Raw genomic sequence first — 144,179 nt, forward strand, 5'->3', positions numbered from 1 at the left:
GGGATGTGTAGAGACCCTGTTTCTCATGCACATGGCTGAGCGGGTCTCCTGCGTGGGCACCCCACGTGACCTCCCCTCTGTCTCTCCGCTGTGTGCCTCTCAGGGACCTGCGTGCCATTCTTGGCAGCCACTCTGGGGTCTAAACTCTTTTCATAATGCGGCTACAGTGTCTTAGCATCCTTTCCTTCCAGATTCTTGGAGAGAGAGATAAAAGGAGAGAGAGGGATGAGGAGGGAGAGAGAAGAATAAAAAGGGAGGAAGAGAGAAAGACCGAGAGAGAGAGCCAGCCTGCAGAAGATGCGTGTGCTTGCATCAGCCTCAGACAATGAGGGGTCTGGGAATGGAGAACCCCATGTGATCCTCTGTGAGAAGCAACACTCTCTGCCATGGCGGGTCTGGATTTTGTCCCCCTGCCCCCGTCACATGTTAGGAAGCCTTTCTTCCCTGAGAACTTGACCCACAAGATTGGTCCTGTCTACTGATAGGTTCCTGGCTCACTAACAGCTCTTTCAGGGACGGCGGCTCCTAATGACATTTGTTGGGCTTCTCAGGTGGCGCTAGAGGTAAAGGACCTTTCTGCCAATGTATATGAGACCCGAGAGACACAGGTTCGATCCCTGGGTCGGGAAGATCCCCGGGACAAGGAAATGGCAACCCACTCCAATATTCTTGGACATGGAATTCCATGGACAGAGGAGCCTGGCGGGCTACAGTCCGTGGGGTCGCAAAGAGTCAGACATGACTGAGCTCACACAGGTGCACCATGACCCTCATCCCACATCCTCAGGAGACCACACCCAGGCGCTCCGGCAGGTGGCTGAGTTGGGGGGAGTGACTCCGTGGCAGGCACCCTGGGGCTCACTCCCAATGCCAGGTGGAGGTGGGGACAAGGTGATGCTGACCATCACCCGGGACCCAGGGAGAGGAGGGGTTTCTCTGAGTGGAGCAGTCACACTGGCTTGCTTTTCTCATTCAGGAAAAGCCTCCCCTCTGTCCTGTAGCTCATCCCCTCTGCGACATTCCCAGAGTGGTCCCTACAAGCCAGGTTGTGTCCTAGGACCTCCCACTGCATCATAAAGATGTAGGATGTAGCCGGTGGTGTGAGGTCTGATGAGTGGCCTTTACAATGTGGACCCCAGCAAAGCATGCGGACAGGGCAGACAGGAGCCATTGTCTTAGTGGTGGGGAAAAATTCCATGAAGGTGGTCACTATCATCTGGGAAACAGTACGGAACAACTCACAGAGAATGAATTTCACACCCAGGATTCCAGCTGTGAAACATGTGCTGGGGAAAGGACGGCCTTGCCCCCAGGCCTCAAGGGATCGAGGAAAGTCTCAGTTCCCAGAAGGCAAGTCAGCCGATGAATCCGGCGCTGTGCGTGGCCAGCTCTCCAGGGACCTGGCAGAAAAGCAGTGATCAGGATGGAGAAAGTGGCCCAGCTGCCTCAAGTCCCTCTACTCCGGTCCAGGAGTCCTTGTGGTTCCCTCAGCAAGGACAGGAGTAGACAGAGTCTGGGGCTGCTGGTTAAATGCCTGCAGCTGCAACGATTAATCAGTTGGTGGGGCAGGGAGCCAAGAGCAGCCGCCGAGGTAGTTCGCAGTCATTGAGCGATAACCACCGGAAATTAGTGGGACCATGGCATCCCAGTAAAGAATATCATTCATGCAGGCAGAGCTTCCTCCTTACTTAGGAGTCAAGCCCTGAAAAAGCCACTTACACTTAGGGTTGCCTTTGCACTGGTCAGTGAGTGGTGCCGGCCGAAAGGCACACAGACCAAGGTCATGGTGGAGGTCACAGGAGGCTGAGCACTTGTGGCAGAGTCATGGTCTGGGGCCGTGTAGGAACGGGTGACAGGAGAAAGGACCAGGGAGGAACAGTGCCTTGGTTGGTACAAGAGTCTGAGACAGGAGACTTGTCTTAGTGGTGGGGAAGACTTTAGTCTTCTGGATGCTATGGATAGAGGAGCAACCCGACAACTCCTATTAATAGCAATTGGTCAGAAACACTCCCTGTGGGAGTCTGTCAACCTGGATGCAGAGGGCAAGCATCTCAAGCTGAGATAGAAGCTGTATCTCTTTTAAGACCCAGCCCTGGGTTTCTTCTGCCATGCCCTACTCATTAGAAGTGATCCATTAAGATGGCTTGTCTCCAAAGAGAGGTGAGTTAGAGTCACCCTTTTTGTGGAGGGTCAAACACGTGCAGATGTATTTTTTTTTTAAATATGTTTCTTTTCAAATTTATTTTTATCACTAATAAGAGTTCAATATTTTTTACATCTTTTTTCTTTTGAAGTAACTCTTACACATGATAAATGCACAAGTCTTTTGTGTATGACAAATGAATATGCCTATATAATCTAAACCCTATCATGGTATAAAACCATCAGTCCTGTAAGTTCTCTCACACCCTTTCCCAGTCAATTCCTGCCCCGACTCCTAGACACTAGGGATATTCTCTTTTTTTGTTTTTTTTTCTATCATAGTTTCAAGACGTTGATTTATACTCTACTAAGTTGCTCGGTCGTGTCTTATCCTTTGTGACCCCATGGACTGTGGCCTGCCAGCTCCACTGTCCATGGGATTTTCCAGGCAAAGAAAGCTGGAGTGGGTTGCCATTTCCTTCTCCAGGGGAACTTCCCAACTCAGGGATCAAACCCAGGTCTTCCGCTTTGCAGGCAGATTCTTTACCATCTGAGCCACCAGGGAAGCCCTCATTAATGAGTCCTCAAATAATTTTTCTTTGGTTGTTCCTTGTTCTTCTCTTTAAAAGCACGATGATGGCAGGGAGTCTTGAGGGAAGAGATATATGTATATACACAGAGCTGATTCACACTGCTCGTTGTAACGCAGAAACTAACATAGCACTGTAAAGCAATTATACTCCAATTAAAAGAAAAGCAATTGTCCACATTCTGGCTACAAGTTAATTGCATTCATCTCACATGGCTACCTCCTCCCAAGATCCCCCAAAGTTTCATCTGTCCCGGGACTGGACTCACAATCTCACCATCTAATACATCCAGGTGCAGACAAACCCCTGCGTTTGGCTCGCCCAGTACAGTGCACTCAGCTCCCGCCCTCTGACGACTGTGAAGGAAGGAGACTTCCATACAGAGTGTAAGTGCCCTAGGGACAGAAACTCACTCTGCTTGCCACTAAATATTACATGCTCTGGAGACATCATCCTTCAGTTTTTCTAATACTTCAGAGGAGAAGGGGGTGACAGAGGATGAGAAGGTTGGATGGCATCACCAACTCAATGGACATGAGTTTGAGCAAACTCCGGCAGATAGTGAAGCACAGGGAAGCCTAGCGTGCTGCACTCCATGGGGTCGCAGAGCCAGACACGACTGAACAACTGAACCGCAACAGAGCAATCAAACCTCAACACCCCTCCCTTCTGCTCCCAAGTAGCAGAATTCCTTTCTGCAGTTGGCGTTCTGCCTTCGGAGCTCAGAAACTGCTGCAGGAACAGCTAAGCAACCCGTGTGTCCGAGCCGGTGCAGTAACCGTTAGCAACAGTGGGGAGGAGCTTTGCGGGTAAGGAGGCAGTCTTGACGCTGCTTCACTTCCCCAGCTCTCAAACTGCGCGCTGCGCCTGGGATCCTCTTAGCAAGGCCTCCCTGCCTTTGGGATTTCAAACCAAGTGCAAAATCAAAGAGGCAGCCTTGAATTGAAGGCCTCCTGCTACCCGCTTTACAGCGAAATCAATCTGCTCATGGTCATAACTGAGATACAGACGAGCCCAGGTGCAGCCTTCAGCCGAACTTTGATCTGCCTCAAGTCAGAACCAGGGACACTCAGGCATAGAAAGAAACCTTCTCTCCCCCTCCTGTCTTCTGCCCCCCCGTCCCCATGCCCACCATGTGTCCACACTCTCAGGAGAAAGAATTTTCAGGAACAAAGGGTTGATACATAATAGAAGTAGCTCATTGAATCTTTAGGGCTTCCCAGATAGCTCAGCTGGTAAAGAATCTGCCTGCAATGTCAGAGACCTCGGTTCAATTCCTGGGTTGGGAAGTCCCCTGGAGAAGGGGTAGGCTACCCACTTCAGTATTCTTGGGCTTCCCTGGTGGCTCAGCTGGTAAAGAATCCACCGGCAATGCGGGTTCGATTCTTGGGTTGTGATGATCCCCTGGAGGAGGGCATGGCAACCCACTCCAGTATTCTTGCCTGGAGAATCCCCATGGACAGAGGAGGAGCCTGGAGGAAGACTTTTCAGGAACAAAGGGTCATACATAATAGTAGTAGCTCATTTAATCTTTGCAACAACCCTGTATGTTTCTTATCCTCAGAAAAGCAAAACAAAACACTGCAACCAAGAGGGGTTTGTGACTGGCTGGGAGTTCAGAGTCCATGAAAGGCAGACCTAAGATTCAAACCCCAGTAGATTCCAGAATGTGTGCTGTTCACCACCACTTTGCTGTGAAAACCAGACAGTGTGTTTTGGGTACAACAATGACATAAACAGATTTCTAACATAGAAAATAATGGAACATATCCTACTTGTAGGTCAGGGACTTCAGGTAGACTACTAAGAAAGCATTGACTTACAGTCTATAGTGATCAGCTGTCATGCACTAGGCAGGCGCCATGCAAAGCATTTCACATATTGTGTCACCGTTCTTTATACCTTTACAACGCTGTTACCATGAAGACGGGAACTGAAGCTCTGAGGAGTCAAGTGCCTTGCCTACATTTGCACAGCTGGGGTGTGACAGGGCTGGGGCACACACGCTCCCCACCTTTCCAGCTCTAGTTCCTGACGTCGTTTGACCTGGTTGTCCCTGTCACCGCTCCAGTCCTCTGCGTAGCGTTCCCAGCCCTCCACGAAGTCATCAATTTACTAAAAATAATTTCTGCCGCTGATGGGTTTTTAATGGAGCATGCTGCCCCCGGCCCCTCCTTAGAAGTCTAGGTCCAAGAAGTGGGGGAGGGCATTCAGAACTCCCACTAATCTTCGCAGGCTCCTGGGCTGAGGCTGGGTCCTCTCTGATTTCTGCCGCATCTTATTTTTAATGAGGTCAAGGGCATCCACTGGGGAAAGAGGGTGGGGGCCGTCTCTCCTGGTGGTGCCTAGAGCTCTCAGCTAATCACCCTGCTTCTCTGGCTTCTCAGACACAGCCGGTGTCAGAGGCAGAGACATCACTCACCCGGCTAGTCCTTGTAGGTGCTGTTTTTTCGATCTGGCTACCCCAGGTGGGTGAAGGGGAGACGAGCCTCTGTATCTCCCGGAGGTCACCTGCCTTTCGAATCCCTCTTTTCACCCTCTCTGAGCTGTGTGGTGGGCTCTTCACAGGCAGAACCGGCAAACTCAGTCCTGGGAAGACACATGCCAGTGGCAAGAGGCATCTCCTGTGTCTCAGACTGTGTGAGACGCCGGCCCCAGGGACCATCTGAGCTTGGAGTCACCCTGAGAGATGCTAGGAGGGGCTGCCCACACGGAGCCTGGTGTGGCCAGTGGACCGGACACTTAGGAGTCTGGCTCAGTCATAAACCTGCTCCTGGGAGGGGTGCTTCTTCTGCCAGGACCTCAGTCTTGCACCTGCAGTGTGGGGATGACCCCCATTTCATCTCCTACATGAGCAGAAAGTCAATGCGTGGAACTTGGCTCGTGAAGCTGCAGGTTGGAGTCCTTTTCTCTCTCCCCCTCTCTGTCTGTTTTCTCAGTCCATTCCTGGTCCCGCCTCCAGGCCCATCTGCTTCCCTCTTTATAGTCACACCTGTCTACACGCAGTGTGCTCCTGATTCGCATTCACTGATCTTCCCGTCTACACTGCAGGTGGGCCTGATGCCCCAGCCACACTTTCTGCAAACTCAACCATAGGGAACTTAACTTCTGCTCACCTCTAAAGGCAGAGAGAAGCAGGGGGCAAAGGCTATGCACACTTTTCCTCTATTATCCTGTGATTAACATTAGAGGTGAAACTTTGTTGTTACTTTTCTATTGTTGTTCAGTCGCTCAGTTGTGTCCAACTCTTCGCAACCCCATGGACTGCAGCACGCCAGGCCTCCCTGTCCATCACCAACTCCCGGAGCTTGCTCAAACTCATGTCCATTGAGTTGGTGATGCCATCCAATCATCTCATCCTCTGCTATCCCCTTCTCCTCCTGCCTTCAATCGTTCCCAGCATTAGGGTCTATTCCAATGAGTCAGCTCTTTGCATCAGGTGGCCAAAGTATTGGAGCTTCAACTTCAGCATCATCTATACATTAATATTTTTTATGCTTTCCTGTGGATCAGTCCTGAGTGTTCATTGGAAGGACTAATGTTGAAGCTGAAACTCCGATACTTGGGCCACCTGATATGAAGAGCTGACTCATTGGAAAAGACCCAGATGCTGCAAAAGATTGAAGGCAGGAGGAGAAGGGGATGACAGAGGATGAGATGGTTGGATGGCATCACCAACTCAATGGACATGAATTTGGGTAAACTCCGAGAGTTGGTGATGGACAAGGAGGCCTTTCTTGCTGCAGTCCCTGGGGTTGCAAACAGCTGGACATGACTGATTGACAGAACTGAACTGTGAATTGACACTTTTTATTATCCTGAAATGTCCCTCTTTGACTCGGCAATACTTCTTGTCTCTGAGTCTATTTTCTATGGTATTAATATTGTTGCTCTAGGTCTTTCACAATCACTGTTTGCACAGAACATCTTTTTTCATCCTTTCATGATCAAGCTATTTGTGTCCTTGAATCTGAAGTGTTTCTCCTGTTGACAACTTATTGTGGGATTTGCTTTTTTAAATCAAGTTTGAAAATCTGCGTCTTATAACTGGACTGTATAAAACATACACATCTAACGTAATCATTGAAGTGCTTGGGTTTCTATCTCATTTGTTTTCTCCAGGTTTCGTATATTTCTGTTCTTCTGTTTTCTATACTGCCTTTTTTATATTCCATTTTTTAGCATGTCATTTTTCTTGCTCTGTTTACTTTCACGTATATTTTAAAGCTTTATTGAAGTAAAATTGGTATATGATAAACTGTGAGTGTTACGGCTTATAATTTGATGAGTTTTGACATGTACACACCCATGAAAGCTCCAGGGTGCCCCTTTGTCTCCGCACCATCCCTGCTCGTCAACACAAAATCCCTGGCCTTATTTCTGTCAACAGGCATTGGTTTGTATAATCTAGAATTTTATATAAATGGCAGCCTACAGTGTATTCATTTTATCTAAATTCAATCACCGTCATTATTTTTCAAAAATAATACATAAATAAAAATAAAAATAAATAAGCATGGTTATTTGATGAGTCATCCAGGTTGCAGGGTATCAAAGGTTTATTATTTTAAATGGCTGAGTACTACCATCTGAGAGAGATATTACTACAGATATAGATACTGCATTTTGCTTATCTATTTACCTGTCAATGACATTTGGGCTGTTTCCAGTTGTAGGCTATTATACATAAAGCCGCTATAAACATTCATGACCAAGGTTTTGTGTGGGTATGTTTTTATTTCTCTAAGAGATACAACTGTTAGTGAAATTGCTGGGTTGTATGGTATACTTTTATAAGATACAGGATTTAAAAATAGTTGGTCCTCACCCAAGGCTGACTTTTTGTTTTCTTAATAGCACCTTATAAAGAGCAGAAGTTTTGTGTGGAGGGGTGGATTGGGAGTTTGAGAGTAGCAGGCACAAGCTACTACTTAGGGTGGATAAACAAGATCTTCCAACATAGCACAGGGAACTATGTTCAAGAATGTATATATAGGTGTAACTGAATCCCTTTACTGTACAGCAGAAATGAACCTAACATTGTAAATCAACTGTACTTCAATAAAACGCATTTTCAAAAAATAATAAAAAGTAAGAGTTTTTCATTTTGACGGGGTCCAATTAATCAAATCTCTCTTTTCATTTATTCACTCATTTTTTAGTCATTGAACGCTATATCTTTTTGCATTCCTTTATTCTAAGTTATTTGATTATCTTAGTTATAATACTGTGTGTTTTCAGAGTCCTTTAATCAGCACTTGGTGTGCATTCTGTTTTCACTCACTGTGATCGTTTGCTGTCCTCTGCTGTCTCACCTGGCAGTGGTCTCAACCACCCGAGCCTTAGACTTCAGTTCCTCAAGGTACATAAGCAATCCCAGCAGACAGAAAGCCCTTGGAGAACAAGGTTTGAGTTATTTGGTGCTTTGCTTACTTGTATTGTTTGTCACGAGATGAAACTGTGGGATTCACATTCTTCCTCCAGAAAGACAAACAGTGACACCTGAAATACAGGACCTCTCTGGACAGCTCAATGCCTTTAATGAACTGGACTCAACGTCTGATGTCTATCCATCCCTCCAAATTCCAAAGAACCTGCAGATGTGTGCTTGTTGAGAATACGACACACACTTTTGCTATGATCATTTGATTGATGTTAGATGTGGCCTCAATCACACGCCTCCTCCCTCTGTTGGAAGAGACTGTCTCTTGTTAGCAGATGTTTCACTCTGCATCCTGTATGTGGAAAAAGCCTTTGCATTGCACGGAGGTTTTGTGTTTTTACTGAAGTCAGGAGAGTGTGTGGGTTCCCCTGTACCATCCAGGTTACAGAGCAGTGGGGTGAACCGCGATGATCTTGAGACAATCTTCGCCCCTGGGTTGGCACCCATGCCAGCCCATGCCTGTGCTGACAGGTGTCACATGTCCCATGTCTTTTATTTCCTCCTCTCAGCATCCCTGTGAGAGCTGCATAAGGTCTGTGGAAATGTCCACTACAGGGCAGATGCATGGTGGGGGCTTGTTCCATCATTCTTTCTGTGCTTGAAATGATCTATACTTTCAGTTTGGTTCAGTCGCTCAGTCGTGTCTGACTCTTCGCAATCCCATGGACCGCAGCACACCAGGCCTCCCTGTCCATCACCAACTCCTGGAGTTTACTCAAACTCATGTCCATTGGGTCGGTGATGCCATCCAGCCATCTCATCCTCTGTTGTCCCCAAAAGTATGTTGATCCATATTTCAAAAAATGTTAGTGGTGTATTTCCAGGCACTGCGAGGGCCCAGAGAGGGAATGCTTCCTGTGAGATTTCTGTCCTGCAACTGTGAATGTCCTGTTTCCAAGTGCCTGTGCATCTCTTCTGCCTCATCCCTGCATTTCCACAGCTGATCTAAACACAGGTCAGCGGGAAGTGGCTTCCACAACTGCACGAACAGACATGGAAGGACACAGAAAGCTGTGGTCCAGCTCCTTCTAATACCTTCTGGGGTCCGGCTTTTCCTATTCCCTGGCAGTGGTGCTGAAGGATGTGCTGGAAAAGCAGAGGAGGGGAGAGATCTCAGGGCAGAGGCTATGGAACCTATATGACCTCCAAAACATAGTGGAACCGCTATGTTTTGTCCCTCGGACATTCCTACTCCTGTCCTTGGAAAATCACGGCCATGGGCTTTCAGGTGATTTTAGCCAACTTTTGATAATGAATACCAAAGGACACTAAAAATACTCATTCTGCTGCACTGGCTTCCCTGGCAATCAGAGCGACAATTAGCCTTTCTGGGCACACAGATCAGTTTTAGTAGCAAGTGGTGGGCTACTGTCCTCAGCAGGCAGAGGAGCCTCTGAAAGGTAGTAGTGGGCACCCCCAGGCCTCTAGGAACCCTTCCTCAGGGACGTGAGGTCCTCATTCACATGACGTTGTCCCAAGTCCAGCCACGTGGTCTTTTCTTGGCCCACATGTTGGGCCCACTGGTAATTATTTGGAGCCAGAATGTGTTTGCTGTAGATTCTTTGGTGCCTTCAGCGTCAGATGCGAGGAAAAGTAGCCATCAGCTGGGGGTGGGTGGGGTATGCTTTGGGTGAGACGGTTGACCATGAGTGGGGCCAACTGAGTCCTTTCTCTTGAGGGCAAGCTAGTGACCCTGGAGAGGGCTCAGTCTCAGGCCAAGAGTGGTGGCACTCTATAGAGGCCAGAAGGAGAAGCAATGTGAATATGTTCTAACTTCATAGATGGTATTTTTTAAAATTAATTTTTATTGGAGTGTAGTTGATGCTGGTGGCTCAGACAGTAAAGAATCTGCCTATACTGCAGAAGACCTGGGTTTGATCCCTGGGTCTGGAAGATCCCCTGGAGGAGGTAATGCAACCCACTCCAGTATATTTGCCTGGAGAATTCTATGGCCAGAGGAGCCTGGAGGGCTACAGTCCATGGAGTCACAAACAGTCAGACACGACTGAATGCCTAACAGGCACACACATAGTCAATGCACAACGTCGTGTTAGTTTCAAGTATACAGAGAAGTAAATCAGTTATTCCTACACATACATCCACCCTTTTCCAGGTTCTTTTCTCAAATAGGTCATTACAGGGTATTGAGTAGAGTTCCTTGTACTACACAGTAGGCTCTTACTAGTTTATATATTTTATGTATAACAGTGGTCTTCACAAAGGTTTTAACTGAGTCAAATGAGGAAATACAGGCTGTTTTAGAAGTCAGATGTTTCCAAAGCAAGTTCATCTATGTGAGTTGTCATTATTTCTTTCCTCTGAAAGGCAGAGAATTTTCTGGGAAATCATTATAAAGTTTAAATGTCCTAATCTTAAACCCTAAAATGGTAATCTTTTGATGATATGCACCACTTATAACTTTGTTCCAGTGCAGTAGAATTAAGAAATGATCTGTAAATTAAACTCCATTACACAGTCGAAGGTTTTCTCTTATTAATTTTTCAATTGAATAATTGAGTTTATTAAAAAACAAAAGAAATATTATCTAGCAGGTATTGCTCCAAATGCCTCAAGTTATTACCATAAAAAGTGCTATTTAAATCATGGAAATGTATTTTTTGCATCAGAAATGCATAGTTACCACATCCCATGAAAGTTTAATAGTTAAATATTGTGTGCTTTTCATTCAGTGATTGTGCAAATGAATTATGTATAAGAAAATACCTGGTGCTTATTTCCTTATTTACATTTATGAGAAGATCTACATGCAGATGATGTTTTTGGTGAAGCGGGGCGGGGGTTGGGGGGGGGGGTGGCTGAGACCAGCTGCACTCCAGGGAACTTTTGAAGTTTTAGCTGGACTAATGGAAGGCAAGTTCAAAAAAATACAAGCAGATAATTTGACAACTCGGGTTCCTGACAAAAAATTCTAGCCACGCATAACACGTCTAAATCCATCGGTCACACAGCTACAAAGCAATGCATGTCTCAGCACCGAACTCATTTTAGAAACCAACCTTTCAACCCGCCCATGATCCGCAACCACTTTATCTTACAAATGAGACGAACTTTATCTTACAAAAGAGACCAGCCAGTCTCTTGCTGCTGAGGGTCCCAGAGCCTTGCACTGTTTCCTGGTCCCTCATCTCTGCTCCCTGCAAACTTGCAACAATATGCCATTGACTTTCACCCCTTGGGTCCACTTGAAACTTGACCTCCAGGATCTATCCTGACCATGGCCTGGCATTTGTTCCTCTGCTGAACTTTGAGTCGGACTTCTGATCCTGCCGGAGTCTCCTCTCCAGGGTCCTCACGCTGGGTTCTCACCTTGTGTCCCAGCTGTGCTCCCAGCCTCACATGTTAGTCTTGATACCTTCTCCCCAGGTCTCCTTGGAGTCCGGGGCTCAGGATTGGGCTGGACCATCTGCTCTGTCCAGATTCAAGGCTGCCCCAGCCTCTGATCTTCCTGATTTTCCTCCAGCCCCTCCTGTAGGCTCTTTGCTGCACAGACTTCTTGGTTTCACACACAGTTCCTGGACGCCTCACTCCACGTGGTTGACCCCGAATTGATGGTCCTGCTGACTGTTGGTAGCCACCATGCCTCCTCCTGAGCCTGTGGCTGTCTTCATGGTTCTGAACCTCCTGGGCTTCTGCCACTGGGTTGACCCTGAATCCTGCACTGAACCATGTCTTCAGGGAAGGCAGCTGCTGGCTTTCAGGCTCACCTAAGCCTGGCTGTTCCTGGTCTCCACCAGAATGTCTGACTCACCCAGCTCCCACCTTGCAACACTCCTATCTTCTCCCCAAGTGGAGGCTTTTCTGTGACTTTGACCTCCAAGCTTCCTTTGCCTTTTGTCTTTTTTCAGACACCACTGCTCATCCACTGAGCTTACCTGCCACGGGTTAGGAGGGGAGCCACACTGCAGCTAATGGGATAAAGAAAAGGCTGCCTTTCTCCTCTATCTGCTGATGCTCCCACCTTCCCTCATAAGACAAAACTCTAACAGGGAATGTCCAGTGAGAACTTCCTCCTTCTACCTTACCTAGCCATTCCAAGCACTTCCTGTGTGCTCTTTCAGGCACTTCCTGTTTCCTGTTTCAGGCATTTCCTGTTTGCTGTTTCAGGCATTTCCTGTTTGTTGTTCCAGGCATTTCCTGTTTGCTGTTCCAAGCACTTCCTGTTTGCTGTTTCAGGCATTTCCTGTTGGCTCTTCCTGTTTACTCTTCCAGGCACTTCCTGTTTGCTCTTCCAGGCATTTCCCGTTTGCTGTTTCAGGCACTTCCTGTCTGCTGTTCCAGGCACTTCCTGTCTGCTGTTCCAGGCATTTCCTGTTTGCTCTTCCAGGCATTTCCTGTTTGCTGTTCCAGGCACTTCCTGTTTGCTCTTCCAAGCACTTCCTGTTTACTCTTCCAGGCACTTCCTGTTTGCTCTTCCCTTCCTTTCTTGCTCTCCTTTGTCTGATCCTTTGCTCTGAAAACCAGACTCCCCAAGCCTTTTTGTCAACTGATCTCTGGCTTGATGTCCACTGGGAGACTTCTGCTGAGGACCACACTCCTTTCTCTGTTTCAGGCAGTGTCTATGGCGGGACCATTCCTCCCACAAGGATCCTGCTTCTGCCAGACAGCCCCTCTATCCAGAAACCCAGCTTGGGTACTTAGCCTCCCACTGAGATGCCAGCTTTTGAAGACGCACATGCCTGGGGAAGATGGGTTTGCTGTGACCATCTCCCGCTTCACATCTTAATGGGGGCAGTGATGGCTCCTGTGATAGCTCATGTCTGGATTGCCTCACTGGGCCCTCCATGTCTGGTCTGGCTTCACTGATTGTCCTCTGTCCCATCAACTATACAGCAGCCTCTGGGAAGAAGTGAAGTCACACTATATGATGCATGTATCAACTTTCACATGATGCAGCTTATACTACACGTGTCAACTTTAATATGACATACTTTCAGAAACATTAAAACATGAACAATGGTCTATTTTAGAATCACATCCTTAGTGTGCTGATGAATTCCCCATGTGAATATTGAATATGTGATATCAGTCCTTGCAGGAGTTCTCAGAACGTCTCATGTGTTTAGTCCTACTAATATTCCTACCAAGTGTGTGCTCAGTCTTGTCCGACCGACGCTTTGCAACCCCATGAACTGTAGCCCGCCAGTCTTCTCTTTCTGTGGGATTTCCCAGGCAAGAATACTGGAGTAGAATGCCATTTCCTTCTCCAGAGGATATTCCCAACTCACTGGCAGGCAGATTCTTTAACACTGAACCACCTGGGAAATCCATGTTTAGTCCTATTCCTATTTAATGTTTTAAAAAATTCCCCCATTTCTCAAACTTACCCGACTATAAAGCTACCCTTTTGTGCCATATCTATGAACAACCAGTGGAAGGTTTTTCCCATAATACACATGGAGAAATGTTATTAATAGGTTGACATATATAAAACACATGGTCACTGGCTTCCCTGGATGGCTCAGTGGTAAAGAATTTGCCTGCCAATGCAGGAGACATGGTTTTGATCCCTGGGTCAGGAAGATCCCCTGGAGAAAGTAATGGAAATCCATTCCCGTATTCTTGCCTGGAAAACTGCATGGACAGGGAAGTCTGACGGGCTACAGTCCATGGGGTCACAAAGAGTGGAACTTGAATTACTGACTAAACAACAACAACATAGTAGACCTCACATTTCCTATCTCGTCTTTCCTCCTTTTTTCCCCTTCCTGCCAGGCTGGAGTTGAATTTTAAGCTTTTAATAGAGACTGTGAAATAAAATTCATACTTTATGGCAAGGCAAGAGAAGTTTAAATATGAAGACTTCTCTCCACTGAGCATTGTGTATCTCTATTATGTACGGATAAAATCTTCCTTATCAGCAGAAATACCTGCTCAATCAATAAGACCAACATTCTTCTAGCATCAACAATTCCTTAAAGGTAACATTCTTTCTTGATCCTTTAAGGGGTCACATGACTCACCATGATGATGCTTAGATTTTGATTATGTAAATTGTCAATAATACAACATTTGACAGACAGCCCTTGGTCTCAAAGAACTTATATAAACAGCGTCTTGATTTCTAATGGGTGGAACAGTTCTAAGAGACTTCTGAGATGCTCTTCCTGGGTTTTAATTCTCAAATCTGGCTTGAATGAAAATTTCCATTTCTTTCTTACACTGATTAACTTTTCATTGACAGGACCTATTTCATCTCTGCTTTTCAATGAATGAAAATTCTGTTTTTATTTATTCACAGAACCACAGATCACTGGATCTGCAAGGGACTGTGCTGGGCAGAAGTCTTGAGTTTGTCCCCAAAGTTCTCAGCCCCTGCTGTACACACTTTCTCCCACTTATTGAAATGCTAACCTGGGTGCTATTTCGAAGGGATTTTGTAGATGTAATTTCTTGTTGTTGTTCAGTTGCTAAGTCATACCTGGGGAAAAAGTCAGTCATATCTGACAAAAAGTCAGGAAAAAGTCACAAGACTTTTTGTGACCCCATGGACTGCAGCACTTTAGGCTTTCCTGTTCCACACTATCTTCTAGAGTTTGCTCAGACTCATTCCCATTGAGTCAGTGATACCATCCAACCATCTCATCCTCTGCTACCCCCTTCTCCTCCCACCTTCAATCTTTCCCAGCATCAGGGTCTTGCCAATGAGTCAGCTCTTTGCATCAGGTGACCAAAGTATTGGAACTTCAGCTTCAGCATCAGTCCTTCCAATGAATATTCAGGGTTGATTTCCTTTAGGACTGACTGCTTTGATCTCCTTGCTGTCAAGGAACTCTCAGGGGTCTTCTCTAGCACCATAATTCAAAAGTATCAATTCTTTGGCACTCAACCTTCTTTACAGGTCCAACTCTCACATCCATACATGACTAATGGGAAAAAAATAGTTTTGACTAGACAGACCTTTGTCAGCAAAGTGATGTCTCTACTTTTTAATATGCTTCCTAGGTTTGTCATAGATTTTTTTTTTTCCCCAGGGAGCAACAAACATCTTTTAATTTCGTGGCTGCAGTCAGTATCCTCAGGGCAGATGTAATTAAGATTCCAAATTAGTTGACCTTAAAGTAGAGAGATTATCAAGGTGACCTCACCAGGTGAGTCCTTAGAAAAAGGTGAGATTTTCTTCCTGGAGAAAGAGATTCAAGGCATGAAGGGTATTGTGAGAAGTTCTCCTTTGCTGGCTTTGAAGGTGGAGGGGGCCACATGGCAGGTAACACATGTGGCTATAGGAGCTGCAGCAGCTCTTGTTAATACTCAGCAGAGGAAACAGGACCTCAAGGCTATAACCCTGGGGGCTGAGTTTCATGACAACCATTCAATCTCCAAATAAGGAGGAGCAGAGAACCTGACCATGGCCAGCTTGGACTAGACCTACAGAGCTATGAGCTAATCAAAGGGTACTGTTTTGAGCTGCTAGCTGCATGGTGGTTAGTTATGCAATAATAGGAAGGGAACACAGGGATGTTTTTCTTCCTGCAGTTGGGGAAACTGAGGCTATGAGAGGTGAAGTGGTGCCTCCTGATCTATGTGATGCTTTTGGCTCCTTGTCTGTCCCCAGAGGTGGGGCCAGGGAGATCTCATGAGACTTTCTTCCAAGGGATGATACTTTTTAAAGAGGAAATCCTTGGTTTTCCATGAGATTACTCGTTCACTTGCTTATTTCCATTGCAAACCCTTGAGGTACAGAGTTGGGGGACACATAATGAAACTGTAAGTGGGGCCAGCCCTTCAGGTTTCCTTTATTTTTTCATTCCCACCCTACAAATAGGTGCAGCTGGTGCTGTCCTTGGCCTGAGCCTGGATGTGGCCGCTGCTTGCTCAGGATCCTGTAGCCAAGGATCCAGGCTCGGGAACTCACAGCAGGGTGCCCCTTTCCTGTTCCGAAACAGATGGCTCGGCATCAGGGAAGAAGCTCCTTTTCTGTCCTCCTTCCCAGCTGCTGCTGCTCCATCTGCTTGGTCTTCCAAACTCCCTAATTTTTCTTCTGACAAGAGGCTGCAGAGAGAAATTGTACTTGGGGTGTGTGTGTGTGTGTGTGTGTGTGTGTGTGTGTCAATTGAGCTTAGGAGGGTCTTCTCCATATTTCACTGCCTCCTGATACCCCAGGGCCAATGTCAGCCTCAGTCCCAGGCACAGAAAGTGGATATTTCCATGTGCCAATTCATAAGAACAATCTGATTCTTAACTCCTAGGTCTGCTTGTGTACAACTGGTCAACCCAGGATACATCCAGAAAACCATGTGGTGTGGTTTGGAGAGTTTTAAACCACTAACTTTGACTTGGGCTTAGTCAAATAGACCACTCTTAAGAAATGTTTCTTTACCATCATTGGTGTACAGTAAGCCTATCTAAGCATCTGTCACTTCTCTATCCAATCTTCACTAGGTCCTCTACAAGATGACAGAGCAGAAGAATAAGGCCTAAACCATCAGGGAAAGGAAAATCAAACCATAATTCATATCACCTTACACCTGTCAGGGTGGCTATTAAAAAACAAAAGGTAAATGTTGGCATGGATGTAGAGAGAAGTGATGTATTGTTGAGAAGTGTTACCTGGTTGGTAGGAATGCCAACTGGTAAGGCCATTACAGAAAACAGTATGGATATATCTCAAAAAAATTAAAAATAGAACTACCATGTGATCCAGCAATCCCACTTCTAGGTATTTATCCCAGAGAAACAAAATTAGGGTCTCAAACTTATCTGCATTCTATATTTATTGCAGCATTATTCACAATAGTCAAGATATGAAAACAAACTAATATTCATCAATGGATGAATGGATAAAGAAAATATGGTATATCCACACAGTTGAGTATTATGCAGCCTTAAAAAAAAAGGAAATCCTGCATTTGCAATAATATAGATGGATCTGGAGGACATTATACTAAGAGAAATAAGCCAGACAGAGAAAGACAAATGCTGAACCGTCTCATTTAGATGTGGAAACTAAAATAGTCAAAGACAGAAGCAGAGAGTACAGTGGTGGTTGACAGGAGCTGAGGGAAGAGTTGATGAGGAGGTGCTATTCAAGGGGTGCATGCGTGCATGCTCAGTTGTGTCCAGCTCTTTGTGACCCCATGGACTACAGCCAGCCAGGTTCTTCTATCCATGGAATTTCCCAGGCAAGAATACTGAAGTGGGTTGCCATTTCCTACTCCAGGGGATCTTCCCGACCCAGGGATCCAAACCATGTGTCTTGTGTCTTCTGCACTGGCAGGCAGAGTCTTTACCTCTGTGCCACCTGGGAATCCCCTACTCAAGGTACAAAGTTTCAGTTATTCAAGATGAATAAGTTCTGGTGACCTAATGTATAGCATGGAGACTACAGGCAACAGCCCTGTACAGTATACTTGAAATCTGTTAATAGGTTAGATCCTAGGTGTTCTCATCTCACACACACACACATGTAACTGTATGAGGAGATGGATGCGTGAATTAGCTTGATTGTGCTAATTCTTTCACAATGGATACTGGTGTACCCTTTACATATATACGATAGAAAAGAAAAATCAGATATAATGTCAACTCTCAAATAGTATATAGAGAATAAACTACAGACCAATGTTAAGTGACATAATTTGAAATATAGACAAAATCTATTCCACAATGCCCCAAGCCAGAAGAATCACTGTAGGTTAAATTTTGGTGTTTTTGTGGAGGAGATAAAATTTGGAAAAAAAAAAAAAAAGAAATATATTGTTGAAGGATTAATGTGTGCTAAGTTGCTTTAGTCATGTCTGACCCAGTCCCCTCTGTTCACGAGATTCTCCAGGCAAGAATACTGGAGTAGGTTGCCATGTCCTCATCCAGGGGGTCTTCCTGACCCAGGAATGGAAACTGGATCTCTTACATCTCCTGCATTGGCAAGTGGGTTCTTTACCATACCATCTGGGGAACCCCTGAAGAATTAATATCCAATACCAAAAGCCTATATTTATTTCAGATAGATACATAGTATCAACTTCAAAATTAGTCACAACCAAAAAGTTGAGAGTTATATTTTATTCAGTGGGAATTTTTAGGACTTCAAGCTATGGAGACAACATCTCAAGTGACCCTGAGAAAGCTGCTCTGAGGAGGCGAGGGGAGGAGCCAGGTTGTATAGAAGTTTTTCAACAAAGGGCAGGTAGAATGAACATCAAATGAGTATGCTAACTAAAGGAAGCTACATATCTCAAGTTAAGTAATTTAGCACTTTTCTATGTATGGGGAGATGCAAGAGTCCGGGCACACTGACATCATTTCTTTCATATGTATCTCAGCTATCCTGGGCAGGATCCTATCTTTTTTTCACATCCAGAGCTCCTTTGGGGCTCACCATAGGGAGTGGCTGCAGCTTGCTGGCTGCTTGATCACAGACATTCTTCTCCTTCCTGAGTACCCTTAGGGCTCATGAGCTCACATCGGAGGGCTGCAAACGCTGATGATTGTGACAGGCTTGCTTACTGATATGGCAAGAAATATCCCATTTCTCAATTGATAAATACAACCATTGAAGAACATTTGAACAGAAAAGATTTGAGAAGGCAAACATTTCCTCTAATCCCTTAAGCTTTTGATACCAAAATATAGCAACCAGAACAAGCTTGCAAAAGTTTCATTTTGCCCATTATCCTAGTTTGTTTCTAGTATCTTGACTAGAATTTATACTCCATCTGAAACAGTTTTGAGGCATCTTAAAAATTAAACACGGAGTTCAATACAAAACATTTAAAAATTATAATTCTCTTATTGTGCCATAAGAACACTTTTGCTTTCTGTCAATTGACTTTATTTTTCTTAGCTTCCTTGTTACCAAGGAAAAAGAGAAAAGCATTGATTTATATTTCTTCTGTTTTCTGAAGGCAAATATTCTGGTTTATTTGTCAAGCTTTTTCCTGTTATTGAATTCAAATGAGGGTGATTTAGAGAATCCTGGGTAACAGAATAGACAATGCAATTAAATACAGTTTTGAAAACATGCATAGGTCTTGTTAAAATGAAAGAGGGCACACCACGTATAATTACCTTAGTTGCCTGCAAAATTGCTTTGACTAGGTTACAATACAGTCTGTGTTCATTGTAATCTAATGTTCTGACTTCCTGTAGCAAAAAGACATTGAAAGAAAAAACAAAACCTATTAGATTGTTGGTAAACTTGGGCATGGGGCTTCCCTGGTGGCTTCAAGGTAAAGAATCCGCCTGCCAATGCAGGGGATGCAGGTTCGATCCCTGACCCAGGGAGATCCCCTGGAGAAGGAAATGGTAACCTACTCCAGTATTCTTGCCTAGAAAATCCCATGGATAGAGGCGCCTGGCGGGCTACAGCTTACTGGGTCAGAAAGAGACGGACACGACTCAGCAACTGAGCACACTCACATTACGATGGCTTCTCTCAGATATCAGACGCCTCAAGCTGGCTTTGGCAGGCAAGGGTTTCCACCTACTCAGGGTTGAATTCTGCAGCAAGTGCCTGGAGCACAGTCATTCACTGGGGCTCATTAATGTATGATAGTCTCGTGTTTCCAACACCAGTCATGCTCTAGGAAGAGCTGTCATTCCAATGTATAAAATTAAAATCAGGTAGAGACCCAGTGGGCTGCAGGGGGATGTGCAGGACTTACAAGTAATGCACTCTTCACTTCTCAGACTTAAAAGGTCTTTTCCATGTGATGGAAGCTTCACACACGTGCCAAAGATGTCTCAGTGAATGTGTTAATTGACTTCTCCTTGTTAATTTATTTACTGATTTTACTGACTCAGTTTGCATAAAATTGCTTCTTGGTAGAGTACAAGAATGAGCAATATATAAAATTCATCACTGAGCAGTCTAATCAATCGACCTGGGATTTTGATTATTGATCACTGTCAGCACATCCAACTTGAACAGTTCAATTTTCATTTTTTTTGAAGCTGAGCAGCTTAATTTAACCTGAACTGGCTTTGAATCATAAGATCTTAGTTATTGTTCCCAATGAATTGCTCTGAAGGGGAGAACAAGGCTGTGGTTTTTGTGAAAGATGACGTATTCCTTCCCTTGCTATAGACCACAAGGAAATAGACAGGCCTGGAGATTCTCCAGAACTTGGGAGAAGCTAGAGCTTGGTTTGGAATTCTCCAGCGACAGTGCTGACTGGATGATTCTTCCTCCTCAAGAAAACACACAGGGATGCTCTGTGGGACTGTCTCTTCAAGGATTTTTCCTCCCTCAATGGGTGGTAGGCCCGAGCAATGATTGTATCACCAGAAACCGGGAATGTAGATACTAAATGTCAGGCCCGTCACCCAGCGCAGCCGTGACTATCTAATCTGTCTCTGCCTCCTCCTGCCGTCTCCAAGTCTCCAGGATTCCAGCCCTACATATGCTCGGGCAGCAAACCAACACCTTCCCCTCTGAGATGCCTCAATGCTGGACTTTACCTTGGAGAAAGTTGAAAAGGCCTACACACAGGGTGGGGGCTTCCCAGTTGGCATTGGTGGTAAAGACCTTGCCCGCCAATGCAGGAGACATGAGCGATGCAGGTCAAGTCCCTGGGTCGGGAAGATCCCCCAGAAGAGGAAATGGCAACCCACTCCAGGATTCTTGCCTGGAGAATCCCATGGAAAGAGGAGCCTGGCGGGCTACAGTCCATGGGGTTGCAAAGCGTCGGATACATTCGTCAGACATCTAGGTTGCTTCCATGTCCTAGCTATTGTAAGCAGTGCAGCAATGAAACACTGGGGTACACATGTCTCTTTTGATTCTGGTTTCCTCAGTGTGTATGCCCAGCAGTGGGATTGCTGGGTCGTGTGGCAGTTCTATTTCCGGATTGTTAAGGAATCTCCACCCTGTTCTCCTTAGTGGCTGTACTAGGTTGCATTCCCACCAACAGTGTAGGAGGGTTCCCTTTTCTCCACACCCTCCCCAGCACTGAAACATATGTATTACCATATGTGATATATGTATGATATGTATGATATGATTACCATATGTGAAATAGATGACCAGTCTAAGTTTGATGCACAAAACAGCACACTCAAAGCTGGTGCACTGGGACAACCCAGATGGATGGGATGGGGAGGGAGGTGGGAGGAGGGTTCAGGATGGGGGACACATATACACCCATGGATGATTCATGTCAATGTATGGCAGAAACCACTACAATATTGTAAAGTAAATAGCCTCCAAACAAACAAACAAAAAAGAGTCGGATACAACTGAAGTGACTTAGCATGCACCCAGACATACAGTGATCCTGGAATTTATGTCAAGTGTCTGACGAATTGCCTTTACTATATAGGTAGATATATAAATTAGCTAAATTCTAAAACTATTTTCAAAAATAAATTTACTTTTGAAACAAAATGATATATCCATATACATTGAAGCTAAGTGAAATTCTTTATATTGCTTTAATAAATATTAAAAATGAACACAGGCCGAACAATTATGCTTGAAACATGGATGCTGCTTCTTCTTCCTTGTGGCTCTAATGATCACAGAACAAATTCTGCTATGTGCAGGATATTCTCAGGCCTGCTTCTCTTATTTTTTAAATGAGCAAAAATATCAAATGTGTTCACTGATACTTTTCAGTGCCTCTGTGTACCTCCTTCCTGAATGCTTTGTTTTCTATAGTTACAATTTACTAAAAAGTGCAACAGCAAGGGTCAAACCAGTCAATCCTAAAGGAAATCAACCCTGAATATTCACTGGAAGGACTGATGCTGAAGCTCCAATCCTTTGGCCACCTGATGCGAAGAACTGACTCATTGCAAGAGACCCTGATGCTGGGAAAGACTGAATGAGATGGTTGGATGGCATCATCAAATCCATGGACTGAGCAAACTCCAGGAGATGGTGATGGACAGGGAAGTCTGGTGTGCTGCAGTCCATGGGGGTCATAAAGAGTCAGACACAACTTAGCAACTGAACAGCAAAAGGTGTAAAATCTAAAGTTAACCTTATCATATTAGGTGTTGAAATTCTTCAAATAAAAAGGCTTTCACATGACTTTGGAAAACACGCAATCAAAATTTAGAGGATTCATATAATACTGAAAAGACAAGTTTAACACCACTGTTTAGGTTGCTTATGTTGAAGAATTTCAAAGGCTTACATGTTCCTGCCATCAGACTGATGGTAGCTTCAAAACAGAAGCCCATGCTGCTGGCTAAAGTACTTTCATTATATCTAATGTCATATTTTTCTCAAAAATTTCTGTATTTCAGTTATTCTCTCCTCTCCACTCCACTTCTTCCAACATTATACCATTCCCGGCCACACACCCAAATACATTGCAGTATTTACCAGTCAATACAGAAGATGCCAGTTTTCTCTTTTTTTAAAAGAAAAAAAAACTTCTCATATATTGGAGTATAGTTGATTTGCAGTGTTGTGTTGGTTCCAAGAGTATAGCAACGTGATTTCGTTATACACATACAGGTATCTATTCTTTTTTGGACTCTTTCCCCATACAGGTTATTACTGAGTATTGAGTAGAGTTCCCTGTGCAATACAATGGGTTCTTACTGATTGTCTATTTTATATGTAGTAGTGTGTATCCGTCTGGCTTCCCAGGAGTCTCAGTGGTAAATAATCCACCTATAATGCAGGAGATGCAGGAGACCTGGGTTTGATCCCTGGGTCACGAAGATGCTCTGGAGGAGGGCATGGCAATCCACTGCAGTATTCTTGTCTGGAGAATCCTGTGGACAGAGCATCCTGGTGGGCTACAGTCTATAGGGTCGCGCAAAGAGTTGGACATCACTGAAGTGGCTGAGCACGCACACATGCATGGGATGCCTTTATGACTCCAAGACAGGGGCTGGACGTTGCCTCTGAACCCCAAATCCAGTGCCAGACTCCTGACATGGACCATTGATTTGCCGGTTGGAATTTACTTAAGCAATCATTCTCTACTCTCTGGCTGGGACACCCTCCTCTGACTGGGTTTCCTTGTAGGTTTTTCCTTCCCCGCAGGATTCACTTCTCTGGGATTTTCCTGTAACTCACGCCTGGTACATCCTCTCATCACCTGGCCTGTGTCTGCTCTGGCCTCCCTGCCTCCATCACTGATAAATGTGGACCAGTTTTTGCCTTTTTCTCCCCTTTAGCCATAATCCATCGTGGTGAACCTCTGCTTCCAGTTCATTTCATGGAAAGCTGGTGCAGTTGGAGGAAATGGCTGGTGGACAAAATAGATGAATAATTAATTTGAAGGTTTTGAGGATTTCGTTTTGAAAATGATATTGGTCGCTTTTAAAATCCACTGTCCACAGATGCCATCCCAATTAACTTCAGACTTGATAGTTTGTATCCTATTTAGAAGAGTGGGTCTCAATCTTTGCCAAATAATTTTCGAAGCAGGAGATTTTCTCTTGGTTTGTTTTTTCTTTCTTCATTAGGCGATAATGGAGGTAAAAATATTTAGTGTTGTTGTGTCGTGGGGGAGATGAGAGGCAGGCCCTCCTTTTGTCCACCCGTTGGCAGAATACAGGCTGGTATCCCGGGTCCTGACCTGACTACTAAGTTCTCACAAAACCCCATTTTCAATGACCCTGAGATTCCTGCAGGGGCCTGGCAATGGCTGTCTTGACTGCATACGATGGAGATCCAGTGAACCGAACTTAGGGTGTACCAGAGTTTACAAAGCATATTCATAGCCGTGGGAAGCCCCCACACAAGGGCTATGGCTAAAGTACACTTACTGGAAGCAAGAAGCAAGGTCAAATTGGGCCACCATGTTGTCAGGACCTGGGCTCTTAATCCAAGGCTGATGGATTCTTTCAGACATGCGGTAGTTGGAGAAGAGCTTGTTAAGAAAGACAAGCCCTAAGGCCATCCACACCCCCGCAGAGCCTCCTTTGTAACAACGGAAGAAGAGGAGAGGTCATCCTCACCTGGGGCTTATTGTGGGGGGACAGCCAGAGCAAGTTCACAGAAGGGCTGGCACCTCCCCTCATCCAGACCATGAGTCCTGGACACTGGAGACCTGAGCACTGGGGTAAGGTCTCTTCCTGAAACTGTTGCAGGAAGGGGGACCCCTTCCAGGGCCCGAAACTGGGCTCTTGTCTAACACTCGGAAATGAATTGTCTGAGGAGACACATGCTGACAAAGCAAGAGATTTTATTGGGAAAGGGCACCCAGGTGGAGAGCAGTAGGTAAGGGAACCCAGGAGAACTGCTCTGCCGCGTGGCTCGCAGTCTTGGGTTTTATGGTGATGGGATTTGTTTCTGGGTAGTCTTTAGCCAATCATTTTAATTCAGAGTCTTTCCTGGTGGCACACGCATCGCTCAGCCAAGATGGATGCTAGCAAGAGGGATTCTGGGAAGAGGACAGACACACGGTGTTTCCTTTTGACCTTTCCCGAACTCTTCCGGTTGGTGGTGGCTTATTAGTTCCGTATTCCTTATCAGGATCTCCTGTCATAAAACAACTCATGCAAATGGTTACTATGGTGCCTGGCCAGGGTGGGCGGTTTCAATCAGTGTGCTTCCCCTGACAAAACCAGGGGAGAAGCTATGTGTAGAGAAGAGGGAAGAGGAAGACGAGGTCCTCCAAGCAATGACTTTGGGGGCTGAGAGTGCTGTCTGTGTTCATTTAGTGTGAGGGTCGGGGCGCTGAATGTGAGGGGAATAGGATGCCGGATATGGGGTCCCAGAGGAATGTGAGTCCTGGGGTTTCCTCTACACAATAGAAGACACTCATCGGCTAAAGGAAGTCAGTTCAGGGGGAAACCACGCATTCCAAGACGGTAAGTAAAAATTCCCCAAACTACAAGGGTCATCCTGTACTCAGCATGCAGCAAAACTCGGGAGGAGGGCTCCACTTCTGAAACGGCAGCGCGTGCTGAGTCGCTTCAGTTGTGTCCAACTCTGCGACCCTGTGGACCATGGCCTGCCAGGCTCCTCTGTCCATGGGATTCTCCAGACAAGAATGCTGGAGCGGGTTGCCATTCCCTTCTCCTCCGACATGGCAGATGAAGGACTAAAGAGAGATGGAGTGATATCCAGACCTACCAGTGCGGATGCTGCATCGGTGCCATCCTGATCATTGCTACAAGAAAGCCGGGCACTTAGCCAGACTCTTTACAAACAAGGAAAGGCTGATGAACAAAGTAACGAACAAAACAGAACTCCGAGTCAATGCCTTCAGGCAGGTAAAGTTCCTGTTTTTATCTGCTTCCTGTCTGGTAGTGGTAGGACTAAGTCTCACCAGTATTAGCATCCTAACAAGGTGAGCCCAGCAACCAGGAGCCTGGGCTTAAGAGGGAAACTGTGTGTCTTCAAATATCAACTCCTCCACTTACCACCTGGCCTGCTCATCTGTGCAATGGGTCTAAGACCTTGTCAGGTTGCGAGGCTTAATAGATAAAAATACAGGCTGTCCTGTTAAGTTTGTGTTTCAGATAAGCTATGAATACTTCTTTAGTACAGGTATGTCCCAAATTTTGCAGGGGGCATAATTAAACTAGTCATTTGTTTCTTGCTGATCTGTTACTTAACTGGTTGTCCTGTATTTAATCTGGCAATTCTACCAAGATTGCTTTCATTATCTTATATATATCTCATAGCAAAAAGCTAGCATATTTTATGCACATAGCAAGCATTAAAATATTAATTATCACAATTTTTATTCTATACGATTATCTTGGGAATGATACTCATTATTTTGTAGTAACTTATAACGGAAAAGAATCTGAAAAATTATATACATATATATGTGTATGTATAACTGAATCACTTCGTTAAATGCCTGAAACTGACACCACATTGTAAATCAACTATGAGGAGGTGTGTGCTCAGTCGTGTCCAACACTTCGAGACCCCTTGGACTGGAGCCTGCCAGACTTCTCTGTCTGTGGGATTTCTCCAGGCAAGAATACTGAAGTGGGTTGCCATTTCTTCCTCCAGGGGATCTTCCCAACCAGGGATCAAACCTATGTCTCTTGCATCTCCTGCATTGGCAGGTGGGTTCTTTACCACTAACGCCACCTGGGAATCAACTATACTTCAATAAAGAAAAAAGATTATCTAGTATAAATCACTTGTATAGTATATCAGGAAGCTGAGGCTTGGAAAGTTGATGCTACACACCCAAGAGCATACTCATAGTTTTTTTAATTTCCCCAGAGACAAAACTCAATCTCCAGATGACTGACTTTTCCACATCTCACTGGTTATAGCAGCTCCAGATAGACTGTCCCAGGAAGTGGAAAGATCCAACCATGAAAAAAGTGGAAGTGTTAATCATTCAGTCGTGTCCTACTCTTTGCAACCCCATGGACTATAGCCTTCCAGGCTCCTCTGTCCGGGAGATTTCCAAGGCAAGCATATTGGAGCAGGTTGTCCTTCTCCATCCATAATTGCCCTTTAATTATTCCTTTTCTGAGCCAAATGCTTGTTCTTTGTATGTAAAGTATGGCTTGCACCACCAGACTCAATAGACATGAGTTTGAGTAAATACCGGGAGATGGTGAAGGATGGGGAAGCTTGGCGTGCTGCAGTTTGTGGGGTCGCAGAGTCGGACAGGACTGATGGCTGAACAACAAAAGTGTGTCCAGAGAACCTGCATCATCTGCCTATCTGGGAGCCTGTTACACAGGCAGAATCAAAATTCACCTTTTTCTTCTGAATCTACATTTTAAATCAAATCCCCAAGTGTTTTGTTTGCACATTAACATTTGAAAGGGTTTTTCCTAGCTCAGCCCCAGGCATTTAACCTTCAGAGCAGTGGTTCTTGTTCTTGGCAGTAATTGAATCAACAGAACAGGTTTTAGAACCTACTGGGGCCCGAGCCGTCTGTACTCAGAGACTTTGACACAGGCAGCCTGGGGTAGGCCCTGGGGATCAGTACCGCCTTTCAGCTCCCAGGTGGTCCTCATGCACAGTCTTGCCTAAAAGCTACTGATTGAGGGAGTTTTTCCCCACCAGAGGCAAAAGATGCTGGAGGACATCAATGTCTCCAATGATAGCTCTTTTCCGTTAGCATTGATTGAGAAATTGAACATACAAATGGACAATGGCAGGACCATACATAAAATTAGTGTGGCTGTGTGCTCAGCTGCCTCTGACTCTTTGTGACCCTGTGGACTGTAGCTTGCCAGGCTCCTCTGTCCATGGGATTTCCCAGGCAAGAATACTGGAGTAGGTAGTCATTTCTTCATGTAGGGGATCTTCCCAACCCCCAAATCTCCTTCATTGGCAGGTGGATTCTTTACCACTAGTGCCACCTGGAAAGCCCATACAAAATTAGAACTCTGACCAAATCTTCAGCAGTCAGCCCAGGAGACCAGTCTGTTAGCTACAGTGCCCCAGGAAGTTCAGTTCAGTTGTTCAGCCATGTCCGACTCTTTGCAACCCCATGGATTGCAGCACACCAGGCCTCCCCATCCATCACCAACTCCTGGAGCTTACTCAAACTCAGGTCCATTGAGTCGGTGATGCCATCCAACCATCTCATCCTCTGTCAGCCCCTTCTCCACTAGCTTTCAGTCTTTCCCATTATCAGGGTCTTTTCTAGTGAGTCAGTTCTTCACATCAGGTGGCCAAAGTATTGGAGTTTCAGCTTCAGCATCAGTCCTTCCAATGAATATTCAGGACTGATTTCCTTTAGGATGGACTGGTTGGATCTCCTTGCAGTCCAAGGGACTCTCAAGAGTCTTCTCCAACACCACAGGTCAAAAGCATCAGTTCTTTGGAGTTCAGCTTTCTTTACAGTCCAACTCTCAAATCCATATATGACCACTGGAAAAACCATAGCTTGGACTAGATGGACCTTTGTTGGAAAAGTAATGTCTCTGCTTTTTAATATACTGTCTAGGTTGGTCATAGCTTTTCTTCCAAACAGCAAGCATCTTTTAATTTCATGGCTGCAGTCACCATCTGCAGTGATTTCGGATCCCCCCCAAAATTAAGTCTGTCACCGTTTCCATTGTTTCCACATCTATTTGCATGAACTGATGGGACTGGATGCCATGATCTTCATTTTTTGAATGTTGAGTTTTAAGCCAACTTTTTCACTCTCCTCTTTCACTTTCATCAAGAAGCTCTTTAGTTCTTCTCTTTCTGCCATAAGGGTGGTGTCATCTGTGTATCTGAGGTTATTGATATTTCTCCCAGCAATCTTGATTCCAGCTTGTGCTTCATCCAGCCCGGCATTTCTCAGGAAGTACTCTGCATATAAGTTAAATAAGCAGGGTAACAATATAGAGCCTTGACGTACTCCTTTCCCAATTTGGAACCAGTTTGTTTTTCCATGTCTGGTTCTAACTGTTGCTTCTTGACCTGTGTATAGATTTCTCAGGAGACAGGTCAGGTGGTCTGGTATTCCCATCTCTTTAAGAATTTTCCAGTTTGTTGTGATCCACACAGTCAAAGGCTTTGGCATAATCAAAGAAGACTCTACATATGGACATCACAAGATGGTCAATAGTGGCCCAGGAAGCCAGCCCACTATCCATCAGTCAGATTTGCAGGAAGACAGAACACTGTGTCTAGCAACCAGCTCAAGAAACCATCAGATAGCCTCTATAGCAATCTGCCTTAAATAGCTAGGACTTGATTAATATCTGCCAGCTTCTCTAAACCAAACAGAGAACTCTAAATATATACCACCAACTAATCCAGGACCTTCCCTGCTTCTAGCTGGCCTGCCTGCAGCTCCCTGGACCCATAGCCTCCATCTGAGCACCTCTGAGGCTCCTTCTCCCACCAAGAAGCCATCCTGCTCCCCCATCTACCTTTGATTCTCTGCCAAGCACAAGAGATGGGGGCAGCCTCTGAATGAGGTGCCCTTGCTTATTCTCATTTGATTGGTCTTCATTGATTTTCACAGCTGCTGCTGGAGATGAATCGAGAAGGGACAGAGACAGTTGCCTTTTGGTACATCCTAAAGAAGCTGACACTTTCTACTCATCCCAAACCTGTCTCAGAAAACAGCAGGATCGGAGTTGGAAGGACTAGGTCACTAGTTACTTCAAGTTTCAAATTCCTGCTCCTCATTTCTGATTTCTCCTCTGCCCTCTGACCTGCCCCCGTCTGGTCTGTGCTTCTGAGAGTCAGTGCACGATAGCACACGCCTGGGTGTGGACCCCAGCTCCACTGGGGACTAACTGTGTGACAGTCATCCCATGCCTTAGTTCCTGATCACATCGCTTTGGGTTGTTATGAGAATTAATCAAGCTGACACGTGTAAAGCACTTGGGTCTCCCATGTGACTCCGTGATAGAAACCTGCCAGCAATGCAGGAGACACAAGAGATGCAGATTTGATCCCTGGATTGGGCAGACCCCCTGGAGGAAGAAATGGCAACCCACTCCGGTATTCTTGCCTGGAAAATTCCATGGACAGAGGAGCCTGGAGGGCTCCATGGGGCCGCAAAGAGTTGGACATGACTGAGCAACTGAGCACATAAAGCACTTAGCCCAGGATCCTGGGCTTATTAGACACTCCGTGTCCGTAAGCCACTGTCATCCTTGTTTTGCAGGGTGCTATTTTTTCTCCTCACTTTGTCACTCAGGCAAAGACACAAACTCCCTCCCTCATTGAACCAAGCCATCGATTGAATATAGGACTGCCATAAAACACAATGAACTGCATGGCTTTGTTGTGGCCAAACACCCCGGGAAACAAACTCACTCAGAAGGACAGTGCAGATAGTGGAGTGAGTGCAGTTTATTACACCGGCAGGTCTGAGGCAGAGTTTCCTCTTAGCCAGGGACCCTGACTGATTTTTGTGACCGCCTTTTATACCCAAAATGTACGTGCCCAAGCCCACATCCCCAATTTTCTCAAGTCTACTCTGGAAAATGTTAGGAAGAGATACAATTAAGTGACAGACATGACTCCCATTCTGAAGCTCAACTAGCCATGTAGTGTAGCCCGCATCAATGGCTCCTTTAAGATTACAGAAAATGTTTGATACATAGTGAGTTATCGTATTCTTCTTGGCTCCAGGGAGTTTAGGTACGAGGTCAGCCTGGTCTGGTGTTTATCCGTCCGGGAGGCTTGCTTGGCCATCGGAATGTTATCTCCATGGTTACCAGATATGTAGTCCAGAGCTCCTTACAAGTGTAAAATAGAGTTTCCTTTCTTTCAAGATGGACTTAGTTCAGTCCGAGCAACCTGCTTCTTTCTTTCTTCAGCTTAAGCAACAGAAATTTATTTTCTCATAGTGCTGGAGGCTAGGAGTCCAAGACGAAGGTTCTATCTGGCTTACTTTCCGGTGAGAGTTCCAATTTTGGTTTGCAGAGGGTCACATTCTCACTGCCCTCACGCGGCCCTTCCTCTGTGTGTGCCCGTGAGGGTGGGGAAGCTGGGATGGAGGGAGCGCTCTCTGCTGTTTCTTCTTTTACGTGTTAGGGGAAGCACACTGACTGAAACCGCCCACCCTGGCCAGGCACCACAGTAACCGTTTGCGTGAGATGTTTTAGGACAGGAGGTCCTGGTAAGGAACACGGAACTAATAAGCCACCACCCACCGGGAGAGTGTGGGAAAGGTCAAAAGGAGATGCCCCACGTCCGACCACCTCCCAGAATCCTTCTCGCTGGCCTCCATCTTGGCTGAGCAATGCATGCACTACCAGGAAGGACGTGAGTCAGAACAATTGGCCAGAGACAACCCCGAAACTAATCCGATCACCATAAAACCCAAGACTTTGAGCCACGTGGCAAAGGTTCCCTTAGCCTTCTGTTCTCTGCCCGGGCGCCCCTTCGCAGTAGTCTCTTGTTTTGTCAGCTCGTGTGTCTCCTCAGACAATCATTTCTGAGTGTTAGACAAGAGCCCACGCTCTGACCCTCGAAGGGGTCCTCCTTCCTACAACATAAGGACACCGATCTTATCAGATGAGAGCCTCACCTCTTTACCTCATTTAATCTTAATTACTTCTGAAATACAGCCACACTAGGGGCAGAGCTTCAGCCCAGGAATCTGGTGGAGACACATACATTCAGTCCATAACAGAGGCAGGTTCCAATCAGGAAGAGGAAAAACTTGAACATCCCCACCAGGCATCCTGGTTCCAGTCCCGAGCTTCCTGCCACAGGGACACCCTCACTCATATCTCATTCCTTTCTTATCAGCATAACTGGGGGGTCCCAGCCAGGCTCCTGAGTATCTGCTCTCTCCCCCTGATGTCTGGAGTCCCAGGTCTTTCAAAACACCTGTCATCCGGGCTTTCCAGAGTCTGTTCATCATTCAACTTGAGAACAGCGCCTGGTCCCCAGAGAGAATTACTTTTACTTCATTAAGTCAATCTGTTCAGCTCTCTTCCTTTCAACAGCTCTCACCCTCATTCTGATCTTCTTAAAATATGAAATGTCAAGTTCAGAGACCCATTGAACTTCTGCCACATTCAAGCATTTAAACCGGTTTTTTGAACTTGAACTGCATACCAGGCACTGTGTTGAGCAGTTGGGAAAATGGTAAAGAGAGGAAGAGTCCTTTTCTCCTGGAGCTGATGCTTCTGGAAGAGAAAGAAACCTGACCTAGACTGGGGGTGGGGGCCAGGGAAGATATGTTAATAAAGTGACTTTGGCTCTGCAATCTCGATAATGAATAAAAGTTTGCTTGGTCAATGGTGTGTGTCAAGGGTGGGGCTAAGGAATTGGAGAGATCATACTTGGCAGAAAAATTTCATGATGAAAGAGCCATTATTAGGAGCAAATAAAGCTTCAGGACTTTTTTGTGTATTAGCCAGGGTCCAACCAGGGTCAAAGAAACCTCCTATAGTTCTTAACCAGAAGAATTTAATAGAGGGAACTGCTAACTTTGGTTTTATACACACACATACACACACACACACACACACACACACATATATATGAAACCATGGGATGCTTTGAGAGAATAGCGTTGAAACATATACATTACCATATGTGAAATAGATGACCAGTGCAAGTTTCATGTATGAAGGAGGCACCCAAAGCCGGTGCTCTGTGACAACCTGGAGGGATGGGGTGGGGACGGAGGTGGGAGGGGGTTCAGGATGGAGGGGACACATGTATACCTGTGGCTGATTCATACTGATATATAGCAGAAACCATCACAATATCCTCTATTAAAATAAATAAATAAATAAATGAATGAATAAAATTTTTTAAAAAAGAAAGAAATCAAGTTCAAGGCAGTGAGACAGCAGAAATTAGCAACAGCTCACAGCTCTTCCTATACTTAAGTTTTAAAATGTAACTTCTTACACTTAAAAGGGCTTCCCATGTGGCAGAGTGGTAAAGAATCCACCTGCCAATGGAAGAGATGCAGGTTTGATCCCTGGGGTAGGGAAGATCCCCTACATTTAATAACTTCTGTACTTCAAAGCACATCATTAAGAGAGTTAAAAGTAAGTAACAGACTGTGAGAAAATATTTGCAGATCAAACATCTAATGAAAGACTGGCCTGCAGAATACATAAAGAATACTTACAACTCAGTCATAACCACAAAGAATCCAACTCAAAAGTGAGCAGAAGACTTGAGTAGACATTTCTCCAGAGAAGACACATGAATGGCTAACAAGCTCATGGAAAGGATGCTGAATGCTAAATAATTAATCGTTAGGGAAGTGAAATAAAAACCACTTTGCACCCACTAAAATTCCCATGAGATTCCTAGGAATTTACTTGAAAGAAAAGAAAGTGTATGTCTTCACAAAGATCTACATACCTGAATGTTCATGGTACCTTTATTCATCACAGCCCCAAGCTGAGAAGAACTCAAATTTCTTAAAAAAAAAAAAAGAAAAAAGAATGAACTACTGGTATACACTACAACCTGGATGAATCTTAAATGTTTTGCTAAGTGAAAGAAGCCAGGCAATTTGTTGTTGTTCAGCTGCTCAGTCGTGTCTGACTCTTTGAAACTGCACGGACTGCAGTACGCCAGACTTCCCTGTCCTCCACTATCTCTCAGAATTTGCTCAAACTCATGTCCATTGGGTCAGTGATGCCATTCAACCATCTCATCTTCTGTCATCCCCTTGTCCTCCTGCCTTCCATCTTTCCCAGCATCAGGGTCTTTTCCAATGAGTCAGCTCTTTGCATCAGGTGGCCAAAGCACTGGAGCTCCAACTTCAGCATCAATCCTTCCAAAGAATATTCAGGACTGATTTCCTTTAGGATGGACTGGTAAATGTTAATATTAATAAGCCAGTGAATGTATGGGTGTGTGTGCTCATTCACATCCAACTCTTTGTGACCCCATGGACTGTAGTCCGCCAAGCTCCTCTATATGTAGAATTTTCCAGGCAAGACGACTGCAGCGGGTTGCCATTTCCTACTCCAAAGTCAGTGAATACTCTGTATTAAATGTACATTTATAGAGACAGAGCAGAGATTGGTGGTTATTGGGATGGAAGCATTGATTGATTGCAGATAGGCTCCTGGAAAGTTTTTAGGGACAAAGGAAATGTGCTCTGACTAAATTATGGTAATGATGGCTCATCTCTGCAAAGTTACTAACAGTTACGGAGTTGTACACTTGCAGGAGTACAAGCTGGATTAAACTGGGTAAAATTGCACTGGATGCATCTTATTGCTGGGACTTGAACTCGGCTCCTTCTGGTGTCGTGGTCACGTGATCACCAACCCTCCCCTCTCCTGTCCCCCACCTGAGGTATTTATTGCTTTTGAAGAGTTCCTAGTTATTTCTGGACAGCCTCGTTCTTCAATATCTAGTTCAGTTCATAGGTATCAAATAGTTCCTTAGAACATCATGTTCCTCATTCTGAAAACCGCTTCCCTTTTAGTAATTCTTAGCCTCTCTGTCCAAGCCCATCTCTCATGCCAGATGGCTGCAGGTCTGAGCGCTCTGGGGCCATTCATCACCAGGGAGACGCATCTCTTGTTCTCTGCTGGCTTCACTGCCTTATATAGTCGAGAAGCATTGGCTTCTGGGCCTGCCTTCCAGTCCATAGCCTTTTGCCCAAGGCTGCTCCCTCCACTCAGAGCTGATGTAAACTCGACCTTATTCCTTCTCTGTAATTTGACAGCAGAGGGAAGTTGGCAGGACAGCAGCTTTTAATGGTTTTCGACTCCTCAGCAGGAATCTGCACACAGGCTGCTATGGACTCAGTGTTTCTGTCCGTCCAACACGCACATCACTCTTATCCTGAAAACTTGATATGATGCGATGGCTATTTGGAGGCCGGGCCTTTGGGAAGAGCCTAGGTAGTGAGGGCAGAGTCTCATGAGTGGGGTCAGTGCCCTCATTACAGAAGCCCAGGAAAGTCCATTTGTCCCTCTGCCATGTGAGGACATGGAGAGAAGGCCCGTGAACCAGGAAGAGAGTTCTCACTGAGCACTGAATGTGCTGGTGCCTTTATCTTGCACTTCAGCCTCCAGAACCGTGAGAGATAAATATTTGTGTTTACAAGCCACCCCGTCGTGGTATTTTATTAATGCAGCCCAAATGGGCTAAGACACAGGCCCATGGCCCGCAAGTCATCAAGAAGTAAAGAAGCAAAGAAAAAGAAGGGGCAAGAAAAAGAAGCCAAGGGAGAAACAGACACATTCTATATGTGGGCTTAAGCTCAGAAGAAGTTTGGTTCTTTCCTTTCCTTTCTTTTCTAGAGGGACTAAAGAGAAGCACACTTCCCACACCTGGAGTCTATCAGGGTGAGACCTGCTCTCTCTGGTTCTCTGCCATTAGTTTTCAAATATTTAACCAAAACTCAACCAACAAACAAAAAGGAAAAACACGGCATCCCACCCATACTCGCGAAGAAAGAAAAATCAGTGTTGAACTCTCCCAGAAGTGTGGTAAAGACACAAATTCCAGCTCTGACTTGCTACTTGGAGAAGGAAATGGCTCCCCACTCCAGTATTCTTGGCTGGGAAAAATCCCATATACAGGGGAGCCTGGCGGGCTACAGTTCATGGGTCACAAAGAGTTGGACACGACTGAGCACTTGTCAGCAGCAGCAGACCTGCTACTATGTGACCCAAGAGAAGACCCCAAAGACTCTGAAGGAAACTGGTCTTGTCCATGAACCTCCCAGGAAAGAGGGCTTTGTCTTCTTGAATGCAGAGGGATTTACATGAAACTCAACTACAATAATACACCTAATGGCCTGATAGAAAAAGAGACTACACTCATTTCACATGCCAGCAAGGTAATGCTCAAAATCCTTCAAGCTAGGCTTCAGCAGTATGTGAACTGAGAACTTTGAGATGCACAAACTGGGTTTAGGAAAGGCAGAGGAACCAGAGATCAAATTACCAGCATCCATTGGATCACAGAAGAAATAAGGAGATTCCAGAAGAACATCTGAAAATGAATGTGAAAGTTAGTTGCACATTCGTGTCCGACTCTGCGATCCCATGCACAGTGGCCCTCCAGGCTCCTCTGTCCATGGAATTCTCCAGGCAAGAGTACTGGAGTGGGCTGCCATTTCCTTCTCCAGGGGATCTTCCCGACTCTGGGATCGAACCCATGTCTCCTGCATTACAGGCAGTTTCTTTACCATCTGAGACACCAGGGAAACCCAGAAAAACATCTACTTCTGCTTAAATATTATGATTAACATCATTTGCTTCATTCCCTCACCTGCTGAAAAGAAACTGAGTGTTGGTCCCCAGAAAGTGTGTACAAGGATCTATTCATTTGTATTACTAACTTAATAATGTGACACTCAGAAGCGTAAATTCACCAAATAATTTATCACCCAAACCAGATGAAAGAGGGAAAGGAATCACTTAAGCCTTGTTCCAGGACCCCAGGAGTTAAGATGCTCCTGTCTTGGAAGAACGAGGTCATTTAGTTACCTTAAAAGCAAGGAGCATTTCTTACAAATCAAAGCTACAATGAGTTACCACCTCACACCTGTCAGAATAGCCATGATTAAAACGTTTACAAATAACAAATGCTGGAGAGGGTGTGGAAGAAAGGGAACCCTCCTACTGCTGCTGAGAATGTACATTAATGCCACCACTGTGAAGATCAGCATGGAGGGTCTTTTAAAAACTAAAATAGAGTTGCCATATGATCCAGCAATCCCACTCCTGGGCATGCATCTGGGTTGGGGAGATGCCCTGGAGGAGGGCATGGAAACCCACTCCAGTACTCTTACCTGGAGAATCCCATGGACAGAGGAGCCTGGCAGATACAGTCCATGGGGTCACAAAGAATCAGAAAAACTGAGCGACTAAACCACCACCACCATACCATCTTAAGAGAGTTTCAGGCAGAGTTTTATTTGCTTCCCAAGAAAGCGGCCCTGGGTACTTTAGGAAACTGCGGGCAGTCTCCTGCTGCTGTGTCAGTCTGAGGGGGCCTGCCGCAGCAGAGGGCCAGAGCTGGAGGGCTTCTCACAGCAGTGGAGGCTGGAAGCTCAGATCAAGGTGTCTGAGGTTTAGTTTCTCCCGACGCCTCTCTCCCCGGCTTGCGGGTGGCCGCCCTCTCACCGGCTCGTCCAGTGTGTGGTCTGTGTCTTTGCTCCTCTTCCTGAGGACACGACATCCGTCATGCTGGATGAGGGCCCCCGGACACCTGACTGCAATCCGGTCACCTCGTTAAAGGCTGTATCTCCCAGCAGAGGCTTCCCTGGTGGCTCAGATGGTCAAGTGTCTGCCTGCAATGCAGGAGACCCGGGTTCAATCCCTGGGTCGGGAAGATCCTCTGGAGAAGGACACGGCAACCCACTCCAGTACTCTTGCCTAGAAAATCCCATGGATGGAGGAGCCTGGTGGGCTATAGTCCATGGGGTCTCAAAGCGTTGGACACGACTGAGCGGCTTCACTTTCCTTTCCTTTCCCCCCAGTACAGTCACACTGTGCGATCTGGAGGTGGGGTCCCAACATGAATTTGGGGGACAGAGTTCAGGCCATAGCTCTACTGTGTCCACCCAGCTGTGACTCGGCACCCTGCAGTCAGAGCCCCCCTTCCCTCCCCTCTGCCCTCCTGGCTTTGTCTCTGGGCCCGACTCAGCCCCCTGGATGGCAGTGACCTCTTGTAACAGACGGGCGCACCTGGCCAGCCTCAGGGTCTCACGGTATCCCTCCTGCCTCGAGGGAGAGGGCAGGTCAGTCCTGGTTCCTGTGTATTCATAGCCCCCGCCACCAGCAGTTTCATGAAGGCATTGGAAGAGAAACTGCGCAGGTGACAACCATGGCAGGGAATATCTAAGGGAATCAGAGATACAAAGACACCCCCAGCTTACTGGTGGGTCAGACAGTAAAGAATCTGCCTGCCAATGCAGGAGACTCAGGTTCGATCCCTGGGTCAGGAAGACCCCCTGGAGGAGGACATGACAACCCACTCCCAGTATTCTTGCCTGGGAAATCCCATGGACAGAGGAGCCTGGCAGGCTACCATCCACGAGGTTGCAAAGCATCTGACACTACTGATCAATTATCATTTTCCGCTCACTGGTCGTCAGATCCTAAGAGGATGGAGCGGCAGGGAAGGGCAGAGAGTCTATCCCCAGGGCGGTGTTTTCTTCTTCTGCAGACAGTCCCCTCCGCTCCCTCTGATCGGACGTGCACCCTCTGGCTGAATGGGTGATGGAGTGGCTCCAGGGTCAGCCATGAAGCCCTGCAGACCCCCGGGCATCTCAGGAAGCCGCACACCTTCCTTGGGGCTCCTGCTCCTGGGGCGTGTCCCCCCGCTGGAGTTCCTGGGGCTGTGGTTCGGTCTTCACCCTGGCCAGGTGCTGCTGTGGGTGCCGCCACCCACTTTTCCACCTCCCCGCCCAGGGGGGCAAATCAGTGCTGGCCTGGAGGCCTCCCAGGCCCTTGGTCTCAGCCCCTGAGGTCCTGTGGCTTCAGCAAGGTCACAAGCAGAACACAACTTCTGTTCGGCGAAGCGGCATGGATTGAACAGCGCCTCGTTTTGAGGACTGGCAAGTCGCCCCACGGGAACCGAGTCTGCAGAGAGCTGGCAGAAAGATGCCATCTGGATGCAGTCTGCACACTGGGCTTTCTCTGCACCCTCTTCTCTGTCCATCCTTTGCCTCCTGGGTTTGGGTGTGAGTGGGAAGACGCGCTGGGAAGTGGGAGGTACGTGTGTGAAGCGAGACCCTCCAGGAACACGCTGTGAGTGTCTGAGTGAACACGACGGGGACCCCCGAGGGGGCAGCGGGTGAGCCTCAGGGCTCTGGGCTCAGGGTCTTGGCCTCCCACCCCGTGGACCTGCACAGATACCACCCAGGTCTCAGGGATCACTTCCTCCAAGGAACCGACTTTACTTGCAGCTCCTCTCATTTCTAGCTCCTCCAGCAAAAACCATTCCCTCTTAGGTCAGGTCACGTTTCTGCTGGGCTTTCGGAGGCAGTTAGGGAGGCTTAGCTGAAACGTGATCCCGGGGAACACCTTGAATACAGGTGGCTTTGGGGAAGGGAGAGGAGAAGGTTAAGGATTTCGGGGAGAGGAGGCCGGCGCAGAGACCCCAGAAATGGACGGGCAGAGGCGGGGGCGCAGGAGGGTTATGGGTCGGGGGTGCAGGAGGTGGACACACCTGTGGGGTCCAATCTCCGAGGCTCTGAGCCGCCAGCAGACCAGCTGGGTGAAGGCCGTGCAGAGCCTGGAGGTCACCCATGGCCCCGTGGCTGGTTTGTTCCCACCTCCCACGTCTCAGCCTGATGCCTCCTTTGAAGCTTGTTTTGCAAAGTGTTGCACTAGTCGCCACCTGCGAGGCCATCTGTGCTGGCAAAGGCCGGTGTCCGGACACCGGCTCCCCACCCACCTCCCCTGCAGGCGTGCCTGGAAACCATGCCCGGGGCTGGACCCCGAGCCTCTACCTGGGGCTGGAACTGCTCTGGGGCCGGGGGGTCCCCGTGACCCCAACCTCATCCCCTTTCACCGCCCCCTCCTCACTGGGCAGGCTCTCACAACACATTGAACACACAGTCTCCACACACACGACACGCGGGGCATCCCTGACACAAAACACAGACTCCACGCCACACGCACTCGGCACACAGCCGTAGCTTCTCCTGTTACTTTGTAGGAATTCCTTGCCTCTGCTCCCAGACCGAGCGTACACCTTTTCGGACTTCAGCAGGCTGGTGGTTGAGGTTGACTTGATTAAATAAGTCCCTTAAGTGTCATTTCTGTTCAATGACACTGCCCATCTATTTGCATTTCTACAGGGGTTTTTCTAAGACATTTTCCCCGGTGGCACTAGTGGTAAAGAATTCACCTGCCAATGCAGGAGTCGTAAGAGACATGGGTTCGATCCCTGGGTCTGGATTCCCTGGAGGAGGAAATGGCAACCCACTCCAGTATTCTTGCCTGGAGAATTCCATGGACAGAGGAGCCTGGTGGGCTACAGTCAATGGGGTCACAAAGAATTGGACACTACTGAGCAGCTTTCACTTTCACTTGACTTTCCTAGTTAGGTGAGAAGAGTGGTAAAGAACCTGCCTGCCATGCGGGAAACACAAGAGATGAGGGTTCGATCCCTGGGTTGGGAAGATCCCCCAGAGGAGGGCATGGCAACCCACTCCAGTATTCTTGCCTGGAGAATCCCACGGACAGAGAAGCCTGGCAGAATCCATGGGGTCTCCGAGAGTTGGAAACGAATGACTGACTTAGCACATACATCCAGGGGCTTTCAGTCTCTGGATCTCTGATCTCCTGCTTCTTCCTGGGCCAGGCCCTGCTGACACACAGATGAAACTTTTTGGTTGTAGGTGTCTCTTGTGATCCTCATATTTGGGGAAATGGGAACAGGTAACCCCAAACAGGGCTCATCAACGACTCCCCTCACCCCAACCCATCTCTGTCCTCTGGGAAAACCGGCACTATGGGCTTTTTCCTTATGTGAGGGTCATTTCCATCCACTGTTTGGAGGGAAAATATTAACGTAGAGAAGTAACATGAGAATTTGCCATCTGCTTGGTAAAGTAACTTGAGTGTATGCTGACATGATTTTAATTATTAATATCATGAAGGTAAAATTTTTGCTTCTCTGAGAACTCCATCCCCCAAATCCTGCACTTCCTTGAGTCCTCCCTCAAATCTCTGCAGGGAGGCCCTCATCCCGCATGTCTCTCAGCATCACGTCCAACAGTCAGTTGTGTGAATTCTACCTTAGACACTGCTCTTTCAGGGAACGCCAAGTGCACCCACTTCTCGTCACGTGGACGTCTTACAGGGGGTGGCGGGTGGGGACGGGAGCCTGGGAGTTGAGGTCTCTAAGTAGGACAGGGAACCCGGAGCTGAGCTGGCTCACCGCCCAGGGTTCTGAACCCCAGGCTCCGCACAGGTGCTGCAGCCACAGCCTTCTGGAGACCTAGCAACGTGTCATTTGCAGATCATTGCAGAAGAATGAACAAAAAGGACAATTAATACTCAACGTTCATCACTCCTTGGTTTTCCTGATGAATTTTTAAAAGGTCGAAATTGCATTTTAAAAATGAAGGGTTTCACCAATGTGAGGCCAAGTTATGTGCAATTGCTGTGGGTGAACCATGCCTTATGCAGCCCTGGCAGGTAGAAGGAATGCTGAATGAATGAATGGAGGATGAGTGAGTGAATGGAGGGCTGACTGGAGGGGAGGAACTTGAATTTCTCAGTGTTTACAACAGCCCTCCAATCCATCGCTGTGGGAATCACACCAGCAAGACACTGTCAGTGTTGTGATTCCATTCATTCCCTCAGAACCATCCATCCCACATGTTGAAAATGCCAAGGCACGCGGCAGCTCTTAAGGGAAAGATGCACACTGAGATGTGTCCTTTAATGCCTGATGTGGCTAAACACCTAAAGCCTAAATATTTTAGGCTAAAACCTAAAATATTTACTGAGCGATTTTGCCACACCAGGCACCAAATTAAGGGCTGGAAGAGAGCAGAGGAAAACTAGCACAAGCCTCCCTGCCTTCATGGAGCTTATCCTCTAGAAGGAGATGCAGACAATACTCAATGAATAAAGAGTTTATACATATAACTATATAATAAAGATTGTGTAGTACATTTACACATTATATATATACTACATACTATAATGTGTGCACGTGTATATATATGCATGCATGCTAAGTCACTTCAGCTGTGTTCAACTCTGTGCGACCCTATGGATTGTAGCTCACCAGGCTCCTCTGTCCATGGGATTTCCCAGGCAAGAATGTGGAGTGGGTTGTCATTCCCTTCTCCAGGGGATCATCCTGATCCAGGGATCAAGCTTGCGTCTCTCACACTTTCTCCAATGGCAAGTGGGTTCTTTACCACTAGCGCCACCTGGGAAGCCCGTGTGTGTGTGTGTGTGTGTGTGTGTGTGTGTGTGTGTGTATAAGACTATACTATATAGGGCCAGCCAAAAAGATTTTTGGGGTTTTTCCATGACATCTTACAAAAACCTGAACCAACTTTTTGGCTGACCCTATACATATGTATACAGTATACAAAGCATATTATATAGGTAGTCTATATAGTATACACATGTACCTTTCTAGGTGTGCATGCAAATGTGTGTCTGCATTACGTTAGAAGGTGATCAATGCGACGGGAAAAACTTAGGACGTGTACAGGAGATCAGAAGCACCTGCATGGGGAGGGGTGGTTGCAATTTTAAAATGGGCTTCAGAGTGGTTGGCACTAGAGGCTGTAATTTTAGCAGCTCACAGCTCTTGAGCTCTGGGAGTTGGTGATGGACAGGGAAGCCTGGCAAGCTGCGATTCATGGGGTCGCAGAGTCAGATGTGACTGAGCCACTGAACTGAACTGAACTGAACAGCTCTTGAAGAAAGTGAGAAAAATGGCCACATGGAAGTCTGGGGCTAGCCCCCCAAGCTGCGGTGTGCCCAGCATGGTCCTCCCCAGGGAGAGTCATCCAGCCTGTCCAGGGCCACATGGAGATGGGTGGCTCCAGGAAGAGCCATCAAAGGCAGAGGTCTGCCTGTCTGTGCTCCCAAGGACACGCTCCCGGTTAGCCGTGACCACGTGGGCAGTGAGGCACCTCCTCCTGTTGTAAGACCCTGATAGGCTCACAGTACCACTCCCTCTCCCCCTTCTTCTTTTTGAGGCTGTAACAACAACTTGCTGTTTACTTTCTGTGCTTTCCTTACAGCAAGTTTGATTGGGGCTGGGGAGACAGGCAGTTGCGGTGGTCGCTTTTGTTTTCTGCTAAAACACAAAGGGCAGAAGTGAGCCCACCTGCCCTGGAGGTAAGAGGATGGATTCCCCCTGAGGGTAACGTTAGGGCAGGAATTGGGTGTTGAGGGCATCAGGTTCTGCCAAAGCCACAGAACCTGCTGCGTATCTGGTCACAGACCCTGAGACACACCCCACTCTGTATGGTCTGTGACTTCCCTGTGTGTAGAGTGTGTTTGTGGATTCTGTGAGCCATCTGATGAGTCTGACTGAGATAATGTATACAAAGCTTCTAGTCCCCTAAAGTGCACATGAAAATTTACAGATAATGGAAGTTTTCATTTCTGAAGCCAGCAATGCCTTGATCCAAAGGGAAACATCTCTAATGCTAGAGTTCCAGCCCCATGGAAGGAAACATCTGATGTTTCTTGGTGGAGAGGTGTTTCTCCCCCCACAGACAGAACCATAAAGCCACACTTTTGGCCACCGGAGTGGTCCTTCCGTTCATCTCTGTCTTGCCCTCAATCTTTTCAAAACTTGAGTCCATGGTTGCTCAGAGTTCTTGGGGGGTCTTGCCCATCAGAAAATACTCTGATCACCAGTTAGGACAGTTGTGGTGAAGGTTCATGCTGTGGGTGGGAGGCAGGGTTATTTGCCAGTCCCCTCCTTTCACAACTTGTATTCCGTGAGAGAGAATTCACTTTATATTTGTGTCTGCACAGTTCACCAGCCCAAGCCACCCATGAGCATTCCCCCAGCTCCCTAAGAGGAAAATGGAGTTCCCTCAGAGCCAACAATAAAGCCACTGGGTGGGTGTCATGGGCAACTATTGGGGTCACTGCTGTCCACTGTGATTTATTTGTCCAAATGATTTATTTGCTCCCCAGACATGGTGATGCCCGGATTTGTGCCAAGGAACTTCGACTAAAGCACAAAGGTGCTAGAGAGTGAGTGTGCTTAAGGGAATATTTTCTTACTAATCAGTATGAACAGCTTTAAGAGGTGATATACTTAGCGGTTCTCTTCATATGGCAGGGAAGTTGGCCAGTGTCAGCCCCAAACTCAAAGAGAATGGGGCTTTCCAGGTGGCTCATTGGTAAAGAACCTGCCTGCCAGTGGAGGAGATGCAGGAGATGTGAGATCGATCCCTGGGTTGGGAAGATCCCCTGGAGGAGGAAATGGCAACCCACTGCATTGTTCTTCCCTAGGAAATTCCCTGGAGAGAGGAGCCTGGCAGGTTACAGTCCATGGGGTTGCAAAGAGTCAGACATGACTGAGTGACGGCATGCATAACTCAAAAGGAGAAGAAATCCATGCATTAGTCAGGGCTCCCTGGAGAAACAGAACCAATAGAACATGTGTGTGTGTTTGTGTGTGTGTGTGTGTGTGTGTGTGTGTGTACACGTGTGTGCATGTGTACATTTAATGTAAGGAACTGGTTCATGTCATATGGAGGCTCTCAAGTCCCCAGGTCTGCAGCCAGCATCAGGAGCCCCGGGAAAGCAAGGGCATAGCGCTAGTCCAGAGGCTGACACATTCCAGACCCAGCTGAGACTGAAGACAGGGAAAAATAATGTTTCAGCTCAAAGTGGGAGGCGTTCCTCTTACTTGTGAGAGGGTGAGCCCTTTTGTTCTGTTCAGGCCCTCAATGGGTTGGGTGAGGCCCACTGACATTGGGAGAACAATCTGCTTTACACCAGTTCAAATGTTAATCTTATCCAAAACACCCTCTCAAGCACACTCAGGATAAATTCTGACCACATAACCAGGAACTCATGGCTCAGTCAAGTTCACACATGGAATTAACCATCACAACCGTTGAACTCTTAGCTTTTCCCCTGGAAGTATGTTAATCACCCAGTTGTGTCCAACACTTTGTGACCCCACGGACTGTAGCCCACCAGGCTCCTGTGTCCATGGGATTCTCCAGGTAAGAATCCTGGAGTGGGTAGCCATGCCCTCCTCCAGGGGATCTTCCCAACCCAGGGACCTAACCTGTGTCTCTTATGTCTCCTGCATTGGCAGCCTTCTTTATGGTGGCCAAACTGCTAAGTTAAGGACTGTTTGTTCTATACCCCATCCCTCTTTCCCCAGCTTTCACTGTTTTCCCTTGCAATTCCTGACCCAGGCTCACTTCTCTTCTATTAATTTTGTCCTCTACCCACGTGACTCCCATTATTGCCCACCTGTGATTTCCGAGAAGATGTCGTTTTTCAGAGTTCTCGTTTGAGTAAATAACTGAGAAATGTGTCACTCCTAGGATAGTTAGGAATTCAGAAGTCATCCATCACCCCTGAATGTGTGCGATTTAGGAATCTGAGAGACAGTGCTTTAAGGCAAAAGGAGGCTTCTCTGATAGAAGTCATCTATGCTTCTGCCTGCAATGCAGGAGACGCAGGATACCTGGCTTCAATCCCTGGGTGGGGAAGATCCCCTGGAGAAGGAAATGGCAACCCACTCCAGTGTTCTTGCCTGAAGAATTCCATGGACAGAGGAGCCTGGTAGGCTACAGCCTGTGGGGTCACAAAGAGTGGGAGAAGACAGAGTGGAGAGAGAGATGCTTTCAAGAATAAGAGTGATATGGTGCCAGTGACCAGCAAGGCTATTGTTGGGAATCAGGGTTTAAGAGCATCTGTGACATTGCAGAGCCCCTACATCTCATTCCGAAAGCTCAGCATCACTATGCACCCATGCCACATTGAATCTTGGAGACAGAGCTTTGTGTGAAGAAGGAAAGGATAGCTTTATTGCTTTGCCAGGCAAAGGGGGATACAGCAGACTCATGTCCTCAAAACCCGACTTGGGGAAGATAGATGTATCCCAGCTTGGGCAAGATAGTGAGATTTATTTTCCAAAGAGGGCGTGATCAGCTCATGGGCATTCTTCTGATGGGTTGGTGGTGAGCTATGTAAGGGGTAAGTATCATCAACCTTCAGGTCCAATTGCTCTGGGGTCTATGCGCTTGTGGGCAGCACACCATGGTTAATTGGTAATTTCTCCCTCCTGGAGCGGTTTCAGTATGTGTAAACAAGCTCACAGGTATTGCTGTGTGTATCCTTTGGTGGAGAAACAGAATCTTGCCCCAAGGCTGCTCTTGACTGTTTGTTTCTCCTTGGTTCACATCTCCAAAAATCAAAGTCAAAGTGTTAGCCACTCAGTCGTGTCTGACTCTGTGCCACCCCATGAACTGTAGCCTGCCAGGCTCCTCTGTCCATGGGGTTTTCCAGGCAAGAATACTGGAGTGGGTTGCCATGCCCTTCTCCAGGGGATCTTCCCAACCCAGGGATTGAACCCGAGTCTCCTGAATTGTGGGTGGATTCTTTACCATCTGAGCTACCAGGGAAGCCCTCATATCTACTCTCTTCCCTAATTAACAACTGCTTGAATATGCCCATTGGCACTCAGGACCTTAAGGTCATGGAGACTGAATGAAGGCTGTTTGCTATAATCAAAGAAGTGGGGGACACAAAGGCCTTGCGCCAGGAGTCCCATGTGGCCCTGCATGGCAGCACACTGTATAAATCAGTTGGACCTGGTAACATGGCCATGTACGTACGCAGTTCTCTGCAGTTTTGGGGTCTTGGTCGTAAGATCCACAGGTGGTGTGAGTGGGGACGTGAGCCAGAGGGAACCAGGACGTTTGGTCGCCTTCCTGCACTCACTCGCCCATGGCCCCCCTTCCAGACCTGAATCCTGAGCTGGTACGGACCCCAGTGCCTCCGCTCCTGCTGGGGACTGAGCCTCGTTCCTGTAGCTGCTGACTCTCCAGATGCTTCTCCTTATTTCTAATTAAGGAGGTGAAACTCATTTCCTGGCTGTGCTTTTTCACGTATTATTTAGGGAAATCTCAATCCCATTCAGCAGAAATTTAGAAGGGTGTGGAAAGGGTTGGATCCCTTGTCCTGTGAGACCCTTGTGTTTAAAAGGAAGACAAGAGTGGGGAATGGCTTTGAAAGAGCTCCTTCTTCACAGGTTTCCCTAGGAGCCTGTGAGCCTGCTGATGAGTCTCAGCTTCAAAAAAGAGCATGGACAGGGAGAGTGATATGAGCCGGGAATGAACCGGGAGTCTTAGGGCCATGGCCGTGATATGAACAAGTGTCCTCCCAAATCACATCCTGGGGCTCAGACTCACTCAGGCAGCAGAAGCTCTTGGCTGGCCACCAGCTCCGTGAGAACTCCCAGAGCAGACAAATTAACAAACACTTCTCTCTCTCCACTTTGAGTTCTGTACTTGCTTCTTATTTCCCAGCTTTTAAAGTGATCCATCAGTGTGGAGAAAAGGGAGCCCTCCTATACTGTTGGTGGGAATGAAAAATTGGTGCAGTTGCTATGGAAAACAGTCTGGAGATTCCTCAGAAAACTAAAAATAGAGTTGTCATGTGACCCACCAATCCCACTCCTGGGCATATGTCCAGCGTATGTTAGTGGCTAAGTTGTGTCTGACTCTTTGCAACCCAGACTGTAGCCCACCAGGCTCCTGTCCATGGGATTCTCCAGCCAAGAATACTGGAATGGGTTGCCATTCTCTTCTCCAGCCACTCCTTTCTCCAGAGGATTTTCCCAACCCAGGGATTGAGCTTGGGTCTCTTGCATTGCAGGCAGGTTCTTTAACATCTGAGCCACTTGGGAAGTCAAGACAAAACTATAATTCAAAAGATACATGCGCCCCTGTGTTCATAGCAGCACTATTTCCAACAGCCAAGATATGGTTAAAAAAACCCTAAATATACATTGACAGATCAATGGGTAAAGAAGATCTGGTACCATATACAATGGAATATTACTCAGCTATAAAAAAGAATGAAATAATGTCATTTGTAACAACATGGATGAACCTAGAGAGTCACAGTGAAGTAAGTCAGAAAGAGAAAGACAAATATTACATGATACCAGAGAGCATATTAAAAAGCAGAGACTTTACCAACAAAGGTTCATATAGTCAAAGCTATGATTTTTCCAGTAGTCATGTATGAATGTGAGAGTTGGATTATAAAGAAAGCTGAGCACCAAAGAATTGATGCTTTTAAACTGTGATGCTAGAGAAGACACTTGAGAGTCCCTTGGACTGCAAGGAGATTCATCCAGTCAATCCTGAAGTAAATCAGTCCTGAGTATTCGTTGGAAGAACAGATGCTGAAGCTTAAATTCCAATACTTTGGCCACCTGATGCAAAGAGCTGGCTCATTTGAAAAGACCCTGATGCTGGGAAAGATTGAAGGCGGGAGGAGAAGGGGACAAGAGAGGATGAGATGGTTGGATGGCATCACCGACTCGATGGACATGAGTTTGAGTAAGCTCCGGGAGTTGGTGATGGATAGGGAGTCCTGGCATGCAGCAGTCCATGGGGTCGCAAAGAGTGGGACAAAACAGAGCAACTGAACTGAACATATGTAATAAAAAATATGATATAAATAAACCTATCTACAAAACAGAAATAGACTCACAGACATAGAGAACAGACTGTGGTTGCCACTAGGGAGAATGTTGGGTGAGGGAAGAATTGGGAGTTTGGGATTAGCAGATGCAAACCATTATTTTAGGATGGGTAAACAATAAAGTCCTACTGAATGGCACAGGGAACTATATTTAATATCCTATGATAAACCATACTGGGAAATAATGTGAAAAAGAATGTGTATACACACACACACACACATATATGACTGAATCACTTTACTATACAGCAGAAATTAACCCAATATTACAAATCAACTATACTTCAATTTTTAAAAAAGTGATATATCAGAAAGCATTCTAAGGATTAGCTAGTATAAAGACTTAACATTTTAAATTTATTTTCTTTCTTGTATTTATCATCTGTATTGTCCAGACCTGAAGAATACTTGATAGTTAAATCTCGATACCTTAATTGTCGAATTATACAAGTTTTGCCTTCAAAGTTTGTATTTTACACCAAGTGGAGTGGTAGTCATCCATGGATATAGCTCTTTATATTATTCTGCTTTTACTAAATGTTGTTATTGAAACCTAAGAAAAGTTCAATTTCTGGTTTAAAGTTGAATGGAATGTTTGTGGTGCCTATTTTAACATCCTCCCTCTGTTTTTAGGCCATCTTTCAATAAAAGTAATGCTTTTGTCTATTAACTTATCTGCCTTTCCCTTAATTAAAAGTTGTGGGTTTTTTGCTGATTCAAGCTGTGATTCTCAAGTGAAGACCAATAATGCATAAAAAACTCTTTACTTCAGAAAAATGATAGCACGATCCCGGCTCAATGTTAATTAATTCATCCCTTCACTGAGCATTTCTTTCTTGAGGGCCTACTCTGCCCAAAGCACTAAACTGGGGGTAAATGGGTAAGAAAGAATAAAACAAGACTCCATCTTCATGGTGAAAATGTGATTCTTCTAAGGCACAGAACAGGAACAAAACATCTGTACCGGAAGCCCAGGAGAGGAGGAGGCTATGGCATTTGAATTAATTTGAATTTCCTGTTGATAACCATCCCCCCTCAGATGCTAATGAATGAAGAAACTTGAGACATCTTTACTCCATAAGCAAAACTTATTCATGGGAAAACCAACAATAATATAATTATATTATAACATCACACAGAAACCTTGAATGAAGTTTTTGGCCAACCCAATATAATCAATGTAATGGAATATCAATAACCTCAGATACACAGATGACACCACCCTTATGGCAGAAAGCGAAGAGAAACTAAAGAGCCTCTTGATGAAAGTGAAAGAGGAGAGTGAAAAAATTGGCTTAAAACTCAATATTCAAAAATGAAGATCATGGCATCCAGTCCCATCACTTCATGGCAAATAGATGGGGAAACAATGGAAACAGTGTCAGACTTTCTTTACTTGGGCTCCAGAATCACTGCAGATGGTGCTGCAGCCATGAAATTTAAAGATGCTTGCTCCTTGGAAGAAAAGCTATGACCAACCTAGACAGCATATTAAAAAGCAGAGACATTACTTTGCCAACAAATGTCTGTCCAGTCAAAGCTATGGTTTTTCCAGTAGTCATGTATGGATGTGAGAGTTAGACTCTAAAGAAAGCTGAACACCTAAGAATTGATGCTTTTGAACTGTGGTGTTGGAGAAGACTCTTGAGAGTCCCTTGGACTGCAAGGAGATCCAAGCAGTCCATTCTAAAGGAAATTGGTCCTGAATATTCGTTGGAGGAACTGACGCTGAAGCTGAAACTCCAATCCTTTGGCCACCTGATGTGAAGAACTGACTCCTTGGAAAAGACCCTGATGCTGGGAAAGACTGAAGGCAGGAGGAGAAGGGGACGACAGAGGATGAGATGGGTGGATGGTATCACCGACTCCATAGACATGAGTTTGAGCAAGCTCCAGGAGTTGGTGATGGACAGGGAGGCCTGGCGTGCTGCAGTCCATGGGTCACAAAGTGTTGGACACAACTGAGCGACTGAACTGATAGTACAGTGGTGTGTATGCCTTTATATATAAAATATGCAACCTATTCTTTCCTGTTCTGTGTCTTTATGGGGGTACTTTGCCCTAAGTTACTGTGTCATTCTAATTTACACAGTATTTATTTATACTTAATTCATTTATTGGATTATTTCTGTGTCTTTCCAGGCAGAGTTATCATATTATAATCTTCTGAAGATTGTATAGCATACTTCTGATCTATTTTGTGTAGATTTTAGAATTCAAAGTGCTTTTCCCTTTGTTTTCAAGTTTCAGTGGCCATTTCACCTTTTTCTTTCCCCCTAAGGCAGTTCAAGTGAATAGTAGGGCTGGGGTTCAGAAGTAAGTAATCATAAGGTTAATACAAGCAAACTATTACCTATAGAATAAATAAACAAAAACATCCTACTGTATAGCGCAGGGAACTATATTCAATATCCTGAGATAAACCACAATGGAAAAGAATATAAAAAAGAATGTATGTATGAAAAATACACAAAGAAGAATGTATGAGTCACTTTGTTGTATAGCAGAAACTAACACAACATTGTAAATCAACTACACACAATAAAAAATTATTAAAAAAATAAGTGTTATGGAGTATATCCAAGAAGCACATGTATAGATGCTATCCATAATGACTGGTGTGGGTTAGGGAGCAGACATCAGAGGATCATCAAGGATAAGCCATCAGGAATTATTATCCTGGACATTCTGATTTGGACTCTGTGTATGTGCTGTTCCCTGTTACTGTCTATAGGGAATGTAACCTTCACCAGTCCTGCTTGGGTGTAAAAGGCACATGACTAGCTGTTCTACACCATTTGAAAAATAAAATTACTATTCTGCCTATTAGTCTTAATGTCCAAATAACATGGAAATACTAAGTGTCTTGTTGTGCATAGTGAGGATCGAATAGTCACCTCAAAGTAAATCGTTCACCTCTCAGGTCCTGCGTCCCAAGTGCCAGATTCTGCATAATAATACGATAATTTCCTCAACATTAAGCGTACAAATGGGATCCATGAGGGTTTCTTTGTAAGCGTAAATGGTCCACATCATCAAGATAACTGAACAGTGCTAGCACTCAGGGGACCCCAAAGTCATCTTTTAATAATTACCAAGTTGTACAAGCTGGGTTCCAAAGAAGCAGAGGAACCAGAGATCCAATTGCCAACATATGTTGGATTATGGAGAAAGCAAGGGAGTTCCAGAAATACACCTTCTTCTGCTTCATTGATTAAGCTAAAGTATTTGACTGTGTGGATCACAGCTGGAAAATTCTAAAAGAGTTGGGAATACTGGACCATCTTACCTGTCTCCTGAGAAATCTGTATGCAGGTCAAGAAGTAACAGTTAGAACTGGACATGGAAAAACTGGTTCAAAATTGGGAAAGGAGTACCTCAAGGCTGTATATTGTCACCCTGCTTATTTAACTTATATGCAGAGTACATCATGTGAAATGCCAGCTGGATGAAGCTCAAGCTGGAATCAAGATTGCCGGGAGAAACATCAACAACCTCAGATATGCAGATGATACCACTCTAATGGCAGAAAGTGTAGAGGAACTAAAGAGCCGCTTGATTAAGGTGACAGAGGAGAGTAAGAAAGCTTGCTTAAAACTTAACATTCAAAAAATGAAGCTCATGGCATCTGGCCCCATCACTTCCTGCAAATAGATGGGGAAACAGTGAAAACAGTGACTTTATTTTCCTGGGCTCCAGAATCACTGTGGACTATACAGACAAAGGTCTGTATAGTCAAAGGTATGCTTTTTTCAGTAGTCATGTACAGACGTGAGAGTTGGACCATAAAGAAGTCTGAGCACCAAAGAATTGATGTTTTTGAACTGTGGTGCTGGAGAAGATGCTTGAGTCCCTTGGACAGCAAGGAGATCAAACCAGTCAATCCTAAATAAATCAACCTTGTATTTTCTTTGGAAAGACCAATGCTGAAGCTGAAGCTCTAATACATTGGCCACCTGATGCAAAGAGCTGACTCATTGGAAAACCCCTGATGCTGGGAAAGACTGAAGGCAAAAGGAGAAGGGGATGACAGAGGATGGCATGGTTAGAAAGCATCACTAACTCAATGGACCTGAGTTGGAGCAAACTCTGGGAGAAAGTGGAGGTCAAAGGAGCCCGAAGTGGTGAAGTTCATAAGGTTGCAAAGAGTTGAACACAACTTAGTGGCTGAACAGAACAAGAATACATGACTTTAGCTATTATCAAGAGAGGTAAAGATTATAAGAATATCCTGAAGAGGAGATGGGGGTGTGATGTCATACTTATCACAAAAGGGCACATGTTTTAAAAAAGGTTGATAAATAACCCTCTGAAGATTTATATGAAAATATTATTCTGGTCCATGGAAATACCTTAATGGATACTTATTATCTAATAGAGAAATGGCATGGATTACCCATACCATCTAAAGAAAATAGGTTTCCAAACTTACTGTCTATAGATATTAAACTGGCTCTTCTGTTTTGACATGTTCACCAAGCTGCAGTTGTCTGTACTTAAAAACTGTGACCTCATTTTATTGAGAACTTGACATTTAAAAAATTCTACACTCATATCATTATTATTGCAAAAAGTAGGAATTATGCTTGGAGCTATTTCTATCATGTCTCAGCGTGCGTGCCCTCCATTCTTGCCTGCTATATTCTAATTTAGGCAAAGAAAAGGCGACTTATTAATCTAGACAAGGAAACTAATTCAGAACCTAAACAGCATGAAAACTGGGGGAGTCTTAAGTATTAATTAATAAATAATTTGCATTCATTCATAAAGTAATTCACATTGTAGCTTATTGTGCTTTGCAAAATAGTTTTATAAAAACTAATTTCCGTATATGAAAATTCATCATACACAAAGTTGGTGATAGACTGTGCAAAGCTTATCACTGTATACAAGTATGTGTTATATAGCAGGAGAGCAAGAATTCAACTCAGGAAAACTCTGGGACCCCTCCAGCTCCAGAGATCCCCATGGGATCAGCTAGGATCTCTCCAACCGAGTGTCCATTCAGGTTCATTGCCCCTGTTGCTCTGACCTGTTCCTGGCACAGGTGTGGTTCCTGTGAATCCTCCCGCCTCAGCCTCCAACACATACCTCCATCCCCAAGATACTGGCAACCCCCAGATCAGGCCACCTTTGGCGCTTGCAGGGGCCTTCCCTGTGGCCATTGAAGAGGATGGGGGGCTTAAAGAGCAGTGGCTCTTTATCTTCAACACGTGGCTTGTAAGATCACACAGAAGGGCGAGAAAGAGCAGAGAAGGTTCTGCTTCTTGACCACATTGGTCCTGAGACGAAACACATGCTTCCGTGTACATCTCCCTGATGATGGTCCCTTGGGCACAGGACAGGCAGGAGGAGAAGGGGACGACAGAGCATGAGATGGTTGGATGGCATCATTGACTCGATGGACATGAGTTTGGGCAAACTCCGGGAGTTGGTGATGGACAGGGAGGCCTGGCGTGCTGCAGTCCATGGGGTCATAGAGAGTCGGACACAGCTGAACTGAACTGCACTGGGCACAGGCCCTGGGAGGCGCTAGGCAGCCCCTTCCCAGACCCACCCCACCACCCCCTTTCACAGATTCTAGTTCCTGCAACACTGCTGGAAAGACAGGTTGCAGTCACTTTTTTCTTTCTTTCTTTTTTTTAAATGTTTATTTATTTGTCTCCCCTGGGTCTTAGTGGCAGCATGTGGGATCTTTCCTTATTTCTCTCCAGTTGTGGCACACAGGCTCCAGAAAACACAGCCTCAGGAGCTGCCCATTGGGCATAGTTGCCCCCGGGGCCTGCAGAATCTTCCCAGACCAGGGATCGAACCCTGCATTGGAAGGTGGATTCTTAACCACCAGACCACCAGGGAAGTCCCTGCTGTCATTTTTTCCTTAATCTGCTGCTTTTGGCCAGTCAGATGCTCGGCTGTTAAGCGCTTTAAATGTCATACTACACACTTTACAAGAACAGAGAAGCTTTGCCAGGAGGATCTCCAAGAAGATTATAATGGAGAGTAGTTGGCACAGATATTTTTGCAATTATTTATTAAAGAAATGGGAGAAGGAAATGGCAACCCACTCCAGTGTTCTTACCTGGAGAAGCCCAGGGACAGAGGAGCCTGGTGGGCTGCCGTCTACGGGGTTGCATAGGGTCAGACACGACTGAGGCAACTTAGCAGCAGCAACAGCAGCATTAAAGACATGCTTATGAAATTTCACTATTAACTTTGATGTCTTGTGAAGGTTACTTAGCCAAGTAAACTTTTGTTGAAGCATCACTTGATTTTTTTTTTTAAAGGTGCAATTGATTGTGTACACCTTGATGATTTTTCACAAATACAGCCATCTAATTAGCACTCAGGTTTTTTGAATGAGTCATGACTTTGTTAACCTCTGACAAGCAAAAGCAAACCTAAACATATGGACCCAGATTTAAAAATAGTATTATTACCCATAATTTTTACATTGATCTATTTGGCAGCTACTTTGCTATACTTTTTTAGTAATCATCTATAAAATTTGAATACAGAATCTCTTGCATTTTACGTGAAGACATTGGTAATTATGTGTCATTTTTTTTTTTCCCCAAATGTTACAGTTTATTTCCTGGTCTTATTTCACTACCCAAGACCTCCTTTTAGTATTAAATAGAAGCAGTAATATAAGAGTTTTTTTGTCAAGAACAAGTAAGGTATTTCCACGAACATTTTACCATTAACAATGATTTCTGGTGTGGCCTTTTGGTGAACTGTTTGCATAGTTAGTGAAGTTCTCTGATTCTTTGTATGTTAAGACTTGAAATTGTGTGTGCATACTCAGTCACTCAGTTGTGTCCAGCTCTTTGCAACTCCATAGACTGTAGCCCTCCAGGCTCCTCTGTCCATGGGATTCTCCAGGCAAGAATGCTAGAGTGGGTTTCCATGCCCTCCTCTAGGGGATCTTCCCGACCCAGGGATTGAACCTGTGTCTCTTATGTCTTCTGCATTAGCCGGCATGATCTTTACTACTAGTGCCACCTGGGAAGCTCTTCTGTTCACTGGTGAAGGATAAATAGGGTTGAAAGTTGGAAGTTCTTTGAAAGTTGGAAGAATGTACTAGATAGATAAGACTAGAATGCCTTTTTTAAAGGCAATTTATTTCCTTATTACTAATTCAATTTCCTTAGTGGTTACAATATTTTCAAGCTTTGTTAAGTTTTCTCCTTGAGTTATCTTGGTTAAGTTATGTTTTTGAGAAATGTGGCCACTTCCCTAAATTTCAAATTTATTAGCTAAAGTTGCTCAAAGTGTTCTCTTAATAACTCTAAGTGAAAGAAGAGAAAGTGAAAGTCATTCAGTCGTGTCCGACTCTTTGCGACCCCACAGACTACACAGTCCATGGAATTCTCCAGGTCAGAATACTGGAGTGGGTAGCCTTTCCCTTCTCCAGGCGATCTTCGTAACCCAGGGATGAAGCCCAGGTCTCCCGCATTGCAGGTGAATTCTTTACCAGTTAAGCCACACTAATAACTTTAAAGTCTCTGAGAAATCTACAGTTGTGAAACATGGATCAGACTCATTGTTATTTCTTGTATGATTTTTTTCCTCCACTCCTTCCTCTTCTCCACCTTCTTCTCTGCCTCCTCCTTCCATTTCACTGAGGACTTCTCCATTTTATTAGTGTTTTTGCAGAAGTAATTTTTGTGGCTGCATTTATTGTCCTGCATAAACTGCGTAAGACAGACCAAGGGGGAGCTTCACCCTTGAGTGTGGTACCTGTGTGTTGCTCCCCCCGCCCCGACTTTAATATATAACAACAAAAATAAAACAAAAGTTTGTGAATAAAAAAAGAAGAAAATAAACAACTTTTGGTCTGTGGCTATTTTCAACTGTATCCAATATTTTTATTTTTTCTTTCCTCATCTGTTGTATACCTTTCTACTCACTTTAAAGAAACTTCTTAAATTAACTGATTGGCTTATTCACCTTAAATAAACGTAAGCTTTGTTAGCGATGTGTTTCTAAGTGCAGCTTTAGCTGAACCCCATACACTTTTTTATTATTTATTCATTTATGTCTTTGTTACTGGCTGTTGGGTCTTCATTGGTGCTTGGGCTTCTCTCTGGTTGCAGTGAGTGGGGTTTACGCTCCAGCGGCGCACGGGCTTCTCACTGCAGTGGCTTCTTTTTTTGCACAGCACAGGCTCCATAGTTGTGGCTCACAGGCTTAGTTGCTCCACGGCCTGTGGGATCTTCCTGATGCAGGTATCAGGTGTCTTCTGCACTGGCGGGAGGATTCGTCACCACTGAGCTGCCTGGGAAGCCCCCACCCCATGCACCTTTTAGTATGTGTTATATTTATCATCTGACAACACTAAAACAAACTGCATAGAACAATAGGTTATGTGGAACAATATTTTTTGGAAGGATAAAAAAATAGTTAACTCTGTGCTTGTGGTATATTCTTGAATCATTTAAAAAAGTCATTTAATTTTGAAAAGGTTAAAACAATCATTGTTTTCTGTTGCTGTGGTTTTACTATAAATATTTTAATCCAAAAAAAATTATGACTTTATGTTCATGACTTGTCTCCCCTAACAGTTCTTCATACTTTTATGTTTTCCAAATTCAGGTCTCCAAATCAGAATTATAAACTGTTTTATTAACTGTTTTTAAAATGTCTAAAGCTATTATTGTGTTTGCTGCAATGTCCAAGAGGCCACACTTTATCTTATAAAAATAAGGATAATAAAAATAGGCTTGACATTTCAATTTTATTTATTTATTCAACTATTGAGATAACCTTTTTAAAAAAATGAAACCTGAAATGAACTGGGAAAAAAACTCGACAAACTAAGAGATGATTTTAGTCTCTTGTTTTACCTTACAGAAATAAGTTTGATATTGTAGTTCAAGGGCTTCCCAGGTGGCACAGTGATAAAGGATTCATCTGCCAACACAGGAAACTCAAGAGATGTGGGTTCGATCCCTGGGTTGGGAAGATCCCCTGGATAGGGAATGGCAGCCCACTCTGTTATTCTCACCTAAGACCTCGCATGGACAGAGGAGCCTGGTGGGCTACAGTCCACGGGGTCGCCAAGAGCCGGACACGACTGAGGGGTGAGCACGCACGCATGCCCTGTAGTTCAGTACGGTTTCAAAGACTGTGCAATAACTGTCTAGGAATTCATTTTGTATTAATAATTGTCTATTTTTTAATACTGAAGTTGATTTATAATATTTTCTTAGTTTCAGGTATAGAGCATAGTGATTCAGTATCTTTACAGATTATACTCCATTAAAAGCTATTAAAGATAAAGGCTATAATTCCCTGCGCTACACAATATATCCTTGTAACTTACCTATTTTGTTTCTTATATTTAACACTTTTTACATTATTGAAGTATTGTTGATTTACAATGTTGTGTTAATGTCTGCTATGCTGCAAAGTGGTTCAGTTATACATATAATTATACTTTTTATTCATATTGTCTTCCATTATGGCTTATCCCAGGATACTGAATATAGTTCCTTGTGCTCTACAGTAATACCTTATTATTTATCCATCCCACATATAATAGTTTGGATCTATGAATTGATTTTTAGTTGTAGATTACAAAGCCCTTTTCGATCAGATACAATTGAAGACGGTCATAGTATTCTTCGAGTAGGTTTGTCAATGTTCTCACTGCTCTTAACATGTTCTTATTCCCACTGCCTTTCCTGCTCATAAACTAACTATGTGTTTTACTTCAAGAGAGGATTTTACTCTTTCATGCTGAAAATGCTGATTAACATAATACATTACCCAGAGCTACTCAGTCTTCAGTGAGGACATTTCATTCAAATTCTAAGGCTGTCCTGGCACTTGTCCAATCTGTCAAACTCATTACCCTCGAAAAACTGTCAAAGTGGGACAGTGACAAGAAACAATTTCTGTGGTCACATTTAAATACCCTTAATGGTTTATAGTCAGCTGCCTCCAGCCGTGAATTTTGACTACCTATTGACTATTGTATTAATACGCCCAGATGGAAGTCTTTCTTGGAGAGGTAACTAGCCTGGCAATAGCAAAATATTTTCCTAGACTTTGTATTCCTGGAGTATTCCAATTTACCTCCCCAGGGACGGGAAAAGTCATTTCACAAGAACCATGTGTAAGCAACTTGATAATCTGTCCTGTTGACTCAAAAGCTACCCTGTGCCCTCTAGCCACAGTTGTCTGGGGACACACAGGAATGTCCATCACCTCAGACTGAGACTTTATTTGGAAATAATGTGATTGCAGATGTAATGAATTAATATGAGATCACACTGGAGCAGGGTGGGCCCCTACACCAGTTAGTGCCCTTATAAGAAGACATAGATAGAAACAAGGCCACATGACAACAGAAGCAGAGATTGGAGTGATGAAGCTACAAGCCAAGGGTGGACGTCCACCACCAGAAGGTGGGAAGAGGCTGGGGGACACCTTGGCTGCAGACTTATAGCTTCCAAAACTGTGAGAAAATAAACCTCTGTTGTTCTAAGCCGTCATAGGCATCATGTCTGTGGTACTTTATTATAGCAGATCTATGAGACTAAGCTGTGAAAGAAAGTGAAAGTGTTAATTGCTCAGTCTACATGTGTGTGTGTGTGTGTTTGTGTGTGTGTGTGTTCCTAGTCATGTCCAGCTCTTTGCAACCCCGTGGAGTGTAACCCACCAGGCCCCCTCTGTCCATGGACTTCTCCAGGCAAGAATACTTCAGTGGGTAGCCATTTCCCTCTCCAGGGGATGTTCCCGACCCAGGGATTGAACCTGCATCTCTTATGTCTCCTGCATTAGCAGGCAGGTTCTTTACTCCGAGTCTCCTGCATCGCAGTTGGATTCTTTACCATCTGAGCCACCAGGGAAGCCCCAGGAGACCAAGATACTCCCTGCCTATTTGAAAATCAAATGGGAAGGAAATTAAGCAATGCAGAAAATTAAAATTACTGAAATCCCACCATGAATAAGAAGCTGTTATTAATATTTTGGTGAGCATCTACCCAGATATTCCTCTAAGCCTATTTGTGTTTTTCTTAGCATTTGTGTAAAGGTATAAAATCAGATGAATGAGACGAAACTGGGAAAATAAAACTTCCCATTGTCTTAAATGGAAAGTGATAAGGCTAAATATTTCTTTGAGTCTGGTCATTAACCACTGGTCATTTCAATAGTTACTCTGGATCATTTGTTAGTTAGAGGAACTGCCATACTCTTCTCTATTGTGGCTGTATCAATTTACATTCCCACCCACCGTGCACCAGGGCTCCACTTTCTTCACGTTCTCATCAACACCTGCTGTCTTTGATTTTTGGTTAATAGTCATCCTGTGACAGGTGCGAGGTGGTATCTAGTGGTTTTGATTTGCATTTCCCTGATGCTTACTGACATGGACTTTAGTGACAATTTGTATGCCTGCTGGCCATGTGTATGTCTTCTTTGGAGCATCTTTTTTCTCTTATTAGTGGCAGGGCTGAAAATTGCAATAACAATAGTTTGCCTCTTGATTTGCAATTATCCTGAAAGAGTGACAAAATTCAGCATTGACAAAGAGGGGTGAACACATGCCTATACCAGTTGGGAGCATCAACAGTCTTTCTAAGTTATGCGATAGCTGATAACATTTTGAATGGTTATACAGTGTTTCATATAGGCACACAGACACTCACATCATTTCTTTCAAGTAAAAAAAAAGCAGATACAACTAATCTCACTGTTGGAAGTCAGGGTCGTGTTAGCCAGTGGACAGTGTTAGTTGGTGAGGTCACAAAGGGAGCTCTGAAGTGTTGGTGATACTGTTTCTTGATCCGGATGCTGCTTAGAAGGGTGTGTTAATTTCACGACAACGTATGGAATTATATACACTTATATTGACATTTTCCTATATGTACCTATGTTACACTCCAATAAAAAGTTGAAAAAAAAAAACAACCCAAAAAACCAGGCAAGGACTTTGCATAGCTAAGGGGAGAGGAGACAGGTTAACTAAACAGCAGTGGGCTGTTTTGTTTCTTCCTTCTAAGCCTCAGGGGACAACTTGTGAATCATGGTTGAAGATGAAAATCCAACACTGTTTGCAGGATGAGAAACAGTTGAGCTACTTTGGGAGAGAGTCACACAGAAACATATTTCTTCTCTGCAGATATCTGATAAGTAACATTTTTCCTTGGAAGGTTTGAGGATGTGTCTGTGTGCCTATATGAAACACTGTATAACCATTCAAAATGTTATTAGCTATCGCATACTTTAGAAAGACTGTTTATGCTCCCAGTTGGTGTAAGCATGTGTTCACCCCTCTTTGTCAATGCTGAATTTTGTCACTCTTTCAAGATAATTGCAAATCAAGAGGCAAACTATTGTTATTGCAATTTTCAGCCCTGCCACTAATAAAAGAAAAATGATATATTTACCCACCATTTGTTATTCTATGATGAATTGCCCACCTGTGTTTGTTGCCTGCTCTCTACCTGGAAAATTCATCTTTTATTACTTAATTGATTTATATGAACATAGTAAAATTGATGATGGATTGAAAACGTGAAACATAAAATTTTCTCACATGTTGACATTCACATTTAACCTTGCGTATTGTGGTTTTTCTCTACAAAAATTTAAAACATTTTCATGCTCTAATGTATTAATCTTTTTTTTTTTGTATTTTCTGGCTTTTTGTTAGGAGAGGAAGCTAGATAATATGATTCAGACTCAGTTACACAGTCAAGATTATACATATATCATCAATGTATGAGCTCTGGTTGCATTTATTTCACATTTTAACATCTGTTCCTTCCATGCTTTATTCTCACGTAAAAAACAAAGCAGAGATTGAGCTTTACTTTTCTTTGTCAATGATTAGCCAGTTTTTAAGGCTATTTATTAATATTCCATCTTTTTTACCCTACTACTTAGAAAGCTGAGACTTTGCCACATACTAAATAATGTTATATACAGAAGCCAGGTAGAAATAAGTTTTAATGGTTTTTAAGGGATGAGTTTTTGCATCCATTCAACTTCCTTGTGGCTTAGCTGGTAAAGAATCTGACTGCAATGTGGGAGACCCTAGTTCAATTCCTGGGTTGGGAAGATCCCCTGGAGAAGGGAAAAGGCTACCCACTCCAGTAGTCTGGCCTGGAGAATTCCATGGACAGTCTGTGGGGTTGCAAAGAGTCAGATATGACTGAGTGACTTTCACTTCAATTCAACCAGTCTACCTATGTCTTTTGGTTGGAACATTTAATTCATTTACATTTAAGGTAATTATCAATATGTATGTTCTTATTGCCGTTTTGTTCGTGGTTTTGACTTTGTTTTTGTAGGTCTCTTTTTCTTTTCCTCTTTTGTTCTCTTGTGATTTGATAACTATCTTTAGTGTTGTATTCAGATTCCTTTTTCTTTTTTGTGTGTGTATTATAGATTTCGGGTTGTGGTTACCATGAGGTGTGATAGTGTTGTTGCTCAATTGCCAAGCTGTGTTCCACTCTTTGTGATCTCACGGACTGCAGCACCATGAGGCTCTTCTGTCCTTCACTATGTCCCAGAGTTTGCTCAGACTCATGCCCATTGAGTTACTGATGCTATCTAACCATCTCATTCTCTGTCGTCCCCTTCTTCTCCTGCCTTCAATCTTTCCCAGCATCAGGGTCTTTCCCAATGAGCTGACTCTTTGCACCAGGTGGCCAAAGTATTGGAGCTTCAGCTTTAGAAACAGTCCTTCCAATGAATATTCAGGGTTGATTTCCTTTAGGATTGACTGGTTTGATCTTGCAGTCAAAGGGACTCTCAAGAGTCTTCTCCAGCGCCACAGTTTGAAGGTTTGGTATAACAGTCTATATACATGATTGTTTTAAGTTACTGATCTCCTAAGTTCAAATGCATTTTCAATACCCTGCATTGGTACTCTCCATCTCTCATGATTCCTGGTTTTGATATCACATTTGTGTGTGGATGATTTCCTACCTTTCCTGTATGTTTGCCTTTACTGATGAGCTTTCTTAGTTTGTAGTTTCCTTGTTTCTAGTTATGGCCTTTAAGAGATGAATTTTGACAGCAACAATTTTGTAAAAAATGCTCCATCTAGTCAGGCATTTGAGATGCCACCTCCAGTTGTCCTTAGGTTGCAGAAACTCACAGAGGGACATGAGCAGTCCTGTTCCGTGGATGCAGAATATCCAGTGCCCTCTGCGATGTTCAGCTATTGAACGAGAATTCACTGGGTGCCTATCATGTGCTTGGCACTATCTTCAGAACTTTGAACACGTCAGTGTTCCAAACAGACATCATCCCTGGGTTTGCAGAGCTTACCTTCTTTGTAAGTTTATTCCACATAGAAATCTCTACAAGTCCATATGATCTATAGATGACCTTGAATCCTGGTTTAATGGTTCCTTTTGTTTGGTTTATATTATTTTCCTACTAATGTGGAAATGTTCCTGGAATGTTCCATTAATTTCAGGGCTTAGATGGGCATGGCAAGGTCTCTTTTTCCATGGCACTGCTCAGGGGGAATAAGAAAGAAAGAATATCTACTCACCAAAATAGATTGAGTCTCTTTCTGTAGAACACATTACAAAAGTGGGATGGATTTCTGAGACTTGAAAGTCTTAGTCTTATAGCTAAGACTTATAGCTAAATAGCACTATTTACAATAGCCGAGAGGTGGAAGCAACCTAAATGTCCATCCACAGAGGAATGGATACAGACATGGTACAAATACACAATAGACTATCACTCAGACATAAAAATAATGTAATCTGTAGCAACATGGATGGACCTACAGATTACTGCGCTAAGTGAAGTCAGACAAAGATAAACATCATAGGATATCATTTATATGTGCTTAGTCACTCATTTGTGTCCAACTCTTTGTGACTCCATGAACTGTAGCCCCTCAGGCTCCTCTGTCCATGGGGATTCTCCAGGCAAGAAAACTGGAGAAAGTTCCAGGCCCTCCTCCAGGCTATCGTCCCAACCCGGGAATCGAACCCAGGTTTCACACATTGCAAGAGGATTCTTTACCATCTGAACCACCAGGGAAGCCCTATCACTTATATATGGAATATAAAAAGTGACGCAAATGAACTTATTCCCAAATTAGAAACAGATGCACAGACTTAGGAAACAAACATGTTTACCAAAGAGGAAAGGGGGCAGAGATAAATTGGGGATTTATTAGGGGGCAGGGATAAATTGGGATTAATATATACACACTACCACATATAAAATAGACAATTAACGAGGACCTATTGTATAGCACAGGGCTTCCCAGGTGCCTCAGTGATAAAGAACTAGCCTGCCAATGCAGGAGCCGCAGCAGACACAAGTTTGATCTCTGGATCGGGGAGGTCCGCTGGAGGAGGAAATGGCAACCCACTCCAGTATTCTTGCTGGGATAATCCCACGGACAGAGGAGCCTGGCAGGCTACAGTCCATGGGGTCACAAAGAGTCAGGCATGACTGAGCAGGCACGCGCTGTGTAGCACAAGGAACTCTACTCAAAATTCTGTAATAATCAACATGGGAAAATATTCTTATAAAGAACAGATATGTATACGTATAACTAAATAACTTTGTTGTGCATCTGAGTCTATACTTTGTTAACATTATAAATCAACTATATGCTTAGTCGCTCAGTCGTGTCTGACTCTTTGAGACCCCATTGACTGTAGCCCTCCAGGCTCCTCTGTCAGTGGGATTTTCCAGGAAAGAATGCTGGAATGCGTTGCCAAGCTCTCCTCCAGGGGATCTTTCCAAGCCAGGGATTGAACCCAGGTCTCCTGCATTGCAGTGGATTCTTTACCATCTAAGCACACCAAGGAAGCCCACTTCAATTTAAATTAAAAACTAAAAAAAAAAAAAAAAAATATGTCGGTGCCCTCCTCTGGCTAGCTTCTATCCTGCTTTCACTGCATTTCTGCTTGGAAATTTTGTTAAACTGCAAATGCTGTGAAGCTTTTATTAGTTTTACCTGAGAGGGCATTATGCAGATGCTGAGAAATAAATAATGGATTAAAATTCCTCTACATTAATATTTATTAACCAAGACACTCTGAGTGTATCTGTTCTCTCCAGACCCAAGCAAATGAAACTGAATGGACATCAAGGGCCATTGGCGATCACTGAGTTAGTCATTACTGATGACATAATTACTGGCCAAATTCTCCCCAAAGAAAACCTTGGCTACTGGAATGATCCATGTAGGCAGAAAGCGAATAACTTCTAGGTAGGAAAATAAGCTGTTTTGTTCCACTGACTTATCTCTGGCTTATAAGAAAGAGAAAGACTCCCAGAATCTAGGTCATTTGGAGCCTAAGTCAGTTGAGATGGTAGGGCAGGTACTCCCGTTCCAACCCCTTTAAGATACTTCTTGTTTCAAGCTATAGGGAACTGACATAACGGACTGAAAGTTTTCTCTGACAGGCGAATAACAATCATGGCCACAGATTTTCTTTACATGATGCTTACATTTAAGAGACATCCACAACATTGATCACTTTCTAAGTCTTTTGTGCATCAGAACAGTTTACCAATTTTCTTCTAATATTCACCTGAGCAAGATCAGTTTGCCCCTTATGGGTACAGCCCTGGTCTTGGGAGTTATTGCTCAGTCGTGTCTGAATCTTTGTGACCCCAAGGACTATAGCCTGCCAGGCTCCTCTGTTCATGGGAATTCTCAGGCAAGAATAGTGGAGTGGGTTGCCATTTCCTTCTCCAGGGGATCTTCCCAGATCAGGGATGGAACCCATGTCTTCAGGTATGGCAGACAGATTCATTACCACTATAAGCCACCAGGGAGGCCAGTTTTGGAAGTAGCCCCTGCCCAAATCTTCCAGCAGAAAAGGAATGTGAAGAAAGTTCATATTAATTCCATTTGCAGCTAAAGTGAGGGCTGAGGCATTTGCTTTATGATTTGTGTCTTCTCAACATTTGTTTTCATGTCAGAAGTTATTGAAGAACAGGTTGAGCTTTTAAAAAGTTAAGTAAACTCTTAATAATACACTCACACACATACACTTCCACTAAAAACAGCTGTCTCCTCCATGATCTATTTGCTTAGCACTTGTTTATATGCTCCACAGGGGTGCTAGAAACTTGTAATGTTAATGTGAAGGCTCCAAATATAAAGTCAGCAGGTTTGGAGTCTGGTCCCAGCTCTGTCGTTCTTTAACTGTGTCGTCTTTGAGAAGTCTGTAATTTGCTGGAGCCAGACTGTGATGACTTAGAACTCTGGCTCCTCCTTGTACTTTACACTTTCACTTGCCGAGGAGGAAATGATGCTGGGGAATAGTCTCCAGAGGAACCAACACCAGAGCTGGAGGCATCATAAGGGCTTCCTCATAGAGATGCTGGGATTAACTGGGACTGTTTACATCAGTGTTGAGAAATAAACCTTCCCCAGAGTTCTCAGGGCTCCAGTAAAAGCTTCAACTCTTGAAATTTTTGAATCTCTGAGCCTTATTCCCCAACCTATGGGAATGAGGTCTGGAGCTGGTTTGTGAAGTTAATTGTTCTGCTCCTAAAAGTAATACAACTTCCCTTTTCTCTCCAGGAGAGCCAAATGGTTCAATACAGCTAAGTCCCAGGGTTAAACTGTAGGTGCCAAGAGTCCATCTCTTAGGTATTTAATCTCAAAATGTACAAAACCAGGCAACTGTGGCTTTGGTATCTCCACATCAAAGTGTTGGAATATGGGGCCACATTTCCAAGGAGGGACCACACTGCGGGAAGGGAGAACAATTTCTTCTTTCCCTGTATAAACAGAGAAAAATCATATTTGCTTGCCCTTCATCTATGGGGACCTGATTACTCATTCATGCAGGAAAAAAATCCTGCCAACTCTCACCAAAGCTCACTGCAGGACAGGGCACCGGAGGCTGACACAGTGGTTATTTACTGCGAAGTATTTCATGAGAAATCTGTCTTCAGAACACCTCATGTGTGCGTTCAGGATAAAATGAATATAAATGCATATTAAAAAAAAGCTAGAAGAAACAAACCAACCGGCTAGCCAGAAGGTGTCAGGGCATGGCCAGCCACATGTGGAGCTTTGTCATCGTCACATTCTCCCAGTTCCTCTCTGTGTTGCCCAGTGCAGCGCTCAGCACACAGAAGCTACTGAAGAGTGCATGTCTGAGTGACCAGCGGGGCTGCAGGCAGAGCTGAACCCAAATACAAGCTCCTGTCCTTTGAAGTCAAAGGCTTTTGCTTTAGCCTCAGGCCTCCCTGAGTCTCAGAAGGGCTGGTTCAGGAGTTAACATCAAGGAATGAGAAGATGTAGAAACAGAGAATGGCTGCTGGGCTGGGGAACTGGTAACATTTTAGAGTATAAACCAGCAACACAGCAGAATCACTGAACTTGGAATTCTCTGAAATACACACATAAAGGACCAACAAACATTCCAAAGTTGTTTTTACGTGAAGCAGAGCCCCACCAGATGAAAACTGGTGATGGCAAGAACATAGATCCTAGACTGGCTGCAACCCCAGAGGCCGATGATGCTCGAAACCTCACCTTGATGCCAGTCCATTCCAGGGTTCTCTGAGTGCTGATCACATCCGCTGCACCCCCTCCTCCCCTTGCCTTCAAAATCCCTCCCCTGACAGCCGTTGGGCAGTTTGGGTCTTTTGAGCATGAGATGCCCATTTTCCTAGCTTGGCACCTGCAACATGAATGCTGTACTTTCCTTCACCACAACCCAGTGTCAGTAGATCAGCTTTACTGGTGGGAAGCCAGTGGACTCTTGTTAGGTTTTTTTAACAGAGTCAACATTGTATCACCTCCAGGATACTGCTTGGAGCTTGTAAAATGTCATATATGATTTTGATTAACACCACTGCATTTATTCCATGTGCAAATAACATAGTCTTTAGCATAAATTAGTTGCATTCTGGGCTTGTTTTATGACTTTCCTCTTTGCTTCCTAGCGATCCTGAGGATAACAGTGTGACTCAGGTAGCACACGTTTATTATCTTCCAGAATATCTCACTAGAAAAGGCCCCGATGCTGGGAAAGATGGAAGGCAAAAAGAGAAGAGGGCGGCAGAGGATGAGATGGTTGGATGACATCACTGACTCAACAGACACGAATTTGAGCAAACTCTGGGAGATAGTGAAGGACAGGGAAGTCTGGTTTGCTGCAGTCCATGGGGTCACAAAGAGTCAGGCATAACTTAGCAATTGAAAACAACAACAGAACATTTCTGGACAGCCTTCTTTGTTGAGTGTACTCCTTCAAACATGTGCTTACAGAGTGGAAGGTGTGATGGTACCACCCGCAGCAGAGCATGGGATATCAAACATTTCCTGGAAGAGCTGGAACCCATTCCCTTCTGAGCAGTGGGTCTGAGTGGACCTCTTAGGGCTGATGCCCACAAAAGAATGGAAAAGTGTCTGCCAGCCAGTCAAGAAGCTCCCATGGAAGGCATGCTTACTGCAGTATAAACCACAGGCATCGGCTCTAAAACTGATATGGACAGTATTGCTATTCTGCTACCGATGTCCTGGCCTCTGCTTTTGAAGATTCCTTCACACCACTTTCCTTAGGGAATTTTCCTCTCTATGTTCCTTCTGTATTTTAAGAATTCATTCCTCTTCTTGAGTCCAGGCTCTGACTCCAAGTGCCTCTAGCATCCTCCCTGTTCCTCTTGCCCTAGTGAGGACTTTTCTGCATCCCTCTCCACTTGCCTGTCAAGCCCTACTCATCCTTCATAACCCAGCTCCAGCATGACATCTGCTCTTCTTTGACCAGCCCTCTTCAAAATCTCTATGCTTTCCTAATCTGTGCTACAGAATTTAGCACTTAGGTGTCTTGCGACGTCATTATTTATTGTTAGCCAGGACACAGAAACAATCTAAATGTCTATCAATGGACAAAAGGATAAAGAAGATACCATACATATACCCAATAGACTACTACTCAGCCATCGGAAAGAATGAAATAATGCCATTTGCAGCAACACGGATGGGCCTAGAGATGATCATACTAATTGGAATGAGTCAGACACAGAAAGACAAATATATATGATGTCACTTATATGTGGAGTCTAAAATATGACCCAAACAGAAACAGACCCACAGACATAGAAAACAGACTTGTGGCTACCAAGAGGGAGGGATGATTGGGAGTTTGGGACTAGCAGATGCAAACATATGTATAATTATATATATAATGGTTAAACAATGGGGTCCTATTGTATAGCAAAGGGAATTGTTTTCAATATCCTATAATAAACCATAATGGAAAATGGTATGAAAAAGAATATATATGTGTCTGTGTGCGAAAAATGGAATCACTTTGCTGTACATCAGAAACTAACATAACATTGCAAATCAACTGTACTTTAATTCAATGAAACCTGATACAACCATGACCACCTTGCTGCCGCCCGCCCCATAGCACTTTATCTTTGTTTTGCTATGTTAGTTGCTCAGTTGTGTCCAACTCTCTGCAACCTACGGACTGTAACCCACCAGACTCTTCTGTCCATGGTATTTTCCAGGCAAGAATACTGGAGTGGGTTGCCATCCCCTTCTCCAGGGGATCTCCCCAACCCAGGGATTGAACTTGGGTCTCCTGCATTGCAGGCAGATTCTTTACTGTCTGAGCCACCAGGGTTAGGCATTTAATTAATGCATGCTGAGTGGCTGGTTGATTAACTGATAGTGAATACTTAGCAAGTACTTGACCTGATGTTTCACAAGCCTCGCTGTTCAGCTGTTAAGTCGTGCGTGACTCTTTGCAAACCCCTGGGCTGTAGCACACCAGGCTTCCCTGTCCTCCATTCTCTCCTGGAGCCTGCTCAAACCCATGTCCATCAAGTCAGTAATGCCATCCAACCATCTCATCCTCTGCCTCCCCCATCTCCTCTTACCCTCAATCTTTCCCAGCACCAGGGTCTTTTCCAATGAGTCGACTCTTTGCACCAGGTGGCCAAGGTACTGGAGCTTCACCTTCAGCTTCAGTCCTTCCAGTGAACATTTGGGGTTGATTTCCTTTAAAATTGACTGGTTTGATCTTCTTGCTGTCTAAGGGACTCCAAGAGTCTTCTCCAGCACCATAGTTTGAAAAAGCATCAGTTCTTTGGCACTCAGCCTTCTTTATGGTCCAACTCTCACATCCCTACATGACCATAAGCCTCATTATCACACATTTTATTTAGACCACAGTTAAAGGCAGTGAATGGGGAACTTTCTCTCTTGCCTTCAGCACGACAGATAGAAACCATGCTTTTTCTGATACCATTCAGTTCAGTTCAGTCAATTCAGTCACTTAATCATGTCTGACTCTTTGTGAACCCATGGACTGCAGCATACCAAGCTTCTCTGTCCATCACCAACTCCCAGAGCTTGCTCAAACTCATATCCATTGAGTCAGCAATGCCATCCAACCATCTCAACCTCTGTTGTCCCCTTCTCCTCCTTCTTTAATCTTTCCCAGCATCAGGGTCTTTTCCAATGAGTCAGTTTTCTGCATCAGGTGGCCAAAGTGTTGGAGTTTCAGCTTCAGCATCAGTCCTGATACCATTAGTCTCCTTTGAATTTAATATATGCCAGCATCTATTTTGTAGATTTCAAAGAGATTTTTTATTATCTGTTTGGGAAATTTCTATCCATTCAGGGCTTTGCACCTAAAATTGGTACATTCATAAAATATCAAAGGAAGGATAATTTCAAACCACAAGAGATCTTATAAGTTGGGCAAATTGCATATAATTATGGCACTTGGTGTTTTAGATCATTTATTTATATTTTATATAATTTATTTTGAGTGAAATTCTTTAGCATATACTTTCAAACATTTGTGAACTATTCTTTTAATAGCCACTATTTCTATTCAATTCACTTCAAATTGAAATTATTTCTGGGAGTTAGGAACAAAAATCTAAGTGAAGGCATGTTCCCTGCTCTCAAGGCATTCACAGTAATGGGATAAATGACTCTAAGCTGAAAAAGCCCACGTTACAAGGCTCTAACCAAGCAAACTCTGGCAAATGGTGAAGGACAGGGAAGCCTGGCATGCTGTGGTTCATGGGGTCACAGAGTTAGACACGACTTAGTGACCGAACAAAAACAAGAAATCCAAGCAGGAGCAAGGTGCCAGCGCAGTAGGAAATATGCTCCAAGAGATGCAATAGTGATTAGTGGTGCCATTGCAGCAGGACTTGGACTCTGGCTGATAGAACCCTTCCCTTATCAACTGGATGGTAGACAGTGTTTATGGAAAAGGCATGGTAGGGGCCAGCCAAGGTGCTTTCTTACGAAATGTGGGTTCCTGATGAAAACTTGAGAATGCTGGGAAATGACTTCATAAAGCAGGCTTGTCTCTGCACCAAAGGACTGAAAACCTCCTAGTGTCCGTCACCCAGTGGGAACAATCCCAGGGAGGCTGTCACACAACTGCACACAATTCCACGTAGGCAGGAAATTCAGCATGCCTCAGAGCTGCCCACCACTGCCCCGGGGCGCAGGCCTCCTGCCCATGTGGGCACAGCGTCTATCTTTTATGGCCCAACTGTGCTCTCTGGCAGGATGCGGAATCACGACTTGAAGAAAAACTACAGGGCATCTTGGAACTAGAGGAGAGGGGAGCAGGTGAGGCCACGGGGAGGAGGAGGCAGAGGTGTGGCAAAGACCAGACCGCCTTCTCCATCTCCTTGTCCATCCCTCTCTGCCAATGGGATCTCACTCTGTTGACTTAAACTCCCTGTCCCCAATTTTCCTTGTCAAAAAGGAAAGAATGTGATGAAATTTCTTTAATGCAAGGACTGCCGGACACTCCCAAGGTCAGCGTGTAAGAGGGAAGAGCAAACCCGACTCCATATTGGAACTGTTCCTTTTGCTTTAATCTTTGTGTTCTATTGCTTTTGCTATAAGAATGCTGTCTCTGGCGTGAAATATACAGGGCAGCCCATTCTCAAGGCTCTGACCTTTAAGAGTATAACACTCTTCCCTCCATACAGAGACAAAAAGTTGCAGAACAGAGAATGACATGTCTGGTTGGAGGTTTACAGGAACATCGACTTGACCTACTGGACAGCTGTGAGGACTAAGAATTTTGACACCAAGAAGTTTGCAAGAACCAACCACACCTCTCCCCTTTTAGCATAAAAGAGGCCTGAATTATAACTTGAGGAAGATCGCTCCTTGGGGGTACTAGTCCACCATCTTCTCAGTGTGCTGGCTTTTCAAAACAAAATCATAGTTCCTTGTTCCAATAACTCGTCTCTGGATATATTGGTCTGTTGTGCGGTGAGCAGTATGAGCTTGGACTCAGTTAAAAACATAGTTCATTTAAAAGAGTGAAACAACATTCATAAGGCAGTTGAGAAACCCTTTCACATTTTCACACCTTTTTACCTGGTTTCAACTTTCTGCAACACTGAGGACTCTGAGTATTAATTCAGACATGACTCACTAAAACACAGGATGGATACCCTGAGTCACAGGCCACCACTAACCCAGCTGGAATGTTTTTACTATATCACGTGTGTTCCAATAACCCACTGAGAGAGACCCGGATGTTGGCATCAGCCTGTGGGGACATGAAGCAAAGGGACAAGGTCGCAGGAGCCCAAGGTCTTCAGTTCACACCATGGAGATGACCAGGCTAAGAGATGGCTGAAATGAAACTTGTTTTCTGGCCACTGATAAAGACAAGTGTCCATCACATCTCCTGCATGTAGTTCATCATTTGACTGTTGGCTGTGCTTCCACATAAACAAAGTAACAGCAAGAAGACAGGAAAGAGAACAAGACAGGAACGAGCTCTCCTCCCCTCCACCTCCTCCCTGGGAAGGGCCATCATGCAGACAAGCCACCCTAAAATCATTAAACACAGGAAGGGAATCTCCTCAGCTTCACCTCCCACAACTGTAATTGCAAGTGGACTATTTAGCACTGACTGGAAAATTCTCCAAAAAATTGTATCTAAACAGCATCCCTGAAAAGCACTTAGCTTTTGTTCTCTTGTTTCTCTTAAATTGTATTATGGATCATAATATTCCTACTTAGCAGGTGAAATGATTTCTTTAATAACTTTGCCCCATTCTAGTTATTAAGTCATATTTCTTGTGTTGATGAGTTTGTTCAAGGTAATAACACAAGACATTTCTTCCAGGGGTTTTTCTATTTATTTATTTGTGACTGTGCTCATCACCGTGTGGGCTTTTCGCTAGCTGTGGTGGGTGGGGGCTACCCTCTAGTTGCTGCACGGGCTTCTCACTGTGCTGGCCTCTCCTGCTGTGGTGCAAAAGGTGCAAAGGGTGCCTGGGCTTCAGTGTTTGTGGCTCCCGGGCTCTAGAGCACAGGCTTGATAGTTGCGGCACATGGGCTTAGTTGCCCTGAGACATGTGATTTCTTCCTGGATCAGGAACCGAACCTGTGTCCCCTGCACCGGGGGTTGAGGGGGCTGGTGGTGGATTGTTTACCACTGAGCCAGCAGGGAAGCGCCAGGGACTTTTCTTAAGAGAAAAGTCTTGAACCAAGAGAAGGAGGTGATCTTGGGACAATCCCATTGTGGCTTCAGGCCCATTCAACCCAACATACGACCCGAGTATCCCCTGTGGGTGAGCACCAGGAGGAATGGAGCCAACATATCTCAGGGTGAACTTTTTGGTAAATAGGGCCTATATGTTTCTTTTGCAGTAAATATGAGCTGTTTGCTTGTGTTGGCTGAGAGCCAAGCCCTCCTGGGGTGGAGAAAAACCTGCCCAGAGTGTCTAGAATTTCTCTGTTCTAGAAATCCCACCATTCAAGCCACCATTGTTGTTAAGATGGAAATACTTTCCTTTTGAGCTGAAACACACACACATACGCACACACACACGGGTTGTATTACTGGGAGGACATCTCTGTCTATTACATCCCCAAGACCCTCCCAATAAGACCCCAGCTTCCCACCTCGCCCTTGGCCTCCCAGCATCGTCCCCTGTGGAAGGGTTAAGACCACACCAAGTGTCGGTCTATGCCCGGATGTAGAAATTACAGCAGGACACGGACGTCCTATAAGCAGGACTGCTAGAGGACTGGGTCTCAGTTTCCCCATTTACTTATCTTTCCCTTGATCCTCATGTGGCGTCAGCTCAAGGTCAGAGACAGTGAACAGAAATTAGTTGTGTAGAAATCAAACCAAAGCACAAACACTTTGCTGACCTCATCACTGAACCAAAGGTTTTTACTCCCTAAAACTGAATTCAGCTTTTGTGGTAGAAGCATTTCACGAGGCCATGAGGAGCGGGCACTTATATCAGGTGCAGAAAGCAGCATCAGGAAATGCCAGGCCATGCCTGGGCTCAGCCTTCCTGTCCCTCAATCCCCACCCTCCACAGGGACCATTGGTTATGGACACAAGAGTCATGTTTGGGGCAAGGAGTCCAGTGTCTGGAAAGTCACTGGATTTTGGCTTTGATGTACCAAGACAGGAGAGTGGGTTCAAACTCTGTAGGCGAAAATCTTCAAAGACTGAACCAACCAAGATGCTCACTTGACCACACAGTCCACCTACTCAAGCCCCCAATTTTACATATTGCCAACGCCTCTGGCTCTAAACAATAGGACCATAACATCTCATGTAAACGGTTGCTGCTAACTGGATATTATCATGTCACACAGGAGCATGCAGGAAAGGAAAAAAATGGCATTTTATGCTGACATAATTATTGTGGTTTATTTTCAGAGACATAATTTGTAACGATTCAGCTGCCTAAATTTAACCCAACTTAAAATTACATGGAGTCACTCTAGATAGTAGCATAAGCAAGAATTGTCAGAGAAAAAGCAACTCTTTCGCTCTTTCAAACTTTTTCAAAAAAATTTTTAAGCCTAGGAGCAGTGTTCAAATTAAATTTTATGTGGAACATAAGTAAGAGCTGTTTTACTGTGTGCTGCTGAAAGCCGCTGCTGTCTATGGCCATGACCCCATTGCTGTTTCGCTGTACTGTCTGGGGGTCTGGGGCCACTCACCGCCAAAGGATGATGGAGTCCACTGGTCTGGCTCTGGGAGGGGGCAGAACACCTCTGCTCTGAGGTTGCCAGAGTTCACACCAGCTCTACCACGTCCCTGTGGGGCCTTGGTCAAGTTACTTCCCCTCCCTCTGCCCTCTATTATTGCTGCTGTTCAGTCACCTGGTTGTGTCCAACTCTTTGCAACCCCATGGATTACAGCACGCTAGGCTTCCCTGCCTTCACTATCTCCCAGAGTTTGCTCAAACTCACGTCCATTGAGTTGATGATGCCATCCAACCATCACACCCTGTTGCCCCCTTTTCCTCCTGCCCTCAATCTTTTCTAGCACCTGGGTCTTTTCCAAAGAGTCAGCTCTTCACATCATGCCCCCTATAGAAAATGAAATTAACTCACAGGGCTGTGTGGGACAGTTATGTAAAGGGTTAGGGTGATCTCTAACACATGGTGGTACTCAACCCATTCAGTTATCACTGAAAGGAGGTAAGAGTGTTCAACCTTCCAATGATACAAAAGTTCTTTGTTGCAGAGAAAGTTTTTGTTTTGGGTTACTAGGTCAGAACTATGTGTGAGAGGTGGTAAAAACATAAAAATAAACTCAAAATAGATGACAGACCTAACTGTAAGACCCAATACTATGAAATTCCTGAGGAAAATTTATGCAGAACACTCTTTGACATAAATCATAGCAATATTTTTTGTATCCATTTCCTAAAGAAAATAAAAGCAAAAACAAATGGATAGGACCTGATTAAACTTCTAAGCTCTTGCACAGCAAAGGAAACCACTGACAAAATGAAAAGACAACCTACTAGATGGGGGAAATATTTACAAATGATGTGACCTCTAAGAAGCTAATATCCAGCACATATAAACATCTCATACAACTCAATATAAAAAAAAACTAAAAAATCCAATTAAGAAATGAGCAGAAGAACTGAATAGACATTTCAACAAAGAGGACATGCAATGGCCAACAGGCACATGAAAAAGATGTTCAGCATCCTCACCCTCAGGAAAATGCAAATCAAAACGAAGATTATCACCTCAGACCTGTCAGAATGGCCATCATCAAAAAGAACATAACTGATCAATGCTGGAGAAGGTGTAGAGAAAAGGGAAACCTACTGCTCTGTTGGTGGGAATGTACATTGGTGTAGCTACTATGGAGAACAATATGAAAGTTCCTCAAAAAACTGAAAAGAGAACTATCATAGGACCCAGCAATCCCACTTCTGGGTGTATAATAAAAAAAATAAAAAACACTAATTCACAAAGATGCATTCACCCCAATGTTCATAGCAGTATTATTTATAACTGCCATGATATGGAAGGAAGCAACCTAACAGTCCATCAACAGATGAATGAATAAAGAAGATGTGGTATATACACATATACGATGGAATACTTCTTAGCCATAAAAAGAGTGAAACTTTGCCATTTGCAGCAATACGGATAGACTTGGAGGGCATTATGCGCTCCCAGGTGGTGCTAGCGGTAAATAAGCCATCTGCCAATGCAGGAAACGTGAGACACAGGTTCGATCCCTGGGTTGCGAAGATCCCCTGGAGGCAAGCAGGGCAACCCACTCCAGTATTCTTGCCTGGAGAATCCCATGGACAGAGGAGCCTGGAGGGCTATGGTCCATAGGGTTAAAAAGAACTGGACATGACTGAAGTGACTTACCACGCACACCCACATGGAGGGCATTATGGGCTTCTCTGGTGGCTCGGATGGAAAAGATCTTCCTGCCAATGCAGCAGACCGTTGTTCGATCCCTGGGATGAGAAGATTCCCCTCAAGAAAGGAATGGCTACCCACTCCAGTATTCTTGCCTGGAGAGTTTCATGAACAGAGGAAAGACAACTACTGTATAATATCACTTATATGTGGAACCTAAAATATACAACAAACTGGTGAAAATTACAAAGAAGCAGTAGACTCACAGGTACAGAGAACAAACTAGTGATTACCGCGGGGAGGGGAAAAGGAGAGAGGCAATATAGGGGCGGGGAGTGGGAGGCACAAACTAAGTTAAGATGTGAAGATGTACGATACAGGATATATTGTACAACATGGGGAACAGAGCCGATGCTGTGTAATAACTGTAAATGGAGAGTAACGTTTAATACTATATAAAGTGTTTTAAATTGAAAATATAAACAATTTAAAAATATAATTTGATAGAGAGTTAGTGCTCTCTTTAAATGTCTATAGGTTTGACATTATTTAAAAATGAGACGTTATTGCACGTTAGAAATATGCTACCTTTAATGAATATTTTTAAAAATTTCACATGTACATTTTAAGATGACAAATAGATTTAAGTGGAAATATTTTCACTTGTTCTCACAAGGTCTGTGAGCTAAGAGAAATAAACATGTTGAAATAAGACACAATTGAGATGACAACTTGGAAGCTTATTTAAAGGAGCCCTTCTGAACTAGCGGTTTCTGTTTTAGGAGCAATTAGCAAACCGAACCATCAGTCCTTCTCCGAGTTTGTTTTTCCTTCGTTGTTTTTTGGGGAGATTATAATCTAGGAGTCATCGACTCAGCCGGCAAAACCTCAGAGCCGCCCACTGACCTTCCCAAATGTTAATAAAAAACAACTGACACCAAGCTCGAGATGCCAGCGTTCTTTCCATTTCTTTCCGCTGTATTTCTGTCCCACACAAAAACGGAAACGTGATGTTGTGTAATGATGCGATGCTGTCATTAATGTTCACGGTTGTAAGGAGTTCTGGGACCCCTCCAGTTCCCTCCAGGGGTCCAGAGGAACCCCTCCCTCTTTCATCAGGAACCATCTTTGAGAACTTGGATGCTTAGTTGACAGTTTGACCCAAGGTCCGTGGTTGTCAGTGGAAGCCCATCCCTCTGGGGAAATTTTCCCCATGACCTGTAGGTTTGGTTTTTCTTCCCAAAGCAGATGTGGGAAAGTGAGCCACCTAGTAAAATTTCCAGTTCAGAGAGACAGACAGGCTTATGTCTCAGTCTTGGGATGGGCTTTACCAGTAAGTCTTGGAGAATCAGGGGTCCCCTCCCCGCAGCACATTCCTACCATTCCCTATAACACTTTTCAGCTCATTTTTCTTACTAGCGACATCACTATCTGATATTATAACTGTTTGTTCACATTTTTGCTTTTTTCTCAAGTAGAACATAAACTCCAGGAAGCTAGGGATTTTTGTTGTGTTTGCTAATGCAGAGACGGTCTGGGCAGTAACACACAATGAGTTCTCAGGTGTTCCCTCCTCTCATTCAAAGCTGGCTGTGAACCATTCACCTAGGGAGCAAAGAGGCCTCCTCTTCGTTTGTGTTTCGGTTTTTGCTGTAATCAGTGCAAGTGGCCTGGGACAAGCAAAGAGGACAGCCTGGGGGCTTGGGGGTGTGAAATAAGAGAAGAAAAGTGGTTATTTCCTCCCGCTCAGGTTTTCCTTTCCGGAGATGAGTTTTTTATTCCCGAGGCAGTGTGGACAGGAAGCAGGAAGCCTTTCTCTGCTCCGGTGGCCTGGTGGCTGGGGGCAGCTGGGGTCAGAGCAGAGAGCGAAGCCTGGGCCGAACACTTGCAAAACAAGAATTACTTTTTGAATTCTCTGGACCTTTTTTCCTTTGTGAGAACGACAGCTGCAACACATTTTAATTTGCATCTGAATGTACTGCTTTTTAAAAAAATCCATTATAAAATCAATCATCCTTTTTTCTAGTGCGTATGAAAATCACCATTTATCAAAACTACCATTAAAGAGAATGGAATTCAAAATGAAAAAAAACACAACAACAACAACAACACTGAATTCTAAATTGGCTGTCTAAATGGGTAAATATACCACCATGGTCAAATGCTGAGTTTGTTTACTGCCAATATGAAAAAGTGTAGCATTTTCTTTTTTTAAATAATGCTGTTTATTTATCTTGGCTGTGCTGGGACTTCTTCATGCTGTGCAGGCCATTCTCCAGTTGTGGCGAGTGGGAGCTGCTCTGTGGTTGCGGTGTGCAGACTTCTCACTGCGGTGGCTTCTCTTGTTGGGTAGCACAGGCTCTAGAGTGTTCCGGCGTCAGTCGTTGCAGCTCCCAGCACAGGCTCAATAGTTGTAGCCCCCAGACTTAGCTGCATGGGCATGTGGGATCTTCCCAGATCAGGGATCGAACCCGTGTCTCCTTGGTAGGCAGGATTTTTTACCACTGAGCCACCAGGGAAGCCCAAAGTGTGGTATTGTTGTAGCCATGCGTTCTGGGAAACAAACTCACTCAGAAGGACAATGCAGATAGTGGAGTGCAGTTTATTACACCGGCGGGCCCAAGGCAGAGTCCTCGTAGCCAAGGACCCCGACCAGTTTTTGTGAAGACATTATATACCCTAAGTGTACAGTGCCCAAACCCACCTCCCCAAATTCCCTGAAACTAGTCTGAACAAAGGAAAAAGAAAGATACAATCAAAGTTAACCCGTGATTCATAGGCCTGAAGCCTAGGTAGTTAACAGTGGACAATTATCAATAGGCCTGTGGTCATACACCAATAAACATAATATTGATGATTCTATTTGGTCACACAGATAGTTAGGGTATTCTTTTAGGTGATGGAGAACCCTGGGGCTCTTCCTTCCAGGGGCCTGGTTTTCCAGCTGGTGTGTCGTTTCCATAGATACTGAGCACAGAGCTCAAAGTCCACAGTCCCGCCCAAGATGGAGCCCTGCTTTCGAGATAGAGCCTGTTCTGTTGCCTCCTTCACCTGTATGGAACTCTGTTTTCAGAACGTTTCTGTCAATCCTGTGTGGTGCTTCCTGCCTTGAGGGAAGGAATTCTTTCTCTCAAAGAACAAGTGTCACTCATCACTGTGTGCTGGTCAACAGTCTCTCCCCTCTGATACAGCGCGGGCCATTCGTGACCAAAGGGCAGGCAGCGAGACCGTGCTAAAGACTGTGCTTAGTCGTGCAGTCGTGTCCGACTCTTTGGGACCCCATGGACTGCAGCCCGCCAGGCTCCTCTGTCCATGGGATTCTCCAGGCAAGAATACTGGAATGCGTTGCCATGCCCTCCCCAAGGGGATCTTCCCAACATAGGGATCAAACCCAGGTCTCCCGCATTGCAGGCAGATTCTTTACCAACTGAGCCACCAGGGAAGCCCCTACAAATGCAGGAGACACAAGAGACGTAGGTTCGATCCCTGGGTCAGGAAGATCCCCTGGAGGAGGGCGTGGCAACCCATTAAGTTGTTTGATACCGCATTCTATAAGCTGTTTGCAAATTGTGAAAATTAACGCCTGTCAGTTATGCAAACATTATCTCCCATTCCATAGGTTGTCTTTTCATTTCGTTGATGATGTCCTTCGCTGTGCAAATGCTTTTTAAGTGTTACTAAATCCCATTTGTTTATCTATTTTTCTTTTATTTCTTTTGCCTTGAGAGGCTGGCCTAAGAAAATATTGCTGTGATTTATGTCAGAGCATGTTTTACCTTCATGCTCTTCTAAAAGTTTTATGGTGTCCTGTCTTATATTTGGGCTTCCCTGGTGGCTCAGACGGTAAAGGATCTGCCTGCAATGCAGGTGACCTGGGTTTGATCCTTTAAACCATTTTGAGTTTATGTGCAGAAAGTTATGATGTATAGGTCCAAACCTAGGCCTCAGGAGAACGTGTGTGTTTTTGCTTTTTCTCTTGGAAATATCTCCAACATTCATACAGACCAGCCCACTGGAGAGTGAGACATAGCCAAAACATTCCAGCCAAGGCCACTCTAAGGCAATCAGCAGATCCATTCAACTCAGCAGCTGACCGCAGATGCACAAGAAAGCCTGGCCAGGTCATCACCTTCAGGTGGCCCACAGACTCTTAAGAAATAACACAAAATGTACCTTAGAGTTGACTGGGCAACAATACCCAAGTGACACAGATGATGATTGCTTCTGAGGCTCCTTGTATGCATTTTGGATACATTTTGGTTTCAAAGAGGGATTCCTCTAACATTCTATCAACTGTACCTAATCGTTCCCAGATTTGGTACATGTGTCAGCTCTATTTGTCAAAAAAAAATCTAGATATATTTTTATTCTTCTAATAAACTACTAGGCCGTTCCAAACTTTCATTTAAGAAACTGGGATAATGGATATTTAACTTGTAAGTCCCTTTTCTAGACTCTTAGCCCAGCCACTTGTCCAAACATCCCTGAAAGTTTCTAGGCATGTAGAACAATTTTTGGAGAATTGCTTGCAATGCTGCCTATTATTATAAATACCAGGTGTTTTTCTTCTGTTCTGAATGAATTTAGGTGAATTGACTTATTGGACAGGAACTGAGGACAGATTCACTTACCCAGGGTGACATCAAAGGTACAAGTGCCAACATTATTATCTGAATGGTGAGTTTATTACATTTATAAAAATGATACATGCTCACTATAAAACATTCAAGCAATTCCGATAAGTATAAAGAAAGTAATAAATCATCTTGAATCCTCCAAAACACTAGTCATTTTGCGACTATAATTTCAGATATTTCTCTACTCAGATATAGAACTAGAAGGATGAGGAGGATGATGGATTTTTAAGTATAGTTTCAGACCATACATCTTATTTTTAACTTTAGAAGGATCACACTTAATAATCCTTGATTTTATCTAGAGAAAAAAGAGTTAAGGAAGAGTTCAAATTCAGATGAATATTAATCTGTTCCTTAGGAACTGTGTCTCAAAGTTTATTCAAGAGCTAAAAAAGATTAGAGAATCAAATGTCTCAGACCTTTCTGACCTCACCTCTCCCGTGCTGCAAATTTGCATGGTTAGGACCAATTTTATAAAGATATAATATGACAGGGTGTCACTGTTTGCCATGATGTGCATTTTCAACTCCTAGGGGCTTCCCTGTGAATGTCACCCCAGGAATTTACTCAGCACCTAAGTGACTGCAAAGGGCAGAGGAGTGGACACCCAAGGGAAGACTGTTTTGGAAGAATGGAAAATGAGAGGCAATGTTAAATTGTTACCCCTTTCTCCATGGTCCCTAGACAGGACTCTAGAGGTGCAGTTTATATGCTTCTCAGGGCCATATTCCTATGAACCAAGCAATCATTCACACTTAGCAACAGCCCACTTGATATCACATCTTTAAACTGTCTTCTCCCATCTCTCCTACCTCACTCATCTTATTCCTTAGTCTAATTCTCTCGAATTATACTTCTTCAAATAATAATAACAAACAGGGCTTTTTTGGTGTTAAATTCAGTCTAAGATATTGGTTCTAGTCATTAACAAAGCATATCTTCAAGGTAGTTCAGTTCAGTCACTCAGTCGTGTCCAACTCTTTGCAACCCCATGAACTGCAGCATGCCAGGCCTCCCTGTCCATCACCAACTCCCGGAGTCTACCCAAACTCATGCCCATTGAGTCGGTGATGCCATCCAACCATCTCATCCTCTGTCGTCCCCTTCTCCTCCCGCCTTTAGTCTTTCCCAGCATCAGGGTCTTTTCCAATGAGTCAGCTCTTCGCATCAGGTGGCCAAAGTATTGGAGTTTCAGCTTCAGCATCAGTCCTTCCAATGAACACCCAGGACTGATCTCCTTTAGGATGGACTGGTTGGATATCCTTGCAGTCCAAGGGACTCTCAAGAGTCTTCTCCAACACCACAGTTCAAAAGCATCAGTTCTTCGGTGCTCAGCTTTCTTCACAGTCCAACTCTCACATCCATACATGACCACTGGAAAAACCATAGCCTTGACTAGACGGACCTTGTTGACAAAGTAATGTCTCTGCTTTTTATTATGCTATCTAGGTTGGTCATAACTTTCCTTTCAAGGAATAAGTGTCTTTTAATTTCATGAATGCAATCACCATCTGCAGTGATTTTGGAGCCCAGAAAAATAAAGTCAGCCACTGTTTCTACTGTTTCCCCATCTATTTGCTATGAAGTGATGGGACTGGCTGGATGCCATGATCCTCGTTTTCTGAATGTTGATTCTAGTCATTAACATAGCATATCTTCAAGGTACTATATTGGTATATTTTTAGTTTATAGATAGTATTAAGGATTCCCACGCTGGTGGTAAGTGAAGTGGGTGGTATTCATATCCTCAGGCATGTGGCGGCATCACCTGCAGTTAAGTGGGACAAGGTATAGGTGGAAGATGAGGCATTGGGTTATGTGGGATCGTAACTCATAGTACTAGGGAAATAATATTTATAAGGATTGTGAAGTGGTTCAGCTTCATTAATGACACTGGAAGTATTATAAAAAGCAAATAAGATAGCCTCGGGGCATCAAAATGCTAACTTAAGACACTCTCTGAAAGCCAAAGAAGCTCTTTAGCATTAAGCTAGAGCTTCCCTGGTGACTCAGATGGTAAAAAATCTATCTGCAATGCAAGAGACCCAGGTTTGATCCCTGGGTCAGGAAGATCCCCTGGAGAAGGAAAGATGCCCTATAGTATTCTTACCTGGAGAATCCCATGGACAGAGGAACTGGCAGGCTATAGTCCTTGGGGTCACAGAAAGTTGGACACCACTGAGCGACTAACAGGAAGCTATCACCTTCTGTAGTCTTATGAGAAGCTGTCTGAAAATGAAGTCCAGAATCTCACTGGAAAGTGGCAGGCTGCCAAACAGACCAAATGCATAGCTTTGATGTGTCCCTGATAGGAACAGAGTGGCAACCTGAGGCAAAGGATGGGGACATCTGGGTGGATGATCCTGAGGATCCCTAAATCCCAAATTCTACCTACATATTCCGGATGCAAAAGTAGAATCTTCCCTGCTGTCAGAAAAGGACAGGTTGAAGAATGAAGCATGACTTCGCCAGAAGCCAGGAGACACTTGTTTTTGTTACAATGTGCCATCACCATAGCAATGTTTATCCTTCCTGGCTAGGGTCATGGTGGCTCAGATGGTAAAGAATCTGCCTGCAATGCAGAGGACCCTGGTTCAATCCCTGGGTCGGGAAGATCTCCTGGAGAAGGGAATGGTACCCCACTCTAGTATTCTGGCCTGGAGAATTTCATGGACAGAGGAGCCTGGTGGGCTACAATCCATGGGGTTGCAAAGAGTCGGGCATGACTGACCCACTAACACTAAGGATCAAATGTAATTCTTGGCCTGGAGGTAAGTAGATAATATGCTAAAAGGGATTACAGGAGCTGGCTAGTTTTCCTAGTAGAAATTGAGAAATGGATCTTAAGGGTGTTGGACCCTGTTGGGGGATCAAAGCTGTCAAGGGAAGAAATGTTTACATGGGAACACTTGCAATATCCATGAGCCAGTACTCTGACAAGGACATCTGTGGGTCATCTTGCGTCTACTGGGATGGATCCTTGAACATGATAATATGTGTTAGTGTTCAGTTGTGTCCAACTCTTTTGTGGCCCCATGGACTGCAGGCCTCCAGACTTCTCTGTTCGTGGATTTTCCAGGCAAGAATACTGGAGTTGGTTGTCATTTTCTACTCCAGGGGATCTTCCTGACCCAAGGGATGGAACCCACGTCTCTTGCATCTCCTGCATTGGCAGGCAGATTCTTTACCACTGAGCCACCTGGGAAGCCCAAACATGAGAATATCCCACAGCAAATGAGAGGGAGATGTTAGATTTTCCTTGACTTGGTACTAAAGAAAGAGTTAGAATGTAAAAGAAAGTGGTGATAGTCGAACGGATTTATTATGTAAGATCTGAGAAACCATCACCAGAAACATTTCCCAAGAGGGCCCAAAGAACACCTCTGCACTAAGGTAATAAGGAATGCGTTTACAGGAGGGCACTGGGGCTCTTTCAGAAGTTCTTCCAGAGATGACGTCTTGACACTGGGTTGCATGGAATCAGCAAGGACGACTCCAGAGCTGCAGGGACTAAAGGAAGCACTTATTCTCAGAGGCCCTGGGTATGTAGTTATGATAATGGGTAAGAAGAGTGCCCTGACCTTCCAAGATCTGTTCTGACAGGTAATGGATCCCGATGTCAAGGCAGCACACAATATTGGACCTAAATTTTAGGTTTCAGACTCCCACAGGGGTCTAGATGGAACACAGCTAGAAATTCAGGAAAATTAAGTCTGGGGTACATGCCTGGACCTACGCAGAATGGACCCAGCAGGTGGGGATTCCTGGGTCTCACGTTAACACCCACCTGAGAGTCCCCAGGAAGAAGGTACTGAACAGCATGCTGGACAGGATGATCTGACCTATGGAAGTCAGCCGGCCTTCCTCTTTGGCTGCTCCAAAGCTCACAGTTGGCCATGAGTATATCGGCCATGGGGGCAGAGATGGGGGCTTTGAGCTCTGCATGAAAGGACAGCGTGGACACCATGTCACCAAGGCAGATGGAGCTATGGTCGCACCTGAAGGCTAAGAGGGTCAACAACTGATATGGTATCACTTCTCCATAAGCCAATGGTCATTTGGTGGCAGATAAACTGCACTGAACTTCCACTCTCGAGGTAGGCAGATATTAGTCCTTGTGCTCAGTTCAGATTTAGGTTTTCCCCTCCTTTCTCACCTCCAGCACCACCATTTGAGATTTTACAGATTGCCTGACCTTCCACACAATGTGACCTCAGTCCCAGGGAGCATGCTACAGCAAATGATGTGCAGAAACAAGCAAAAGACAATGGGATGTGCTGGTCTTACCATGTGCTTATCATCTAGAAAGATCCAACCTCACAGGACGATCAAGTGTTCATGATCCCGTCAACCAGCTGCATGCAGATCATTGCTTCCACATACCATCTTCCATTTAAACAATCCAAGGAACCTTGGAAAAATCACTTATTCCAGGTGTGGGACAGGTAAAGTAAAAGATGAGCCCGGAACAAACTTTTTGTTCCTTGAAGTAAGGAAGAGCTCATAGAGAATGGGACACATTGTGACAACACAGGGCTGGCTTGAAGGGCACTTGTGGCCAAACCTGGGAGCATTAATATTAGTGCTCAAAGACATAGAAAACAAATGTATGGTTAGCAAAGGGGAACAGAGGGGGAGTGGTAAATGAGAGTGTGAGGTTAACCGTTATACACTACTGTATATAAAATAGATAAACAACAAGGGCCTACTGTATAGCAACAGGGAACTCTGTTCTATATCTTGTAATAAACTATGATGGAAAAGAATCCGAAAAAGAATACATCTGTAGATAGCTGAATCACTTTGCTGTACTCAAAAATGAACAAAGCGTTGTGAATCAACTATACTTTAATAAAAGTTAATGCTTAATTATACGCTACTGAATTAAGTAAGAATACATGAGAATAAGAAGAAACAAAGGAGAGAAAGAGAGAAGGAAAAAAATAAGGGAGGGAAGGAGGGAGAGATGGGGGAAAGAAAGCTATTCATTGAATAAAATGTCAACTGGTGTACGTAGGAGTGAAGAGTTTAGGAGACAACCATTTTGTGAACATCACTCTATACTGATTTAGTGCAGAATCACTGTGGCCACTAATCATTGTGTGAGCATTTGATAAGACAGAGAATATCTATGGAGTGTCAAAGCATTTCTTCAAAGATCACTTACAAATAACAAAAGGAAAAACAAGTCACATTATATGGACAAAACCAGGCAGACACCACCCTCAACAAGCGTTCAAAGTGAACATAATAATGGGCCAAACCAAGAAAATATAGGATTGTGTTTCTTAATGTGATACAATGAGAAGAACACAATGTCATTTATATTGTAGCTTTTCCAAAAGTAGATAATTAGAATTGAATCATAAAGACATATCATCAAAACTCAAACTCAGGACATCCTAACTGTCATCTTCTCTTTAAAACCGATAATGTTAAGACAGACTAAGAAAGACTTGCCAATCTTTCAGATTAAAGGAGATTAAGGAGACGTGGAAATGAAATATAATGTATGATTCTGGTTTGGCCCATAGACTAGACAAATTTTTCTGAAAAGCACCCTATTGGGATGGTTGGGCAAATTTGAACAAGGTCTATAGATTACTTAGCATTTTGTCAATATTAAGTTCTTTGATTTAAATCACTGTAGTATGGTTATGCAAATGGACATCCCAGGTATTAGGAAATACATATATACTAAAGTATTTGGGAGTAAATAGGCATAATTTGCACAACTTACATGTAACTGAGAAAAAATAGCAAAGCAGCATAATAGAAGTATATCAAACACTGAATATGAATGGAGGATTGAGGACTTCTTTGTCTTATTCTCACAGATCTTCTGTAAATTGGAAATTATGTCAAAATGAAAACTGACAGGGAATATAGTTCATACCAACCTAGGAATGTCTGTTTGGGAAACTGGCTTTTAGAGTAAGTATACTGAACCACCTGGATGCGAGTGTCTTAGTTTTACTGGAAGAAGAATGTCTATTGGATTCTCTCTCTGGATGGTCCTAGAATTTCTATCTAAGTTCAGACTCATCTAATATTCTGGGATTGAAACCAAGTGCAGTGCTTGAACTCAGTTCCTATTTTTAGAGTTCTTTTATATTTTGATCTGAGCATTGTTTATGTCTTACCAGATAATCAATGGAGTTAGCTGTTGTTCAGTTGCTCAGTCATGTCTGACTTTTTGTGACCCCAGGGACTGCAGCCCGTCAGGCTTCCCTGTCCTTCATAATCTCCTGGAATTTGCTCAAACTCATGTCCATTGAATTGGTGATGCCAGCCACCCATCTCATCCTCTGTTGTCCCCTTCTCCTCCTGCCTTCGAGCTTTTCCAGCATCAGGGTCTTTTTCAGTGAGTCAGCTCTTTACATCAGGTGACCAAGGTATTGCAGCTTCAGCTTCAACATTAGTCCTTCCAATGAATATTCAGGATGTTTTTCCTTTAGGATTGACTGATTTGATTTAATTAAGACTCTGTATATTTCTCTGGGGCTTCCCCGGTGGCTCAGTTGTAAAGAAGCCACATGCAATGCTAGAGACGTGGGTTCAATCCCTGGGTCAGGAAGATCCCCTGGAGAAGGGAATGGCAACCCGTTCCAGTATTCTTGCCTGAAGAATCCCATGGACAGAGGAGCCTGTTTGGCTATAGTCCAAAGGGTTGCAAAGAGTCAGACACGACTGTATAATTGAGCAGGAGCCCGAGTTATTTACTAGGTACTTGTGGGAGGTATCACCAGCTGGATGGACATGAATTTGAGCAAGCTCTGGGAGTTGGTGATGAATAGGGAGGCCTGGCATGCTGCAGTCCATGGGGTTGCAAAGAGTCAGACAGGACTGAGCGACTGAACTGACTGATGGTGGGAGGGAAGTGATGTGGTCTGGCTTCATTCTGCCATCTTGACTATGTCTTGTGAGGATTCTTACATGCATATTACGATATTTATTGTCTCCAAGGGATTGGCTGCTGTGACATAGTTTCATGTTATAACTGACAGTGTATATGGATCATTTTCTCTGCTCTGTGAACTGGACGAACATTGGTCATATGAACAAGCAAGAGATGCCCCACCCACAATAATCTATCCTGAAGGTCACCCAAGGTCAGTGTGCTGGACACATTTGCCTAAAGTCAACCTTGGGGCAAAGTCTGGTAAAGGCAGGCGGGAGCAGAGAGGTGAGGATTCTGTTTGTTCTGATGCCAAGTTGCTGGACAGTAAGGCAACAGCTTGGGTTTCTAGAGGACTGGACATGTTTAATCTCATGTTGTTACCATGATTTATCTGCTAAGACTGATTGCAATGGACTTGGAGACAAACACGCAGAATAGGAGATCCTGTGTAGTAGAGCCTGTAAACCTTCCTCCGTGGTTTAAAGTAGTTCTTTGTAAAAATAGATAATAATTCCTCTTACAATCTTAGCAACAATGAGTTGAAAGAGTGATGATACCTTGCAATGTTAGGACAGGGGTAAGGGATACTATGTTTATGTTGCTGGTGGGGGTATAAATTGTTTTGAAGGCTTTGGAAAATAACTTGGCAGAACCTATTAAAGTAAAAATACACTTGCATTTTGACAGAGAAAAGCACCTTTTGGGAATTTATCTTACTGAAATAATACCATCAGTTTATGAGAATACGGGAATAATGATGTTTACTAAGGCATTATTTATAGTGGTGGCAAGTAGGGAAGCTGAAATTGCAATTGTCAATGCATAAAAATTAATCAATCTTGGTGTATTTGTCTATAGAATATTATGTCTCTATTAAGGAATCTATATGATATATGTTTTTTGAAAAAACTCAATTGGTGGAGAAATATACATGAACTGAAAAGAAGTCTATGCTTTGAGTGAGGGTGTGTATGTACATATGTATGTATGTGTGTGTTCTCTGTGACTCTGTGAGGCTGTGTGCATTTGTGTGAATACAGACATAAAGCTGTCACATTGATTATTTTGGATGAAGGATTGGGTAGGGAAGGGGAGATGAGAAATAGCTGATTTTTTACACTTTGTGATTTCCTGTGGCAAAGTGTTGTTTTCATCCCCAGCATGTGTGACTTCTGCTCTTTGAATGGAAAACCCAATGAAGTATTAAGCAAAATAAAATCATCATAGTTTGTGGCTTGGGGACAAGTGTGGAAGTGTCAGGGCACAGGAGTCTCTCTACCTGTCCACCTAAGTTCATGTCACATTTCCAGCCTCCCTCATCTGCCCTTATATGCATGCAGGGTACCAGTGGTGTGACAGGTACTGTGCCCCCAGGAGAGAGACGTCAGTGCGTATACTGCCCTTCTGGTAGGGAGACGGGGCTGTTACTGCACGTGTATGTTACGTGAGAGTCACCCCGCCTTCTGAGAACCTGTAACTCTTTTGTGTAACTGTAATCCTTTATGCATTAGAGAAACTGAAGAAGGTAGTGGTGGTTTAGTCACTCAGTCGTGTCGGACTCTGCAGCCCATGGACTGTAGCCCACCAGGCTCCTCTGTCCATAGCATTCTCCAGGTAAGAATACTGGAGTGGGTTGCCATCGTCTTCTTCAGAGGATCTTCCTGACCCAGGGATCAAACCTGGGTCTTCTGCATTGCAGGCCTATTTTTTGTACCGTCTGAGTCACCAGGGCAGCCCGAAGAAGGTAGATTAGGCTCCAAAAGTGGGGGAAGATCTGCAGTTTCCTACCAGGTGTCTCCATGATTGTCTTCACCTGTTTGATTTAAACATAGAACTTCACAAACCTCCTAAACGATTCCCAGTTCCAAAGTATATTAATAGGATTTTGCATTGATCCTGGATCAAATCTATCCAGAAAAGGGCATTTGCCCAAGTGCAAGGCGTTAAGTAACTGCTGCTGCTGCTGCTAAGTCGCTTCAGTCGTGTCCGACTCTGTGCGACCCCATAGACGGCAGCCCACCAGGCTCCTCTGTCCCTGGGATTTTCCAGGCAAGAACACTGGAGTGGGTTGCCATTTCCTTCTCCAATGCATGAAAGTGAAAAGTGGAAGTGAAATCGCTGTCGTGCCTGACTCTTAGCGACCCCATGGACTACAGCCTACCAGGCTCCTCCATCCATGGGATTTTCCAGGCAAGAGTACTGGAGTGGGGTGCCATTGCCTTCTCCCATTAAGTAACTAGTGTTGTGCTAATCAGGGCAGAGCGGAATTAAGAAGCGGAGCAATATTCCTTCATTCTCCATTTTATATCACTTTCTCTTGTCAAGCGCTTTGTCTAAATTCAGACCTCCTCTCCAAAGGGGTCATGGAAAAGACTGAATCAACATAGAAAATTTTTTTTTTCTCCTAAGAAAACCTAATATAAACGTCTAAGTAAATTATAAGGGTTGGCTATCAAGATCCTTTGAAAATATAGACACCATGCATATTTGGTGTCTGACCTGGAGTCTGTCTCCAAGCTAGAGCGAGGAATATAGTGTGGAAGGAAATGAGAGTTAGTCTGAACCCTTGATTTTTCTGGACACAAGTCTGGATGCTATTTAATTCTGCAATAAACTTTAAAGATGCCTGAATGAAAATTCAAAGAATTTCTCCCAAACATCCAGGTTTATGGTTTCTGTTGAGCATCAGAATCACCAGGCAAGCGTATTTCCTTCAAGGATCTCTCAATTTTTGTCATAGTCTGCCCACCACTTTAAAAAAGTAATTCCTTTGCCCATACATAGTAGAAGTGAAGTAATATAGGTAATGATGTGCTTTAAAAGTGAAAAACAACCCTGCCTCTTACCTTCCAATATAACACACTCGTTCTAACAAAGCATAATTTTTCTCTTAAATCTTGATTTGTAAAATGACTCTATGTAGGACATCACTTAAATTGGACATTAAAATGCTAAATCTATTTTTAAAGATAATTTATTTAAAGATTTTCAGGATCTTCAGGAAAAATCATAGCTTATTAAAATGCTCATGGGGGAAGGATAGAGAGTTTGGGGTTAACACATACAAACTATTGCATATAGAATGGATAAACAAGGGACCTACTGGAAGCACAGGGAACTGTATTCAGCATCCTGTGATCATAATGGAAAAGAGTATGAAAATGAATATATATGTGCATAGCGGAGTTACTGTATAGCAGAAATTAATATGACGTTGTAAATCAACTATACTTCAATAAAATAAAATAAAATGCTCAGAACTACCTTGTCTTCCCCAAAGACCACAGTTTGGTTCATCCTCCTCATTAGGACCCTCTATAGGACATACTGTTTGTTCCACACAATTAAGCCCTTAATTAAATACTTTCTCAAACTGTTAAGATTGTTTCTGTGTGTAGGTTACACACACACTGGCCCACCCTCTATGAATCAGAGACTTAAGGCTGTCAGGACACGTTACAGTGTGAACACAGTTGCCAGATCCTTGAAACATCACCTAAATGGTGAGAGTGGAACCCAAACCAGGACCGCCTCAGGGATTTCAACCATCAGGCCATCTCTCCAAGCAGCGGTTCAGGGGGAACTTGGGCTTGATTAGTGCATGGAACATGGGTAGGGCTTAGAAGTACAGAGAAAAGTGACAAGATATTCAAATGGCCTGGTCGTCGGAGGAGGTATGGGAAGAATTAAGAGTCCATGGTCTCATGACCTCCTCTGCTCTCTGGAACTTAAATCTGCTCATCTTGAATAGAAGCAGTGGCAGATTTTATTTTCTTGGGCTCCAAAATCACTGTGGATGTGACTGCAGCCCTGAAGTTAATATGATGCTTGCTCCTTGGAGGGAAAGCTCTGAGAAACCTAGACGGTGTATTAAAAAGCAGAGACATCACTTTGCTGACAAAGATCCATCTAGTCAAAGCTATGATTTTTCTAGTAGTTACATACGACTGTGAGATTTGGACCATAAAGAAGGCTGAGCACTGAAGAACTGATGCTTTTGAACTGTGGTGTTGGAGAAGACTTCCCAGAGTCCCTTGGACTGCAAGATCAAACCGGTCAATCCTAAAGGAAATCAGTCCTGAATATTCATTGGGAGCACTAATGCTGAAGCTGAAGCTCTAATACTTTGGCCACTTAATTCAAAGAGCTAACTCATTGGAAAAGACCCTGATGCTGGGAAAGATTGAGGGTAGGCGGAGAAGGGGGCGGCAGAGGATGAGATGATTAGATAGCATCACCAACTCGATGGACATGAATTTGAGCAATCTTTGGGAGATAGTGGAGGACAGAGGAGCCTGGGGAGCTGCAGTCCATGGGGTCACAGAGAGTTGGACATGACTGAACAGCAACATCTTGAGTCAAGAAGATTTGTTTCTGAAAGTAAGTGGGTTTGGAAATTGTGTTCCTGACTAACCACAAGGCAACTCATACTGTTTCCTTTTCTCCCAAGTGGGGATATAGACTTTCCTTGACACTGTACAGAGTTCTTAGGAGGATAGAATCAGATAATAGGTTCAAAAAGCACTTCGAAGGAGATTACAGGGGCTCCAGGTACAGGAGAAGATCACAAGCTTCTCTTCTATTTGCTGTGGAAACTGGGCCTTTCCCCGGAGTGAGAACTGTGTGTGGGTGTTTAATTTCAGCAGAAATTCAGACTTAATTGGAAATCATGCCATCGTGTTTGCTTCTGGACACGTCCCTGGAAAATCTGCCAAAATATCAGTGATGATGCTGGGAGGCCACTTGGCAAGACCTGGATTCACCTGGTGACGGTGATGTCTCCCTGAGATATAGTGTCATCCAGACAGGGTGCTATGTTTTCATTTTGCTTTTCTCACTGGGCAGATCGAATTTTTCTCTCGATTGTAGCTCAGTATTAAGGAGAATCAGTTTGAGTTTGTAAGCCAGAAAACATTCAAATATAATATCAAAGCAGGCCCTGTAAGCCAACCAGTCTTCTTCAGCTCAAGGCGGAGTTAAGCCAAAGCCGATTCTCAGGAAGGTGACAGACACCACCGTGAGCTGGTGGGCTCAGTGTCTCTCTTGTGGGCCTGAAACCTTTCCCACTCGGAGTCACATTTTTTCTCTGACAGTCACAGGTGAAAGAGAAAGTGAGAGCCCCAAGCTAGTAGGCAGTGAACAGATCTGTAAAATAGGTCTAATTTTACTGATTCCAAAGGTTTTGTTTTTACCTAAAGGGACATGCAGCCTTCCCTTGTGGCTCAGCTGGTAAAGAATCCACCCACAGTTTGGGAGACCTGGGTTCGATCCCTGGGTTGGAAAGATCCCCTGGAGAAGGCAAAGGCTACCCACTCCAGTATCCTGGCCTGGAGAATTCCATGGACTGTATAGTCCATGGGGTCGCAAAGACTTGGACACGACTGAGTGACTTTCACTTCAAAGGGACATGGGGGCTTCCCTGGTGGCTCAGTAGCAAAGAATCTGCCTGCAGTGCAGGAGACACAGATTCGATCCCTGGGTCGGGAAGATCCCCTAGAGGAGAGCATGGCAACCCACTCCAGTATCCTTGCCTGGAGAATCCCATGGACAGAGGAGCCTGGCAGGCTACAATCCACGGGGTCACAAAGCGTCAGACACGACCTAGCAACTACACCGCAGCCTACTGATGAACGTGGAGACAGTTTGCACTGCCAGCTCGTTACCTGCTGTCCAGACATCCCACTTCCTCTCCTCCGCTGAGGTTACCACCACCTGGGAGTGGTGGCGGCATCGTTATCCCACCTCAGCTCCTCTGCCGGCACCTCCCCAAAGTCTTTCGGGGCCTCACCAGGCTTATTTGTCAGCCTTTTCAGATGGCTGTCCGTTGGACACCCCAAGGTCTTGGAAGGCAAAGATGGAGAAGCAGAACAGATGCCAGAGGCTGGGAAAGAGGCGCTCTTACCGCTCTGCAAAGGCCCAGAAATGAACAGTCTCCTCTTACAAATGAAGGGTGCCCCGACCCTGCCACAGCTGATCTTACACTTTAGAGAAGGGGCCCGGTGGTCAGTGAATATTTGCAGAAAGAAGAAAGACTGGTGAGCAGACAGTGAGCCCGAGTCCAGCCGAGAAGGGTGTAAAAGGTACTAAGTGCCTAGCCATGCGTCCAGAACCATGAAGGTTGATAAAGCCCTTCAGGTTTGTAATTGTTCGTTTCAGTTCAGTTCAGTTCAGTCGCTCAGTCGTGTCTGACTCTTTGCCACCCCATGAAGCACAGCACGCCAGGCCTCCCTGTCCAGCACCAACTCCCGGAGTTTACTCAAACTCATGCCCATCGAGTCAGTGATGCCATCCAGCTATCTCATCCTCTGTCATCCCCTTCTCCTCCTGTCCCCAATCCCTCCCAGCATCACCATCTTTTCCAATGAGTCAGCTCTTTGCATGAGGTGGCCAAAGTACTGTAGTTTCAGCTTCAGCATCAGTCCTTCCAATGAACACCCAGGACTGATCTCCTTCAGGATGGACTGGTTGGATCTCCTTGCAGTTCAAGGGACTCTCAAGAGTCTTCTCCAACACCACAGTTCAAAAGCATCAATTTTTCGGCGCTCAGCTTTCTTTACAGTCCAACTCTCACATCCATACATAACCACTGGAAAAACCATAGCCTTGACTAGATGGACCTTTGTTGGCAAAGCAATGTCTCTGCTTTTTAATATGCTGTCTAGGTTGGTCATAACTTCCCTTCCAAGGAGTAAGCATCTATTTATTTCATGGCTGCAATCACCATCTGCAGTGATTTTGGAGCCTAGAAAAATAAAGTCTGACACTGCTTCCACTGTTTCCCCATCTATTTCCCATGAAGTGATGGGACCAGATGCCATGATCTTAGTTTTCTGAATGTTGAGCTTTAAGCCAACTTTTTCACTCTCCTCTTTCACTTTCATCAAGAGGCTTTTTAGTTCCTCTTCACTTTCTGTCATAAGGGTGGTGTCATCTGCATATCTGAGGTTATTGATGTTTCTCTCAGCAATCTTGATTCCAGCTTGTGCTTCTTACAGCCCAGCGTTTCTCATGATGTACTCTGCATATAAGTTAAATAAGCAGGGTGACAATATACAGCCTTGACATACTCATTTTCCTATTTGGAACCAGTCTGTTGTTCCATGTCCAGTTCTAACTGTTGCTTCCTGACCTGCATAGAGGTTTCTCAAGAGGCAGGTCAGGTGGTCTGGTATTCCCATCTCTTTCAGAATTTTCCACAGTTTATTGTGATCCATACAGTCAAAGGCTTTGGCATAGTCAATAAAGCAGAAATAGATGTTTTTCTGGAACTCTCTTGCTTTTTCAATGATCCAGCGGATATTGGCCATTTGATCTCTGGTTCTTCTGCCTTTTCTAAAACCAGCTTGAACATTTGGAAGTTCATGGTTCATGTATTGCTGAAGCCTGGCTTGAAGAATTTTGAGCATTACTTTACTAGTGTGTGAGATGAGTGCAATTGTGCGGTAGTTTGAGCATTCTTTGGGATTGCCTTTCTTTGGGCAATTTGGAATGAAAATTGACCTTTTCCAGTCCTGTGGTCACTGCTGAGTTTTCCAGATTTGCTGGCATGTTGAGTGCAGCACTTTCACAGCATCTTTCAGGATTTGAAATAGCTCAACTGGAATTCCATCACCTCCACTAGCTTTGTTCGTAGTGATCCTTTCTAAGGCCCACTTGACTTCACATTCCAGGATGTCTGGCTCTAGGTGAGTGATCACACCATCGTGATTATCTGGGTTGTGAAGATCTTTTTTGTACAGTTCGTCTGTGTATTATTGCCACCTCTTCTTAATATCTTCTGCTTCTGTTAGGTCTATACCATTTCTGTCCTTTATCGAACCCATCTTTGCATGAAATATTCCCTTGGTATCTCTAATTTTCTTGAAGAGATCTCTAGTCTTTCCCATTCTATTGTTTTCCTCTATTTCTTTGCATTGATTTCTGAGGAAGGCTTTCTTATCTCTCCTTGCTATTCTTTGGAACTTTGCATTCAAATGAGAATATCTTTCCTTTTCTCCTTTGCTTTTTGCTTCTCTTCTTTTCACAGCTATTTGTAAGGCCTCCTCAGACAGCCATTTTGCCTTTTTGCATTTCTTTTCCACAGGGATGGTCTTGATCCCTGTCTCTTGTACAATGTCACGAACCTCCGTCCATAGATCATCAGACTCTCTATCTATCAGATCTACTCCCTTAAATGTATTTCTCACCTCCACTGTATAGTCTTAAGGGATTTAATTTAGGTCATACCTGAATGTAATTGTTAGCGACATGCAAATGTTCAATAAAGCAGAAAAACCATGGGGAGAAGGATGGAAGCAGAGGCTGAATCACGCCTCACAGGGTTTCAGAGAAAGGAGCAGTCTGGGTTGACAAGGATCGGGGAAAACTCCATGAAAAAGGAGAGATTTCAGCTGGAGCATGGAGGGATCATCAGAACTTGATTGATGGGGAGAGAAGCAGGCTTCGTTGGGAGCCAGAAAAAAAAAAAAAAAACACAAAAAAAACAGGGTAGGGAAGGAGAGACAGGAATCCAGAAATAGAAACCAGGAGAAAAAGAAGCAACATCTTTCTTGCCTTCTGCATTTGCTTCAGCTCTGGGAGGTTTTTTTTTTTAAAATATTTATTTGGCTGCACTGGTCTTAGATGTGGCATGTGGGATCTTGTTCCCTGACCAGGGGTTGAACTCCTGGCCCCCTGCATTGTGATCTCGGAGTCTTAGTCACTGGACCATCAGGGGAGCCCCCGGGAGTTTATGTTTATGATGCTGGTTTGGAGTCCTGAGAAGTCCTCCCACTGATGAAATGTGATTTCATTCTATCAATTAGATTCTTCTGATGACTGCCAAGTGGAAAGGAAGGGAGAAGCTTTCAGAAAAAAAAAAAAATTAAACACTAAACCAACATATGATTTTGCTGTTAACTCTTCCTTTGTCACAATTCATGAAGAAGAGCAGAAAAAACTGAGGTTGGATACAGTGTAGATTTGGGCTTGTGGACGCATCCCTGTTTGTTCCCATCCTCGAGGTCAGTCCTACACAGAAAAGAAGTCTGACTATCATTTTAAGACACTTTGCTTCTTTCTGGACACTTTCAAATGCTTATATTCTTTTTCTTTAACAACTCAGCAGTTGATAATAGTAACACACCTATATAACATGCTGTGTAATATAAAAGAGGTGTTTTATCAGTTTGTGTTGACCATGTTGGTGAAAGCCTTCACCACAGGACATTTTTGTGTAAATGTACAATATTTTGGATCCTTGGGCCTCATCGTGTCAGTGATGGAATGTGCTTTGTCTTCCTTGGCTTTGGCCCTGATTTAAATATCCTCTCCATCCTTCCCTTAACTCCCAAACCTGAAGTATTAGGTGGGATTAATATATATATTAATGCATTATATGGTAGGCACTTAATGTGTATTTAATGTGAGTCATGAATAAAAAATATTTGGTCCACTCCGGAGAAATGTGGATGGGAATCATATTCCTCCAGCGGAGACCCAGTTGTTCTCTCTCCAGGGATAGGAGAGAAGGATTTCTGAGACCCCTCATGGAAAGTGAGCGGGAGGGGGGGGGGTCTGTGGGGGGCTGTTTCTGGTGACCGCGGGGTTTGGGTGCTCCCTACAGCACTTCCTTTAAGATCTACCACGGGTCACGTGTGCAGTGGAGGAGTTGCACCAGTGTGCCCTGGTCTAGCATCCTCAGGGCGGCCTCATCCTGAGCAGGAAGAGCAAGGTTTGCTCTGAGCAAGGGCTTCCCTAGTGGCTCAGATGGTAAAGAATCTGCCTACAATGTGGGAGACCTGGGTTTGATCCCTGGGTCAGGAAAATCCCCTCTGGCATAACTCTCTGTCCACAGTGAAAACAGTCAGTCCCAATCTTTCTCCACAGTTCTCACACCTAAAGAGCAGTAAACGCCTCCCTGACTGTGGCTCAGGTCCTTAGATTGTGCTAGATGGTGGTCGTGGTACCCAAGGCGGGCAGTTGCCAAGGAAGTACCCTCCCAGGAGACATCCTCTCTCCCCACGCAGTCATCCTGCCCAGGGACTTGGCTGGATAGGCTGCAGGACAAGCCCTCAGACTTCTTGCTGGCGTGACTTGCTTGTAAGGAGCCTTACTTTTTCTTACTCTCTGATCTTCCCAAACCACCCTGCAGACTCAGACATGATGTGCTGAAGCTATGACTTTGCTCCCCTCCGTGTAAAGTCATCACCTCCAGGGATGAGGTCCGAGTGCCTGCCTCTGAGACTTCTATTATGTTCTAGATGATTAGCAAATATACCCATGGATGAATGGAACCAGTCACATTAGACCCCTTCAGGGACCAGCTTCTTAAAGGGGAGGGTTATTCCAGGCATTGTGGGGAGGCACTGTAAAACTGAATTCTGACAAGTCAAATATGTATTTATTTCTCAGCCACACCCTGCCCATGTTGGACAACTCTTAGATAAATTAAGGCAAAAAAATAGCTTTAATATATTTTTAGAATTATAATAAATGAACCAGATGATTGACTCTTTCATCTGTTTCCCAGAAGTAGAATAAGAATATCAAGAACAAAGTTGTTTAGGGAGTTCCCTGGTGACCTCCATGCTTTCACTGCTTTGGCCTTGGTTCAGTTCCTGGTAGGGGGAACTGAGATCCAGAAACCACGTGGCATGGGCTAAAAAAACAAAAACAAAAACAAAAAACCCCACAAGGTGGTACCATGATTTTGAACCAGAATTCAGAAAATTCAGAAAATTCTTTTGATTTCCTGTCCATGGTCTTTTCTACTTCATCTTGGCTGTCCCCAGTTTTAACCTCATTCTTAACAAAGTGACCAGTTATGTTGACCTTGGAGTGAGTGCAAGTAAATGATGCTCAAGAACTGAATGAAACATTTCCTCTTCTCCATCTCAGCTCAGGTTTCCATAGCAACAGTAAGAAGGAGTAAGGGCCTGGTGGGTACCACTCATCTCCCCCAGCTCTGCCTCCAGCTGGTGTCCTGTTGAGATCACATGAGCCTGCTAAGCTGTTCGCCTTGCCCTACCACGCTCCCCTCACTCCCTCTCCTGAGGGAACTTCTTCAACAAATCACAAGGAGAAGAATCCTTTTCTCAAACTCTGCTTCTAGGGAACCCTATAGAAGAACTAAACTTGGCCTCTACCCCACAGAATGAATCGGCTACTAAGGCAAGAAACAAGATGATGCTCATATTCACCATGCAAGGTAGCATTTGAAGCGGGAGGATTGAGTTCAGTAGGTGGGACTTTCAGCAGAAATGTTTGTTCCTGTTATTTCCTCCTCCTGGAATGTTCACTTGCCCTTGAAGCTTATTTACACGTTAGAACCTAGCACGTAAAGACAGAGCTCAGTGTGCAATGTACGAAATCTCACAATTATCAAATAATAGATCTTTCATTATTTGTAGATGAATTGGAAACAGCAGTAAAAATATTTTTATTTTTATAAAGATAGAATTTTTCATAAAATTTTTTTTACAAAATATATTTTATCATATGTCAATGAAATCAGTGTATTTTCTAGGAAATACCTTCTGATCTTTTCTTCCTTTGAACAAATCATTTTGTAAAAACTAATTAAAATTAAAAAAAAAAAAACTAATTAAAATTCAAGGGATTGGCCAAGGAGGTCATTGCAAATTGCAGTGATTCTTGCTTTAAGTTTTTGCTATAGACCAAATCTGGTTTCTTTAGGATGCATCAGGTGTTGCCTCAGTCTTGGGTATAGTTAGATTTCTTTTTCCCTTCTTTAATGTAGCTCACCCAACCTCACTTTTCTGAATCTATCAAAGTACTACCTCAGCCCTGATGTAAGCCCTGTAATAGGATTTGAATAATGTACTGCCGTAGAGCCATTGAAGAATGAGGGGCTCTCAGCACTAGGACAAGGGATTCAGGGACGTGTGCTTATCCTTTAGTCTTATCTGAAATCTCTGGTTATATTCCATAGGACAAGTGCCATTTCTCTTAAAAGAAACAAGAAGAAGAAAAGTATTTCATTTTTAAGAGTGTTTTACAAGAGAACCTTCTTCAAAATACAGAATTCTGAAACTAAAGCTAAAGGATTCAAGTATTAAGATAGATTTAATTTAGCTGGTTTAATTCCCCACTTATACTGGGATTAAAAAACAATAATCCATCTTAATAAAACTAAAAGGAGTATACGTTTGCTGGGTTCTAGGAGTCATGTCCACTTATTGTGGAGAATTTGTTAAATACACAAAGAATATAAGAGAAAATAAAAAGCAAATGTTAAAAAAAAAAAAAAGCAAATGTTACCTACAATTCTCCTGGAAATAACCACTCAATGTGTGGTTCATTTTCTTACAATCTTTGTTTTCCTTGTGTAATATTTTAAAACACATTTGTAATTGAAAGGTGTGTCTAGCTTTACATTAGTTTTAGAATATGTTCTTATTTAATCAAAGTTTTTAAAAAAGTATTATTTCCTTTCATGCAACATTGTCACCTTTAAGAATTTTTCCTCCCGGCTTTACTGAGCTATAACTGATATATAGCACTAAGTTGAAGGTGTACAGCATAATGATTTGAGATATATATATATATATATATATATGGAAATAATTGCTGCAGAATATTTAGTAAACATCCATAATTATCTCAGATAACTTAAAAATAAAAGAAACATCTTCCTTGTGATGAAAACTCTTAGGATTTAACTCTTAACAAATTTCACATGTAACTTACAGCAGTGTTCATATTTGTTGTGTTGTTTAGTTGCTCAGTCGTATCCGACTCTTTGTGACCCTTTGGACTATCGCCCGCCAGCCTCCTCTGTCCATGGGATTCTCCAGGCAAGAATACTGGAGTGGGTTGCCCTTTCCTCCTCCAGGGGATCTTCCTGACCCAGGGATTAAACCCGAGTCTCCTTCATTGCAGGCGGATTCATTACCACTGAGCCACCAGGGAAGCCCCGTTCATCATAATGGGTTGACCAAAAAGTTCATTCAGGGAAAGCTTCTAAGAGCTGTCTTATTAACTTGTTAGCCCTTCCTCTTTGAGGTGCTCCCAGGATACTAAAACTTGTGTCATGGTAGAATTCTCCCACGTGAATAAGCTCTCCTTGTCTTGTCCTATACTCTTGGCCTTGAGTTGGTGACCTCAGGACCCTGTTCTGTACATGCTCTCCTGGCACTTGCTGGCACCTGTCAACTAATCTCTACAGCTTATTCAGAATACTGCTCCTTTTTTTCTTGGCAGACCCAGAACTTATCCATCCAGGTAAGCATCCATCCAAGCTTTGTTCCATGGCTTGCTATTGGTCTAGTGGCCAGGAGGGGAAATGTGTGTCACACCAGGAGTGGGAGTGGACAGAGAGTAATGTATTTTTGCAAGGCAGAAGTCCTCTACATCATCTTTGCGTAAATAAAAACATCAGTCTTAACTGGGAGGATTTGGCTTCCCAGGTGGCTCAGTGGTAAAGAACCCATCTGCAATGTAGGAGACATGGGTTCAATCCCTGGATCAGGAAGATCCCCTGGGGGAAGAAATAACAACCCACTCCACTATTCTTGCCTGGAGAATCCCAGGGACAGAGGAGTCTGGTGGGCTACAGTCCATGGGGTTGCAAAGAGCCAGACATGATTGAAGCAACTTAGTACACATGTACAAACACCCAGAGGGTTTAGGATTTAGATTTTCCATTGCATACGTCCACATTTCCTTACCCAAGTCTCAGGATCCCACCATTCTCAATCATGGCATTGACCTTGGCCATGCATTGCTGCTGAAGTTGAGAATTAAGATTCTCTGGAGTTCTACTCATCTTATAATTAAGTTCTGGGCCTGATAACACAATTTACTTTCTGTCCTTTGGCTATAAGAGATGAGATCCTTTTTACAATATAAATATAATAACCAAAGAGTCTTCTGCTTCTCACACTGAGCCTCTAATTGATGGCTAACAACCTCAGCCTTTTATTGTTTTTCTGCTGTGCATTCATCATCTGATTTGATGACCCTTGTAATTGCTCTTACCCCCTTGCTTCTCCAGCAACTGAGAAGTCATATCTTGCACCAGCCAGTGCACTTCCCTCCTCTCTCTTCTCATCCCATTTCATCACTGATGAAACTTTCAGTAACAGCATGTTGATGACCGCAGATCTCCGGCTCCCTGTCCTCTGTCTGTCATTCACATCATGCTTATTGCCAGCCCACCAGAAGGGGATCGGCTCCCAAATTCATCTTGGAGTCTGTTTCTTCAGACTACTCCTGGCGTTAGATGTCACAGGTCAGGTAATGCATGAGACTGAACACAAGGATTAAATGGAAGAAATTCACTGGGTTATGCCAATAACATCAGATATGCAGTAACATCACCATTATGGCAGAAAGAGAAGAAGAACTGAAGAGCATCTTGATGAAAGTGAAAGAGGAGAGTGAACAGGCTGGCTTAAGACTCAACATTCAAAAAACAAAGATCATGGCATCCAGTTCCATCACTTCGTGGCAAATAGATGGGGAAACAATGGAAACAGTGACAGATTTCATTTTCTTAGGCTCCAAAATCACTGCAGATGGTGACTGCAGCCATGAAATTAAAAGATGCTTGCTCCTTGGAAGAAAAGCTATGACCAACCTAAACAACGTGTTAAAAAGCGGAGACATTACTTTGCCAACAAAGGTCTGTCTAGTCAAAGCTATGGTTTTTCCAGTAGTCATTTATGGATGTGAGAGTTAGACCATAAAGAAGGCTGAGCAGCAAAGAATTGAGAGTCCCTTGGACTGCAAGGAGATCAAAAAAGTCCATTGTAAAGGAAATCAGTCTTGAATATTCATTGGAAGGGCTGATGCTGAAGCTGAAGCTCCAATACTTTGGCCACTTGATGTGAAGAAATGACTCATTGGAAAAGACCCTGATGCTGGGAAAGATTAAAGGCGGGAGGAGAAGGGGACGACAGAGGATGAGATGGTTGGATGGCATCACTGACTCGATGAACATGAGTTTGAGCAAGCTCTGGGAGTTGGTGATGGACAGGGAGGCCTGCAGTCTATGGGACTGCAAAGAGTTGGACACGACTGAGCAACTGAACTGAAATGATGCCTTGAAGATCAACATCCATGGGGGAGTGTTGGATGCAGGAACGGCAGTTGCAGAAGTGGAACAAGCATCCAGTGCAAAATGACCTCAGTAGATTCCATGGTAAGTCTGGAATGGGAATTGCTCTCCAGAGAACTTGCCCTAAAGAAAAGACAGGGGGTGGGCTTCCCTGGTGGCTCAGAGGGTAAAGCATCTGCCTGCAATGCAGGAGACCCAGGTTCGATCCCTGATCAGGAAGACCCACTGGAGAGGGGAATGGCAACTCACTCCAGCATTCTTGCCTGGAGAATTCCATGGACAGAGGAGCCTGGTGGGCTACAGTCCATGGGGTTGTAAAGAGTCAGACACGACTGAGTGACTAACACAGTCATCATTGCATGTGGGCTGTCCCTAGAAAGACGTTGTGACCTGAAGTGGAGGGACTGTCTTCATCTGAGGGTAACTTTCAGAGAACGAGACGGAGCTACGAGCTGTCAGGAAACAGGACTTTCAGAATTCGGATAAATTAATTCTTCAGTCCCATAGGGGACCGGACCTGGGAATTTCACCTCAGAATCTAGTGTGGAAGTTTAGAAAAAGGGCTATCAGAGAAGATACCAAGTAGAAGAAGCAGTAAAGGGGAGAGATTCTAAGAGCTGATTAATTCCAAATTTGGAGAGCATTCTAGGCTCTGGTTTAATCTGACGTCTCTGTGAATCTGACGTCGGAACAAGCATGAGATCAGGTAGTGCTTCAGCTCTCTGTTGAATAAAAAATCAAAGCTGAAATTCTTCAGATGGAAGAAAGCTGAAATTAGATGGAATGGTGGGTCTACATAAAGAGATGAAGAATATAAAATATTGTAAATATGCAGGAATTGCAAAAATAGTTTTAAAATCGTCTTCCTTCTCCAAAGATATTTTGAAAGATAACTGTTTCGAGAAAATGATAATAATACTTTGTGCTGTTTACACAGAAATAAAATGTTTGAAAAGATAGCATAGAAGGTGGGTGGGAAGAAATTGAAGCATATTAAGTCTCTTTAAGACTTTATGCATATTAAGTCTCTTTAGCCATGTCCAACTCTTTGTGACCTTATGGACTATAGCCCACCAGGCTCTGCTGTCCCTGGGATTCACCAGGCAAGAATACTGGAGTGAGTTGCCGTTCCCTCCTCCAGGGGATCTTCCTGACCGAGGGGTTGAAGCCAGGTATTCTTCATTGCAGACAGATTCTTTACCAGCTGAGCCACAGGGAAGCCCAAACTATAGAACAATCACTAAAAAAAACACAGAAGTATAGCTAATATGCCAATAGTGGCAATAAAATAGCCTTGTAAAACAGACTTAATCCAAGGTTAGACAAGACCAAGGGGAAGGTAAGGACAAAGAACACACAGATGGTAGTTTTAAATTTGACATTATTTGCTTTGCACGTGGATCCAAATGCTCCATTTAAAAGCCGAAAGGCAGAGAAGTTAGATTAATAAAAAGGCATAATCAATTACAGGTCTTCTACAAGACATGCTTTAAATATAAAGGTACAGTTAAGTTAGAAGTAAAAAAAGATGGAGAAGATGCTGGGCAAACACTCATTATAAGACAGTTGGGGTGGTAATAATTACATGATGAAAGTGGACTTTAGAACAAAGGGAATATTCATGGGTAAAGAAAGACATTGCATAGCGAGACACGCAAACATCCATTAAGAGGACACAACTATCCTAAATGTATACGAACGTAACAAAATGTCAAATTACACAAAGCAAAATCTGAGAGAACTGAAGACAGAAATACATAAATCTACCATTGCACTTGAAACTCCGTCACTTCTTATCTCTCAGTAATGGATAGAAAAATATACAGAAAACTCTGAAGAATCTAGAACATTTGAATGGCACTGTCAACAAGCTGATCTAATGGAAATTTATGGTACATCTATCTCACAGAGGCCAAACACACATAACATCAACTGTACATGAAATATTCACCAAAATTGATCATAATCCAGAATGTAAAACACTTCTCAATAACCTTTAGATAAATTAAGTCAAACAAATGTATAATGTCTGTATCGTATGGAATTAAAATAGAATAAGAATATATTTGATAAATCCCTCCAGTGTTTGGAAATTGAACAAGATACTTTAAAATGCCTATATATATATTTTTTCTTTAAAGGAAAACTCAAGGAAATAATTTGAATAAATGAAAATGCAAACAAGATAAAGGAAAACTTGGAGGATGCAGGTAAAGCAGTGTTTATGAGGAAATTTATAGCTAAGTAGAAAGATCTAAAAATAAACAATTGAATATTTCAAATTATAAAAGGTAAAAAAAAGAGAAGAGAAATATAAGCAAAAATAAGTACAGTTAAGAAAATAATAAAGGGAATTTCCTAATGGTCCAGTGGTTAAGACTCCATGCTTCCAAAGCAAGGGGCACAGGTAATTCAATAGCCTAGGTCTCCATCCCTCCAATTTTTCTCCAGATCCAAGGAAGAACATCAAGAAAGGAAAATAGTACACAAAACCTACACTCTCAGGATAACAGAAAATGCATAAACTTCAAGATAGCTACGCCATAAAGGGAGAAGATGCTAAATTCTGGGGATCAGCCTCTTGTGTTCCTTCCCCATGCACACTCTGCTTCAGGCTTTGTGAGAAGCAAATAGCCCAATTACAGGGGCAGGGACAAGACAGCAGGGAGCTGACCCTGGACCAGTGACCCACATCCACTGCCCAAAAAGATTTAGTCCACCTGAATCTTAAAACTACTGAAAAGTGTCCTGGTTACCAGAAGGGACTCAATGTACACACTGAAAGGGGAATCTTCAAAATGAATAACTTCCAGGAGAGGGATGAAAATGAAGGAAGGGGGTGAGATATGACGTTGGTGATATAGTGGAAGTGGAAATTCAAAGGGGGAAAGTCTAAGTTCCAGCTCGACAAACCCCCACAAAATCAGAAGAAACACAATCTCTCTACCCCACCACACATATTCATACCAAAAAAAAAAAAAAAAAAAAATTCCATTAGAGTACCTGAACTTTGCTTTACTGAAAGAACTAGGTACTGTTAAACTAGGAATTATGTAAATTGTTTCAATCCCACAAAAATGAATGATGAAAGTTTAAGATGTCACCACAAGTTATGGCCAAAAATCCCACCCAAACTAAATTAAACATATACCAACTGAAGCAAATTACCCCACCATGGCAAATAGTCATAAAGTAGAAAACTACAAGCCAGCACTCCAGGTGAAATGGCATGTATTCAAACAAGCATTTGAGGATATGAAAAAGAACCTTGATGAGAGAACTCCAACAATTATGAACAGAAATGAACAAACTAAAAACACCAGGAAGAAACAAAAGGAGTTCATTGAACTTAGGAAAGAAATGAAAGAAAAGACAAAATTGTCTCAGATTTTAATAATAAGTTACAAGATGCAGACTCAAATAAAAATTTACTGTGAATTGTTGAAGGGAGACAAGAAGACAATCAAGATAATTTTAAAATGAGGTAAAAAATAATCATCAGAAGAAAGTAGTGGGAATGCAAAACAGGCAGAGTAGTTTTATTTGTGGGGAGAAAGGGACTTCCCAAGAATCTTCCCTGGTGACCCAGAGGATAAAGAATCTGTCTGCAATGCGGGAGACCCGGGTTCCATCCCTGGGTGGGGAAGATCCCCTGGAGATCTGGAAGATCCCACTCCAGCATTCTTGCCTGGAGAATCCCATGGACAGAAGAGCCTGGAGGGCTACAGTCCCTGGGGTTTCAAAGAGTCAGACAGGACTGAGTGACTAACACTTTCACTTTCTAACAAGGAAGAAAACAGGACAATAGGATAATTTGAAAAACTATAACCAAGAAAATCTTTGAGAATAAAGATTAACCTATACTTTGGAAGGAGTTATTAGGTATCTGGGAGCAGAAACTCTGAATGATCAACTGAGAGACACATCTGAGTAGATGTGTCTAGATTTCAAAGATGAAAAAAAAATTTCTCAAGTCCTCAAGCAAAGATCAAATAATTTACAAAGATAAAAGAATTAGACTGTCATCTGATTCTTCAAAAGGGAACATAAAGGAAGGTAAAGATAAAGCAGCATTTTAAAAAAGCATGAAGACCATTGGAAAACAGTTGTCAACATTTAAGAGGTAAGGGAATTCTGCAGCTTCCTGAAGCCCTTTTGAAGAGTTTATTAAAGATTGAGTTCCTATATCACAGCGACCAAAACGGAAACAATTTGAGGAAGAAAGTAAATAATGAGGGTAAAGAATATAAAGCTATAGGGTAAAATAAATATCTGTGTTAATATAAATAAACAGAGGGAAAGCCTCAGTAGGATTCTTCCTTTTTTCCCACTGTCCCATGCAGCATATGGGATCTTAGTTCCCCGACCAGGGATCGAACCTGTGTCCCTTGCATTGAGAGCTCAGCGTCCCAATCACTGGCCCAACGAGAAAGTCCCAGGGCCAGCTTATTCTTACACTGGAATTCTGATTCATACTGTAGAATGAATGATGGAAAAGGAAGCCACCAGTAGGTAAACACCACAGCAGAAATTGTTACAGTCAAGAGTGGTGGGCGATAAACCATAATAGAATATGAAAAAGAATATATAGATGCATCACTGAGTCACTCTGCTCTACAGCAGAAATGAACAAACATTGTAAATTAACTCTGAAAGTGAAAGTGAAAGTCGCTCAGTCATGTCCGACCCTTTGCAACCCCACGGACTATATAGTCCATGGAATTCTCCAAGCCAGAATACTGGAGTGGGTAGCATTTCCCTTCTCCAGGGGATCTTCCCAGTCCAGGGTAAACTCTTTACTGGCCAGCAGACTCTTTACCAGCTGAGCCACCAGGGAAGCTCCACTGTATATAAACACCACATTTTATGACCATTCATTTGTCAGTAAACATTTAGGTTGCTTCCACATCTTGCCTGTTAGGAACTATGCTACAGTGAACATGGCAATGCAGGTCTGTCTTTGAGAGCCTCATTTCACTTCCTTTGGATCCAGGCCCAGAAGTGAGATTTCTGGTTCAAATGGCACCAGTTTTATTTTTAGAGGTTGGATGGAATCATTGACTCAATGGATATGTGTCTGAGCAAACTCTGGGAGATAGTAGAGCGGGCAGCCTGATGTGCTACATACAGTCCCTGGGGTCTCAAAGAATCGGACACGACTGAGCCACTGAACCACAGCAATACTGTATTGTATATTTAAATATGTGCTGCAAAAAAGGGAGAAAAATTAACAAGGCAGGAGGCAATTTTTTCAGGTGACAGACATATTTATGGCATTGGTTGTATAGCGATGGCTTCACAGGTGTGTCTCCAACCTCTTCAATGTGTATACATTAAATACATACAAGTACTTATAGGTCAGTCATACTTCAATAAAGAGACTTTTTTACAGGTCACAAGATTTATACAGACACTTCACAAAAGAAGATATATGCCATATTCTGTATCATGTGCTATGTGTTATATATGTGTGTGGCAAGTGAGCACATCCATGGAAGGAGATACTCAAAATTACTAGACATCAGAATAATGAAAACTAAAATCACTAGATAATCAAAATATAAAAGACTGAGAACCCCAAGTGGTGATAAGCTGTGAAACACATGAAAACAAAGACATGTGGCGGCCAGAGAAAGAGTGAAGTGGTGTATCCAATTTTGGAAAACATTTCAGCAGTTTCTCCTACATTTAAGTATATTTACTGTATCATCCAGGAATTCCACCCCCAGTACTTACCCAAGAGAAGTGAAAACATATGTCCGCAGAAAGACTTGAGCAGTTGCTTTATTTTAATTGAAAATTAGCAAGAAGTGAAAGTGGCCAGGGGAAGGGACAGACAGGTGGGGCTACATCTGTGCATTGGAATATGGAACTCCTGTTCATCGACAAAAAGGAAGGAACTACTGCTGTACTTAGGTAACAAAATGATGATCCTCAAAAACCCTCTGACGAACAAAAGAGGGCTAGCACCGAAAAGGATGTAGTGTATGGTTCAGTTTCTGTGTGATTCTAAAAGGAGGTGAAACTAATCTATAGTCACAGGAAGCACAGCAATTTTTGCCCCCTCTTAGAAGTAGGAAGAATTGGCTGCAAAGGGGTAAGAGGGGAATTGTGGGGTGATTAAAAAAATATCTTGGAAGTGGTGATGTTTACATGAGTGAATACAGTTATCAAAACTCACTGAGCTATAGACATAAAATGAGTGTGTTTTATTGGTATGGAAGTGAACCTCAACAAAATTGATTGCAATGATCACTCTTGATATAAGCTTCAAGCATACCATTGACTCTCATCTATGTAATTTGGTTGCATAAGGGTGATAAATATTGAAAATTTCTGGAAGTCCAATCAATTATTCTAAGGCATCTCAAAACTCAAAAGGGCAATGAGACTGAAAAATTCAGTCTTGCTTGTGCTAGGAACGTTGTTAGAGACTCAGGGTGGCACATGGAGATCACCAGAGAAGTCCATTCGCTCGCGTCGAGGTAGCCCCTCAGACCTGAGATCTGGGGGCAGGTCTCCAATGAGAAAAGGGAGAGGGCTAGCCACAAGGGCTTCTTCCCTTGTGGCTCAGCTGGTAAAGAACCCATCTGCAATGCAGGAGACCTGGGTTCAATCCCTGGGTTGGGAAGATCCCCTGGAGAAGGGAATGGCTACCCACTCTAGTATTCTGGCCTGGAGAATTCCACGGACTATATAGTCCTTGGGGTTTCAAAGAGTCAGACACGACTGAGTGACTTTGACTTGTCCCAGAGGGTCACAGGTGCAGAAAATATGACCCAGGAACCAAACCCTTGATGTATGGCAGGAGGACTGAGCTTCAGGTTGAGGTGCAGGATCAGAGCCAGCCTGACTTTGGTAGCAGTGCAGTGATGAGAGCCAGTTTCTTCTCGTGTCTGAGCCCCGGGGGTCGGTGTTAAAGCTCCTGTATCAAGACCTCCGGCTGCTGGGGTGGAGGGGCAACTGGGTTAGAGGCCAGATTTGGCTGCAAGGACCAGCTGGGGCTGACAGCATTGCTGTGTGTGTTGGCTGCTCAGTCGTGTCCAACTCTGTGACCCCGTGGACCGCAGCCCACCAGGCTTCTCTGTCCACGGGATTTCCCAGGCAAGAGGACTGGAGTGGGTTGCTGTTTCCTGCTCCAGGGGATCTTCCCCACCCAGGGACTGAACTCACGTCTCCTGTGGCTCCTGTACTGGCAGGCGGTTCTTTACCACTGAGCCGCCGGGGAAGCCCCGCATTGCTGTAGGAAGCCTGTAATACGCTCCTCTGCTGTGTCCAGCCCTGCGGACACTCTCTTCCCTCCCACAGCAGTGGGAGAAGACGGGCAATTCCTCGTGGCTCTGTTAGGAAGGAGCTGCAGTGTGCTGGTCTGCCCGCCAGCGGTGCTCACACCTGGACGTCGGCCTCCCAGGTTATGGGTTTGCCACCTCCAACCTGCTTTTAGGGCTTCTCCTATGTCTTGCCTCCCTTTCCTGAAATCTTCACAAAATAGTGCTCTTAGATTATTGACTGGGGCACTTCTGAGTCTGAAACTTCATTTTCAGAAAGTTGCCACTATAGATATGCAGGTGATGAAGTGAAAAGGGTTAGTCTCTCAGTTGTGTCTGACTTTTGGGGGCTGTAGCCCTCCAGGCAAGAATACTAGAATGGGTAGCCATTCCTTTCTCTAGCAAATCTTACCTGCTGCATTGCAGGCAGATTTGTTTTGTTTTTTTTTTTTACCATCTGAGCCACCAGGGAAGCCCATATAGGCAGGCAAGTTTTCTTCAAAGGAATGCCTTTTTTTATGTATTTGTTTTTAATTGGAGGATAATTGCTTTACAACATTGCACTAGTTTCTGCCATATACCAACATGAATCAGCCATATGTCCCCTCTCTCTTAAGCCTCCCTCCCACCTCCCAGCCCATCCCACTCCTCCAGGTTGTCACAGAGCCCCGGGTTTGAGCTCCCTGCCTCATACAGTAAATTCCCGCTGGCTCTCTATTTTACATATGATAATGCATATGTTTCAATGCTACTGTCTGAATTCGCTCCCCCCTCCACTCCCCTTTCCACCACCCCCCGTCCACAGGTCTGTTCTCTATGTCTGCGTCTCCCCTGCTGCCCTGCAAATAGGTCCCTCAGTATCATCTTTCTAGATTCCATACATACGTGTTGATATACGATATTTGCTTTTCTCTTTCTGACTGACTTCACTCTGTATAATATGCTCTGGGTCAAAGGAATATCATCTTACAGAGATGTATAAAATACAGACAGGTGAAAAGGAGGAAATAAAAGTCAGTTTTGATGCTCCACCTTGAAGTAATCATGGTTTACATTTTTATGAATTTCCTTCCAGAAAGGACTTAATTAACTTGCTCTCTAGCTTTTTCAAGGAGGAGTCAGGTGGCTCACAGTGGACACGTCACGACAGTGGAGGGCTTGCCAACCGTGATCCCCATTGCATCATCTGCTTTTACTAAGGGCCTGAGTCTGCGAAGCCTGTGAGAACTATTGTCTCAGTGGGCAGGTGAATGAAGGTCATTATAAGACTGAGTCTTCCCTCTTGACCTGCTAATCCTTTTCCAGAACCATGCTGATACTTTGGCTGGTGAGATGGAACCCAGGAGTAGGTTTTATTTGGAAGGAGATGGATAGGACATTAGGTGACTGATGGCTAGCTGAAACACCAAGTCCTGACATATGATGCTATAGGGGTATTTCATTATTCACACTCTCTCTGACCCCATGGTCTAGTAATAAAAACTCATATTTAGTGATAATTTATCATGTGCATGGTACTGTGTCAAATTATGTATATTAACTTATTTCCATCAATCACTCTATGAAATGGGAGCGATTATGATCTCTAATCCTGAAGGAATTCAACCCTGAATATTCACTGGAAGTACTGGTGCTGAAGCTGAAGCTCCAATACTTTGGCCACCTGATGGGAAGAGCTGAGTCACTGGAAAAGACCCTGATGCTGGGGAAGATTGAAGGCAGGAGGAGAAGGGGGCAACAGAGGATGAGATGGATGGATGGCATCATCGACTCAATGGGCATGAGTTTGAACAACCTCCAGGAGATGGTGAAGGACAGGGAGGCCTGTGTGCTGCAGTCCATGGGGTCCCAAAGAGTTGGGTATGGCTGAGTGACTGAACGACAACAACAGTGACGTCTAATTTATAAATGAGGAAACTGCAGATAAGAGAGGTTAAGTAACTTGCTTAAGGTGTCACAGCCGAGCCGGATTTGAGCCTGGGCAGTCTGGCTCCAGGGCCTGAACTGTCATCCACTGTACCCTGATGTATGGTCCCCATAAGCTACACAGTAATAACAAGCTAGACAAGGGTCATGACATCACATAAGCAATGCACAGAACCATGCTAGACAATACACAGGTCATGACAGCACATAGGAACTGGCCAGAAAGTCCGCAGTCCGAAGTCAAGTGTGCCTGGAAGTCCGCTCGCCGCTCTCTGCCTCCGCAGACACAGATAAGATGGTGGTGGGGGGGGGGAAGGTTAAAACCTGGGCAGGCAAACGTGTTGACAGGTGTGTGTGGTGAGTGGCAGGCAGTCCGTTGCTCTGGGATACACCTGAGACACACACTCTCCTAACTGATCACTGGTGGTCATTCAAGCTTCTTAAAATACAGTTTTCAATGATTCTAAGTCAGTTCACTTCTGAAAGGACATCTTGTTCTCCTGAACCCTCTTCTGATTCCCGAGTTTCTTAAAATGTGACGAGCCTTGATTTTGTTCCTCATCAAGTGCAGGGTAGAATTAAGAGGAATCACAAAAATACCTTACTTTTCTTCTCCTTTCAACTCCTGACGAGGTGCCCAGTCTAGTCCTGATTCTGTAGGAGGTGGGCGGAGAACAGGTGAGTGTAGATTTCATGGCCTTGGACGATACCGTCCAAACCAGGAGACAGACAGGGCATATCAAATAGATGCCAGGGAAATACATCCACCACCTCAAGACCCATCTACTGAACTCACCTGCCAGAATCCTGTGGACTAACTCAGGGCAGGACTCCACCCATAGAGCTGGTGACGCAGCAGCTATGAATTCCCAGGTTCCACTCTTGCATCCACAGCCCAATAGCAAGTCAGTATTTATTCCAGAGTCCTACAGAGGGTGCAGGAGGCCCACGGATGTTTCCAGAATGTCAAAAAAGTATATTAGTGACAATAATCATATACTTTATACCATCTACGTTCTCTTTCCGTATGTCCCAGGTACCACAGGTAGTGTTTAGCTGCATCAGCTCAGAGAGAATGTAGTATGCTCCAGGTGACTAAGCCATGAAGTTGCACAGCGGACCGTGGCCCCGGTGGTACCCTTAATCATGGTGGTATTGCAGGAAGGACGTGCAGAGCCTGGCCGGGGAGGGACCACCCGTGGCCCGTCTGCCACCTCTGCTCCTTCCTCTGCTCATCCCGGGAGCGAGGTGCTTCTTATCAGATCATCACATGATGCTGCGGGGCTTCGTGATGCCTGGGATGGTGAACCCCACCTCACGCCTTGCCTTGCTTCATATTGGGATCTGCCACCTGATCTTATGTCCCTGGGGACTGCTTAGTTAATCTGAGAAGTGGTGTCATTCGAAGAGAAAAATGGGGGCATCCCAAGGTCTGCAGGGCTCACTGATGAGGACTGAGGATGTCTGCTGGGGCCGAATCCCTAAATCCTAGCATTCTGTGCCCAGAACACAAGTAACAGCAGAGAAACACACCCCTGTCTCAGCCACACAATGGATGTGAGATCAGGCTTACAAAAATACACAATCAACCAAAGTAACACAAATAAAAAATGATAATACAGAACTGAAGGCCCATTAAAGGGCATCAGCTATGTTGTTTGGCCTATGGATTTCACTACAGACTTGAAAAATCTCCGAGAGTCTGCTCAAACCATTCTTTAATATTTTCTCTCTTCCCTTGGTATATATTTCACAGACAAGCCCATGAGGGCATTGGTTCTCACTAGATAAGGCATTGTTCCTCAGCTTGGACACATTTGGGTCATCCTGTTTTATACAGAACTCAAACAGAGTGATTATTTTTGTGCAGAGTATAGCGTTTTCTCCAGTTTAGCAGCGATAAAGAAAACGTTGCCATATTCCTCACCATAGTCACCAACACCAACTTAACTCCCTACCGTGATCCACTCACTCATTCCATATGGGTAGACAGCCTGAGAAAATCAAGTTATCCCTGACTCATTGGTGTTACAGGCAATCATTAATTAATCATGTTTTTGATCTGCCATAACTGTAATAGATTGATTGATTGAAACAAAGAGTTTCTTGCTGAAGAATAAATACTATGAATGGTCTAATCGTGCAGGATTCTGTGAGAGCCTGAGACATACACTCAAGGATGATCTGTATTCAGTTGCTCATTTCATCCAGGAATCACTTTGAAGCTTCAGTGACCAATAAATGATTTATTCTGGGAAACTCTCTTGGACAGTAAATTGGCTCCATATTTTTGTAGATTGTTTCTTCTCTGGGAAGTTTGCAAGAACATTTGTGTGCTCAATATTTTAGAATAGGATGGGTTTTGATTACTTTATACCCTTTATAATTAATAGGTCAGCAGTTCTTATCAATAGCCAACATAATTAAAATATCATTTTGCTTCCAACAGCCATGGTGTTTCACTGACTCATTGGCAAGGCAACGTACGAGCTGAAGTAAATTAGCTATCAAGAGTAAAATGAAAGATTAACTTCATTACTTACCAGAGACAATATATTATCAGCATTTTCTCGCTTTAATGTATTTTTCAGGGTCTTCTGCCTACGAGTTAAAAAGAAATGAACATTCAGTAACACATCTGTCTGGCATCATGAAGTGAGTTATATTATTAGCAATAATACATTACTTTTTTCCTAATTACAAGAACAACCTATAATCATTTTAAGTGTGGAAAATGCAGAAAAGAACAAATATGAAAATAAGAATCATCCATAATACTGTATAATAGTTGTGGCAAGTGAGGCAAATGTCTTTAACCATCCTAATATAAACTGTTTCAGTCCTTTGTTCCTGGAGTGGCTTCCCCGGTGACTCAAATGGTAAAGAATCCGCCTGTAATGCAGGAGACTGGGGTTTGATCCCTGGGTTGGAAAGATCCTTTGGAGAAGAGACTGGCTACTCACTCCAGGATTCTTGCCTGGAGAATTCCATGGACAGAGGAGCCTGGCGGGCTACAGTCCATGGGGTCACAAAGAGTTAGACACAACTGAGCAACTAACACTTTCACTTTCAGGCTATATATACACATCCCTGAGCATATTACATACATATACATGTAATTCACACAGTAAAGATTTACTGTGAGGTCTGTTTTATAAGATACCTTTTGATTTAATAAATCATAATTATTTTTCAATGTTATTCAGTTTTTTCCTACCTTAAACATGCAAAGGAAGGCATACAGTCTGGAGTTGTCCTAACATTTTTTCAATAACAAATTGCTAAATATTTGGGTTATTTTCAACTTTAGACTGGTTAGGGTTTTTAATTATATAATCAAATTATAGGGTTTTAAATTATATAATCAAAACTATTCAGTGAACTGCACCTTGGTATGTTTATATACAAAAATCTAATTGTTTATTTAGATAAAAATTTTACAAGTAGAATTGCTGTATAAATTTTAAAAAACTTTAAAAATTTAAAAACTTTAAAGAGGAGGTCCAGGTTAAGTTTGAATACATGGTGCAAAGTTTCTTCCCTAAAGACTATCCTCCAGTGCCACTTCTCAAGCTGTCTCCAAAGCAAGTTGTATAATTCACTGTGCTTCTCTTGGCAAATTATAAAATATTTCTGTACCTTAATACTAGTTTAATTTCTATTCTTATCACTAGTGGTATTTATCGTACTTCTAATGTGTATGCCCTCTGCTTCTAGACTTTTTTGGAGGGAACTCTCCTGAAAAGTGCTATACACATGGCCATGGTTTAGTCTATAAGTCATGTTTGACTCTTTAGCGACCCCATGGACTGTAGCCCACCAGGCCCCTCTGTCCATAGGATTTCCCAGGCAAGAATACTGGAGTGGGTTGCCATTTCCTTCTCCAGGGGATCTTCCTGACCCAGGGATCAAGACCACATCTCCTGCATTGCAGATGGATTCTCTACTGCTGAGCCACCAGGGAAGCCCCCTTATTTTACACATATTATTTATATACCTATTTATGCATGGCAAACTACCACAAGCTTAGTGGTTTAAAACTGCATGTATTTTTTTTTTTTTTTAAATCTCACAGTTTCTGAGGGTCATTAATATGGTCTGGCTTAGCTGAGTCTTCCACGTCAGAGGCTCTCAAAGCCTGCAGTAAAGGTGTCAGTCAGGGCCGAGGTCTCAGCCAAGAAAGAATCAGCTTCCAGTCCATTTATGTGGTTTTTGACAGGATCCAGTACCTTTCAGGCTGTTGGACTAAGGGTCTCAGTTTCCAGCTGACTATGAACCAGAGACCACTCCCAGGTCTTATCAGGTGGGCCTTCTGCATGTGGCAACTTGCTTCATCAAAATTCACAAGGGACAGAGTCTACCAGCAAGACTGAAGTGAGACTAATCAACATTCAGTTATCCTACTGGCTGCAAGAAAGTTACTCTGGAGAAAGTGTCTGCTCAAGGCCCTGACTATCAGAGGTGGAGGTCATCGGGGCCATCATAGAAGTTACCTACCGCAATATACTACTCTGCTTTCTTGGAGGTTCGTATAAAAACAGAATTGACTTTTAATTGATGACTCACACCTCTATGTCTCAGATTCCTAATATGCAAAGTAGGGATAAAAATAATCATCCACTCATGGAGTTGATGTGAAGATTAAAGGAAATAATTCAACAAAATGCTTAGAACAATGTCTGGCACATAGCTAGTACCATGTCAGTATTTATAGTTGTCTTCATCTTCTTCACCATCATCATCACATCACCTAATCGCCATCAACTCCATCATCACCACCATCATCGCCATCACCATTATCATCACCATCACCACGGTGTCACAATGCCCTTAGGACAGAACTTCTGTAGGGTTGTTAACTTCCTCAGAAATACTTGCTGAATGTATGAAATAATGAGTGAATAAATGGATGAATTTATTTCTGAGGGGGCTCCAAAATCACTGCAGATTTTTAAATATATTTATAAAATACAAATTATAAGATATAAATATAAAATATAAGATTTCTTTCTTTCTTTCTTTCTTTTTTTTTTCTGTCTCCAAAATCACTGCAGATGGTGACTGCAGCCATGAAATTAAAAGATGCTTGCTCCTTGGAAGAAAAGCTATGACCAACCTACACAGCATATTAAAAAGCAGAGACATTGCTTTGCTGACAAAGGTTCGTCTGATCAAAGCTATGTTTCTCCAGTAGTCATGCATGGATGTGAGAGTTGGATTATAAAAAAAAGCTGAGTGCTGAAGAATTGATGCTTTTGAACTGTGGTGTTGGAGAAGACTCTTGAGAGTCCCTTGGACTGCAAGGAGATCCAACCTAGGACCTTTAGGAGGTCCATCCTAAAGGAAATCAGTCCTGAATATTCATTGGGAGGACTGATGCTGAAGCTGAAGCTCCAATACTTTGGCCACCTGATGGGAAGAACTGACTCACTGGAAAAGACTCTGATGCTGGGAAAGATTGAAGGCGAGAGGAGAAGGGGACGACAGAAGATGAGATGGTTGGATGGCATCATTTACTTGATGGACATGAGTTTGAGTAAGCTCTGGGAGTTGGTGATGGACAGGGAAGCCTGGCGTGCTGCAGTCCATGGGGTCGCAAAGAGTCGGACACAACAGAGAAACTGAACTGAAATGGATGAAAACATCCATCCAAACAAATCCTTTGCCATTTGGGATTACTTGGTCAGTCCAATGTTTGCATTTTCTAGTTTTTCAAGTTTTTTTCTGCCTTTTAGTCATTTGTGTATTGTCATCTCTTGATAGTCAATTTGTTTTCCCCTATTTCCCTTTCCTCTCTGGCAAATAGGAAAATAATAATTTCCCTTCTTTCCTCTTTGGGAGACCATCATCTGACTAAATAAAGGACAAACTCTCAAAACTCAGTTATGTAATAATCGCAGATAATTAATTAGTTATTTGGCTTCCTAGGTGGCACAGTGGTGAAGAATCCACCTGCCGATTCAAGAGATACAGGAGACATGGGTTTGATCCCTGGGTCAGGAAGATCTCCTGGAGGAGGAAATGGCAACCAGCTCCAGTATTCTTGCCTGGAGAATCCCCCATGGACAGAGGAGCCTGGCGGGTTCCAGTTCATGAGGTCCCAAAGAGTCAGACATGACTGAGCATGCACAACACGTTTAACTTGTCTTATTTCTTGCTTCTACAAACTCTTCAGAGTAGCTTCTTTCTTTCTCATCCTTCTTCTGCTCTCCAGTCTCAACTATCCTTGTTTCTTAGGAGGAATTGGTGTGTGTGTGTGTGTGTGTGTGTGTGTGTGTGTGTGTGTACTTTATAAAAAAAGCTTCCAAGGGCACCACAAATCATATCTAAGTGGGCTTTTAGCAGCAACGTCATAAGATTCACGTAAAAGCAGCTTGAGAGGTGAATAAATCTTGTTGAAAAGGGGAATAAGATTTTGTCCTGGAGCTGACTTGCCCCTTCAGAGTATGCCTTGGTGTCCGCACTCCACAAGTACAAACTAAGATGGTCACAGAGGATATATGACATGACCAAGATCCCACCACTGGCTGGTGGCCTGGGGGCTTCCAGGAGATCTTCTGCTGTGACACTCAGGCTTCTGCTCTCCAGGAGACGACATCTGAACGCCACTGGGACGGGCCCTGGGGCAGCAGAGAGAACAGCCATCATCTCTGAGGTCTGTGGCTCCTTGAGTCTAACTATAGGCAAGCGGTTTTACATCAAAGAATTCTCAGGTTTTCTCTCATAGAAAGAACTGCTATTTAAGAACTCTGAGTTTTAGTTTTGACATGATTTGGTTACGTGGCAAAAAATTAATTATCTGCCCAATATTAAATTTAGCTCCACCAGGGGCTTCCCTGGTGGCTTAGTCGGTAAAAGAATTTGCCTGCAATGTGAGAGACCAGGGTTTGATCCCTGGGTTGGGAAGATCCCCTGGAGGAGGGCAGGGCAACCCACTCCAGTGTTCTGGCCTGGAGCATCCCCACAGACAGAGGAGCCTGGCGGGTTACAGTTCATGGGGTCACAAAGAGTCGGTCACGACTGAGCGTCTAAGCACTGCACAGCACAACACAGTATTAAAGTCTCCCTCCTTCTTATTAGCAAAATTCCTTCTTCAACGATAGTTTTGGGGTTTTGGTTGTTGCTGTTCTTGTGTATGCGTGGGGAGGTGTGCGTGTGTATGTGTGTGTTTAGGGCACCAATGCATTCAGGTAGGCGGTGACATCTCCCAGCCCAGGTTGAACAGTCGTATGGCTGCTGTGACTGTCGTTGTGCTCCTGGTTGGGAATCTGGGACAGGCTCCCTCAGCTGCGACAGAGTTAAGCGTGCCCCTTCCTGCCCTTCCATCTTCCAGCTTTTGGCTGCCTGGCAGGGAGACAGAATGCTGCAGCCCCCGCCTGAGCTCATGAAGGGAACCATGGATATAGAAGTTGCCACTAGCCTGGACTTTGAAAAACTATTTGTTTATCTGTCTGTGTTGGGTCCCAGTTGCGACATGCAGGCTTTCTTGCTGTGGTGTGCGGGCTTCGTTGCCCCACGGCGTATGGGCTCTTCGTTCCCCTATCAGGGGTCAAGTCACTGTCCCCTGCTTTGGCAGGTGGATTCTTCACCACTCGACCAACAGGGAAGTCCCCAGTCTGGACTTTTAAGGAACATGGCACCACCATAACAGCCTAGATTTATTTATTTTGGATTCATTTTCTTTTATTTTTTAGTTTATTTTATGTGGGACAGAAAGCGTCATTCTACGTTTAAGCCAGTATGAATGAGCACGCCTGGTGGCTCAGACGGGAACGAATCTGCCTGCAATGTAGGAGACCGGGATTCGATCCCTGGGTCAGGGAGATCCCCTGGAGGAGGAAATGGCAACGCTGTTCAGTATTCTTGCCTGGAGAATCCCACGGACAGAGGAGCCTGGCGGACTACAGTCTATGGGGTCACAAAGAGTCGGACACGACTGAGTGACCTTCACTGTCTTACATGCAGCCAAATCCTAACCAACAAATTATGTGATCTTGTTAGTAAATCCACATGTCTATCCCTAAGTTTTCATATCTATAAAACAGGCTCCTGTGAGAGGTGGATCAGTCCATCCTAAAGGAGATCAGTCCTGGGTGTTCATTGGAGGGACTGATGCTGAAGCTGAAACTCTAATACTTTGGCCACCTGATGCAAAGAGCTGACTCATTGGAAAAGACCCTGATGCTGGGAAAGATTGAAGGCAGGAGGAGAAGGGGACGACAGAGGATGAGATGGTTGGATGGCATCACTGACTCGAGGGACATGAGTTTGAGTAAACTCCAGGAGCTGGTGATGAACAGGGAGGCCTGGCATGCTGCAGTCCATGAGGTTGCAAGGAGTTGGACACGACTGAGCGACTGAACTGAACTGAACTGTGAGAGGTGGGGGAGGAATTTGGCATTATGATTAAGTGGTTTTAAGTGTTCTTCTGCTCTGTTATTTAATGATTCTACTTATGTTTCAAGTATCCTGCCATTCCAAAGTTTCAGAATATTGTCTGTTTCACTAACCCCCTACAAGGTCTAAATTTTAGGATGAGTCATACTGAAAAAAAAAAATGAGAAGAGGTTTGCTCCTTTAAAGAATTCTTGTTTGGTAGATTTTCACTTATCTGTGTGTACATGTTTGTGTAAGTGTGTGTCCTTTTATAATTTATCTTCCTGAATAAATTTAATTCTTAACATAATAAAACCTCCTTCAGTTCAATTCTATTAGCGAAATTGTGTGATAATTTAGAAAGAGATTGGATCAAAGACTACTTCAATTTTTTTATGATTAAAAAAAAAGGTTCCCCAAATAAATGAACATCATAAATAAGGCAATTTATCTCTGCTCAGGAGAACAAACTGTTCTCAGTTACTACAGAAAATCTCTTTACATAAAAATTAATTAATGTACTAATTAGAAATCATTCTTACCCAGCTCATCAAATTTTACTCACTGGCAAAATTTGTCTGGAGGTTCTTTATTTAATGTTGGAATGGATCTGAAAGCTCTAAAACTTCCTGACTTCTTAAGTGTTGTGGAATCCCTGTGAGGCCAGCAGAAGTAATGCCATGGCAGGCAGCTTAGATTAGGAGTAGGCCTTCCTACTTCTGGGTGGTAAGATTATCAGGCCACCTGGATACAACCAATCAGCATTCACTTAACACTGACCACTGTTTGCCAATTAGGAAATTAGGAACGGGGTGGAAACCCCCAGGAAAGTCCCGCGCACGTGAAAGTTTTGACCAATGAAATTGCTTTGCAAACTTGTAACCAATCCACTTAAACCAACCACCAACGGTGTGTGCTCACCCTATAAATTTGTGTAACAGCTTGGGCTCGGGGCTCTCTGACCCTGCACCACTGCGTTGGATGCGGCAGAAGCCCTGGCTCGAGTCAGTAATAAACTTCCCTTTTTGCAAGTTGCATTGTCTTGGAAGCCTTCTCTCTTCCCGCTCGGGGATTCGAACATTGGGCATAACATCCCAACCACATGACCCAGTTTATCAATGAAGTTCACTCTTGTTAGTTTATGCCTCTCCCAGATACAGAATCAGAAAGATTAAATGCCATTCCTTTTTTCTTAAATTATTAATATTTCAGAGTTTTTATTTCCTGCAGGCTAGGGCACTCTAAGTGTTTCTTGAAAAATGGCTTGGGGGTAAGAAACCAATAGTTATACTGAAGAGATAATACAAGCCCTGGTTCTTAGGAGAAATGATTTCCTTGCCCTGTTTCCGTCGTAGCCAGGAGGAAGTAAAGACAGATGGGGACACTGACATGCCAAGGAGGGCTCCTGGGCAAGAGAACTCTCTTCTCGGATGGAGTCCATTTGGGATGAGGAATGTGGAGACTTTCTGTCACTTCTGACCAGTCTCTTGGTTGTCTCTGATGCTGGGCATCTCCCCAGAGGGTGAGAGGCACATTTTTGATTTACATGGAAAGTACCACATAGAGAGGCTTCTTTTCCGCGGTAAACTCTGTGAGCTGAACAGGTCACATTCAGCAGAAGCTGGTGGGGAGATGGTGGGGAAATTGCGCAAAAACCTGTTTCCATCTGTGGGTCCTCCAGCCCCTTCACTCAGGTGCTGCTACAGAAGTTCAGCTGTAAAAGATCCTAAGGGCCATGGAAAGTGGAGCTAGAAACGCCACTTCCCATTTAAACATGGGTTCTAGATCTCTGGGGGAATAAAGCTTAAAGCCAAGAATTCATCCCAACTCGTTTCTATGGGCCCACGTATCATAGCTCCTGCCCCATCCTACCCTGATCCCCCCCGAGACTTTACTGTGACTGCTGAGTCATCCTCAACGGTCACGCGTAGGCTTAGTCCTTCTCACTGCCTCTCCTGCCAACAGCCCTGTCATCTCTGGCTTTTTCCAATCACTACCTCGCTTAGGTCTGTCCATTCCATCTACCAAGGTCAGCATCCTCTACAAAACCAGTCCCTGGTGCCAAAAATGTCAGGGGCCACTGTCGGAGGCAGCATCGGCTGAGTGCCAGGCTGCTCTTCCAGGGGGAGACGTGCGCTCTGCCCTCCTGTGAGGGTCTCAGGACACGGGGACTGGAGTTTACCTTCTTCAGTTGGCTGCTGGGAGTTACTCAGCAGAGAATCGAGGTTGCTTTAAGACCAGCTACAGAAGGAACATGCGGCAGAAGGAGGGTCCCAGAAGGAGGAGGCAAAGGAGCACCTTTCTCAAGCTGAGCTTAGACGTCTGGGGAGGGCGTGGAGAAGTGCTGTGAGCTGGGTCAATGCCAGGAGCAGGCTGGAAAAGTTAAATAAATAATTGGCCATTTTCAATGACGTAAACTACTGGTTCTTAATCTCCTTTGAATGCTGGGCCCCTTTGGGAAGTTGAGTCAAGTTACAGACCCCATCTTGAAATTAGCAAACATAATATTCACAAACTTTTGCAAACCCATCCAGGAGATTCAAAGACCCACCGAATGACCATCCTCGGGCCCCAGGGCCTCAAGGGCTTCTGATAGAGGCTCATTTTCACCCTTGACAGCACTCTCAGCGGCAGATTGAGAATGAAGCCACTCAAAGCAACAGCCAGTGCTAATGCGCAAACAGACACTGCAACTCAAAGCCGGACGGGCAGTTTTTTTCCACGTGAGAATGGCAGAGCTCGTCACGGGGGGAGCTGCTGGAGGAAGCAACCTGCGTTTTTCAGGCACTGGCGTCCCATATGGTGATCTGAAGAGGGCATTCGTTTCTCTCAAGGGCTAGTGCAAGTCAAATAAGACAAGCTTAAGCCCAGTTTGGGACACATTTTGTGTGTTCATGCATGGACAGGCTTGATTTCCCCTGAGGATCAGGTTCCATATGAATAGTGTGATTTCAACTTCAGAATCCTCTCCCCCTCCCCCCCTGCCTATTTCTGGTTTCTAGAGAACAAAGGAAGAAGAGTCTGGTGTTTTTTTCACTGTGGAGAATGAATAGGGCCTGGAAAATCAGGTCAAGGGCACCATCAGGGGAATGAGGTCTGGGAGATAGGAGGATCCTTCGTGTCAAGTAAATGATCTTCCAACTCAGTGGAAGCCTTTAGGGGAAAGCGAGGGAGATTCCACCCCAGGAACTAGGGCATGTGAGGCTACAGCAGGAGCCACACACCCACCCTCCCCCAACAGGAGCAGCAGAAAACCCTTCTCGTGTCCAGAGGCTTTTCTCGAAGATATTCGGTGGCAACTGGGAGCAGGATGGGAGTGGTTCATTAACAGATGCATTGCATAATCTCAGCAAAGCTGAAAACAGACTTTTAAAGATGTATTGAAGATGTATTGCTGAGATTTGGGGGCTTCCCTGGTAAAGAATCTGCCTGCTCCTGCTGGAGGACAGTTTCTCCTTCTTGAAAACCTTCTGGCTAATCCTGTTGTCTTAGAATGTATATTATGGGAGTGGATCCGGTAAGATCTTTCTGTTGTTAAGTTCTAATCCTGTTGTCTTAAAATGTAAATTGTGGGAGTGGGTCTAGTAAGATCTTTACAACCTTGAGACATACTTTTGATTTATTTTAGTAACCAATTTAAGAAGTATATAACTCCCTTGCTAACACTAGCAAGGAGGGCACTCTCCATTCCCCTTCTGAGGTCTCTGTCAGAAGCTTTCTTTGTCCCTTTTCATACTTTAATACAACTCTGCAATGCAAAAGCTCTTGAGTAATCAAGCCTGGTCCCTGGTTCTGAAGCTAAACCTTCTTTGGAGATCATGAATCACACATCATTCACCATAAGCTACCAGTTTGACCCCCCTGGATCTGGAAGATCCCCTGGAGAAGGGAATGGCAACCCACTCCAGTATTCTTGCCTGGAGAATTCCATGGACAGAGTAGCCTGGTGGGCTACAGTCCAAATGGTTGCAAAGAGTCGGATAACAACTGAGTGACTGAGCACGCATGCTGAGATTTAAGAGGTTCTAGGGCACACGGACAAAGGACTGATGTAAAAACTCCATCCTAAAGATGTGCTTTCTGTTGCTCTGCGACGCGCAGTTAAAGGGTTGCTCACGATTAGATGCTGGATTGTGCTGGGTGTAGCTTTGATGCAGCTGCTGGTGGTCCTTTTGCATTGAGGGTTGGGGTGAAATGAAGACTCTTGTGTGAGGGTGTGAGCCTTAGGGAGTGGATGTTATTGGCTGGAGAGAAAAAGCAAATGGAAAGACAACCAGGTGCTGAGGTCACATTCCAAGCGCTTCATTATGGACAGACTGCCCTTCATTCACCCATTTATCCACTGAAAAGTATTTATGGATCCCCTGTTTTGTCCAAGTCATATTAGTTTGCCCTGGAACTGCTGTCTTAAACAAGAGAGATGTCCTGTTTTATGGAGACCACATTCTAGCAGGTGAGAAAGATATTAAGCAACAAAGTGCATGATTCAGCTTTTCCTTTGGAGGTTTGGAATTCTCTCCTCCATAAAAGCATCAAGGAAACTGGCAAAAAAGTGTTAAAATCAGCTTTGAAAAATCAACGAAAGGTTTGCAGCAATTCTGGGAGACTTTACTTAAGAAAAACAGCCCAGTCTCAGTAAAATCAGCACGCTGTTGTGGCATTGTCATATATTCTCCTCCAGCCTCCTGTCTGTGGCTCTGCAGTAGCCTGGGAAACCGAGAGCTCATCACAGTGAGGACCGGGAGCCTCGGAGTCGTGCGGTGGGCACCGTGGGGTTAAAGTCCCTTCACAGCTTCTCGCCCAGAGCATCTCATTACTTGACACACCTGGTGGTTCTCTGGAAGATACCCCCTGGGTGGCTGCTCTTATTACCTGTTTAGAGCCTGCCCTGCACCTAACTCCTTTCAAAGGGGCATGTATCAAAAGCATTTAGAGTGAATACGAAAATAGAGATAGGACACTGAAAGATGAACTCCCCAGGTCGGTAGATACCCAATATGCTACTGGAGATCAGTGGAGAAATAACTCCAGGAAGAATGAAGGGATGGAGCCAAAGCAAAAATGACACCCAGTTGTGGATGGGACTGGTGATAGAAGCCAGGTTCAATGCTGTAAAGAGCAATATTGCATAGGAACCTGGAATGTTAGGTCCATGAATCAAGGCAAATTGGAAGGGATCAAACAGGAGATGACCAGAGTGAACATCAACATTCTATGAATCAGCGAACTAAGATGAACTGGAATGGGTGAATTTAACTCAGATGACCATTATATCTACTACTGTGGGCAGGAATTCCTTAGAAGAAATGGAGTAGCCATCACAGTCTACAAAAGAGTCCGAAATGCAGTACTTGGATGCAATCTTAAAAATGACAGAATGATCTCTGTTCATTTCCAAGGCAAACCATTCAATATCATGGTAATCCAAGCCTATGCCCAGACCAGTAATGCTGAAGAAGCTGAACAGTTCTTTGAAGACCTACAAGATCTTCTAGAACTAACACCAAAAAAAGATGTCCTTTTCATTATGGGGGACTGGAATGCAAAAGTAGGAAGTCAAGAAACACCCGGAGCAACAGACAAATTTGGCCTTGGAGTACAGAATGAAACAAGGAAAAGTCTAATAGAGTTCTGCCAAGAGAATGCACTGGTCATAGCAAACACCCTCTTCCAACAACACAAGACACGACTCTACACATGGACATCACCAGATGGTCGACACCAAAATCAGATTGATTATATTTGCAGCCAAAGATGGAGAAGCCCTATACAGTCAGCAAAAATAAGACTGGGAGCTGACTGTGGATCAGATCATGAACTCCTTATTGCAAAATTCAGACTGAAATTGAGGAAGTGGAGAAAACCACTAGACCATTCATGTATGACCTAAATCAAATCCCTTATGATTATACAGTGGAAGTGAGAAATAGATTTAAGGGACTAGATCTGATAGAGTGCCTGATGCACTATGGATGGAGGTTCGTGACATTGTACAGGAGACAGGGATCAAGACCATCCCCATGGAAAAGAAATGCAAAAAAGCAAAACTGCTGTCTGAGGAGGCCTTAAAAATAGCTTTGAAAAGAAGGGAAGCAAAAAGCAAAGGAGAAAAGGGAAGATATACCAATTTGAATGCAGAGTTCCAAAGAATAGCAAGGAGATATAAGAGAGCCTTCCTCAGTGATCACTGCAAAGAAAAAGAGGAAAACAACAGAATGGGAAAGACTAGAGATCTCTTCAAGACAATCAGAGATACCAAGGGAACATTTCATGCAAAGATGGGCTCAATAAACGTCAGAAATGGTATGGACCTAACAGAAGAAGAAGATATTAAGAAGAGGTGGCAATAATACACAGAAGAACTGTACAAAAACGATCTTCACAACCCAGATAATCATGATGGTGTGATCACTCACCTAGAGCCAGACATCCTGGAATGTGAAGCCAAGTGGGCCTTAGGAAGCATCACTATGTACAAAGCTAGTGGAGGTGATGGAATTCCAGTTGAGCTATTTCAAATGCTGAAAGATGATGCTGTGAAAGTGCTGCACTCAATATGCCAGCAAATTTGGAAAACTCAGCAGTGGCCACAGGACTGGAAAAGGTCAGTTTTCATTCCAATCCCTAAGAAAGGCAGTCCCAAAGAATGCTCAAACTACCACACAATTGCACTCATCTCACACACTAGTAAAGTGATGCTTAAAATTCACCAAGCCAGGCTTTAGCAATACGTGAACCATGAAGTTCCAGATGTTCAAGCTGGTTTTAGAAAAGGCAGAAGAACCAGAGATCAAATTGTCAACAGCTGCTGGATCATCGAAAAGGCAAGAGAGTTCCAGAAAAACATCTATTTCTGCTTTACTGACTATGCCAAAGCCTTTGACTGTGTGGATCACAATAAACTGTGGAAAATTCTGAAAGAGATGGGAATACCAGACCACCTGACCTGCCTCTTGAGAAACTTGTATGCAGGCCAGGAAGCAACAGTTAGAACTGGACATGGAACAACAGACTGGTTCCAAGTAGGAAAAGGAGTACATCAAAGCTGTATATTGTAACCCTGCTTATTTAACTTCTATGCAGAGTACATCATGAGAAACGCTGGGCTGGAAGAAGCACAAGCTGGAATCAAGATTGCCGGGAGAAATATCAATAACCTCAGATATGCAGATGACACCACCCTCATGGCAGAAAGTGAAGAGGAACTAAAAAGCCTCTTGATGAAAGTGAAAGAGGAGAGTGAAAAAGTTGGCTTAAAGCTCAACATTCAGAAAACTAAGATCATGGCATCCGGTCCCATCACTTCATGGGAAATAGATGGGGAAACAGTGGAAGCAGTGTCAGACTTTATTTTTCTAGGCTCCAAAATCACTGCAGATGGTGATTGCAGCAATGAAATTGAAAGATGCTTACTCCTTGGAAGGAAAGTTATGACCAACCTAGATAGCATATTAAAAAGCAGAGACATTACTTTGCCAACAAAGGTCTGTCTAGTCAAGGTGATGGTTTTTCCAGTGGTCATGTATGGATGTGAGAGTTGGACTATAAAGAAAGCTGAGTGCTGAAGAGTCGATGCTTTTGAATTGTGGTGTTGGAGAAGACTCTTGAGAGTCCCTTGGACTGCAAGGAGATCCAACCAGTCCATCCTGAAGATCAGTCCTGGGTGTTCATTGGAAGGACTTATGCTGAAGCTGAAACCCCAACACTGCCCATCTGATGTGAAGAGCTGACTGTTTAGAAAAGACCATGATGCTGGGAAGGATTGAAGGCAGGAGGAGAAGGGGACGACAGAGGATGAGATGGTTGGATGGCATCACCGACTCAATGGACATGGGTTTGGGTGGACTCCGGGAGTTGGTGATGGACAGGGAGGCCTGGCGTGCTGCCATTCATGGGGTCGCAAAGAGTTGGACATGACTAAGCGACTGAACTGAACTGAACTGAACACAAATAAATAATCAGTGGTCAAATGGCAGGCCAAAAAAAAAAAACCTCAAAAGGAGAATCTGGGATTGAGGTGGTGTCTAGAGAGGCTTGAGGTTCTGGTGTATTCCTGGGGATCTAGACATCCGCGAGTGGGAATGAACATGCCTGAGTACACAGGACAGACACGGAAGGGGCTGGGCTCCTGCTTCTGGCTCATCTTGAGGCTTTGCCGTTTCTTCTTGCCTTTTTACAGGCCTCCTGGGTTCTTATTGAAAATGCAGTGAAATGCTCTGCCATGTCTGAATCTTTGTGACCCCATGGCCTGTAGCCCACCAGGCTCCTCTGTCCATGGGATTCTCCCAGCAAGAACACTAGACTGAGTTGTCATTTCTTCCACCAGGGTATCTTCCTGACCCAAGGATCGAACCTACATCTCTTAAGTCTCCCACATTAGCAGGCAGATTATTTAAGCGCCACCTGGGAAGCCCCTTGCTGAAAATGGATTCTGTTAAATGATACCACGTGGCAGCTCTGGGAATCAGATACCCCATCCTCCGGGCTCGCGGTGTTGCTGTCTGCAGTTGTTTTGATGTTTGTTTCATGAGTGTCTTTTTTGTCAAGTTTGTCTTCTTTTCTGTGTAGAGGTGCTAGAGTTTCTGTTCAGGGAGCTTGTCAGCCATCTAACGCCTGCACAGAGATTTCCTTAAATACTTGGAAACAGTAAGTCTCTGGGCTCTACTGAGGGTCTCAGTGTGGGCTGGGTCACCATCAACACTCAGCAGGCAGCTGACAACTCTGTGACTCTGCTGAAAGAAGCCAGCAGCAAAGCCCATATGTCCCATGAAGCAGTTTATGCACCCTGTCCACGACAGGTGAGTCCCAGAGACGGAAAGTACATTTCAGGTGTGAGGCACCAGAAGGAGTGGAATGGGGATGACTGCAATTGTAAATCAACATTACTCCAATACGTTTTTTTGTTTCTTTTAAAATTTATTTATTTTTCAATTGAAGGGTAATTGCTTTATAGAATTTTGTTCTCTGCCAAACCTCAATGTGAATCAGTCATAGGTATACATATTTTTTAAAATCTTTTTTTTAAATAAAAGAAGAAAAGGAAAAAAAAATAAAGGGGATGGGAATTCTTTTTACTGTGATTAAAATGTTCTGGACTTAATGGTAATACTGAATATAATAAATATCCTTGCGAATGTGCTGAAAACCACTGAACTGTACACTGTTAGAGGGTGAAGTTATGACCAACCTAGATAGCATATTAAAAAGCAGAGGCATTACTTTGCCAACAAAGGTCCATCTAGTCAAGGCTATGGTTTTTCCAGTGGTTATGTATGGATGTGAGAGTTGGACTGTGAAGAAAGCTGAGCACCGAAAAATTGATGCTTTTGAACTGCGGTGTTGGAGAAGACTCTTGAGAGTCCCTTGGACAGCAAGGAGATCCAACCAGTTCATCCTAAAGGAGATCAGTCCTGGGTGTTCATTGGAAGGACTGATGCTGAATCTGAAACTCCAATACTTTGGCCACCTCATGCGAAGAGTTGACTCACTGGAAAAGACCCTGATGCTGGGAGGGATTGGGGCAGGAGGAGAAGCGGACGACAGAGGATGAGATGGCTGGATGGCATCACCGACTCAATGGACATGAGTTTGAGTGAACTTCGAGAGTTGATGATGGACAGGGAGGCCTGGTGTGCTGCAGTTCATGGGGTCACAAAGAGTCAGACACTACTGAACGACTGAATTGAACTGAGAGGGTGAATTTGATAGTTTGTCAATGATATCACAACTTTTTTAAAGGTTATATGGATTTAGTCAATGAGCTATCTCTTGATGACTAAGATGGTTTCATAGAGACTGGATTTACCATCCTGACTGGGAAACTGAAAAACAGAAAAGGTCCATGAGACAATGGCCTGGAGGTTTTCGGCATCAAGCAGAGCTGGACAGTGATCCCTGAGACATGGGCAATAAACAAGATTCCTATCATCATCCTGGATTCTTGCCCTAGAGAAGAAGAGTCATAGAGCAACTCTCTTGCCCTGGAGAGTCGGTGATGTGAAGGACAGTAACAGGCACAAACCAGGAAGCTTTCCAAGTTGAGGAGATGGAGCTAAGAGATCCGGAGACCACGGTACTTATGGTTTGCAAGCAGATTATAGATTACCGATAATCTATAATCTAAGAGAAGACTCTTGAGAGTCCCTTGGACTGCAAGGAGATCCAACCAGTCCATCCTAAAGGAAATCAGTCCTGAATATTCATTGGAAGGACTGATGCTGAAGCTGAAACTCCAATACTTTGGCCACCTGACTCGAAGAACTGATTCATTTGAAAAGACCTTGATGCTGGGAAAGATTGAGGGCAGGAGAAAAGGGGACAACAGAGGATGAGATGGTTGGATGGCATCACTGACTCAATGGACATGAGTTTGAGCAAGCTCTGGGAGCTGCTGATGGACAGGGATGCCCAGTGTGCTGCAGTCCATGGGGTTGCTGAGTGATTGAACTGAACTGAACTGAACTTTGGTGGCTTAGATGGTAAAAAATCCACCTGCAATGCAGGAGACCTGGGTTTGATCCCTGGGTTGGGAAGATCCCCTGGCGGAGGGCATGGCTACCTGCTCCTGAACTCTTGCCTAGAGAACCCAATGGACAGAGGAGCCTAGTGGGTTACAGTTCTTGGGGTTGCAAAAGAGTCAGAAATGACTGAGAGATACTTTTTTTTTCCCCCAATGGTAGGAGGGTTAAATTCACTGGTGATGATAAGCAGTCAGATTATGCAGACCCCTATATGCCAGACTAGAAAGCTTAGATGTTGTCCTAAAATTGATGGGATAAACCTTCTAACGTTTTAATCAAGAGCATTCTTACCTTGAGAACCCCATGAACAGTGTGAAAAGGCAAAAAGATAGGACACTGAAAAATGAACTCCCCAGGTCTGTAGGTACCCAATATACTATTGGAGGTCAGTGGAGAAATAACTCCAGAAAGAATGAAGGGATGGAACCAAAGCAAAAACAACACCCAGTTGTGGATGTGACTAGTGATAGAAGCAAGGTCCAATGAAGAATTGATGCTTTTGAACTGTGGTGTTGAAGAAGACTCTTGAGACTCCCTTGGACTGCAAGGAGATCCAACCAGTCCATCCTAAAGGAGATCAGTCCTGGGTGTTCATTGGAAGGACTGATGCTGAAGCTGAAACTCCAATATTTGGCCACCTGATGCAAAGAGTTGACTCCTTTGAAAAGACCCTGATGCTGGGAGGGATTGAAGGTGGGAGGAGAAGGGGATGACAGAGGATGAGATGGTTGGATGGCATCACTGACTCAATGGACATGAGTTTGGGTGGACTCCGGGAGTTGGTGATGGACAGGGAGGCCTGGTGTGCTCTGGTTGCAATGAGTTGGACACGACTGAGTGACTGAACTTACTGGCTGTAATAGGATAAGCAGGGAATCATGAGAGGTGGGTGGAACCACTTAGGAGACCATGGCAGGATCCTCCTGCTGGTTTGGATTGGAGTGGTGGCAACAGAAAAAAGGAGAAAGAGGACACATTTTGAAGCTGATTCTCGTGCCATCCACAGCATAGTCCCATGTCTTCTTTCATCCTTATGATCAGGAATTTAATTCCATGTGGGGGATCCGAAGAAGGACGAATGAGATACGGGAGAAGTGCAGGCACAAGGAGTGAGGTTTCAAAAACAAAACTATTTCGAGACCTTTTCTGTCTGTTTGGAACTACTTAACCGTAAGAAAAGTTGGAGAAACCGAAGACTTCTACAATCAAGCACCAAGGTGAAATGCGCAAACTACAAGTTCTAGAAGACTTGCTCTTCCTTACCAGGCAGACAGGTCTATGGTTGTGAGGAGGTTTCCTAGATGTTAGACTCAAGATTGGCCTTGAAGGAGAGAAGTATTTAGATAATCCTAGGAAAGTAAAGCCCACAGAATTCAATATTTTATAGGACTACCGTCACCATCTAGTCCCAGGAAATCAGCGTGAGACAGGAAGTTCTCATGAAAACAAACATAACTTCTTTCCCAGAAAGGGTGATTAAACTTTGGAGGTGGCTGAAACAGGAGCTTAATGAAGCTGTAAGTGTACAAAATCTCATAAAATGATCATTTCCTGTTTCCCCTTCATGGATGAGCTCGTCTTTGGCTCAGTCACCAGGTGCACCTGTGATCATCAGGCCCCAGTCTGGGTCCAGAATCTCCCTTCCTCCTCCCTGGGCTTTGGGGTGTGGACTGAAGTCCTTTCTGGAGGTATGATACTTCTTTTCACTTAAGCATCAAACAATACGAATATTTAGTTTTCCTTTGTGCTCCCTGGGTAAAATCTATACACAGAGCTGGAGAATGTGAAAATAACTCTCATGCTAAATGGTCTACTCACTGAACTCTATTTTAGAATATAAGGTCAGTACCCATAACCCAATAAAGAATCTGCCTTCTATGCAGGAGATGTGGATTCGATTCCTGGGTTAGGAAGATCCCCTGGAGAAGGAAATGACAACCCACTCCAGTATTCTTGCCTGGAGAATTCCTTGGACAGAGGAGCCTGGTGGGCTACAGTCCTTAGGGTTGCAAAAGTGCTGGACTTGACTTAGCAACTAAGAACATAACAACAACCCATAATCCCAAAACATCGGGGACGGTTACTTTCATGGGTCAGTGTGAATGGATCATGGTTGCCCGGATCATGGTTGCCCAGACATGTGGTCAAACACTATTCTGAGTGTGTCTGTGAGGATGTTCAGGGTGTGATTAATATTTGAATGGTGGGACTGAGCAAAGCAGATTGCTTTCCCAATGTGGGTGGGCCTCACTCACTCAGTTGAGGGCCTGAAAGTTCATTCTTTTAGTCCTCCCTACACTGTCAAGTAAGAATTTCTCCTGCCTGCCTGCCATTGAGCAAGAACTTCAGCTCTTTCCTGCCTTTAGACAGGACTTACTAGAATAACAAAGTGGGGGGATCAGAGAAGGGGAAACCTTAGGCAGAGGAAATCAAAGAGCGATTGTTTCAGCTCTTCACTGCTTTGGACCCCGTCCTGGGTCTCCAGCTTATACACTCACAGTGAAGTTCTTGACATCGGTCAGCCTCCATAATCCTGTCACTCATTCCTTATAAGAAATCTGTTGGCATGTCTCTATATCTGTCTATAGATACATAGCTCCATACATATTATTGGCTCTGTTTCTCTGGAAAACCCTGAGCAATACAATATTCTATCTTTGTCTTTGTCTCCTTCTTCTAAGTTAACACCCCTTACCATCTATGGCTCAGCATAGGAAGTGGAAGCTGTGGTTCCTCTATTTTAATTGTTCTCTTACTTCTTTCCTTTTTTAAATTGTTCCCCTAGAAGGAGCTTTTTGGAGCTGGTGTAGTTTGTGTACTCTGAGAAGCAAAGATTTTATTAAGGGACGTAAATGTGAGAGAAAATGAAGGATTCATCCTCACAGCTGCTGCACAGCTACTGAAAAATTACATTTATGAATGATTATTGCATAGACCTGGTACCTTGCTGGGCCTGGGAGCATCCAGAGACACTCATACACCTGTTTGTGAAGCCCCTTACTCCCTAACCCAACTTTGGATTCATTTATGCCTGTGTCGTGCTGTTTCCCTCACCCTTCGTTGAAGGCGCTGTGTTCTTTCTCGCTGCTACCTTCTCAGCACTGAAGGTCCCACTTGGAATTTACGTCTATCTCTATTTTTTCTATATTGACATCTTGACCTTGACATCTTTGTTGAAATTCATTTGGCCATATATAGATGTGAATCTATTTCTGGTCTCTGTTCTGTTTCATTGATCTATATGGCTGTCTTTCTTTCTTTTCTTTTCCTTTTTTTTTTGTTGAACCTCACAGCTTGCAAGATTGCAATTCCCCAACCAGGGATCAAACCAGGGCCCCAGTCATGTAAGTACAGAGCCCTGACCACTGAACTGCCAGGGAACCCCGTCTACATCTGTCCTTAGCACCAATTCTTTTGGTTTTGATGGTATAACTTCTCAGTGAGCTTGTAAATCAGATAGTGTTCTCCAACTTTCTTTTTCTCCTTGAAAATTATTTTGGCATTCTACGTCCTTTCATTTCTGAATAAATTTTAGAAAGAGCTTGGCCAATTTCTACAAATAAGCCTGTTGGGATTTGGAATGGAATTGTATCTTAAGATCAGTTTGGGTAAGATTGACACCTGAACAATGTTGAGTCTTTCATCAGTAGTGTCTTTCCCTTCATTAACTTAGGTCTTTTTTATTATTTCTCAGCAATTTTTTATAATTTAGATGGCACAGATTTTGCAGTTAGTAGGTAACATTTATCTCTAGTTATTTCATCTTTTTAATGCTATTGCAAGTAGCATTTTTGTCATCCAACTGTTTGCTGTTATTACAGAAATACAATTGATTTTTGAATATCAACACTATACTTTATGATCTTACTAACTGGATTCACTTGAAAATTCTTGACTAGTTTGTACAGAAATGATCATATCACCTGCAAAGAATAAGTTTACCTCTTTCCATCTGCCTGATTTTTCATCTGTATGATTTTTATTTCTTTGGCTGCCCTTAAAAAAAAATCTCTGTGTAAATAAAAGACTCACATTCAAAGCTTAAACTTAGAAATATTAGTTGAATTGCTCACCGTTAAACTACTAGTTGATCATGTCCCTGGCCTTATCTGATATCTATTTATTTTTGATACTGTAGGTACCAAGAACAGGATAACCAATGCAACTGCACTGGGACTTCACAGCAAACAGGTAGTTGAGATACTCTTAGGGTTACAATGTATTAATAGTCTTCACCCATCCTCACCATATATATCAGGAAAAGAGAGCTGAGTGACTGGTACAAAAAAATCAACCTTCTTCATAAATCAGTTTTTATTTTTGCACCAGTGCTGCAGTGAGGATCTTATTAACTTTCATGAAATAAGTAGGAGTAGCTGAGCAATTTGATTGGTCAGTAATAGCATTCAGCCCAGAATATAAATCTTTATGAGCACACAGGTAGAAATTCATTAGTCACATTTCTCTCCTTCACACTGTTTCCCATAAAAAAAGACAGAAAAGGTACTTGGGGAAAATCTTGAACAGCATTCCTATAACCCTTTTCCTCTCCTCTAACTCATTGTAAATATACTACAGGCTATCAGATCCCTATTGGAAAAAGAGTTTTAATGGCAAACGAAACTTCAGGAAAAATACGGCACTGAATTTAAGACTTTAATGTCACCATCATAGCAAAGGAACTGATGTTAAGTCACATTGAAACCTTTAGCTTCTAGAATGGTTCAGAAATAAACAATAGTTTTACTGTTGTTGTTCAGTCAGTAAATCATGTCCCATTCTTTGTGACCCCGTGGACTGCAGAACAGCAGGCTTCCCAGTCCTTCACTATCTCTGGGAATTTGTTCAAACTCATGTCCATTGAGTCAGTGATGCTACATAACCATTTCATCCTCTGCCACCCTCTTCTCCTTCTGCCTTTGATCTTTCCCAGAATCAGGGTCTTTTCCAATGAGTTGGCTCTTCACATCAGGTGGCCAAAGTATTGAAGCTTCAGCTTCAGTATTAGTCCTTCCAATGAATATTCAGGGTTGATTTCCTTTAGGGTTGACTGGATTGATCTTGCTGTCCAAGGGACTCTCAAGATGCTTTTGATGCTTTTGAATTGTGGTGCTGAAAATTGGTAAGGGAGAGGTAAGATTTAAACCTACATAGATAGACTTTGACTAGATCTTTACAGCTTCCTATTCTGTGCTGAGAAATTTTGGATTCTGTTCTTAAGGCAATAAGAATCCATTAAACAATTTCAAGCAGGAAGGTGACATGATTAGACTGGCATTTCAGAAAAGATTATTTCAGCAAAAGAGATGAATATGGATTAGAAAGGGCTGGACCTGGATACAAGGAAATGGGCTTTGAAGCTTTTAGATTAATCTTGGCAACAGTTGATTGGGGAAAGAACTAAAGCAGTAGAAGCAAGGATGGAATAAAAGGAATATATATGATAGGTGAGCTCTGGAGCTGGGTGGCACTTAAGAGATCCTTCAAACAGAGGCAAGCTAGCCAGGTGTTTGTACCCCTACATGGACCTGCCAGTGGATGTGGGCTGCCCTCATGGAGGTCAAGTGCCCTGGTGGGGGCAACATCCTTTAATAAAGGGCAATTGCTGGGAGATTTGAGTTACTTCATTTCTGGAAGCAATGCTCCTGGTAACTGAAGGAAGTGGGTGGAGGGACCAGGATCTGTGGGGCACAGCACAGCATCCACCAAAGTCAAAGAATATGCGAGGCCTTGTTTTACACGCAGTAATTCACTTAGTCCTCACGACAATCCTATGAGGAGGTACTACTGTTATTCTTATTTTACAGGTGGAGAACCAGAAGCAATGGCTTCTGATAAGTAACTTTCTCAGAATTATAGTAGTAGTATGAATAAGAAGTAGTACTTATAGTAGTATAGAGAATGAGATGGTTGGAGAGCATCACCAACTCAATGGACATAAATTTGGGCAAACTTCGGAGATAGTGGAGGACAGAGGAGCCTGGCATCTGCAGTCCATGGGGTCACAAAGAGTCGGACAGGACTTAGTGACTGAACAACAACAGCAGAATAGTAGTAAATATAGTAGACATAGGGTGAATATGAAGTAGTCATAGAAGGGGGATGAATAAGAAGTATAAATAAGCAGGATGAATAAGAACCAATAGGGCATTTGGGCTCCAAAGCCTACATTTTGTCAGTTCTTAGACAAAGAATGCAACTTCTCCCATTGGTTATCTGTATACAGTGATGCAGTAAAGCCAGTATATGTATGACAGTTTTGCAGGAGTTCTTGAATTCTGCTTCTCTTGGATGCCATGTACCATTTCTAGGTTTTATACTTAATTATTCATGGCAATTTGTATGACATTTTCAAAATGTCTAGTTAATAATGAGTTTGTCATTATAAAAATTGTTCTCCTGAAGAAAATAACTGGGTAATAAAATTACTTAAAATGGAAACAAAAATTTAAAATTACATGTACATGTGGAAATGTGGACTTTCTAGACACTGCTTTAGTCTGGTGATGGATTTCAGGAGTTTAAAAGGTGAAGGGTGTACCCATTAGAATGGCTAAAGTTAATAATCTGACAATACTGGGTGCTGATGAGACTACAGTGCAACTGAAATTCCTAACCACTGTTGACGAGAGTAGAAAATGGTACAATCACTTTGAAAGTGTGACAACTTCTCATAAATTTAAATATATACTTACCCCAAACACAGAAATTCTTGGTAATTCACCAAAAGAAATGACTTTTTATTTAATAAAAATTGCAACAACAACAAAAAAAGTCACAGCATCTTTATTCATAATATTATCCAAAGCCTAGAGATGGCCCAGGTGACCACCAGGAGGAGAACAGGCAACAGTCTGAGCGACAGTCACACAATGGAACACTGCTCTTTAGTAAAGAGGCAGAGGAGACCAACACAATGGAAGAACCTCAGAAAGATTGGGCTGAGTGAAAAAAGCCACACAAATAATAGCATACTGCATGATTTCATTTATGTGAACTCCTACAACACAGAAAATTATCTACGATGATAAGAACAATCAGAACTGTGGTTGCCTTGGATGGAAGAGGTAGACATGCCTGGGAGGATGTGAAGGAACTTTACGGGGTGATGGGAATGTTCTACGTTTTGCTGGTCAGGTTCTGTGTCCTGGGTGTCTGCATTTTTTCTTCTTTAATTTTTATTTTATATTTGGGAAGAGTTGATTTACAGTGTTGTGCTAGTTTCAGGTTACAGCAAAGTGATTCAGTCACACACACACACACTCATATATCCACTCTTTTTCAGCACTTTCTGTATTTTTTTAAGGAAGAGAGTACCATTACTACTTATACATGTTAGTGTATGTACATTTTGCCTCGATAGGAAAAAAAGATATGGCATTCTACTTAGTAATAAACATATTGAACTATTTAGGGGGAAGTTACTGATGTCTGCAGTTTATTTTTAAATGCATCAATAAAATAAGATGAATTAACAGATACAGAAGTGATTAGAGAAATATTTGGTAAGATGAGCATAATAGCATTAGTGGTAGAATTGAGGTTATGGGTAAAAGGATTAATGCAGAATTCCTTTAATTTTATTCTAAATTTGATATTTTAGTAAGAAAATTTTGTCATCTGAATCAACATGGATGAGCCTGCTGCTGCCGCTAAGTCACTTCAGTCGTGTCCGACTCTGTGCGACCCCATAGATGGCAGCCCATCGGGCTCCCCCGTCCCTGGGATTCTCCAGGCAAGAACACTGGAGTGGGTTGCCATTTCCTTCTCCAATGCATGAAAGTGAAAAGTGAAAGTGAAGTCGCTCAGTCGTGTCCGTCTCTTAGCGATCCCGTGGACCACAGCCTACCAGGCTCCTCTGTCCATGGGATTTTCCAGGCAAGAGCACTGGAGTGGGGTGCCATTGCCTTCTCCGATGGATGAGCCTAGATGTGATCATACTAAGTGAAGTAAGTCAGACAGAGAAAGATGAGTACCATGTGATATTGCTTATATGTAGAATTTATAAATGATACAAATGAACCTATTTACAAAACAGAAGTAGTCTCACAGACATAGAAATGGTTACCACAGGGGAAAGTCAGCAGGCGGCATAAATTAGGAGTTTGGGATTAACAGATACACACTACTGTATATAAAATAAACTATGGCCTACTGTATAGCACAGGGAACTGTAGGCAATATCTTATAATAATCTATAAGGGAAAATAATCTGAAAAAGTGTATGTATCAGTTCAGTTCAGTTCAGTCACTCAGTCATGTCTGACTCTTTGCAATCCCATGGACTGCAGCATGCCAGGCTTCCCTGTCTACCACCAATGCCAGGAGTTTGCCCAAACTGATGTCTGTTGAGTTGGTGATGCCATCCAAATAATCTCATCCTCTGTCATCCCCTTCTCCCGCCTTCAATCTTTCCCAGCATCAGGGTCTTTTCCAATGAGTCAGTTATTTGCATCAGGTGGCCAAAGTATTGAAGTTTCAGCTTCAGCATCAGTCCTTCCAATGGATATTCAGGATTGATTTCCTGTAGGATTGACTGATTGAATCTCCTTGCAGTCCAAGGGACTCTCAAGGGTCTTCTCCAACACCACACCTGAAACTAACAAACACGATATTGTAAATGACTATAATTTTAAAGAGAAAGAGAATAATGTAGACGAGGCACGAAGACAGCGATGTCTTATGCACCTGACATGCAGCTCTATGACTATTTTTGGGTAAAATGTTGTCCCAGCACCGTTCATCAATAATCCAGGTATGAAAACCACCAAGCACCCTCTGAGTGCCTTCCAGGTGCCGGGGCTTCAGTCTGGAGAGTAGAACATAAAATCACAGCACAGATGGGCCAGGAGTCCCGGCCAGGAGTGGCTTCATGGCAGGCATGTCATGGTAATGATGAAGTGTCTCCGTTCCTCCAGGGGAGGTGTGGACAGGATACTACAACAACCGAGAGTGGCGCTGTCACCAAACAGATGGCTTGTGCTTTGAGGGTGTGGTTTGAAGAACAGAGAACAATTAAACTGGATGGGGAAGTGGGCAGGAGGCGATTAGAAAGAAAAAGTCTTTCCGGAGGAGGCACAAATCAGGTTAACTAAAAAAAAAAAAACCCAAACTAAAAAACGAATGTGGCTAAAATGTGGGAAGATTTGGGACACGTGCTAAGAGATGGATGGTTGGGAATGACCATATTGTTAAGAACACACAGACAAACAACATTTCTTTTCAGGAGGACATACATTGATAAATGCTGGGAAAGACCATGTGTAAATGACCTTAACCTTGAAGGTTGCCAGTTATTCATGAGGGCAAGTAGATGACCTCTGTCTTTGATAACCAAATAAGGAAATTCTTATATATGGGAGAGAAGGGGTTTTTTGTGTGTTTTTTTCCTTTTTAAATTTTTTGTAATCAAAATACAGTTGATGACCAAGGTTGTATTAGTTTCACATGTACAGCAAACTGATTCAGTTATGTACATGCATATATCCACTCTTTTTAAAATTCTTTCCCCATATAAGTTATTATAGAATATTGAGTTGAGTTTGCTGTACTATACAGAGAAGATTTTTTAAAAGCAAAAACACTTGCCATGTGAACTTGATCTTCATGAATTTCAAAGGAGTGGGCTGGTTATACCTCAGGCCTAAGATATCATTTTGATGTATGAGTGATAATTCATAGATAGAGAACCATTTCTCCCAAGAAATATTAATGAGTTGAAGCTGCACTCCTGAAGTCATACAGATCCAAACCCTCCCTTGAAGAAGAGATATTTGTTGCATTACCTTTCAGATTTGCAGAGTAGACCAACTGCATGCTTCATTTGAATAAACATTCTGGTAGGACATAAATGATCAATTTTAAATACATCAGAGTCAAAGAGAAAACACTTAACACTGAGATTACAGGGAAATTTTTCCCTCAGTCCATTCTAGCTATGAACATCAAGGTTCATAACAAGACAAGCTACGAAATCATGTTTGATTTTTGTTTTGTTTTTGTTGGCTTGGGTTCTACAGAAGCACTAAACTACCAGTAAATAGGCTTCCAATTGATAGAATGCCCCATAAACTGGAGTTTACTGTATTTGGAAAACATGAATAAAATCACTACAGATAAGTTTTATGTTGGAGAATTTAAATATCTTTTTTTATGTTTCTGAGAAAGCATGAAGTAATTTTAGATAGGCCTGCCCCCACCCCTGCCACAATGCTTTCACTTCTTTAATGCAAGAACAGAAAACATTCTGAAAAATATATGAGCAGATATGATTTCCTGCATATTTAAGAGAGAGTTGCTCAATCCATCAAGCTTTTCTCCCTAGGAGAATCTACCAGCGGGGGCAGACTGTGACTTTGGTTTTGTCTTTTGAGAAGCCAGCATGGTGTTGTAAATGGACACGTTTTCTGAGCTGTTTCTCCAGAAGGAAGATTTGACCATTGCTTTTGGGCAGTGGTTTTCTGCCCTGCAAGTTTCCTCGCCCTGACCCTGTCCCTACCCCATGCTCCTGCCCTCACTCTCTGGCTGACCTCAAAATGCAGAGGTCCCCACCTCCGGGATCTAATGTTTGATGATCTGAGGTGGAGGTGATGTAACACTAACAGAAATAAGGTTCACAATAAATGTAATGCACTTGAATCATCCCCGAACCACCCTCTCACCCCGGTCCATGGAAAAATTGTCTTCCACAAAACCGGTTCTCTTGAAAAAAGGTTGGGGCCTGCAGTCGAAACTGCAGTAAACTTATCAGGGCAGAAGGGTTAGATTGTTGTCTTTCTACAAACACTCTTCCCTTCTCCTCTGTGAGGATTTGTCACCTCTACGTCACGTGGAATTCTACCATGGAAGGGACCAGAAGGTGACCCCTGGTCATTTCCCTTTCTCCCACCCCACCTAGACAGGTACACCCTTCCATTCGGAAGTCAAACCTCAAATGAAGATTCCAAGACAGCTCAAGGGTGGGGCATTTTCATACCCTGACACCATTCTCTTTGCTACCACCTGAAAATCTGAAATGAACGCCTCGTCCTCCCCAAAATGTGAAACTGAGAACTTGAACACCAATATCCACGTGCGATCTCAACATTAAAATGTCTAGCTAAGAATTACCAGAGAGACCTTGTCAAGTCAGAAAGTAAGAAGTGGGGAAAAAGAGGATTGGTGTATGTTAGAAGGTCACAGGAACCAACTAGAAAGATCTCCCAGAGATCAAACTAGAAAGAATTGAGAAACAAAGTAAATACTGATAACATTTGATTTTCACTGAAAGTACAAAATAGACATTTGTGATTGCATACTGACAGTGAAGTGAATAAGGATAAACGACTGAATAAATAAATGAAGAAGAACAGAAAACTGTTCCCTAACAGAAGAATTCCAATAAACAAGGAAGAAATGAGGGAGATAGAAAACCGTCACTAGAATACTGGAATAATATTCTCTGCCAGCAAGATTCCCTGATGAATAACAAAATGAGTGAGCAGGGTATTGGCACAGTTCTAATGTTATCTCTCCTCAAATAATTTTTAATTACAAAGGGAAAAATACCACCTTTCCAGTAGAGTAACATGGAATTAACATATCACCACGTGGTCATCTTGGTTACTTACTTAATAATGAGACTTGCCAATATCATGCAGTCCTAATATGACATACATACTAAGCAGATCACAATCATGGCACATCACCTACGTGACATATTGCCCCCCAAACTATAACCTCAATCTAATCATGAAAAAAACCAGACAAACTCCAATTCAGCAGCATTCTACACACACTTGGCCATTATTCTTAACAAGTGTCAAGTTCATGAAAGAAAAACAAGGCAAGGGTGGAGAACTGTCACAGATTGGAGCAGGCTGTGGAAACAGAATAACTAAATGCACTGCACAATCCTGGATAAGAATAAAAGCATCAGTGGAAAAGCTGCTTGAAGCAAAGTCCCTAGTGTAGTTAGTCACATACCAAAGTTAATCTTTTAGTCTCGACAGTTACACCATGACCATGGGAGATGTTGATCAGGGGAAGTGAACAGGAACTCAGCACTACCTTTGAAATTTTCCTGTAAATTTACAATTATTTTGAAACTAAATTTTTTTTTTTTTTAATTTCAAAGCTCTGCCAAAGATCAGGGTACTGTTTTTTTTAAGATCCATGTGACATGGATGAGTCATAGTGAGCTTAAAATTAGCCATATCAGCTAGGTGTTTGTTGTATGAACCAGAATCTGATTCTTTGTTTGTGTGATTGATTTTTGTTTACCTTAAATGCAAAAACTTTATTTATCCTTATTTTTTAAAAAATCACTATTGGTTTAATCTACTATTTCACTAAAAGAGCTCTTAAAAAATGCTAAATCTATCATACCATGCACCTCATGGTCATTGCAGCTTTATTCACAATAGCTGAGATATGAAAACAACCCAAATTTCCATGAGCAGGTGAATAGACAAAGAAAATGGGATATGTACACCCAATGGAATATTACTCAGCCTTCAAAGAGAAAGAAATCTTGCCATTACAAAAACACAGATGAACTCAGAGCTCATTATACTCAGTGAAATAAGCTAGTCACAGAAGACAGGTACTACCTGATTCCACTTGTGTGAGAAATCTAAAATAATCAAACAGAGAAGCCGAGAGTAGAAGGCTGGTTTCCAGGGGCTGGAGAGAGGCGGAAATGGGGAGTTGCTTTTCAACGGGTAGGAAGGTTCTACTGTGCAAGACAAATACTTTCTAGAGATGTGTTTTACAATGCAGTACCTATAGTTAACAATGAAATGTAGAGCACGTATATGTTAAGAGAACAGAGGTCATGTTGAATGGCCTCAAAAAACGGAAACAACAACAAAGGACACATGGAAATGCTTGGAGGTGATGGATGTGTGTGGCCCCTGGCCTGCGGGTGTGCCTGCGTCCACGCTCATCAATATGCATGTGTTCAATGTGTGCATTTTTTGGTATATCAATTTTTTTAAACTTCTCATTTTATATTGGAGTATAGCTGATTGACAATGTTGCGGTAGTTTCAGGGGGACAGCAAAGGGACTTAGCCATACATGCACATGTATCCATTCTCCCCCAAAGTCCCCTTCCATCCAGGCTGCTGCATGACATCGAGCAGAGTTCCACATGCTATACAGTAGGACCTTGTTGGTTGTCTATTTTAAATATAGCAGTGTGTACGTGTCATCAGTTTTTACTGCAATAAAGCTAAACAAACACCAAACCACATGTGATTAAAGGGATGTTATGTACACATTTGCTTTCAAACCACTTCTGTAAAATACTGAGGCAGCACTGAACCCAGCACCAAGTTTAGAAACATGTCATGAATGAGCTTCATTCAAATTGAAGTTGATTTATTGAATCAAGATCCTCCATTTTTCTATCAACACTACTAGATAAAATCCACTTCTCTATGTTTTACTCACATTTAAAACATTAGGAACTTTCCCCTACAGCCACAATGTGTTTGAATTTTAGCAACATTTTGAGAGAACATGAGCTTCACTAACAATCCCAGGTGTGCTACCTAACCAAAAACGCAGTCTTCAGCAAATGACTTCATCTGACCCTCATTTTGTCTATCTGTAAAATGCAGGCAATAAGAGTTATTCTACCTAAATGCATGTCCCTTCATTTTCCGTAAACTCCGTGAAGCAGCCCGCACAGCACCGAGCCCGGAACACGAGCGTACTTCTCCACTGCCCGTCTCTCTAGGACGCTGGGTCTGTGTTTCTGGGGCCTGGGATTCCTTTCAGAATTTCCCTGAAGGTAGTGGACTTTCCACCAAAAATGCACTGGGTACGTGCAGAACATGTGCATGTTATTTTAGGGAGCTCACGAGGCTACATAGATCTATTTGCTTCAAGGCGTCACAATTTCTTAAGTAACTTGTTCCCCATTTCAGGACCTATCTTCTCCTTTTAAGAATAATTACCCTATGGTATCTAGAATCAGGAACTTCCCTGGTGGTCCAGTGCCCAAGACTCCACACTCTCAATGCAGGGGGAGCCTGGGTTTGACTTCTGGAATGGGAACTAGATCCCACATGCCTCAACTAAGAAGTTCGCAAGCTGCAACTAAAGATCCCGCCTGCCGCAAGGAAGACGGAAGATCCAGAGTGCTGCAACCAAGATCCAGTGCAGCTAAATAAAGAAATGAAGGCTAAAAATCCAATTAGAAAACGAGGAAGTCATTTTTTAAAAATTTAAAAATATTCTGAGCCAAATCCTTTGTTTTTTTTA

Source organism: Cervus elaphus, chromosome 18, assembly GCF_910594005.1.
Source record: "Cervus elaphus chromosome 18, mCerEla1.1, whole genome shotgun sequence".
Lineage (NCBI taxonomy): Eukaryota > Metazoa > Chordata > Mammalia > Artiodactyla > Cervidae > Cervus > Cervus elaphus.